Source organism: Gordionus sp. m RMFG-2023, chromosome 2, assembly GCF_954871325.1.
Source record: "Gordionus sp. m RMFG-2023 chromosome 2, tfGorSpeb1-WG-v2, whole genome shotgun sequence".
NCBI lineage: Eukaryota > Metazoa > Nematomorpha > Gordioida > Chordodea > Parachordodidae > Gordionus > Gordionus sp. m RMFG-2023.
This window is the reverse complement of record NC_088776.1, coordinates 16,010,038-16,154,216: the sequence shown is the minus strand read 5'-3', so window position 1 is coordinate 16,154,216 and position 144,179 is coordinate 16,010,038. Positions and strand designations below refer to the sequence as shown.

General features: G+C 27.2%; 7 protein-coding genes and 1 long non-coding RNA gene across 11 annotated transcripts; 3 read left to right on the top strand and 5 right to left on the bottom strand.

The window, feature by feature from the left end:
• The first annotated feature begins 26,271 nt into the window (after nt 1-26,271).
• Nucleotides 26,272-42,068, top strand: LOC135924116 (homeobox protein SMOX-1-like). Its single transcript, XM_065459162.1, has 3 exons — nt 26,272-27,157; nt 40,232-40,404; nt 41,997-42,068. Exons 1-3 carry the CDS (start codon nt 26,272-26,274, stop codon nt 42,066-42,068), a joined length of 1,131 nt encoding a protein of 376 aa, XP_065315234.1.
• A 5,776-nt stretch (nt 42,069-47,844) lies between these two features.
• On the bottom strand, nt 47,845-49,183 carry LOC135925016 (uncharacterized). Of its 2 annotated transcripts, XR_010571496.1 has the most exons (4): nt 49,045-49,183; nt 48,863-48,989; nt 48,129-48,311; nt 47,845-48,087 (listed from the first exon to the last, which is right to left on the bottom strand). It is a non-coding gene; the product is annotated as an uncharacterized LOC135925016 (long non-coding RNA). The 2 variants fall into 2 exon arrangements; XR_010571497.1 differs by lacking the exons at nt 47,845-48,087; nt 48,129-48,311 and adding an exon at nt 48,312-48,411.
• A 2,785-nt stretch (nt 49,184-51,968) lies between these two features.
• Nucleotides 51,969-53,312, top strand: LOC135924909 (uncharacterized). Its single transcript, XM_065460036.1, has 3 exons — nt 51,969-52,663; nt 52,766-53,119; nt 53,162-53,312. Exons 1-3 carry the CDS (start codon nt 52,070-52,072, stop codon nt 53,288-53,290), a joined length of 1,077 nt encoding a protein of 358 aa, XP_065316108.1. The 5' UTR covers nt 51,969-52,069; the 3' UTR covers nt 53,291-53,312.
• Nucleotides 53,313-55,251: 1,939 nt separating this feature from the next.
• Nucleotides 55,252-64,747, bottom strand: LOC135923474 (regulation of nuclear pre-mRNA domain-containing protein 1B-like). Its single transcript, XM_065458236.1, has 7 exons — nt 64,561-64,747; nt 64,387-64,516; nt 64,180-64,298; nt 63,969-64,138; nt 58,424-58,550; nt 56,718-56,893; nt 55,252-55,826 (listed from the first exon to the last, which is right to left on the bottom strand). The coding sequence occupies exons 1-7, from the start codon at nt 64,709-64,711 to the stop codon at nt 55,443-55,445; spliced, it is 1,257 nt and encodes a 418-aa protein (XP_065314308.1). The 5' UTR covers nt 64,712-64,747; the 3' UTR covers nt 55,252-55,442.
• A 6,146-nt stretch (nt 64,748-70,893) lies between these two features.
• On the bottom strand, nt 70,894-74,449 carry LOC135924115 (uncharacterized). Its single transcript, XM_065459161.1, has 2 exons — nt 74,330-74,449; nt 70,894-73,239 (listed from the first exon to the last, which is right to left on the bottom strand). Exons 1-2 carry the CDS (start codon nt 74,447-74,449, stop codon nt 70,894-70,896), a joined length of 2,466 nt encoding a protein of 821 aa, XP_065315233.1.
• Nucleotides 74,450-85,447: 10,998 nt separating this feature from the next.
• On the bottom strand, nt 85,448-112,741 carry LOC135925233 (DNA mismatch repair protein Msh2-like). Of its 2 annotated transcripts, XM_065460458.1 has the most exons (23): nt 112,624-112,740; nt 112,527-112,576; nt 112,448-112,483; nt 112,321-112,408; nt 112,141-112,277; nt 111,972-112,085; nt 111,727-111,816; nt 110,025-110,160; nt 109,704-109,852; nt 108,360-108,483; nt 107,932-108,057; nt 102,948-103,084; nt 101,909-102,176; nt 101,683-101,828; nt 100,936-101,107; nt 100,079-100,207; nt 99,433-99,528; nt 98,378-98,442; nt 97,886-98,068; nt 89,175-89,266; nt 86,059-86,479; nt 85,774-85,872; nt 85,450-85,682 (listed from the first exon to the last, which is right to left on the bottom strand). In XM_065460458.1, the coding sequence occupies exons 1-23, from the start codon at nt 112,655-112,657 to the stop codon at nt 85,494-85,496; spliced, it is 3,081 nt and encodes a 1,026-aa protein (XP_065316530.1). In that variant the 5' UTR covers nt 112,658-112,740; the 3' UTR covers nt 85,450-85,493. The 2 variants fall into 2 exon arrangements, with proteins under 2 accessions (XP_065316531.1, XP_065316530.1); XM_065460459.1 differs by lacking the exon at nt 102,948-103,084 and having other exon boundaries at nt 85,448-85,682; nt 107,945-108,057; nt 112,624-112,741.
• LOC135925234 (EEF1A lysine methyltransferase 2-like) lies at nt 112,635-114,359 on the top strand. Its single transcript, XM_065460460.1, has 8 exons — nt 112,635-112,677; nt 112,732-112,867; nt 112,910-112,975; nt 113,017-113,134; nt 113,183-113,287; nt 113,332-113,584; nt 113,659-113,746; nt 114,033-114,359. The coding sequence occupies exons 2-8, from the start codon at nt 112,836-112,838 to the stop codon at nt 114,124-114,126; spliced, it is 756 nt and encodes a 251-aa protein (XP_065316532.1). The 5' UTR covers nt 112,635-112,677; nt 112,732-112,835; the 3' UTR covers nt 114,127-114,359.
• Nucleotides 114,360-132,455: 18,096 nt separating this feature from the next.
• Nucleotides 132,456-134,059, bottom strand: LOC135924687 (translation initiation factor eIF2 assembly protein-like). Of its 2 annotated transcripts, none has more exons than XM_065459784.1 (7): nt 133,923-134,059; nt 133,808-133,886; nt 133,509-133,764; nt 133,382-133,468; nt 133,222-133,341; nt 133,009-133,178; nt 132,456-132,965 (listed from the first exon to the last, which is right to left on the bottom strand). In XM_065459784.1, the coding sequence occupies exons 1-7, from the start codon at nt 133,979-133,981 to the stop codon at nt 132,822-132,824; spliced, it is 915 nt and encodes a 304-aa protein (XP_065315856.1). In that variant the 5' UTR covers nt 133,982-134,059; the 3' UTR covers nt 132,456-132,821. The 2 variants fall into 2 exon arrangements, with proteins under 2 accessions (XP_065315856.1, XP_065315857.1); XM_065459785.1 differs by having other exon boundaries at nt 133,808-133,875; nt 133,923-134,007.
• Nucleotides 134,060-144,179: the final 10,120 nt, after the last annotated feature.

Here is a 144,179-nt window from a genome sequence, read left to right as displayed (position 1 = left end):
GTCTACCTTTTCTAAATTACATTTAAAAATATAGCATAAAATTATCCTAAAATAAGTATTTATATAAAATTTTTCAGTGCCTATGATTGTATATATAAACATAATCGATGTTTAGAAATCGATTATGTTAAATAAGTCTATAATAAAAGCATCAATAACACTTTTACAGTAATATATTTTACCTATTTTCATCTAAAATTCGCATACAATATCTAAAAGAGCCATTTTATTTCCTCTCCTTCTCAATGCATCTTAAGATTTATAAATATTTGGTTTAATTTTGTTTTAGGAAATTTTAAACAAAATTTTACTATAATAATAATGTGACAGATGCCAGAAACAAATAAAATATTTTTTGATTGGTGGTATTAATTTAAATACGAATGTTAGCTCTAATTTTATTAACGAATAATTTAAATATTTGATAAAATGATTATTTAAAAGATACACCATTTTAAAAAATATACGTATATACAGAGTTAGACAGTACCGCGAATACTTATATCTAAGATACAAGATCCATTTGTATCTTTATTCAGTATCTTTTTGACATTTTTAATAAGATACTAGTATCGATATCTAAGAAGATCCTCTATTCTGAAAAGAATCTTCTATCTTTACCTATTCTTGACAAAAGATACAGATATTTTTAATATTCATGTTTAAACAATTTAAATATCATAGAATTTAACCTCCTTTTCATCGTGGAATCTTGTATTAGTTTCCATATTTTTTTTCCTTCATATTTTAAATATATTGAGAAGCAAAATTAGCAAGAAAATTTATAACTCACATTAAGTATTATAGATAAAATATAACAACATCAAAACAAATAAGTTTAGCTAAGAGTATATTTTATATATAAATGTAACTTGATAGAATATCATTTTCAATTATATGTGATATTTTTTAATTTGTTGGATGATTAACACTCATGGTAGTAAAGGAGATGTTAATGAAAGTGAAATTATAATAATAAGTTTCCTTGAATTAAATCCCAATCTTAAAATTTTAGTTGGAAATTTTTTTATAATCAAAAACCCGATTTATGAGAGTTACCTATTACTGGGTAATATATTATTTTAAAATTATATTTTATATATTTTAAAAATAGAAGTCTATAGAGTTTGGGATCTCTGTTAAATTAATTGCTACTATTACAGATAATGCATTCAATTTTGTCAAGCCGTTTACTGAATATGGTGTAAAATTAAAAAATCCTGATAATTATTTTAAGGATGAGGATGACCCATTTGAATTTAATGAAATCAGTGATGGTTAGTAGATAATTTTTTTTTAATATTTTGGGAAAATATGCAAAAATGGAATGCATATGGAAGACCCCAATCTTCTGAGGATAAGATAAGAGATGCATAACAAGTTGGAATAGCCTATACGATTGTATGACTTCACTGAAAATATAAATCACATTTAAAATTATTATTTTGATTGTCTTTTTAAAGAAGAGGATATTATTTATACTGACCGTCGAAATACATTAGAAATGCTTAATTATTATCCTTACATTATATAAATTTTTTATTCTACAAAATTTTCAATTTTAATTTCTTCATTCAAGAAATTAGTTTTTGATTATTCTTATTTATAAATGTATATTGTTTTCAATGTTTCTGGATTTTCTCTTTCAACAAAATTTTCTCATATATTTTTATTATCGCAAAATGTTTTTAAAATTCTTATTTTTATTTATGAAATAATTCAAAAATAATCTTATAATTTCATTATCCAAAAATGTTTCGGGGTTCTAATATTTATTCATGGAATCAAATTTATTATTTCAATAAGATGAATCCTTAATTTATCATTATCTTTATGTCTTCATCACAAATCTGTCCCTCATGTCAAAAATTAGTACATATAAGAAAAGATGGATGCTTACAAGTTGGTTAATGATGCTTACTACCAAGTGAATGTATGGAAATATTCTAAATACCAACCTAATTTGCTATATACCGACCAAAATTTATTAAAATGTAATAAGATCCTTATTATTTAATATATTAATACGGAATCAAGTGGTCGAGTCCGGCCTCCTATATATTATCCCCCCAAGGATGGAACCACCAAGTTAGAATAAGAAAAAAAACATGATCATTGCCGGGATTCGAACCCGGGAGAATGGGATAAGTAAACCAAGCTCTTGCCTACTAGGCCATAGAGGCTTTCCAAAAATTACGATTTTTTAAATATATATTATAAATATATTTGGTAGTGCCTATCCAAATGAAAAATGAACAAAATTCAAATTTGATAGATGGTACCTTAAGGTACCAAGCATCATTAACCTTACAAGTTTATGGACCTCCTTCACTCAGATGTCCACATTCTGTCTCCGCTCCTCTGTTCCATATCAATCTTACGATTATCCCTCCAGAAAATTTTGTTCCACCTCTCCACAATTCAAATACAGTGTCTCAGATATTTTTCATGACTATCCCAAACCAAATATTATTTATAGTATCCCCAAAGGTGCTAGATTGTCCGTTGCTAAATCTTTTGCTGAATGTCTATCCTCTCTATTGCTGAACTTTAGCAATGAGCATGAATACTAAAATTACTATTCTTTGGATATAATATTTTTAGAGTGCCTGACAACAATTTACCTAAATCCCTTACTCAGCAAGTCAAGGATGCTGCCTCGATTAAAACTCCCCATCTTCATGAATACAAAATGTCACAGCCTGTCTTAAATAAAAGAAAACACTCACAAATAGAGATGAAGGCCAATCTGATTTGCAAGAAAATTGACAATCTCAATATTAAATATGCACTCCGATTGGTGTCCACACATGACTCTCTGGCTGAGCCTTCCATGTCCTCTTATATAAAGTTATGTCAAAAACACCTCACAGCTAACATTATCCCAATTTCCCCTCAACCTTACTCAACTTGTGCTTCTCTTTTTACTTCAGAAGAAGTGAGGAAAGCTATTTTTTCCTTTCATAGTGATTTAGCTCATGGTCTTGATATAATTCGCCCCATTTTTCTCCAGGACATCACTTCCCCCTCTACACGCTCACAAACATCCATTCTTTCTTATTTAACTAACTTCTGCAACAAAATTTTAAACGGTGATGTTCCATATTTTGTTTCTCCTATCCTCTTTGGTGCTAGGCTAATCGCACTTCAAAAGCCCAATAATTATATCAGACCAATAGCCATTGGTTCTACCTTTCGTTGTTTAGTCGTGAAGATGATATCATCTCGAATTAAGCATGATGCTTCACGTCTTTTAAGCGCCTTCCAACTTGGTGTTGGGATCCCAGGTGGCTGTGAAGCGGTGGTACATATGACTAGATTATATCTTGAAAATCTACCCTCTATTGAATCCTTAATTAAAATAGACCTTAGAGTTGCAATACACTCTCCCAGAACTCCTTCCTGAGTTCCTCTAGTACTCTTTTTCCCAGTTACACAAAGTTCTTTTATTCTTGTTATCAACAGCCTTCCAACCTTCAATTTGATACCTTTAAAATTCCTTCCATCGAGGGCAATCAACAGGGAGACCCTCTAGGTTCCCTATTCTTCTCTTTAGGTATTAATGACATCATTGAATTCATTAATACGATCTGCTCATTATCCTTACATTTATGGTATATTGAAGCCGTATATATTATCAAGGAGGCTGGATCCGCTATTGGACTCTCCATCAATTCTTAGAAATCATAATTCATCCCTATCAATTCCATCGAACCTGATTCAAATAAATTCAAACTAACTACCCTTGATGGACTTCATCATTTGGGTGCCCCTGTTGGTGGTAACTCGGCTATATCTTCCTTCCTTCAGTCCACATTGAAAACTCTTTTTGAGTTGGCCAATTTGTTCTCCCTACTTCCCTCCCATAAAGCCTTTTTCCTCGTAATTTTTTCAATATTCCCCGTATTCTTTATGCACTTTGTTCAACCGCCATATTTAAATTCCTCATTCCTCTTGGAGTTTATGAAAATGGGATCAAAGTCCTTATCAAAAATATTCTAAACCTTAAATTCGATGAAATTGCATGGACACAAGCCTCTTTACCTACCAAGATGGGAGGTCTTGGTTTCAGATTTCCATCTGATCTCGCCTTAACAGCCTTCATATCCAGTTGTCTTTTAACTAAAAATATAGTAAATTCTCTTTCATTAAAACCCGACTCTTCTTATAATGATGCAATCATCGAATGGAAGGCACGAATTATTGCTAACCACCCTCTTCCTGAATCGAATAAGCAAAAGGACTGGGAGAGGCCTATTATTGCATTCTTCGTTGAATTACTCCTTTCCAGAATGCAATTATCTGACCGTACCTTATTCTCCTCACTGCTTAATGGTTCAGGCCATGAGTTCCTTGAAGCTATTCCTTCTGTTAATTTGCAATTACAACTGAACCAAAACGAGCTCGCTCATGCAATCGGCATTCGGTTAAATTGTCTAATTACCCAAACCCACACATGTTCAGGTTGCAGTTCTGCCGTTTTGGGTAATGGTAGACATAGTCTTCACTGTCGTTCGTGTAAAGGTAGTATCGTTAGACATAATTAATGCAATTCAATCATCCTTAGAGCTTTGAGATCTGCTCAAATCCCCTTTATTTTAAACCTTCCGGTCTCTTCATATCTGATGGGAAACAGCCTGACGGGATTTCTCAAATTCTTTGGAAGCGCGGTCAATTCTTGGTCTGGGATTACTCGTGTATTGATCCACTTGCACCATCAAACCAAACACTTAATATTCTTGAGAAAAGAAGTCACTTAAAATAGCTAAATATTCTGAAATTTCTCAAGAATACATTTTCATTCCCATCATTTCCACAACCCTTACAACTTTTGGGAAATGTGCTTTATCTTTTTTCAAGGAACTTGGCTCGCACATTCGACAACTAACTGGTGAACCTCGCGAAGGCTTCTTCTTAAGACAAAGACTCGTCATAGCGATACACAAGGCAAATTATATTAGCTTCATAGGCAATCCCATCCCACAAGATGATTTGTTTTAACCTCAATACTTTTTACCGCCCCCCTCTCCCCCCTTATTACTAATATATATAATAATAATGAATATTATATTATTGTATTATAATTATATACTATTTTAAATTTGTAAATTTACTAATTTTTATATTTGATATGTTAATTTTCATAAAATATTCCTAATATAATATCATGTAAATTATTAGATTTATTTTTAGACAGAAAAAATTGATTATTAATAAAATATTTCCAAATACTGTAATTCATTAGCTCCAGTTGAACGGTTGTTTAGGTTTGGCACAATGTTAAATACGCGAAAACGACAAAGGCTTAATAATAAATATTTGAAAAATTGATTATCTTAAAATATAATAATTTTATTTAATCAATTTTAAATATTCTTTTGCATTAATATTTTAATTCCCATTGCCCATTAAAAATACCCCTTCCAAGTCTATGCTATGAATGGAATAAAACTATAATTAAGGTGTCTGATTATTATAATTACCTCTTCTTTAAAAATTATAATAATTATTGTAAATATTCAATCTTATTATATTCATATGTTATATTCTTCACTAAATAATAAAAATTATATTTTATAAACTATTCTAATTTAACTGGTAAAATTTTATGAAAGTAACTTATACTTATATTTAAGAAACTCTCTATTAGCAAAAGATATAAGTATCATTATCTATCTTTTTGATATTTTGAATAAGATACTAGTATCTGCTTCTAAGTTCCATTTCTATGTAAAGAATCTATATCTATATCTAGATTTTTTTTTCCGGAGTGCATGCCTAACTACTTATAAACTAATTCTTACCAATAATTTGAATTTTTACGTATGAATAATTTAAATTTATTATTCCTCACAGAATTTATTATTATTCGCATTTGATTCAATATTTTCAAATCAATTGATTTGTCATTTGTATTCGTAAATTTAAAATCGAATATAACAATTCATATCGAATTATTTATGAGACCCAGCAAACACAGGTTTAATTCCAAACTTTTCACCAATATTTTCCTTTGATGAAAACAAATTTTGTCAATCAGATAAATAATGGAAAGCGTAGAATTAAGATTAGACAGATAGGGTTCGAGTTTTATATTAAAAATCGTTGCATATCATTGCTCTTAATGGGTATACACTATCAGGCGCGTACGCAGCGGGGTGGGGGACAGGGGGACAAATCCCCCCCCCCCAAAGCCAAAAAATGCAGATGCCGGATTCAAAAATATTATTGTTAATATTAATTTATATTTGTTAATATTTATTCTTATCTCATATATACATATATATATATATATATATTTTATTTATCACATTCATCTACTAAGTTATTTTATCAATCAATTTCGATTTCAAGTTTTCCTTGGCGTAATTTACCTATTATTTTCAAATTTTAGTGGCGTAATATTTATCTAAATTTCTAATAAAATATTAATTATCTCTGAAACTCCTTGTCCAACAGGGAGAAAAAAATTGCAAGCTTGTCCAACGAGATCGAGTCTCCGCCACAGTAACAGCTATTTTGGAGTTAGAAGAGCTGATTATTAATGCTATTACTGAAATATCACAATGGCTTGAAAGAAATATTTCCTCAGAAGCAAGAAAATTATTGGATTCAATACTTATTCCAAATTTTTTTTCTCATTAGAATGTATTATTTAATTATACAACTATTTTATGTAATACTTTTAATAACATAACATTGACTTGATTAAGAAGATGAGAATAGAGGAGAGCATTTTATTAGAACTCAAGGAAATAGAGCTAGTGTTGTTGAAGAATTTCATATTTTATATGTTATTGTTGAGTCAAAAGCAGAGCTATACGTGTTAAATATTTGTCCCCCTCGACTTGCAGCAAGCAAGCTCATCATCAAAACATTAATATAGGATCAGTAGAAGAGTATTATAAAACAAATGTCCCCTCTCCCAACCTTTTTCATATGGTGATAGAAAAAAAATATAAATATTTGTTATATTTTTATCATGAAGATGTTAAAATATCTTATGATGCCTTATTAGCTGAATAACTATGATTAAAAGATTAACTATGGTTGATACAGTCCCAAAAAATGCTATGGATGCTTTTTATTTCAAACACATTTTAGATTATACTCCCAATTATTAAAATGGTTATATATATATTAGCAGCTCTTTAGTAAACTAATGAGAGAACATTCACTTTTTTAAGAAGAATAACAGAGCCTTGCAGAGGTACCATTTGCAGGACCAGGCCCAAATTTTATTTTAAAATTTTTTCCGGCCCGGGTTTTTTTTAAAAAAATTTTCAGGCCCGGCCCGGCTGACTTAGCCCGAATTTTTTAAAATAAATTATATTTATTTTTGATATTTATAGCTAATAATGGCGATTTCAAATATTTGGTTTTAAAATATACAACTCGGCTCGGATATTTTTTCTTAAAAAATTTTCAGGCCCAGCCCGGGTGTTTTTAAAAAAAAATTACGAGCCCGGCCCGGGTATATTTAAAAAAATTAAAATACGGTCCGGCTCAGGGGCCGGGCCTGCAAGTCTGTGAAAAACATACCTATGAAATACAACATCTGAAAGTAGATTGAATGATTTGGATCTTTTGAATATTCATAGACATTTAACGCCAAGCAAGGATTGATAATTGAAAAATTAGCTCAAAACATACAAAATACAATTATTCCTAAACTTTTTGTGTATTAATTTATATTTACAACATTTAAATTTTTTATACTTTATATATTTTAAAAGCTCAAAAAATTCAAATTTCAATTTTGGGTCATTTAGGTGATTCATATCGTGGGTTATATTCACTTTATATTTTATGATTCACATTTAAATGCCGGTTTATATATATAATTTTTTTAATTCACATTAGTTTAAAATTGTGTATTAGAAAAGTTATTAATCCTAATAAATTTATGCTTAGTATTTTTAATTAAAAATATTATTTCTTAAAAAAATTTATTATCCCCCCCCAGACCAAATTCCTGCGTACGCGCCTGTACACTATATACACCTACAACCCTAAAAAAAATTGGCCGCCTCCTTACGAGTTTTTAAATATGGTAATCCTTTCATATATTTTTAAAAGAATAACTTAAATATCAATACTCTACTACAAACTATTAAAAAATTATGAATATAGAAGTTATTTTTGAAAATATGATTTAAATTGAAAGCCTTCATTTCATTTACAATGAATGCATTATTATAGTATATTGTTTGTCATGAATATGAGTTTGCTGTTAGAATGTCTATTTTAAATTATACATTTAAAAATATTGCAGAAATATTATCCAGTAATAAGTTTTATTTAAAAAATAATGACTATTGACTATGGTTATGAAATAAATAGATTTTGGTCTGTTATACAATATACATATATTATAATAGTTTATAATGAAAGTAATAAATTTCTACAGTCATATATTTTTCTCTATTTCATCTAAAAATTTAATTGATAACCTTCCAATAAATTTAACTTACTTCAGTAGCCTAACCCTCTTAGATGCCTACCACCTAGTCTCCCTCCAAATTATATAAAATAAGTGATTTCCCTAGTAAAGGGAATGGAAAGGGCTCTGAACTCGGTATTCATGATTATATTTAAAATTATTGTATTTATTATAATCCTTTTATACTTAAGTGAATCATGATAATTACATTTAATTTTTGTATTCCATATTTAAAACTTGATAAAGAGAATGATGATAATAATGATGTGAAGGATGATGATATGAAATAGTATTTAGTACATTCAGATAAATGATTCAATTCAGATTTATTTCGATATAATATGGAATAAATTCTATAAATAATATTGGGTTCCAATGATTATAGTGGATGCTCTCATTGAGTTACCTAAATAAATTTTGTTAATAAAGCTAAATAAACAAAGAAGATATATTTAAATTAATTTTAACTTTTTGATAAAATTAAAACAGAATATAACCTATATAAAAAAAGAATACTTTGTAATTCACAGAAACCTTATATTTTTTCAAAAAATTTTGCTACGGGAGGGAAGGGGGGATATTTTTTCTCTCCTTCCTCAGCTGGCTACGCGCCCGTTTTCATGGGTCAGGTCGCTAGGCTCTGTTTTATGTTAAAAAAAATTTTTAGCGGGCTTGGGCCTAAATTTTTTTTATTTGAATTTATCTTATTTAAAACGTTGCTAACTTAAAAAAATATTGCAATTTTTTTTCTTCTAATAATAAATTTCCATATTGCAAACAAAATGATTCCCTAAATACACTGAAATATTATTTATTCTCATTGAATACAATAAATTAAAATTTTAGATATAGGCTGAGGCAAAATTTTGAAACTTATGGGTTTAGGCCTGGCTTGGAAATTTTTTTAATATAAAATATAGGCGGGGCTTAGACCAATAAATTTTTTTTTATATGGGCATGGACGAGCTTGATCGAAAAATCTAGACGTCCATAAAGATTCTGTCAATTACTGATAGGCAACATTTTTAAGTTAAGTGTATGAAATATTCAGATAGATATCCAAAGTGACAGAACTTGTGAAATAAAATTATTTCTGAAACTTTTTATTTTACAAGAAGCAAGAAACTGTAAAAAGCATGTCCGACAAGATGGGCTTCAACATCAAGCTGTTACAGAATTTCTAAATCTAGACGAGCTTGTTTTGATTGCTTTTGAAGAAATATTCGGATAGCCTGAACCAGATATTTCACCTGAGATAGATACATTATTAGGTTCAATATGACAGCCTATTTCTTTTTATATTAAAATGTATTAATTAATTAAATAATTTAATTACACCACAATTTTATGCAATATTTTTCAAAAAATAATAAGTTTGACTGAAGATATGAAAATCGGGAATATTATTGCATTGCAACAGAAAACTAAGAGATAATATTGATCATTTTATAAGATTTATTATAAGTTAAGGCAAAAGCAAAATATTATGATTTTGAGATTTGCAAGCCTCACCTGCACCTAGATAAGCAAATAATTCCAATATTAACGTTCACTCAATTGAGGATCACTATAAAATAATCGTTGTTATTCCATTTTTGGACATATTTATGACTCAAATTAATGAACGATTTATGATTCATCAAATGGTTCTATTCTATTTATAAATACTATTATCTATATAAAAATGTCTAAAAGTTTATTAATTTCAGAATTTAAATCTTGGTATGAAAGATTAATTTTAGTAGGATAATTCTCCAAGAAAAGCAATTGATTAACTTTTTTAATCATCACATAATGTTAATTCTATATTTTACTGTGATTTAAATACCGGTTACAGCTATAATATATTTCAGTATATTAGCTCTTATATATTTTGTGTTTCCCAATATTTCATTATTTGTGTTTGAAATTGTCATTTTTGATTAAATTTTATATATTGATTAGTTCTTATAAATTTTAAATATTCCAAAAAAAATTTTTTAATATAAAAAAATGATCCCACTCTTCCCTTGTAAAAAATTTCTGGCTATGCGCCTGAATTTATTTGATTAAAAGCAATCTCTAGACCTTTTATCAGTCACTAACAAAAACATGACCACCTAGCCCCAGGCTTCTAATCTTATTTAAAATATATTCTTTCCCCTCTCCTATTTTCTAGGCTTTTACAAAAATACTAAAAATAAAAGTATTTCCGGTATCCTTTTATCCGAGTATTCTTCTCCATTGTCCTATTGTCCGGGTGTTTTTTCTTCTAGGGTTATTTAAGATCAACTAATATATATAATATAACTAGTACTTAAATATATATTTTTTTTATTCATATAATTTTTTGATATATTATTTTATACACCATTAGCGAGATAAATCATAAATTTAATAAAATAGCCATATGGTTATCCAAAATAATCAAATTTTAACATTATAAGGCAATTTTCTAGCGATTATCAAAATATATTCAATAATTTGTCAACGAATTGTTTAATATATAATATTAAAAAAATATATAAAAGAAGAACTTAATTAATTCTTTAAAATTTTTCGATCCGTATAAATGGATTAATAAATTTATATACTATATTATATAAATAACTAATATAAAATGCTTAAAATAAAATATTTTTATTTGTATTATTATGTCATATAATCATATCATATTTTTAGCACATTTTTAGATATATAATTAATATTTTTTTTGGTTCATAATCATAATATCGAATTAATATTTTTTTTTTCGGAACAAAATTAGATTCGTAGGGGATTCTTTTTCCAAGATTTGATATCAAATCAAAATTGGATTTTATATAATATAATTTATTATTCATATCATATTTAATTATGTGATTAATCAATATGCAATTCAAATATTGATATTTGCCCCCAGAATCCCAAAACTAATGACGTTTGGTCCACCTGAAGACAAAAATATAAAATAAATACTGATTATATAAGGTGACTATGAAAATACTTTAAGATTTCAATGATATAATTGATTTATTAACCCCCCCCCCACCATTAGAGGACCCTGTTTATATTTTAAAAAATTAATATTTGTGCAAATAGATTTTGATTATTATGGATATAAAGAAAAAGAAAAGAAGCTTAGCAGGGGAGGACGGTGGTCGGATAGTAAAAAAATTTCTCTTCTGCGATAAAAATTTTATTACGCTTCAACCTAATAATAATTGTAAGGACCGGGGATGTTTGGGACACTTTTGATTCAAATCTGAATAAATTCAATAATATTAGACTAAATAAGTAGAACATCCTCTGTATCCTATAAGTATAGCTTATTTGAAATAATTAACATATTTTTTTTTGAATTTGAAAAAAAAACACTTTTTTGTTCCGACTATGACATACTCTGGGTACGTTGGGACACACATATGTGATAGTTGGTCCACTCATAAAATAGAGGTCTAAATAAATATATAAATTTAAAATCAATATTCCAGTAAGACTAGAGACTAACAAATAAGTATTGATTTTGGAGTGCTTATAAAAATATATATAATTATATAATTAATCTTACCCGTAAGTAATGATATATTTAAGACTGAGATTTTCGGATATAAATTTAAGGCTTTTCCATAATCTTCTGTATAGACGATGTCCCTATCCTTTTTATTGCAATTTCGCATAACTAGTAAATAGTAAAATGAATTAAAATGGCTGTCCCAACTATATTATGATCAACTATGATCGAACCCTCTAACTTTATAAATATCATTCAGAATCCTGCTTATTGATTTTACAAATTTGTCATATTAAAAAATAAGGAACTTACCTAAAATTTAGTTTATTAAGATTTAAAAAGTTTTATTTATAATTATAAACGATTACTTTTGGTAAGCTTAAACACATTTTCTTCTATAAAAATTAAAAACTAAATATTTTTCAAATCTCTTTTAGCCATGTATGACCTAATTATCTACGTAACGTTAAAATTTCCAGTCTTATAAAATAATAATGCAAAATATAATTGTAGTGTAATAAAATTCTCCTGTAGTTAACGTACCAAGGTCTCCCCTTCCATATGATAGCTTAAACATTAGGGCTATGTAACAAAAAATATCGGAGCTTCTTATCTCATATAATGTGAATGTGGGTGCTTAAATTGTGCCTAGGTCTTTATCTTGCCTTATGCCCTAGTTAGATGACAATGCATATGGAATAAAGAGAAACATAAAAAAAAAATATGCAAAACATATATATCTTGAATTTTATTTAATAAAAGTACCAATTTATAGGTAGGAAAATTAGGTCCAATAATTTTTTGAATTTATAAATTGGATTAAATAGTGATATCTAAGCCATAAAATTTCAAATCTAAAGTTAAAAAAAACATTGAGAAAAAACGAAATAAATATTTTACAACGATTTTATTTTGTAATACTTTTTTCCTGCATATAATTTAATTTTCTAAAACATTTTAATTAAAAAAACATCTAAAAATGTTATCTTAAAATTATAAATAATGAAAATTTGTAATATAACTCACATTTTTTTAAAAAAAATATTTGACCCTCTGAAATAAAATCTATGATACGGCATTAAAAATAGGGATCATATTGGCATAATTCGTGTGTAATTATTCCGAGCACCTGGTATATTGAATCTATTCCTCTCTCTCCCTTCTTATCTTTTAAAAATTTTGGTTACCCCCTCTTATGCAGAAATATTCATTTTCTATTTTTCCTTAGCTTAGCTTTTCTTATTTTATTTTGATTTTTTTGTAATAATATCCTTTTTTTGCCAATTTATCTCTTGACACTCGATCCCGAGTGTAGCAGTTTAGTGTGGTTAAATAAATGGTTTTACATGACCACGACCCTGGTTTTTGATCGAAAAAATGAACCAGAACCAACCCAAATAAATAGGTCGATCTGGTCGACTAAATAGATATACCCGAGAATCGATTAAAGCATCACCTAAAACCAACTTAATATAATGGATGAATATTTCAATATTAGCAAGGAAATAATTAAGTTTAATAATATTAGATTCCCTTTTTAAAAAAATTTTCTCTTATAATCCAAAAATATTGTATAATTTTTACTTTAAACTAGCAACTCGAGTCGCGAACTCGAGTTGTGATAGATAAACCAATTTAAAAACTAGAAGACGAGTAGTTCAATTTTATATTAATTAAATATTTAGCATCGAATTCCAAATAATCACCCTCAGGGACCCTAACTTTATTAGAATAATTCGGTTTTTAGATATTTATAATTCATATTTCATCAAAAAAATGCGGTTAATACATGTTTATTTAATTTATTTGGGGCCTGACCTACTCGTAAAAAATGGCTTAGCTGACTAGATGAGTTGGATTAGGCTGGAGTTTAATTTTGAGCCGATACCCTAATTCGTTAAAGGATATTACAACAAAAATTAATTGCTTAATATATGGCCAAAAATTGCCTTATCAAAATATTTTGCAATATTGGCTATCCAAAAAAATTTTGAGAACCTGTAATATAAACCCTATAGGGAGAGGTTCTAGTCGATCCTTGCTTTAAAATATCGATGGAAAGATCTTTCAGTGCAGTACGATTAAACCCCATTACGAACTAGATTGAAAAAATATACTTTATGACAATATTTTAATTATCAAACTTAATAAAAATTAGTTAAACAAATATTCATTTTTATTTATATAGGATTTTGATCTGAATCCGTATTTAATATTTGTGAATAATTATATATTGTTTTAGAATTAATAAAAAATTTTAATGAAATTATAACGATTTTTGATAGTTTTGATGGAATTTTTAATAAAAATAAATAAAAAATTGATCTTATCACTTGACAAACCGTGATATTTTTTTAAAAAAACAATTTTTTAATTTTTATAAAGATAATTAGAAATATTAAAAGAAATTGGGCAGATCTATGTACAAATTACTAGTTTGATTTTCTGAAATTTTAATTGTTTAGCAATTTAAATTATATATATTCAATTGTTCACCATGACTAGTATAGTATTGTCTTAAAAAATAGAGATATTCTAACATAACTCAGTATTTTTATATCAATATGCCGAGGTTCAAGAGAGACCAGCTGCATTTTTCTTTAACCATAAAGATATGTAAAGAAAAAAAAACTACTTTTAAATATTTTAAAAAATTTGCTTAGTCTATTTTTTATTGCATTTCAATTTTTTTATTATGAGACAATTTAGGTTTTTATATAATTTGATTAATCCCTGCTAACAGTTATTCCACTCCTAGCCCAATTTACAATTTCCCAAACTTTTTAAAACTTTTAAAATTAATTAAAAACAGTTATAAACTTAAACATATATTTATTTATTTAAATATAAAAATTATATATTTATATATTTAAATATTTAATAAGTATTATAATATTATATAAATATTTATTTATATAATTTATTTTCTAGATTAAATATTCTGGCCATCCCAAGACGATAGTGCTAGGCATTGTTTGTGCGTATTAGAGGGCATCTGATTCCTTTCTTTTATAATAGCGTCTCCAGCACGTGGGAATCTCGCTCGCTAGGAATAGATGTTGTTTGTTGTGCCAGATAATCCCTTGTAATTTGTGATGGGCATGGAAATTTTGCCTGAAGCACTCATAATTAGATTTTCACTTCTAGGTGTCATAAAAAATTTTTATTAGATATATTATATAATTTATATACTTTTTAAATTCCTACAAAATGATACAAATGCCAGATTATTCGGATTTCTGTCATAATCGATAAATTTATACATTGTCTCAAAAATTGAAGAATAAGTTATAAATAATTTATAAGATCTTCAAAATAAACATTTTGGATATCAATATTTTTTAAAATTAAGGATTTTTTGATCCTTGGGTCTAAAGATGAGCAGACATAATTAGCAAAATTTGTCATTTACCCCATATATTCATCGCATTTAAGCAGTATTTTAGATGCTGCCGTCTTTATTATTTCATACTCGTTTTTTGTAGCATGATGTATTAAATTTTCGTGCATAAAATTTCAAAATAAGATCGCCATCCCAATAATTGGAGATTGTGAACTTATTCCTCACGATATTTTATAGAGGGACACAAGAATACTTCTAGATCTGTTAATAGTCATCGTAAATCCTTATTAATTACAAAATTACCTAAAAGATAATTATCCTAACTAAATAATTGATTCGATATTCTGTATTAAATAAATATGTTAATGTATACAATGATATAAAATTATACTTTGTAAAAATAATACCTTATTTACAACAGCTATCATTAGATATGTTCTATTATGATGTGTAGCCACGTCCAGGGGAATTATGGTACTACCACTTATCTTGGGGTATACTTCAATTAATTTCGACGAAGTATGAAGCTTACTGACTAGCGTATGAATTACCTCCAATTTATTTGATAAAAAATATATTCCTTCTTGTACCATTAGATTTATTACATGGGCTAGACAACGGTGGTATATTGTTTTGTATAAAAGTTTGAAATCATCTTTTAACACCACTCAAAAGTTTTTGCATTTTCTTGGGTAATTGCTAATATCTTTTCAGTAATTTAAATTAATTAATTAGGATCTGAAATTTTTTGTCCAGTATGGGGATGCGGAAAACAAACAATGATAAGCAATATATTTGTTAATGTCCATTAAATGAGTAATGATTAGTTACAGCGCAGTAGGTTATAGGTCTGGAGGAGACTAGCAATCCGTAGTGATTGCTAACTTACTTACATAACTTAATTTTTTAATGATTATTTTTTTGTATAATTCATATATTATTTCTAATTTTTTTCATAGTTTGCCTAGTCCATATTTTAAACCCTTTATTACAATAATATATCAATTCCTTGGTTACAATAATATATCAATTCCTTGGAAATGTCATGTTCTATTGTTCTAAAAGAAATATTTGTTAAGATAAGATATCTTAATATCTGCTAATTTAATTTTAAATTTTCACGAATTAGGGATTTTCTTATATTCGGTATCACATCCGGGGTTGTGGCAGTAGATGTTTCTGATATTAAATTAGGATGAGATGAGGTGTCTTTTTAAATTAGTTGAAATTAAAATTAAATTTAGCAAAAATATAATTTATAGGAATAAAATATTACTTGTAGAATTTGTACTTCCATACTTTTTTTATAATGAATAATTTTTTATGTATCGTGAGAGTCGGGAGACTCAATAAAACTCCCCTTCATACGAAGCAGAGGAATGGTTAGAAGGTTCTGAAATACAAAAACACACGCTTGGATCTTCCATATCACTCATTATATATAATAATCTAATTTTCAAAAAATTTATAAAAATTGAAATGAGATGTGATGTGATGTGATGCCTAACTATAAAAAAAATATGAATGATTTTTTTATTTTTAAATACTTATTTTTTTATTTATAAAAAACAAGGAGAAGGGGCCAGTTAAAAATAATTATACAATAAGAAACGAGGAAAAAGAATTATGATTTAAATAAGGAGGGGGGTGTATTGAATTCTGGCTTGGGATTTTTTTTTGACATAGAATTTGGGCCTTTCTGCTGACTAAAGAAAAATCTATATAATTATTTTATTTTTTAATATATTTTTATTTTACTTATTGCCGTCTAGCTGGCACCCAGATGGAATTATAAACTTAAAATAATAAGAATTATTTTATTTATTTGTTATAAAAATTTGTTTTAACACTAACATTTTCATTTTTTAAGACAATACTCTAATTAGTGATCTGCATCGGGCCTAATTTTTCAAGCACGGCCCGGCCCGAAATTTTTTTCAAAAAGGTTTTGCTGGCCCGGCCCGAACTTGAAATTTTTTTAAAAAAGTTTTGCCGGCCCGGCCCGAACCCGAAACTTTATTTAAAAAATTTACCGACCCGGCCCAGCCCGAATTTATTTAAATATAGAAATTAATTTTTATAATTACTTAAAATAAAAGACATATGTTATATGTTGTTTAGTTTCAATAAATAAAATCAAATATTTTTATTTTACATAGAAAATTCAAAATAAAATTGATAAATTTAAATATATTTAAAAAAAATTCCAAGATCCGACCCGACCCGGCCGAATTTTTAAAAATATTAGGCCCGGCCCGAACCCGATTATTTTAAATAAAATTAGGCCCCGGGCCGGACTCGGGCTGGGTATGGGCCGGGCCTAACTTTGCAGATCTCTATCTACTAGTCATGGTAAACAATTAAATATATATTTAAATTATAAATTTAGAAGAATTAAATAAAATTTCAGAAAATCGAACTAGTATATTGTACATAGATGTGCCAAATTTTTTTTTAATATTTCTAATTATCTTTATAAGAATAAATAATTGTTTTGTTAAAAAAAATATCATGGTTTGTCAAGTGATAAGATCTATTTTTTATTTATGGCCCGTAAAAATTCCATCAAGACTATCAAAAATCATAAGAGTTTGGAAAGATATATTGTTCTTATATGGATGGGATAGCAATGTTATACCTAATAACAAATTAATGTTTTTATATAAACTTTTTAAGATTTCTGTAACGTTTTACGCAATGATAGAAGAAATTTTTTTATAAATTCAATCCAAAAAAATTTCTCTAAAGTGTTTAAAAGTACGATATTTTCTGAAATTTTATCATTATCGGTGGTTCTTTATATTACTAATTTTAAGCAAAAAATATAATCATTGCCGAAATCCAAGTCCATTTGAATTAAAAAATATTTTTTAAAATACAGTTCAAAAAATATTTGTCCTACCTTTTTTGATGATGTCATTTCAAGATTAGTATCCCTTAACTTTGTAACAATTTCATTAAAAAATTTTTATTTATTCTATGGCAATATATAATTATTCACAAATATTAATAACGGTTTCAATTCAAAATCTTTAAATAAAAATGATCATCAAAATTCAAAAGATTTTACGTTGTTTAACAAATTTTATTAAGTTTGATGATTCAAATATCGTCTAAAGTACCTTTTTCTCAATCTAGTTCGTAATAAGGTTTAATCGTACTGCACTGAAAGATCTTTGAAAGATTTTTCCACCGATACTTGAAAGCAAGGATCAGCAGAACTACTCTTTAGACTTTAAATTTTTTGGATAGCCAATATTGCAAAATATTTTGATGAAAAGGCAATTTTTGGCTATATATTAAACAAATAATTTTTATCGTAATATCTATTAGCGAATTAAGGTTAAATTACGGCTCAAAATAAACTCGAGCCAACTATTGGGTCAACTAACTAGAGCCAAATATTAGGACGAATTCAACTCCTAAGCCGACTCGAGCCAAATCCAACTCATAGTCGGCTTGAGCCTAAGCCAATTTTTAGGACTTTAGGTCAGATCCCGAAAATTATTAATTAAATAAACATATATTACCCGTATTTTTTTGATGATATATGAATTATAAATATTCAAAAACAATAAATTCCTATAATAAAGTTATCCCGGTCCTAGAAGATAATTATTTCGTATTCAATGCTAAATAATTAATTAATATTGAATTGAATTACTTCTCCACTTGTTTTTAAATTGGTTTATCGATCAAAACTCGAGTTGCAGACTCGAGTTTCTAGTGTAAAGTAAAAATTATCAAATATTTTTAGTTTAAGAAGAGAACAATTTTAAAAAAAGTAATTTTAAAGAAAATTATTTCTATGCTAATATTGAAATACTCGTCCTCTGTGCATAAAAATATGATTGAACAAAATATTCACAATAAAATATAATAAATATTATATTAATAAGTTGTTTTCGGGTTGGTACTCGGGTCGATGCTCAGGTTGTTGCTCAGGTCGGTGCTAGATCGACTCATTTGACTGGGTTGGTCTGGTTCAACCTAAAACCCTACCACTAATTCGACCAAACCAAGCAATTTAACCAAACTACAGTCTACTATAAATCTCTTTAGCGGCGTTTCTGTACAACCTAGAAACAATTAATCAGTAAATAATTTAAAGCAAAAAGTAATAATAATATTTTTTGGAAATGTGGTGAAATAATTTTTTGGTCTTCTATCCATTAAAAACAATGCAAGGTTATATAGGATACTCTGAATATCATGATAATAAACCACGAGTGACTAGAGACCACGAAACGCCCAAGGAGCAGGCGACTTGTAAAATAATAAGCGGCAAAATTGCTAACTCAGAGATCCTTATAAATTAAATTCCTTAATAAACATTATTGTGAATATAAGCAAACTAAAAATATATAATTATTATCTTTGGTGAATGAAGATTTCTTGTTGTCATAACAATAAGTAAAACTTGTCGCAAATGGTGTTCTGATTAAATTACAAACCTTCTTAATAGCAGATAAATTAACATATAAAACTCATATTAATCTTCCCGTAATTTGAAAAGTGAAACATTATATACAACAAGAAAATTTTATTGTAGTGTTAGTTCTGTTTAATTTTTATTTGTTAAACTTTAAGAATTTATGCATAAAACGAATCTAATACATTATATTATACTTAAAATGGTAGATCGAGACATGGGATTGGAGTGATCTAAGGCCTAAAAAGTTTCCTTTTGGATAGCATTTTTGGTCACCTAGCATCCTTTTGCAAAAGCATCAAATTAATTTTTCATGTATAGATGGTTGTTTCAAAATCGTAAATGTCCCATGCATCTATTTTTGTTACGTTTTTTCTGAAGATAATCACGTAAAGTTTGGGACATTTTTTTATTATATATGAGGTAAGTTAATCTTTAATTACCTTGTCTGGATACCCCCTTTAACTTTTTTCTATTGTACATTTCTTTCAAAATTGGTCAACATGTACTTTACCCAAGTTTATTTATTCATTTGAGCAATCCAATAAAAAAAAAATTTATTTTTAGTATACATTTTACTGAAAAATATCACGTCATGTCTATTCAAATTACTATACTAATATTTTATATAATATTATCCTTAGATTTTAAAAGTGTTCAGGCAAGATAATTATTAGTTACAAAAATCTTATTTATTGTACAGAGTAAATAATAACGTATAGATATAAGTATTATTTGATCAGGTTTTGAATGATCATAAAAACGGAGATGTTATAATATTAATTAAATTAGTGCAAGACTTTTGAATATTTAAATCAGAAATATTACGTTAGCTCCTTATAAACATATACCATATTGTAATATTTCATATAATAAAATTAAGATACTATAATCAGTTTGTATATAGGGCATATGGCTATTCATAGCATGATGAGTTTAGACTGGCTTGAGAAAAAAAACTTTCACGCAAACTCATCTAGCTCAAATATCATTATAGTAAAGCTTTGATTCAATATTAAATTTATAGATTAAAGAATGGGCTACACATTGATATTAAATTTGTTCGATTAAACCCAATTCTTAACTCACTTTTTTTTTGACAAAATAAGAAATCATGGCTGTCATGCCACTTCTTCTCTACACTGTAAATTTAAGAAAGTTTTGCCGTGAACTCTTAAACTAATATTAGTTTGTATCAAATTTTATATTATAAATTTTTTCTTTTTTTAAAAAAATACATAATAATATGTGGCAAAATTTTCTGAAACATGCTAAAATTTATTTTCTGGTAAAATTAGATTTTTAAAATTTAAAAATTACCATTAAAGGATTTAAAAATTGAGAGATTTGAATCCCCGCGGGACGATTCTATATTAGTATTTATCAGTATTGTAAAGGGTAGTCACGCCCCACCACATTAGCAGTATTTAATGTTAAAAGTTAAAAATTAGCGATTTTATAAACTAAAATAAATGTTGCCTTACTTTTTAACTTTGAAATAATTTTACAGCCTTGCGGAGTAATTTTTTGCTCGGCTCAAATCCAACCAGCTCATATAAAAAATTTTGTCCGAACCAGACCATAACCCAAGCACAAATTTTTTGCTCCAGCCCGACCTCAGCCTTACAAAAAAGTTTGGAATTTTTTACCCTGTTTATTATATATAATAACAGGAATTTCTTATATACTTCAGATTTTTCATTTCTTGCGTTCTAATCTATTCAAAAATAATTTCCAAATTTGAACCCATTCTATAAACAATTTTATAAATATAATCATCTGAGGCTATTTAATTAAACAGATCATTGAGAAAAAAACAAAAATTATCAAACGAAAATATTTCATGACTGTTATAACAGAATAATCTAGATTTTATATTGGCTAAATATAGAATATAATATATATGATAGAATATGATAAAAGTAAATAATACTGATGCCATACAAATCACAATCATCGGAAATTGTTAATTTTGGAAATGGAAATTACGCAAACAAATAAGTGAAATTTAGATAAAAATGGCATGTGATTCTGATTGACATTTTGATAAAACAAAATGATTATTGAGGATATTTCTAATATTTAATTTTCGGGCCTCAGGTCGTTCGGGTCGGGCTGCCTTGTGAAGGCCGACCTGAGCTCGGGAAAAGTATTTAATGTGCGAGCCCGATCTCACCCTCAGGCTTCGGGCAGCCTATACAGAGGAGATCTACTTGTCATTTAAGAAATAATTAAAATTTTAATATGGGCAAAAGGTCCAATTCAGAGCTATCACTTAGATGAATTATTTAATTAGACCTTTATATAGCTTTGCCTATCAAAATAAACGATCCCGTAGATAATATCTGACTTAATTTTTGAAACTAAAAACCGATTTTATATGTAATAAATTAGTTTATTTAAAATTAAGCGATCTACCTTATATGAGGACTTCAACTTATTTTGTTTATTTAGTGGGTGCTTAAAAGAGAAAATTTCAATTTATGGGGTGCACATAAAAATGAATAAAAAGAAATCAAATTGGCAACTTTATATACATCAAATTTTTTTTAAATGATATTAGAGATGCTCAAAAATTAAAAATAGCAACCCTTTGCCCTCCCCCCCTATCGATTCCAATATCCTTATAACTAATTATGAAATGTTATTTACTTAGTTAATGTAGTTAATAACATTTTGAAAAAATTTAATTTAATTTATCTTATATTCGGATAATAATTACTAAAAACTTTATAAAATTATAAAACTACTCATAATCATCCTTCGAAAAAACTACTGGTCATAAATTAATATTACCAGATTTATTTATTTTTTATAAATATTTTGTTTGAAATTTAAATAACTTTTGATATTATAATAATTTATCTTAATTGGATTGAATATTTAAAAGTATCAGAAAAAAAAATTGTCCAAAAAATTACCATAAATGTTAATAATTTTTTTTTTGAATTTTTAATCACTTAATAATTCACAATCTGTTTATTAAATAGAATTGGAATAATTTAATCTTTTTGGGAAAATAAACAATAAAGAATATTTTTTACAATATTACAAACTATATATTAAATTCTTTACTAAACTGGAAGAAACGCTCTAAAAGTTATGCTAATTTTATAAATAAGATATTTATGTTTGCAACAAAATAAAATTATATAAAATCCAAAAGCTATTGATCCGTTATTCTTATACAGAATTGAATACTAAAGTATGGATTAGTCCTATTCAATAAATACGAAACGAATGGAATACTACATTATTTGTATTCGATTCGGAATCAAATAATTTGTATTCGATTCGGAATCAAATAATTTGCATTCGATTCATCATATTTGTATATATATATATATATATATATATAATAAAATTTAGTATTTCTATTCGATTCAAATTATTCGTTTTTTCAAAATATATTATAGTTATAATTCATAAAAAAATATATTGAAAGATATTTTTTGCCTTGACATAAATAAAGGCAGGGGGCAAAGATGTTTCAATTCTAACAAATATTAAATGCTTAGAATAAAGATTTTAAATTATCGTGTAGAGTTTTTCTGATTTTGAATAAACAAATAAATTTGAAGATTTTTATAAGATTATATATTTTTTCAAAGGTATTGTTTGTGTCTTGGAGGAGAGATGAGGAGGGGAGGGAGGGGAATTGTCTGGCATTCTCGTATACTTAAAAATTATAATTAGTCTGACAAAGACACATTCGATTTTATTTATAAAAGATAAAAATAAATCAATATCAAAAGAAATCAAATATGCAATAAAATTTTATGAATGTAGTATTATAATAACGCTTAATTATAACCTTTCACTTATGAATTGAGCTTTTAAAATTATAAATTTCAAAATGCCTTCTCATTTCATCTTAAAAAACTAGGTCCCTTCCATATTATTTATAGGTAGGATGGTAAGAGTTGGATAATTAGACCTATCATTACTTAAATATCAAAAAGTCTTAGGGAGAAGCAATGGCGTAGCTATAATCTAAGAGAAGGGGTTATCAATTTTTGGGTTCTTTGTCTCTAAACCTTTATTTACCAACTTCAGCCGGGCTTCCCATGAAAATTCTGATTTTGTTTAAAATATTTTATATTTGCACGTATCTTTATTTTGTATTGTATAATATCTTTAACCATCTTCGTGAAGTTGGCTGAATATTTAAAGTTTAATTCTAAAATCTTTGCCAATATTCCGTGCTTTATTAGGGCTTTAAACAGTATCGTAATCAGTATATTTAAGAATAATTTTTTTTATCAGCAACCATACGATTAAAAATTGACTGAAAGATTTATTCTGAAAATTTTATCAATTCGTAATTAGTTTTATTATTTTAATAATATAACGGAAAAGGTTATTAGCATAATAAGAAAAATTTGTCAAAATTGGAATCAAGTCAGAATAGAAAATATGGAAGCACTAAATAACTAGCTTTGGTAATATTCTAATTAGTATAAATTGTCAAAATTGGAATCATGTCAGAATAAAAAATTATGGTGGCACTAAATATCTATCTTGCGGTAATATTTTGATTAGTATTATTAATTCTTTAATCAGCTTGTCAACCAAAAAATAAAACAAAATAACCATGATTACACATTTTAAACGTGAAGTGAGCTAAGCTTTTACTGATTCTGAATTTTACATTTAATTGAGTAGGGCATAATTAGTATATTTTAGTTATCTAAGCTGTTTCTTAGATGGTTTAAAGGGGAAAAAGTTATTGGAAAAAGTAAGAAAACAATAACCAAGTAGCCGAATTGTAGGCAAAATAAAAATATGATATTACACCTTAAGCAAGAAGTCAACCAAACTAGCATCAATTTTTAAATTTAACTTATATATTTAGTGCTTCAACCCGGTTAGTAGATAATCCAAAGAAAAAAGGCATTATCAGCAAAATAAGTAAGCTAGAACAAAAATAAGAATCAAATATCTGGGTTGCCCCAACATTTAATCCATAATTCCGCCTATTAACTGAGATTGAATTATTAAAGAAATAAAAACTAATATTCAGGGTTTAAGTCGCAGTTTAATATCGGATTTTAATCACCATTGAAAAATTAATTTTACATCTAAATATTGGAAATATTTTCAAATCTTATGATTCTAAGATCCTTATAGATACTATTTATTCTTTTCTGTTTATTTAATAGATATGGAAATGAAATTGTAAAATTTATCATTATATTATGAATCTAGTTGTATTTTCAAAAATTTAACATGATGCTCAAACTTTTGATGGCACTAATCAAAAGCTTAAATTAAGCCAATATGTAATGCTTGATTAGTATATATGTTAGCGTCAATATGCTTTTTCCAGCAATGTGCTATTTTTACAACTTTAAATCATTTTTTGAGCCCGTTTTTTTTAAATTAAAAATCGAATTTTGCCTAAAATATATTTTATTATGTTTGAATACCTATCTTATGAAATATATATTTCATTTTATTACTTCTAATTGTGTAGAAAATATACAAAAAAAACATTAGTAAAATAATAAAATCTCTAAAATTGGCTTTAAGATTTAAGATAAAATGAAAAATATAAAAAATTGAGGAAATTTATTATTTTTTAAAATGCTTAAGTGAGACCTTTTCGTCTAAATTAAAATTTTTTAAAAAAATTAGCCTTTAAATAATAAATATGAATTTTGAACCGGGTTTAGCCCAACAAAATTGAACTATAATAAAAGATCTCTGTAAGTAAATATTTAAAATTTCAGAATTTTACACATACTGACTAATAAATATAAATTAAGCGAGTCTAATAAATGGCCTTATAACCAAAATTAATCCACTAAATATTGTAAAACGAAATTTTTGTTATATCTCAATTTAACCATACATTATTTAAAAAAACTAAGTAAATCTATTTCAAAATTTAGCGATAATAAAAAATTTATTTTTTTAAAAAAAAATTCTATACAAATTCATCCAAAAACAAAAAAATTATTAATTCAAAAAAAAAATTGACCAGAAAAAAATTGCTAAAAATTGGTATTTAAAAAAAAATCAATAAAAGCATAAAACAAAAAAAAAATTGAAAAATTAAAAGACAATATAAAAAATATGAAGATGGGAGACTAGAAAAAATAGATTAAAAAATTATTATATTTTTTTTTGTTTATAAAATGTGATGCGAGTCACAAATATTTTGTCAATCAAGAGGGTGAATGGCAACTTTGTATATTGAAAATACGGATGACAGAATTCGTTTGATAACTGGAATTTTATAGTATTTATCGTTTTATAACACAAAGAATTAATTTATAAAAATTCAAAAATTCAAATTAAATTATGGTGACCTTTTATATCTATTTTAAGTAACAATTTTAATTTGTAATTTAATATAAAAGGAAGAGATATCTTCAAAATCTCCCAGTATATTTAAAAATTAAAAAGTTCCCCAAGTAAATAATCAAACATTTCATATGTAATTTATTCCCTCATTTAATCTATTAAATTTAAAGTTAAAGATTTAATATCAAAAAATGAGTAGAGTTGTATAATCTCTTATAAAATAATTTTTTTAAAATTAATTATATTTACAATCGCATTAAACAATAAATAATATGAGTACATCCTTAATAAATCAAAATTTGGGATCTTCCAATTCATCGATTAAAAAAGATATTCTTATTTCCAATGGGGATCCGTATAAACAGAAGCCGTTAATTGATAAAATCGATCGGAGTGAAAATGATGTAAAAGACAGTGAATACGTTTTTAAATACTTTCAGAATATTATCATGAATAATCAAAATGGTTCAATGAGTTTTGGGAAGTGCTTTAATAAAAATACTATCTATGGCAACAAAACTGAGAACAAATGCAAAGATCGTGTTAAGCTAACCAGTCAGTCTCCGCCATTAGATTATAATTATCTACACATATTCTACAACTCCTTATATAATATATCTAATATGCCCATTGATTCCGCTAGCTCCAATACCTGCTTTCAACGGCATAATAAATTGCAACATTTAAAGGGAATGAACGATTACAATATGTACAATGGTAATATTATGATAAACCCTCCTAATCCAAATAATTTACATAATATGCAGAATATCTTAATACAAGATTATTATAAATACTTGAGATTCTATAAACAATTTAATTATGAAGATCTCTTGACCGATAATATTTTAAAGTCAAGAAATATATCAAAATCAGCAATCGAGCCATATAAGATGATGACTAATGGAAATATTAATGTAAACATCTTATCTGAGTCAAAAAAAGATAGATGTAAACACACGAACTCGAACAAGTCAGAAACTATGATTAGAAATTATGTTAACGATTCTATCAAAAATAGTTGTATCCGTTTTATGGATGAACCCGAAATTAAACCTGGAAATTTTAAGTTGGTGACGAAATTGATTAAGAAAGAAAATTCTCTAAAGGACAAATGGTTGAAAACTTTGATGTGGGAAGATACTTCCTCTGTAAACGGTAAATTTGTCTTATAATATTTTTTAATGCTCTCTAAAATTCTAAATAAAACTTAACTATTTCTTTTTTTTAAAATAGGGTAAATATGATTATATATTTTAAAGACAATATTATATTGTTATTAAAATGAAACCTAATTGATTAAAAAGAAACTTAACTTATTATATGCTATTATATTAAATTATATTAATAATATCCTTTTACCTTGAATTCAATATTAAAAATAATTCATATTTATTTTGTAATCAATTTGTCCATAAAATTTATATACATCCAAAATCATCGCGATATTTCTTCAAATACAAAATCAATGGCGATCTTTTCAAATATAATATACTTGCAATCTTTTTCCATTAAAAAAAATGAATCCTTTTGCTGCCACTGTATTTATTTCTTTCACATAAAGTAAATAAAAACATGGTCAAAAATTAAATTATTTATTTATAATTACATATTATATATATTTTTGTCTTTCTTTTAATTAAGCAAATATAACTCGCCCACCCTAAACGGGTCCAGCGTTATATTTTTAAAAATGTCCCATAATATACATGTTTGGACAGAGTACATAATACTTTATATTTAACAACAATTAATACAATATGTTAATGTTGTATCCTTAGGTGTCATCTCCTTTATTGTTTCTTGGCGTACTGTTGAACATTTAGCCATCAATAACGTCCTCAATCATTCTTGTTTGAGTATGACCATAAGCTTGATTGACATCAACGTATATACCAATGCTTAATTGACCATCATCGTCATCAGATTTAGCCCTGGGAGTGGGTTTTTAAGTTTATGATTCGCACGGTTTTATTATTATTATTGCTGTTGCTTTGTTTTGCTTTTTTTTTAAAGGAACGATCCGATTCTTATTTCTATATATCCAAATATTTATTCCTATATAACCCAAATTATCTGACCCTGGTTATTTTATTTATATGATATATCTACACAAACTATCATTTATTGCCATTTATATTATTCTTTACTTACATATATAGCATTTCTGAAGGCTTTTAGTCCAGCCACTTGCAGGCGCGTACGCAGCGGGGGGGGGGGGGAAGGGCAGGGGGACAAATCCCCCCCCCTTCATATCCATAAAATGTAGATGCCGGATATATTTTTCAAAAATATTAATGTTTATATTAATTTATATTTGTTAATATTTATTCTTATCTCATATTATATATATATTTAATTACATCTATTTATCACATTCATCTATCAAATTATTTTACCAATTAATTTCGATTTCAAGTTTTCATTGGCGTAATATTTACCTATTATTTTCAAATTTCTAGTGGCGTAATATTTATCTACCATTTTTATATTTCTAGTCAAATAATAATTTTTCTGAAACTCCTTATCCAACAGGGAGAAAGAAAGTGCAAGCTTGTCCAACGAGATGGAGTCTCCGCCATCAAGCAGTAACAGCTTTTATGGAGTTAGAAGAGCCGATTATTAATGCTATTACTGAAATATCACACCTGATAGAAATATTTCCTCAGAAGCAAGAAAATTATTGGATTCAATTTTCAAATTATTTTTCTCATTAGAATGTATTATTTAATTATACAACTATTTTATGTAATACTTTTCAAAAACATGGCATTGACTTGATTAAGAAGATGAGAATAGCGGAGAGCATTTTATTAGAACTCAAGAAATTAGCTAATTTGATGAAAATTTCAATTTTATATGTTATTGCTGAGTCAAAAGGAGAGCTATACGTGTTTAATATTTGTCTCCCTCGACTTGCTTCAAGGCAAGCTCATCGTCAAAACATTAGTATAAGATCAATAGAAAAGTATTATAAAACTATAGTTTAAATAAATGAATGGTTTTTAATTCATCATGCAGCACTTACCAATCTACAGATATTACTTCCACAAAAGCCTTCCCAATCTTATTCAGATGGTGATAGAAAAAAATAATATTTGTTTGATGCCTTATTAGCTGAATAACTATGTTTAAAAGATTAACTAAGATATAGTCCCAAAAAATTCTATGGATGCTTTGTATAATTTCAAACACATTTTAGATTATATTCCCATTGTATTAAAATGATTATATATATATTAGCAAATCTTCCCATTAGTAAACTAATGAGAGAACATTCTCTTTTTTAAGAAGAATAACAGAGCCCTGCAGAGATACCATTTGCAGGGTAGGGCCAAGATTTTTTTGTCAAAAATTTTTCGGTCCGGCCCGGGTTTTTTTTAAAAAAAATTTTCAGGCTTGGCCCGGCTTTTTTTTTAAAAAAATTTTCAGGCCCGGTCCGGATATTTTTAAATAAATTATATTTATTTTTAATTTTTATAGCTAATTTTAAATATTTGGTTTTAAAATATATAGCCGGGCCCGGATATATTTTTTAAAAATTCGGGCCCGGCCCGGGTATATTTAAAAATTTAAAATACGGTTCGGCCTGGGAACCGGGCCTGCAGTTTTCTGGAAAACATATCTAAGAAGTACAACTTCTGAAAGTGGATTGAATGATTTGGATCTTTTAAATATTTATAGGCATTTGACGCCATGCAAGGATGAGTAATTGAAAAATTAGCTCATTCCTAACGAAGATTGGATTTTACATTGTAAATATAATACAAAATACAATTATTCCTAAGAAACTTTTTGTGTATAAATATTTTCCAACATTTAAATTTTTTATACTTTATATATAAATTTTAAAGGGTAAATTCAAATATCTATTTTGGGTCAAAGTGATTCATATGGTGGTTATATTCAATTTATATTTTTTAATTCACATTTATTTTATAGTTTTTTATGTGCCGGTTTATATATATAATTTTTTTATAATTCATATGTTCATCCCATACTGTGAATGCTAATATGGCGTAAAAATTAAAAAAGATATTGATACAAAATTACTTTATTTAAAATTTTTTTATTATAAAATATAACTAACTGACTATTAACCTAATAAATTCTATATTACTACTTTTCAAAAGTAACTAACAATCAATGTAACTATTAGATTAATATTATGTTAAGTGAAAGAAATAATATAACAAGTCCGTAGGTTAATATAATTTAAAATAAATTTCAAATGTAAAAACATTCTCCCTTCTGTTCTTTCTTCGTTCTTTCTGTGTTCCTCGCAGTCATCGTGGAACTCGCTTCCAATCGTTTGTTGTTTTTGTACGTTCTCCTATCCCTTCTATCCTCGATCCCGTTCTGTTCAAATCGTTATCATCAATTCGTCGTATAGTATAGAATAATTTGTCGAAAGTCAAATAAGAATAATGGAATTGGAATATAGAATGTATTAGTAGAATATTTAATTAAATAGGAATTAAGAATGATAAAATTGGAATAATAAAATAAAATTCAATAATTGATATGTGATTCACATTTTAGTTTAGCGTTTACGTTTATATATTTTTAAAAATTTTGCGTTTTAGTTTGGTTTATTTTTATATTTTGCATTAAATTTATTTTTATATTTATCTTTATATTTTGGGTTTTAGTTTGACGTTTGAATTTATTTCTAGTAGAATGTACTATTTATTAGGTATTTTCCAAGTGTTTTATGTCTTATACATGTCATGGACATTATAAAATCTTTATATTTCTGTTTTTTTGATGCTCGAACCGGTCTTGGCGATATTCAAATAAGAATCGGTATTGAAGTACTGAAACATCCTTTCCCTTGAAGAAATCCTCCTGAACGTGATCATTAATTTTGGTCGTGTCATATGATCTTTTTTTTATTTGATCCAGATGCCGTCTTATGATGCGGTTACCTGTGACGACTTCGTATAAAAGGTCGCTATGCTTTAGTTTGATAGTAACTTTATCCCATTTGTTTTCGCCAAATACTTTGAACCATACCTTATCCCCTGAGTTAATGATCCTATTCGGAGAAATAATGGTCTTAGTTTTAATATCGTCATTAATAATAAACGTAGGCTTCAATAGATCCCACTTGGTTCTAGTCTCATAATTGAACATTAATTTGGTGGGTGGAATGCCCGTAGTAGTAGTAGGTGTGTTTCTATAATTGAACAAAAACTTTTCTAGCGCTATATCAGCATCTGTGTTCTTGTCCTCCATATTACGTTTCATACTCAATTTGAATGTCCTAACCATCCTTTCCACCTGTCCATTTGATTGTTGGTGGTAAACTGATGTTAGTACATGCTTTATACCGTGATCATAACAAAAAATTTTAAATATTTTGCTGGTAAAATTATCCTGGTATCTCAAACAAGCTTATTGTTTTCATGAGCTCTTTTAATGTTCTCTCCATGGTTATAGATTTCACCAAGGTGATGATGGAATATTTACTGTATGCATCCACTATTACTAGCCAATATCTTTGAAAAAATGGACCTGCGTAATCTATATGTAATCTTTCGAGTGGTTTAAGTGTTGGAGCCCATAAATGTTGTATGGTTTTCGGGTTATCTGACCACGTATTACATAATTCACAGTTTTTTACCTTTAAACCTATTTCTGCATTTATGCCAGGCCACCATAAATAATTCTTTGCTAGTGCTTTAGTTTTTCCTGCTCCCAAGTGTCCGGCATGTAGATCCTGCCTTATAATTTTTCTCATATTATTAGGAATCACTATTTTTTCCGCCTTGTAGAAACAATTTTTTATTATACTTAGTTCATTTTCTATTTTTTTATAAGTCGTGTTCTTTATTGAATCGCCTTTCCTCACATTGTTTATAACCTGCGATAGTTCTTTGTCATGCATGGTTCTCGCTGCTATTTTGTCGGAGTTCAACGATACATCCCATAAATTGTTTTTGTTTAATTCTTCGCTCGTGTATTGTTTCCTCAATGTCTTTTAAGGGTAGTCGTGAGAGGCAATCAGGTACTATATTGTGTTTACCCGCCCTATGTTTTATATCATAATTGTACGCTCCTATCGCTATATTCCATTTCTGCAGCCTTATAGACATGGAAGTATCTTCCTTAAGGCCTCTTGAAAAGATGCATATTAGCGGTTTATGATCTATTATAATTGTAAATCTCGTTCCGATCAAGTATTCTTAAAAAATTTTTATGGCAAAGATAATAGCTAATGCCTCACGTTCGATATTAGTGTAATTAAACTCTGCTTTTAATAATGCTCTGGATGCAAATGCAATGGGTTTCGCTTTTGCATCGGTATTAAAGTGAAATAGAACTGCTCCTAATCCCTTCTTAGAGACATCGGCAGCTATGCCAATAGGCAATTTAGGATTACAAAAAACTAATGTCGGAGGTTGAGATATCAATAGTTTTAATTCATCGACGCTTTTCTTATGTTCGTCATTCCATGACCACTCCTTTATATTTATCATCTTGTATAGTGAATAGGCTAAATGCGCGAAATTGTTTGAGAATTTTCTGTAGTAACTGGCCATGCCTAGAAATTTTATGAGTTCGTCATGTGGTTTCGGCTCTGGCATAGATTATAGCTTTAATTTTGTCACGATTAGGGTGAATACCCTCTGCATCGATATCGTGTCCAAGAAACCTAGCGTTGGTTTGCATAAATATGCTTTTTGCAAAATTTGGCGTGAGACAATATTTTGATATTCTTTCAAAAACTTCTTCTATATTTTTAATGTGTGTTTTATCATTCTCACCTGTTATTAAAAAATCATCATTGTAAAATATCATATCCTTCATGTCTCCGAATATATTATCCATGGTCTGCTGAAATATTGTAGATGCGGTTTTGAGACCGAAGGGCAGTCTTGGTTAATCTGAAATACCCTTTATATGTAGATATGGTTAGTATGTCTCTTGTTGACTTCTTGTCTATCAGCAATTGCAGAAATGTTTGCTTGTAATCAATTTTGCTAAACTTCTTCCCTTTTGACAATTTCGCAGTCAAATCATCTATCATCGGTATGGGATACTTGAAATCTTCGAGCGCCGGATTGACAGTGTCTTTGAAGTTGGCACACAGCCTGAAACTTCCGTCATCCTTAAAGACTGGGGTCAACGAACTAGCCCAGCGTACATCTTTTGCAGGCTCAATATTATATCATGTATCCACCTATTTTTTTTTACCCACTATTTCTATTCTGGAGTATGGTATTCTCCTTGGCGGTATTATCTTTGGTATGGCATCTTCCTTTAAGCGAAGTCTAATAGTGGTTTTGCAGATAGGTTTATTAGCCGTTTTAATTTTGCAATCACGTAGGAGTTTGGTAAGTTTATCATTGTAAAAATCGTCGTCTATGTTTCCTACAAATTTTTTTAAAATGCCTTTAAACGCGTTGATCCAAACCCTGCCAAGCAATGGGCCTTTCGAACTCTCCACAACGAAGGCTTCCAAACTTTTTAAAGCGCCTTCATAATTATCATCAATGGGTGCGATGCCCAGGACTTTTATGGTATTCTCGTCATAACCCGATAATTTGATGTGAGATTTTTTTATGTTTTTAATGCCTATTTTATTAGCTATATAATGCGGTATAATGGAGTGTCTTGTACCCGTATCCACCTGCATCGTCGTTACTATGCCGTTGAGTTTCAGTACCACTTCATAAGCGTTATTCTCATCGAAACCTTCGCACAAATTATTTACACTTACGTTTAGTAAGTCATAATCTTTGTTTACGTCGTCGTCAGTTTTATCATTTTCCAATTCTTCTAAATTAATGGTGTTTATCTTGCTGCCGTCTGGTGTATAATTTTTTTTATTATTATATCTGTGGATATTGTAGTTTTTATGTACGCAGTTGTCTCTGTTATCGAATCTTGGGTTCGACCTGTTATGATGGTTGTTTCGATTGATGTATGCTAGTCTGGTGTTGTTGTTAAAATTATCATTTCTGTAATAATTTTTTTGATTGTCGCAAGTTTGTCTGCTGTTGTTTAAATTATCACTTTTATAATGATTGTTTTGGTTGTCATAATAATTGTTTCGATCATCGTGAGTTGTTTATCTATTATTGTTACTAAATTTTTCATGGCTATGTTGATTGAAATAACCATAATTAATTTTGTGCCTTTGATGATCATGATAATAAGGTCTGTAATAAGTGTCAAATTTGCTTTGATTTTTGCATCTGTTGTAGTTTTGGTAAGGTGGTGTGAAGTTGTAGTTTTGGCTATGAAATCTTTTTATGTCAAAATATGGTCGTACTGACTATTAACCTAATAAATTCTATATATATACCTTTCAAAAGTAAATAACATAACTATTAGATTAATATTATATTAAGTGAAAGAAATAATATAACAAGTCCCTAGGTTAATATAATTTAAAATAAATTTCAAATATATTAACAGTGAAACATTCACATTACTCTGAGATTTATCTTTTATAAAGATATTATTTTTACTGAATACTTTGCGTTTTATATTCAAATTGGCATTATTTGAAATTATTTCTAAATTTATTTCCTTGGAATTATTCCCCTTAAAATTTTTAGGAGCTTTATTATTATCATATTCGTGATAATTGTTCCTTGTTAAACAATTTTTTTATCATTTATCATATTCCTAAAAAGTGTTCCTTGTAAAACAATTTCCTAATCATAAAACCTGAAAATTTTTAGAAATTGTCTTTATCTAAGCAAGGTTTATTCATGTCTAAATCTTAGCTGAATCTATATTAATATGAACAATTTCCTTTTTACTAGTATTTTTTGTAATTGTCATAATACCGACATATTTTATTATTGTTTACATCCCTAACTAAATTTATAGTTAACGGATATTTGGGAAAATTTATAAATTTGTGACACCTTTTATTTATGTCTACATTATTTCTGGAATTTATATTCCTATAACGATGATCATTTACTTTATTAAACTTTGCACCCAAACTAATTTAGATTTCCGGTATCAGAACTTTAGTATATGATTTATTTATAATACTAGTTATTGTATTGGCTTTATTACCAATTACTTGCAAATTGTAAAATTTATTATTAAAAATAGTTATAATATAATTATTTATTGGTCTCTCAACCACTGTATGTTTATTACTATCATATAGTCATTGGCTAAGACAATTGATGGCTACAAATTTATCTTTATTATGAAAACAATTTTGTTCTTTATGACCTTACGATCACATATTTTACATATGCTAATATTTAAATTATTTATTTTATTCAATTCCTTATATATATTTCCTTAAATCACTTTTATATCATTTACTTCCTTTAAAATAATAGTATGATTTTTAACACATTCTTGATGATTAAAATACTCTACCTTATCAGCAGAAACATTCTGCAGATTATCTTTTATATTTATCTGAATTTTATTCAAAGAATTTGGATTTATTTTAAAATTAATTGAACAATATTTGAGGAAATAATTTTACCTGAGGTTTTTACCTCCTGATACCCTAAATTATTTACAACCACCAAATTATTGATATTATCCGATTCTTTAATTATAGTATTTTTAGATATATCCTGTATTTCCTGTAATATTAAATTTAAAATATTATCTGTACTATTTTGTACAAAAAATTATTTATTTTACCTAACGTATCTGATTTTCCCATGTATTATTGTAAAATATATTATTAGTAAAATTACTAAAAAAAATAAATATAACATTATTATTCAGATCATACTTATTAATACCTTTATTAAGTATTTCAATAAGTATGTTCTTAATATCTGATAAGAATTACTACTATGGTGATTATAAAAAACAACATATTTCATAATATATTTAAATTACTAATTTTTTATTCCTTTTAAAATAATATATCGTAATTTTAACCTATCCTTAAATCTTAAATGTTTTTCGCGTTAATTTTTAACTTATTTTATTACCCTTTAAATTTATTTCTTTAACAAATTTATAGGAGAGAGAGAGAACCATATGCCTAATAGATACCCCCGCAACCTCCGCGACTCGGCTGATCCCAATTCAATTTTTTGAAGACACTGTGAGGCCTAAAGGGGCCTCGAGATTTATTAATATAAGAGCCCTATAACATATATTATGGGGAAAAGGGGAGGGGGGGGCACTATATTTGCGTTTCTGAACCGGAAATATAGTAAGTCTTAGGCCATATGAGATATCTTTCTATATACTAATTTCTAAGGGCTTTTTTGTTTTAAACAAAAATAAATTATATAATGCTTAGGACTATAATTTTTTATTCATGTTGGACAACATGTAGAGGATTTTTTGTGATTCATTATAATTTTATACCTGCAAAAGTTACTTTTTAGAAACTTTTTTTCAAAATTATTTTATTTGTTTCTAATATATAGAAAAATATATAATGTTATATAAAACTACAGAGCATTACATGAAGCTATATTTTAAAAAAATATATGAGCCAAAATAATTTTAAGAAAAACGAATTTATAACATTTAAAAAATAAAAATTAATAAAAGTTTTTGCAACCCAAAAATATCATAAGAGAAAAACTTTTTTTTAATATAGAATATTGATCAATATCTAGCCCTAAATTATGATACAATTATTAATATCATGGTGGTAGTGTAATGGGTGGACAAATATTCCAAGGTCACGAAAATTCCTTAGCCGGGTAAGAGTAGATGCTCAAGGGAAGGGAGGGGGGTACTGTTAAAATAATATTTAGAAAATATATACTAATCAAAAAACACTGGATGTTCTAATTACTCTACTTTTTTTGAAAATGTTTGGGATGTTAGGTAGGGGAAAATGGCATGCACCAATATATTCTTTAGAGCTAATTGTTTTAAATTTGGCTAAAAGAACAACTTTTTTTAGCACTTTTATGCCAAGAGTTAAAGAAAAAGTATACGATTTATGACCTAGCCATAAGTTAGCTAAAGTATCAAAAACATAATATCCTCCGGTGTCCTGTTGTCCGATAGCATTAAAAAAAGGCAATATGTTTTTGAGAAAAAGACATCATGTGAGAGTAAAAAATAATTAAAATTTGATGGCAAGAGGAAATAAAAGAGCCCAAAATAAATTTGGAAACTTTCCCCCAAAAAGGCTCGTGAACATCAAGTGAAATTTGACATTCAATTATTTTGATATAGAATTTATTATTTTAAGCAGCCTTATTGCTTATTGAGGACTCTCGATTGCAAAAATTTATGAATCCCTTTTTATCCGGGCTCATGTTATAAACAGAGAAAATATATCCCTAAAATTAATCAAATTGCCCAATCCATTCGAACCAATATATCAAGAAAGATGAAGAGATAGGAGGAAAACTTATAAACGTAAAAGGTGATGCTCTTCAAATACTTAGCAGGTTAATTAGGGGATAAATGTTCAGTTTCTATCGAAGACTACTATAATTTTAAAAACTCTTCTAATCTACACTATATCCATATATGTTTTATATTAATTTTTTAAATAAGTTTATATAATAAAAATTTTATGCTTATGATCATTTTTCTAAGGTTTTATTATATCCCGCTTAGTTTCTCATATATTTCTTAGAAACCAGATTATGGTTAATTTACTTACATAGTATATATTTTTAAGAGAAAAATATAAACTAATGGATTAAATTTAAATTATATTTGAACTGTAATATAAATATCATAATAAAAAATTGTCCCTTTTTTTATTTATAAATGAGTATAGAAGATTGTATTAAAAATATATTATAAAAATATTTATTTGGGAATTGTTAGTCTTTAAAATTTGATTAATATTTTTGGAAAGATTTTTTTTTAATAATATTTAATAAATAGACGAGAAAAAATTTTGGAGCTATTTGTTCAAAAGCATCTGCTCTGAAATGGACCTATTTCCTATTCCCTGCATACCAGGAGTTTACCTCACCCTTGAAATATGTAAGGAAGTAAATGTCTCTTACTCTCCACCCCCTCCTGCGGTCATGTAGACACTGCATCTGAAATTGAACTAAGAAATATGTTATGAATTATTGAGAAAATACATGTTTCTATGATGTTAAGAGACATGTTTCTCGACAATGCAATAAGGAAATATAGGTAATATCCCAATGATTTCTGCAAACCAATTAATATCATTTTATATTTTTTATGATTTTAACTTTATTAAGGCTATAAATTGAATGTGTTTTATATTGCATTCGACTTAGGGGAACGTTTTAGTGGTGTGATTCAAACAGATTTTTTATTTTACTCCCATGATAGGATAGGCATAAAAAATGAATAATATTAAAGAGCTTTATTCCTTTTAGAAATTAAGCAAAATTCTCGAAGAAATTAATTTTCAAACAATTTACAAGATGGCCAAATGCAATGACCTATTAAATTGGTGATCATCAACTATATGGCAACTCACAAAATTGTAAATAAATTAATAAAATGTTAATGTCACGGACACTCATTTAAAATAAATATCATTATTTTAATGATATAGAATAAATATTTTATTTAAAAAGTGTTCTAAAATTATTATTTTAAAAATAAATTTTGAAAGATTAATAATTCAACTTTAGCTAAAATAATTTACAATAATTTGATCATCTTTTAGTTTATTATAATATGAAAAATGGTTTTCATATTTTATTTGTCAATAAAAAATCAGAAACCTGCAGGCCGGGCCATATTTTAATTTTTTTATAATATATCCAGGCCGGGTCTAAAAAATTTTTTCTTTAGAAATGCACAGGCTGGGCTCATATATTTCAAAACGAAATATTTTAAATCTCCATTATTAGCTATAAAAAATATAAATAAATATAATATATTTTAAAAAAATCAGGGCTGGGTCCTCCTGAAAATATCAAACCTGGGTCAGAAAATTTCTTACGGTACTTCTGCAGGTCTCTGATAAAAATGTTAACACAAGGCAGATAGCTCTAATGGCTTTTTAAAAATCTAATTTAAAAATTTGATTAAGGACCGGATAGCAGTGGACTAACATAATAAAATTTTTGGAGTATTTACAATTTATAGTAAAAATTTCTCCGTGAGAAAAATGAAAAAAATTTTTAAACAACATTTTGAATTGAACCAGAAAAAAAGTTTTGGGTAGTAGGCATTATTACAAAACCATAGTAGTTTAAAACTGATAGTGACAATTTTCTATGTTCTACGAGGAAAAATGAAAAATGTCAAACAACCTGATTTTAAATCGAATAGAAAGAATATTTAGGTAGGAGACAATCGTTCTTTAAAAGTTGTTCAAATTAATAGAGTCAATATTCCTTACTTCACGTGAGATAAAGGTCAAAATTTGTAACAAAAATTAATACTCTTCTACTATCTATCACTTTTTAATACTCATTTGCTACTCCTATTTTAATTTTTCCCCTTGAAACAATTTACAAAATATAGAGCTAAAATTATTCAAAACAACTAAATTTTAAAAATTAAGGCAATAGATTGATCAGAAATAAAAAATTAAGGCAGAAATTTAAGATCTAGTTGTGGAGAGGGTGGGGGGGGGGGGGGGTGTTAGGTGGTATTTAAAATAATCTGTTTGAATTGAATATTATATTTATTTTACTAACTTTTTTTCATTATAAAGGAATCCTATATAATTAGAAAATTCGTATATTTAAAAAAATGTTATAAAATCCCTACACAGTTGGCCCAATTTTTTTTTTATCTAATTTCCCAACCAGACGCGAAAATTTTTTGTGTTTGCCCGACCCGACTCGCTATAATATCTTGACTGGCTTTGCAGATCTCTTATGGATATTTTTACAATTAAAGTCCTAGTTACATTTTTTGGTCACAAAAAGTAAATACCAAGTAAAAATTTAGATAACATTTTAAATCCAAATCCGTTGCCCTGATCGGACTTCAAAATATTGTAAATAGTCAAATTGCATCTTTAGTTACTAGTTGTAATATAAAATGACATAAAAATTTACTCATAAGCTTATCATTTTTTAATGTATATATTTTATATTTTACAATAATTGATTTGTAATATAAATAATTATTAAAATTAATTTAGTTGCTTTAATTATGGTATGAAAATCAATGTTAAGGACATTAAATATTGACTGCTTTCTGAAAAGTTACTAAATAATTTTCACTTTTTAATTTAATATTTTTTACCCTTGAATTCTGGACTTATAAATGGAAGTCTATTCCAAAGTCAAATAAATAATGAAAATAACAAGTGTCAAATACTAACTAATAAAATAATTATAAATAATTTTATTCTAGACAACTCAACTGATTTAAATGGGTCTCAAATAGATAATAAATCTCGTCGCCCGAGAACCGCTTTTACCAGTCAACAATTGATAGAACTTGAACATCAATTTAGGATGAATAAATATTTGTCCAGACCTAAACGTTTTGAAGTGGCTACCATGTTACATTTAACAGAAACTCAGGTATATGTACACTCGTAAATTAAATAAATAAATTTTTTAACTCAAATCTAGAGAAAAATTTTAAAAAAATCTTTGCTTAATTTGTATGAAAAAAACAATTATATACTAACTTATATCAAAATATATTTTCATTTATGGCATTCCAGCTTATTAAAAGATTATAAAACAATTAAATTTTTAGAATTACAGCCTAAATTAATTTTTTTATAGATAGGTTTATACGAAACTTTAAGAATATATACTGATATAAATTTCGTAACTATAGACCGATTTCGACCTAGTTAAGTCTAATCAGTAGAACACATCTCTTAATACTATGTATGTACAATGACTACGTGTATATAACCACTAAAATTAAATTAATGTATAGATATGAGTTAACTGAACAAAATTTATTATATTAATGCTAGATCTTAATTATTTTTATATTGAATTAGATGGAATAGATTCGCTTAAATTAATAAAAAGTGATTTTATAATCTCTTAATCATTGAATTGCCATGAATAAAAATATATTCTGATATAAATTACCACATATATTATACAACATTTAAATAATATACTAACTTAGTTTGAATATTAGAGACCTCCAGAAGTTAAAATTTTAGACCCGGTCCCGATTTGAAAAAAAAAGAAGCATTTTCAAGTCTGATATAATCTTACAAAAGTACTCTATTTAAAAAGTAATCTATTTGATATTTATTTTCTGAAACCAACTTCAGGGTATTGCTAAAAGGATTGCAGATATGGAGTAAGGTTAATATATGTTAAAAAATGGTTTACTAAAATTTGGTCGTTGTTTAATAATATACTATATGCTGAACATCAAAGTGCATTTTTATTAGCTAAAGTTTTACTTTAAATCTGTCACTCACATGTATAAAACTGCTAATTTGATGCAACATATGACTGGTCATATCTGACAGATTAAGTAATGTATGAAAGATAACATCTGTCGACTAATGTATTTTCTTAATATTCTCCGACATTCATATACCCAGATACTAGTATATGGATATACCTAAGAACTTAACATAATATTAATTCTAATTGTATTTTCCGATTGTTATGCTTTTTTTGTACCATTACTATAAGCTTTTTAAACTTTATTTAAATGATCGCCTTAAATAATTGGATACCAATATTTTTTAACTAGAGTACTTTTTTAGATTATACTAGCCTGAGATTTTTTTAGAAATTTTTTGGCTCGGCCAGGATTTTTATTTTTGATTTTCTATGGCCCTGTCCGGAATTTGTAAAATTTTATTACTTTAAATTTTGGCTATATTTTGAAAATTGTTTCAAAGGAAAATTAAAAATATGGGCTATAAATGAATATTAAAAGCTTCATTCTACGATTTTCCTACAATTTTCTAATCAAATCAAATATTTATTTTTTTTAAGCCCGGCTTGGATTAACATTCATATTATTTTGGGCCGGTTCCAGGCTGGGTCTGCAGAAAATATTAATATTTTGTTTATTTATCATTTAAACACCATACAGATTATAATATATCTATATTATTGTATTGTATGAATCATTAAGTCAATTGCAAAGTTTTTAAATTTTATTTAAATGAATGTTTTAAAAGGTTAAGATATGGTTTCAAAATAGAAGAATGAAATGGAAGAGGAATAAAAGGGCAACGATTCATGAAAATTAAAAAAAAATACATAATAATAATCTTATTTACAAATTTTTCGAAAATAAATATGTAATAAGTATAGTTTGTAAATAATATCTTTAATTTTTTTTCATTGCCTAACAGAGTATGAAACCCTCAGAACCAGGTCAAATCTAAAGGGTATAGCCTCCCTTAAAAATTTAGGAACTGGAACAAGAACCCTCTTATCAAAATGTTCCGAACCCGAAAAACCCTTTTTATTAAGGTTTCAAACTGATTAAATTTTCTCAACTTGAGGGATACGAGATATCCACCTAGATATTAAAATAAAACTGATTTATAATTATATTTTACTAGACGAGTCATATATCTTATATTTATTTTTGAAGCAGGAATAATAAAATCTCTAGATTAAATTTGCCAATATTCTAGATTTACACAGAGTGTGATAATATGTTTTTAGTTTATAAAATTATTAAGATTCCAGATACGTCAAATGGAGAGTAAATCTAAATGCCTCGATTCTAGGCTTAGAAATAGTAGTTACAAATGCACTTTTTTGAAATTAAATATTATAAGTATTCTAAGGATTTGATTTATATTCTATCATATACCAATATAATGTCAATGTCTATGTGTTACACTTATATTCGGTTGTATTATTCTATTAAACGTAATTGAACGCGTTTTTTAAATTTAAAAATTTTCCGCAAATGTTTCCCAAAATGGAAAGAAAATTTTTATTATAAATTTTGGCATAGAATTTTGAACTATCTTTAATTTATATTTATTCAATAAAAAAATGGTAAATAATATTTGAGAAATCTCAGTTAGCAAGGTCAAATTCTTTAGATCGTAAATAACAAATGTTTAAATTGAATATGGTTGAAAAGATTTTTTATTGTGCATGTAGAGAAATTTTTTTGAGACATTATGAAAAAATTTTAATTGATTCACAAACATCTTTCCAGTAATTTGTGCATAGTTGAAAGGACTATTAGTTCGCTAACATATTTAATAAAGGAAAATTTATGAATCACCTCTCATCAATATATGGGTTCATTTTTTTATTCACCTCATAAAAATAACGCAAATTTCGGATTTACCCGTCATTAATGAACATAAATATCAAAATATATATTTAAAATGTTTATAGATTTAATCAGATTATTTATTTAAAAATATTCGTATCATAGATGCTATCAAATTTAATTATTTTTTAATTAAAATAAACAAGATAATTTCGATCTCAATAAGGAATACACAAATAAATATAATGATCTAGTAAAAGTATGGTTTGAGAAAATATACGAAATAAAACTACAGTGAAGAGGGGGATATTTTTCACCAGATGTTAAAACAAAATAAAAGGATGTTATTATATTTTTATTTTAATGATACTTAAACATTAATCTATGTTAAAAAAATATTAAACAACTTTTTCAAAAAATGCCACACTTGAAGTTTATAATTAAAAAAACTTTTTTAACATAAAAAAAACATATTTTTTCACATATCATTTACATAATTTAATATTTTTGTATATTTAATTTAATATTAATTAATTTTTCAATCTTTACATATATAATGTTTAATATAGACTACTTACTTTATAATTTTAATAACTCTCCTTTACTCCCAAGTACTTCTGTAAATTATTCTTTGCCAATCTCAGATGGGAATGATATGGAAAATTATCAATCACATTCTAGCATTTCTGCAAATAATAATTCTTTAGCAACTATTAATGAAAATATAAATCATTTTCAATTATCCTCCATTCCTAAACCCAAAAGAACATACAATTGTTGGAACAAAGATAAAATTGAAATGGTAATGAAAATTTTAGCAATGCCATAGGAAGAACAGATGAAGATTAATGACATTGCTAAATATGTTAATATGTCGAAGGCCTCAATACATAAAATAAAAAGGGATACATTCCCAGAAATTATTGGTGAGCCTTTAAAGGAATTCTCTCTTAAACAAAGAGGGAGAAAAATAAAAGATACAGCAAACATTGAAAGGCAAGTTATGGATTTGCTAATGGACAATAATACCTTCACGGTGAAGGATATAATTGAGAATTTGCCTTCTGGTTCGCCAAAAAATATTGGAACCATAAGGAAATATATCAAAAACATCCGATGGTCCAAAAAAAGAGCTGGGAAAGAATCGGATCGCAGGAATACACCAGGAGCTATCAATATTTGGCAGGTGTATTGCCGCAAATTGCTGAACATCTCCAGAGAAAGACTCTATTTTCTCGACGAAACAGGCATCAATTTTCATGTTGTACCTGTCTATGCTTGGGCACCACTCAATGTTAAACCAACAATAAAGGTTCCATCCTCAAAAGGGAAAAATGTAAGTGTACTTTGCTCTATAGGAATTTGTGGAGTTATACATTATAAAATCATCGAAGGATCATATAATGGTATATTATTCCGAAATTCGTTAATGGAAATTATTAGTATGTTACCACCAGATGCCATCTTAGTTATGGATAATGCTTCTATACATAAAAGTCATCTAATTGATGCCTTTAAAGAGAGAATAGAGTATCTCCCCCCATATTCACCACAATTGAACCCAATTGAAAATTTTTTCGGGGTCTTCAAAAACAAATATAGGTCATTAATTCCCAGACCAAGCACAAGGGAGCACATAATAACAAATATTAATCAAATTATGCATCAATTTATTCCTTATGATTTTACAAATTTTTATAATCATATGCAACAATATTTGGAGCTGGGCTATCGTGGACTACCTATTGACTAAAGTAATCTAATTATATAATTAATTACGATTAACATTTTTTAATATTTTAATTAAATAGGTACTACTAAAAGCAAGCAATTTATGACTATGAACTACCATTAAATATTTCATATTTTATATAATCAATATTCATGTATTAATGTAATTAAGAATTTATTATATAATGTATATATGTAATATACGAATTGAATAAAATATTAAAATAAAATTATGTCTCAAATATGATAAAATAAAGTGAGAAAAAAAAACTATTTTCAGAAATAAAAGATTTTGACTAAGATCTAATAACTAAGATGAATAATTTATCATTATTTTTAAAATTATTCTACACAAAATATCGTTAACTAAGTAAAGGAAAATATGTGATGACAAAACTTTATATTTTTTTATAAAAAAATTTTTTAAGTGTGACATTTAAAAAAGTTGTTTAATATTTTTTTAACATAGATTAATGTTTAAGTATGATTAAGATAAAAATATAATAATATCCTTTTATTTTGTTTTAACATCTAGTGAAAAATATCCCCCTCTTCACTGTATATATCATAATTTGTGGATAACGCCTATTCGCGCAAGTTTTAAATAATCAAGAAAGTTGCCATTAGTAGCTTAGATTGCCCAATCTGGCAAAATTTTATTCTTTTGTTTAGTCACTGATAATTCGGCTAAGAAATATACAATTTTACAATCATTTTTTCGGGATTTTGAATACGCATTCAATTCTTTCATATCAATAAAGAATAAACATTAAAAAATAAATATATACCAAATGCAGTTATTTTAGCTGAAATCATGTTGAGTACATACCCAAATGTATGGAACAAATACAAATATGCAAAAAAGTTCTAATCTTGTCACAAAGAAATTACTAAATATTTTAAATGAAGAAATAAACGCACAAAAGTTTTTTCAAAAAATTTTGTACATTCATTATGGACATATATTGTAAATTTAAATTTATTATTATAAATATCAAATAAAATCACATAAAAAACATTTATTTAAATTATTGGTCAAATAACGGCCAATAAAAATGCAATTTTTCATTAATATTTGAAAATAAAATTTATTAGTTCATATAACATAATTTAATTAAATATGATTGCGATGATATAATGTAAAAAAAATAAATCAAATTATAAGTATTAAAAATTATTATCTTTCGGGATGAGGCGGCCCACAAAGCTTATGTAAATAGCCTTGAATAGACTAGCCTCTGCCTCAAAAAGAAGCCTGCATCAATAAGTAGCTCCTTAAAAATAATAAGGCGAGCTTCCAAAAGGTGGTTAATATTACGATTTTTATTCAGTGCTTGTAAAATGATTGAGTTACATAAATTACGTCTAATGAATCGACCATTACATGAACAGCATTAAAGCAAGTGTCGTCTATTTCCTTCGACTGGATTGCTGAGGCCTGAGCAGGTGAAGTTGAATTATCAAGCAGTTTAAACGGATACCTATGGCATAGGTGAGCTTATTTTGGTTGAGTTATAATATATTGACCGAGGGAATTGCCTCAAGAAACACATGTCCCCTGCCGTTTAGCAGTGAAATGTATTATGTGCGGCCTGTTAAATGCATTCTGGATAAGAGTGTTTCGTCGCAGCTTGCAATTATAGATCTATCTCAACCCTTCTACCTGTTGGTTTCGGAAAGAGGGAGATCGGCTTTAATCTGGAGCCCAAGTTCATCAAAGGAAGGATCAGATTTCAATGAATTGGCATTGGTTAATAAGATACTGGAAATTAATGCGGGAGTGGGGGATATGATGTCGGATCGTACATATTTGCTAGGTATTGAGTGTGTCCATAAAATTTAATTAAACTTAAGGTCTATTGTATTTTTGGCAAAATCTTACATTCCAAATATATGGAAAAATGCATTTAAAACTAAATTAATTTTGTGAATTAAAAAGTCCAAATTATTAAGTTACTTTTATCAGGTTAAAATAGAGTAACATTATCCATAGAATAAATGCTTAAATTCTGAGATTGGTGTCAGCATTCATTTGGGAAATTTAATGGGATCTATCTTTTGGAAAATATATCCACTATTATTATTTAACTTTATCTGCCACTTTGCTCGCAGGGCTACCTTCCTCATATTATTTGATATAATTCAGGGATCCAAACCGAACCTGAACCGTTAAACCGCTAAAAACCGGTATTTTTTATCGAACCCAAACCTCTAAAAAAATTCTGGCCGAACCTGAATCGAACCGCTAAAATGCCTCTGAACCGGTGCAACGTTCTAAATGAATTCCTGTTTTAAATAAATTCCAATTTAGTGATATTGACATTTATGACTGACATGTTAAGATTTAATATTATTTTTTAGTGGTATTGACATTTATGACTGACGCGCATATATTAAATATAATATTTTTAATAATACTGACATTTATGATTGACGTGTAAAGATCAAATTTTATATTTTCTATCGTTATAGATATTTAAGTAAATCCCTGTTTTAAATAGATTCTAATTTAGTGATATTGGCATTTATGACTGACATGTTAAGATCAAATATAATAATTTAGTGATATTGACATTTATGACTGATATGTAAAGATTAAATATAATATTTTTAATAATACTGACATTTATGACTGATATGTAAAGATTAAATATAATATTTTTATTAATACAGACATTTATGACTGACGTGTAAAGATTATATATAATTTTTAATAATACTGACACTTATGACTGACGTGTAAAGATTAAGTATTATATTTTCTATTACATTGATATTTATGGCAATTTTGGTTAATTTGTATTTAAAATTAACTCTTAAAGTTTTATATATTAATTTATGGTTAAGTTCGAAAATGTCAAATCTTAATATAGAGATGTGAGATAAAACAGGATTAGAAATAATATATAAGTTAATAACATTTATTAAATAATTTAAATGCTTTATTTAAATTGTATATAAAATTTACGCATATATAAAGATTAAAAAAGATATAAAAAATACATGCGTTATAACGATGCGACATAAATAAGATATACGATATAAATAACAAATAAGAAATGCGTTTGCAATATAAATAAAGGCAAATATTATGCCAGGCAGGGATCTGTCCAAATTAATTGATCATCCTTAATACACTTTAGTAGTGCATTTTGGATTGTCCTATTCACTCTTTCAAACATGCCATTTGCTTGAGGGTGATAAGCACTTGTCACCCTCTGCATGGTCCCTATGAGTTTGTGAAAATTATTGCTTATTTCATTCACAAACTCACGTCGTTGATCATTAATTTGATTCTATATATAATATTAATATTTTATTACCAAATTTATTATACTTTTGCCCTACCATGTGTGCATAATAACGAGTAAAGGAAGCGTGATACCGATTTTGCCGTTTTATCTTTTGAAGGCATGGCAACAATATATTTGCTGAAATAATCAACTGCTACAGCAATGTATTAATAGCCATCCTCACTTTCAGGCAAAGCACTTAAATCAACACCTATTTGTGTCCATACCTTTTGTATAATAAAAGATTGTTGTTATATTATATACTCTATTAGGAGGTTAGGTGTCATGTAATAGAGTAAAGCTCCTTACCATTATTTATGATTGCAGCTAAAAAAAACATAATAATAAAGAATGAGGTAAAATCTAAATTAGCTAAAAAATGAAATTACGATATATATATATATCAATTTTTACCTGAGATTGAAGGGGACTATATTAATTTTATTTATTATATTTTCAGATTATAAGTTTTAATTATTAGATTATATGCAAATTATATTTCTATTTTGGACTGTTATATTAACCTTAAAGAAACTAAAAATGAATATATGATATATTTCTTGTAAAAAAATTCAATAAAATTTAAATGGTTCAATATATGAAACCAACATAACTAATAAAAACAAGTGCCACATACATATAAGCTATAATAGACAGATCATTAATAAGGCTACAAATGAAAAATATAAAATACATAAACAAAAATTAGAAACAATTATAATGACCAAGCTATAAAAATTTTCAAATTAAGGATTTGTTATGTAATCAACTTTAATACCTTTGTTGGAATAGGAATTGAATGCAACTCATTGTTAGTTTTGTCAAATCTTGTGTAGCTACGCTGGCAAATATCACAACATTTTACAAAATTAACCACATCCAATTTCATATTTGGCCACCAGAAGCTAAAAATATAAGACATGATATAATAAATAGATTTATTATGCAGAAATATTTTACCTACTAGTCAAGTTGCTGTGAGTCTTGGTGATACCAAAATGGTCAGCTAAAGATTTTGCCTCATTAGTATCACATCCACTCCACTATAACTTTTTAAAGAAGTTAAACTCTTCTGTTACAATCTAAAATTGTTTCACTATTATAAAAATGGTGAAACAATTTATTATTGTGTATTATATTTAAAAATATATTATATAAAATATTATAATTTTTATATATTTTACCTATCAGCCAATTTTCTGTAAGTCTTGGTGATACCTGGGCAGCAAGAGATATTGCTGACACATTAGTATCACATAAAGATTTAAATAAACTTAATTGGAATGAAAAATTATCAGGCCCAAGATCATATCCAAAAATTTAATTGCAATATTTTTTTAAGTCAGCAAAGATTTAAATAGCTTAATTGAAATAAAAAATTAGTAGGTATCAAAATAAATAAATATTCTATTAAAATTGCTAAAATTTATTATTAGAAAAATTTACAATCATTTACTTTAAAAAGTTGAGTATTGGTATAATAGGTTTTTATGCCAGCATAGATTTAAATAAACTTAATTGGAATGAAAAATAATCATGCTAAGACCATATCCAAAAATTTAATTTATTGTAAATTTACAATATTTTTTTAAGATAGCAAAGATTTAAATAAACGTAATTACAATAAAATAAAGAATATTTCAGTGTATTTAGGCAATCATTTTATTTGCAATACTGAAATTTATCATATAGAAAAAATTTGCAATATTTTTTAAGTTAGCAAAGATTTAAATAAACTTAATTGGAATGAAAAATTATCAGGCCCAAGATCATATCCAAAAATTTAATTTATTGTAAATTTGCAATATTTTTTTAAGTTAGCAAAGATTTAAATAGCTTTGAAATAAAAAATTAGTAGGTATCAAAATAAATAAATATTCTATTAAAATTGCTAAAATTTATTATTAGAAAAATTTACAATCATTTACTTTGCAAAGTTGAGTATTGGTAGAATAATAGGTTTTTATGCCAGTTTATAGTTAATCGTTGTTATAATGCTATCAAATATATATAAATAATTTACTTTAAAATTAATTAAATTAAGATATTAGAAGGATATATTATTTACTACTTTGCAAAATTTGTAGGCCAGCAATATTTACAATTGATGTTGATAGATTCTTCATAATTCTGATTTAAACGAACTCCCACTTCAATCAAATATGTCAATATCACTAAAAAAAATAAGATTAAATCTTAACATGTCAGTCATAAATGCCCATATCACTAAATTAGAATCTATTTAAATCGGGAGTTCATTTAAAACGTTACACCGGTTCAAGTCTCATAATTTTATGCTTATAAAATAATGTGTAAGTTATTACTACTAGTATATTGCAAAAATTTTAATTATATTCAAATTGTTTTAAAAATTATTATCAATCACATTTGATTGATAAACGTCAGTCATATTTTTATAAACTTTAGTATATTGCCATTTTACAACATTTTTTAAATATTCTAAGGTTATAAATTATAATGCCTAGAAAAAAATTAAATCTAATATATAATTATTTACATATAGTATTATAAATGACACATCAAATCTGATATCATACTGGCAATGCCAGCTACCCAGGGATTCGAACCGAGCCCGAACCCGGAGAAGTGAACCCGGGTTTTTAGAAAAAAACTCTGAACCCGAACCGAACCTGAACCCCATTTATAAAATTTTCAAAACCCCGAACCGAACCCAAGAATTTTATTTGAACCCGGGTTCAATCGGGTTCAGTGTATTATTTAAAATCATATATTAATATATGTAAATACAAATATTATATTTTCAAATTTCCAATTAAATGAAGTCTTAATAAATTTTAAACAACTTAATTCATTTATGCCATTTTTAAATTTATTCTCGATTCCTATTGGAGTGTTAAAAAATTTTAAACAATTGAATTAATTTACGCCATTTATTTTTAAATTTTTATCTTATTATTCTTAAAGATTATTAATTAGAAGAAAATGGTTAACAAATCAAAGTAAAAATTATTATATTGTTAATTTAAAAAATTCTAAACATCTAACTTAAAAATTGTTAAATGTAGGGCAGTTTTTGTGAACTTATTAAAATGATTTTAAAATTTATATATGCTAATCATTTATTTTTGGTTCAGTTTAATTTTTACAAGATATTAATGAAGTGCATATTATAAATGAAATTAAATTTATAAATATCTCTTTTTTAATTCTGAAATCATTGCTATTTAAAAAAATTGTTCTCTTTTTATAGATTTAAGATTAAAGATAAAGTCATATTTGATAAGCATTTTACCCTTAATACAATAGAAAAAAAATCAATATGTTCATATTGCAAAGTAAAAATTTCTGGTAATCACTTGTCAAATTTAGAAAGACACCTGGAAAGAAATCACAACAATGAATATTTAAATTATTTAAATGAAAAAACCAAATATCAGGAATTGTTATTGGCAAAAAAACCTAAAATTAATATAGAAACCTTTTTTCCAAAAAAGCATATAAGTATAAATATATCATCTAATGATTTGATGAGTTCTATACTAGAACTTGTTACTGTAAATGGCCGGCCTTTATCAATTATTGAAGATTCGGGATTTCAAAGAATTATAAATCCACTCCTATCTGGGCTCAATTTAGTTATAAACAAAGAAAATTTATCCAGAACTATTAATAAAACAGCCCAATCAATTAGAGACAAAATATCGAGAGAGGTAGAAGGAAAATTAATAAGTTTAAAAGTTGATGCAGTTCAACGACTAGATAGGTCAATTCTTGGTGTAAATATTCAATTTATATCAAAGTCCATTATAAATTTGAGGACTCTTGGAATTGTAAAGCTGAAAGAGAGATGTACAGGAGAATATATAAAAGAGAATATATTAAAAACTTTACTAAAATTTAAAATTAATATTCAACAAATATACACAATTACTTCTGATAATGGTTGTAATTTTTTAAGAGCTATAAAGCTCCTGCAACCTGAAACTGATTATGTGAGGAAAATATGGATGTAAATGTATATAAATATGATATTGATATACAAAATACTTTTTTATCAACTATTATATCCTATCCGATTTATAGTGTACGGTGTGCAGCTCACACACTTCAGCTGGCACTTCAAGATGCTATAAAATTTTCACCTATTGTGGAAACCATTGCAAAAGCTAGAAGCCTAAATTTAAAATTAAGACATCCCACTTACCAAAAGTTATTAAAAATAATGAAACTCCCTAAGCCTGTGTTAGATTGCCGATGGCATTCAACCCATGATATGTTAGAAAGGCTGATTTTACTAAAACCCAATATCGAAGATTTTTTTACAGAGCAATCTGATTATTTATTGACTGAAGATTGGAAAGAGATAATAACGATTGTTGAAATTTTAAAACCGCTAAAAATCGCAACCAAACAATTCCAATCTAAACAGTTAACACTGACAGATTTTTATGCAGCATGGTTAAGATGCTGCATCGAACTGGAAAAAAATCCAAACCATTTTGCTCAATTACTATATTCTTGTCTTAAGAACAGAGAAGAAAGGTTTATAAAGAACGAAATTCTCTTAGCTGCCATATACCTGGACCCAAGATACAAGGTTAATTAAAAGCTTAGTAAATTAATTATTTTAGATTTATATTAAAATTGTTATTTTATAAAATATTTAAATATAAACAATATAAATCCTTAAATATTACAGGTATTACTTAGTGATGATGATAAGATTTGTGCGAAAAAACATCTTGTCAATTTATGGAGACGAATTAAAAGCTTAACAACGCCGATTTTATCTGATGATATTAGTTCCGATGAAGTTATTGAACAAGAAGATGATTTAGAGAAATTGATACAACTTAAAGAAAGGCAGGAGAAAATACTTAAAAGAGGGCCAACGATTGCTGAGAAAAGTATTGGAACAATAATTACTGGATTTAGCGATTATAAAAGATTAGATAAGAAGGAAAATATTTTGCATTTTTGGGAGTCTGCTAAGCTGGAACACCCTGAATTATATATTTTATCTAAAATCTTATTTGCTGTTCCTGCAACCCAAGTTAATTTTTCATATTTTCACATATAAATACATTTAACATAGGTTAGCGTTGAAAGATCTTTTTCACATTTGAAATTCATTCTTTCACCACATAGATCGAGGATGAGTGAACAACTCTTGGAAGATATTATGCTAATACGTCTAAATAAAATTTTAAAAATTGATACATGACTATATGCTTTGTATTTTTAACTATATTTGCCTATAAATAAAATAAAAAATTTATTTTTTATATCAAATTTATGTCTAGTTTTTTATTATGATTTAAATATATAATTTTTTTTATCAACTCAAAAATTCTTGAACCCGAACCGAACCAAACCCGGGTTCAAAAATATTTCCCTGAACCGAACCCGAACCGAACTCACCTTTTTTTTATACCCCGAACCGAACCCGGGCAAAAATTTTGTCGGGTTCGCATCCCTGCAGCTACCCAAGTTAGTGTGGAAAGATGTTTTTCAATAATTAAATTTATATTATCTCCTTATAGATGTAATTTGAGCGAGACGAATTTTGAAAATATTTTAATTGTGCAGCTTAATAAAAAATTTTAAGTAATTGTTCATATTAAAATTAAACATTGATATATTTATTTGTTATATTTATAAATTAAATATTATTTTATAATGTGCAATTAATAAAAATGAAGGTTTTTATTTTTATAAAATTTAAAAAAAAATTTCCTTATACATAATCCTAATGTAGGTCAGAATACAAAAGTAACCGATATTTTTATTTTTTTTGAACCGAACATGAACCTTGGAACCGTTATTTTTATCCGAACCTGAACCGATATTCGTTTCGGTTTAGATCCCTTTAATTCCTCAAATATTTATTATCTAATAAGAATTTTTGAATATGAGTATGATTCGTAGGATGCGGAAATGACTTATCAAGTTGCAGAAGCATTTAATTATTTCTGCAAATATAATGTTAGAATGAGGTGATTTAAATTCTTTAAGTACATATGAAAATAAACCATGTTTCAATATTTAACAAATGGAAAATAAAATTCAAATTCAAATAACAAAGATATAGCTGTAAATATCAGGTGGGTAATATTTCTCCCCCACCCCCATCGCAAATTTGTAAAGTTAATTATTTTTAAAAATAACGACTATAATCCAAACTTTTTTTAAAAAAAGTATTTTAATTTTAAAAAAGTCAAAACCCAAATTATTTTTATAAAAATCTAATATAGCCAAAGGCCTACAATAAGTGGACTTAAAGATCTCCTATAAAATTAATGGGGAAAAAATGTATCTAATAGTGCTTCCCCCCGCCCTTACCAAAATCCTGGATACGCCTATATGGTATGTATAATATATTTCATATTTAGGAAAATGTAAATAGCTATTTATCTTATTCGGATTTTATAATTTTAAATTAAATATATTAAAATCAATAAAATGACAGAGTAGAAAATAAAAATGTAGTTGTAATAATTTATTTTTTAGCAAACGAGATTATAAAATCTCTTTCTTATATTTTAAGTAAATCTAATAATTTAAATTACTACTTAAATTAATATTTAGAAAGATATTTAAATTTAAAGTACATATATGATAACAATTTCGCAACTGACCGATTTCGACCGTGATATGTCTAATCAATAAACATTATATCGATTATGTAAAATGATTATGCCTAACTCTGTGTACCTAAAAAAAATTAAAAGTAGCATATTTAAAAATTTTGTATTTAATGAGTATATCTATTAATTAATACAAAATATGTCTATCAATATTAGTAACGTTAATCTAAAATCTACATTATCAATCAAGTTAAACCCTAAATATAAAAATGTATGTGGTTAATTATGAATTTCTTCTATTCACTATTGAACCATTGGAAATGGATCCATAAAATGATTTGACATTAAAAATTTTAAATTAAGATTTCGCAAAGCTACTGTAAATTTATCTATTATAAATTAGGCATTCAATGTGATTTCTAAGTAAAACAAATTTAATAAATTATATTTGTAAATAAATTTATTATGTATAATATATACACTGCATTCTTTGTAATTATTACAACATAAGAGTTAAATATCTTTTTTTATATGAATATAATTTTATACTATTACAAATTATATCTTGTATTATAGAAACATTTGCATATAATATTTTTCTAATTCTTAACAAAAAATATATAATTTGGGAAATTTTACGTGCATTTAAATAATAAATTCGTATATTACACTATTAACATGCTATAAACTAAGTATTCATTTCAAAAATAAAATCTAATCTCTAAAAAATTAGCTTATTTACCATTCCCTTCTCGTTTATAAATTTTTATGAGCATTTAATTTAACTCCTCACGTTTTACCACTCAAGTTTAGGTGACTATTGAAAGAATTTTGTTGATTCGTAAAAATATTATTGCTATTGTGAGAATTTTCCAGGGAGGCGGTATCACTGTCTTCACTAATCGTAGGTGAAACAAAATATTTGTGCTGCTGAATTTCGTCTATTGATTTTAAATTTGATGATTTTGTTGAATGCTTGGAAATTTCGTCTGATGTAGAGAGAGAGGTAGAAGTCAATTTTAAGGATGAGTTGTTGAATAAGGACGAAAAAATGTCCTCATTAGTAAAGTTTATTAGTCCAGGCGGCAAAATATCGAAATCTGGTAGTCGATCCAAATGTAATTGGAGTTCAAGTCTGGTAGCGTTAACCTTTTTGAGTTTATCTCGGTAAAACTATGGAGGGGGGAGAGGTAATTTAATCAGGAATAATAATTTTATCAATTGATAAGAAATATAAGAATAAAAATACTATTTCGTAACATAGAAACCAATCCGCATCCAAATTCGGTAAGCGAGTAAAATAATAAAGGGGCACTTGACTATCATTATTTTCATTATGAAAATGGCGGCTCTTATATTAATATACCCAAGCCTAGTCATAGTATATATGGTACAAGCAGTGTTAAATATCAGAATAATTAACAATTAGTGGTTTGATATATAAGAATCTATTGTTGAAAGCTAATTGTATTTAAATTAACGATAGCTATTATTTAAATTAATATTAAATAATAATATAAGTGAAACGAAATTGTGGTTAATTAAAAAGAGAAAACAATTTTATAAAAAGGTATTATAAAATTGATAAGCCGATTAATCTCTAAATTGTTTGGGCTAAAAAAATAAGGAAAATACTCTTTTATGATAATCTTAGCTATTTTTCTAAAAATTATTTTTAAAAGCTTCAATTTAGATCATAATACTTTTATACATTTACAAAACAGTTTTGAACGAGTTTGCTCCTTTTACACTTTTAATATAATTCTGGTTCTTTATTGTTCCTATTCGGTTCGGTTCGCTCCTGATCGGTAATGTATTCTATTTTAATAAAATAAATAGATGTTTAATTTTTTTCAAATATATATTTACATATTTTTAAATCGGTCTTTTCAGTCCGATCCAGTATTTTGAAGTTGGTCCGGTCAAGGTTTTTGCCTTGCATTAATCATACCTATGAAAATTGTGAGTCACCCCATTCAATTTTAAGCCATCACCCAAAATGTTATATATGTTAAAATAAAGTTTGTTCATTATATACATATATATAAAATATTCTAATAATACTTTTATTTTGTCTTCCGTTTCACCGACTAATTTTGTTTGTTGATCCAAATAAGTCTTTAGAATTAGAGAAACCCATTTTCTCTCGTCTAATTCTTGTGACAATCTGTCGTTGTACACGTTTAACATGTCTAAAGCACCATCTATTTCGGCTTCTAACGTTTCGATTTCAAAGATATCTTAATTTTTTTTTGAATAACTTAAATATAATATAGTTAAAAAAAGACCTTTTATCAAGGTCAAAAATAGGTAATTTTAAAAGTGTTTAATTTATTTTTGAAAATTGGGGTATTTATGTCTGGATCTTTTTGTCCAGGACATTTCCCTCATAATTTATATTTAACGCTTCAATACTCCAGTAAAATAAATAATGTAAATGATCCAATGGGATGTAATAAACCTCAATTTCAAATGAATATATCTTTATTTCTATTAAATTAATTATTGATATAAGATACAACTAACCTCAATTATGAAAAATTTATTTATTTTAATTTATTATGCTTAGATAGTTGAGAGAAATGATAACTTGCGCAAAATTTTATAAAATAAAGCTCAATTTTTAAAAATTTTAAATATTGAAAAAAAATTGTCCATCAAAATTCATAATTTTGATCTTAATTCATCAATATAAAAACAGGATTTCATGAAAATGCTCAAACATTCATCACGTAAAGCATTAACATACTTCAAACTAGGGGTGTATACCTATACCACTTTTTGGAGGCCGATCCAATCCGATATTCCCGATGTTAAATTGATATCGGCCGGTTACCGATATCATATCTATTATCAGAGGTCAGTCTGCGGTGATGAGGACTGTAAATATCACTAGCTTCACTAAAAACAGATTCTGAAGAGATTATTGCACACTTTTATAAACAGAATGCGAAAAAAATAACAATATGGCAGAATGTTTATTAACTAATTATTACTATTAAAAATATTAAACATAAAATGGATTTCGATTTTATTTATAAAAATAAATGGTTTTTTAGATATAACTATTTTTAAAAAATTTTATATTTGTTTAAAACGCCATTTTTTTATAGGATCGAAAAATTTTATAATATTTGCCGATAATCGATATTTTAAAATGGGTGAAATATCGACCCGATTCGATATAAAATATCGGTACATCCCTAAATTATATATTATTTAATTCATCTTAGATCTAATTTGAATATTTTTTTGTATCATGCCCATCTATATAAGTATAAGAAAGGAGATAAAGAAATATAAAATCTAAATTTCTAATCCTTATTTTATCCAAATATCAATTTTGATAATAATATATTGATGACGCGATATCGTTTTCAACTAAAACAATCGATTAATTAATTATTGGATTTTCATGTCCTGGTCAATCAAAGGTTTTAATTAAATATGTTAATATTAAAATTAAGTCAGCGATTGGCATAAACCCTGAGTATGATTCGAATAAAAATTATAAAATCTATTCTGAAAAATATAGAGCATAAAATTTAAATAAATATGTTATTGTAACAGACCTAATATAAAATGATTTTATATACTTGCAATTATATAACTAAAATTAAATTTAAGACTAAAAATTTCTCAACTGAAAACACAAAAGTACATATCCATTTTCTAAACCTTTGGTCAGCATTTTTAGAAAACGAAACTTCTTTTTTACATATAATTATATTATTCAAATTTTAAAAAATTATCCAAAAAATAATCAAAACCTTGAATTTTGTCCAAAGCGGAAGTATCAGAAACCCGGGAAGGCAATTTTGAAATTTTTTCTCTAACTACTGCGTCACTCGATGCTGCATTTTCTAGATCATTTAGCATTTTAATGATATCTTCCACCTATGAAATAAATAGAATAAAAATATATTTGAATATAGTAGTTAAATTGTATTATACTACATTTTGCAAATATAAGTGTAACTAGTTTGTCATCTATCTAATACATGTTTATAACTGATTTATAATATTTAAATTATATATATATAGTAAATTTTTTTGCATTTATTTGGTCGTTGTTTGGCAAATTGCTATCCTGTAATAAAGTAATGAGGTTTCTGTTGAGTAAAGAGGCATATTTACTTGCTGGTTACATTACATTTTATTATTTAATGCTTTAATATAATTTTAAAAAATATATATGGATAAAAAAATATAAAACTGAGTTTTTAAAACAAATTAATCTCATTTCATACTGTACTTGTTATATCCTTTTATTGGTCTATCTGGATGCCATTAATTATATGTCACATATCCTCAGTTACTATTTTTGGAAATGTACGTCTACTGTGAAATGTATATAGCTTTACTCTTAATGCATTAAAATACAACTATCTCGTTTTTCAAACTTAAGAATAATCAATTATTTAGATAACGAAAATAGCAGAACACTGCATTCAGCCTATTTTTTATTCAACCGTATCCGAATTTTTTTTTATCTGAATGCAATAATTATTTTCTCAGAGATTCAATACCAATCCAAAATTTTTACGTTTTGGCAATTCGTTGATACAGTTTATAGTAAATTAGATATTTTTACTCCAATAAAAAGTACTAGTCTGACATTTCAATAATAATAAAGGTAAATTACGTCAGACATATCTTCATCACAAAGAGAAAACGTTTTTTCATATCTTGGGAATGAATCGTCACTAATTTTATTCTCCATATATATCTTATTTTTATCATTATCTTTCTTCAAAAGGAGAAAACAAAATACCGTTTCTTTTATTCATTTGGTCTTTAAGGTAATCATGAAAATAATTCGCATAATGATCTATAATTCTATAATATATTAAAAGGGTAACTCACTGAAACTCGGGGAACTTTTTAATATTATTTTTTTTTAATATTTTTTTATTTAAAAACAATAAACATGCAATCGTGTGGATATGGGTGGAAATTTTTTGATGTTATAATAATTCAAAGTTTCATTACTCAAAAGTTTTAAGAATTCCATATTTTTTTCTTGTGAAAATTTTCACAATTCTTTAATTTTACATTAAAAATGGAAAAGGTGTGTGCTATATTAAATGCTATTAAGTTAGGACTATAATTTGTTTTTTTGGTGAAAATTTTCAATTCTTTAATTTTACATTAAAAATAGAGTATATTATTTAAAATTTTTGAAAAGGCGTGTGCTATGTTGGATGCTACTAAGTTAGGACTATTAAATCAAATACTAGATAATTAAGCAATTTATTTGAATAAACATGATATATCTGATAATATATAGATATATATAATTTTAAGGAAAAAGATAAAGAGTTCTATATAAATTTATATTTAAATTTACTTAAATTTGAGGATATATTTTTAATATTACAAAAATAAGAATATTCACGTATATATAAATGAGAGGAAGAATTTCTTCTAGTTCTAGGGAATTTAAAAAAAATATTAAAAAAATTCTTATTGCATCGAAATTTAAAATTAGGCCAATTGAACGTAAAGTATGCAATTCTTAAAACTTTTGAGTAATGAAACTTTGAATTATTATTACATCAAAAAATTTCCACCAATATCCAGAAGATCGCATATTTATTATTTTTTAATAAAAAAATATTTAAAAAATATAAATAAAAAATAATAATATTAAAAATTTCCCCGAGTTTCAGCAAGTTATCATTAAAAGATATCCAATATATCGATAAGACTTAAAGAAAAGAAGAATGAAATGAGAGATTCTAACTCGATTGTATATTTCATTTTTTTTACATAATTTATTTTATATAAATATTACATCTCGATATTTGATTCGAAATTTACGAATAAGAATAATAAATTTAAATTATCGTACGAATTAATAGTTATTTATTTTAGAATTTGCAAATCGTAATAAAAAAAATTTTTTTTAATTAAAACCTATGTAAAGAAATTTTTTTAAATTTTCTGGCAATGGCGGTATTGAATTTGTGATGGTGACTTGTTTAAAATTTCCTAAAATTAAATTAAAACAAATATAAATAATAAGATTACGCAATCAAAAAGAAAAATAATTAGAGTTTTTCTATATTTTGTGACAGTTTAGTAGGGGCACAAATATGATTACAAAAAAGTATGCTTCTATGGCACATCTATAATAAACGCGATTAACCAAGCGATGAGAATTTTTTAGCTAATAATCAATCCAATAATAAATATAATCCTTAAATACCGAGCGAAATTATAAAATCGCGACAGCTATTTAAGTATATTTCTAATCTAATCTTAGCACGGTGGGCTAGGAACTGTCTAAGATGAGCGCACGTGAATTAAACCGAGGCCCATACTCTGCATAATTATGCCAGTATTTTTTTTATCAAGTAAACATAAAAACTTTGTGCTCAAAAATATAATAAAAGGGTAGAACTAACCCAACCATGTTATATCTTGTGATTTATATAAAACTTAAAAGTATAGATAAAGAAGGGAAGAAAGGGCCGGAGTAGATCCTCGCCATGGGTAAATTTTAAGTTATTATTCCAGGAAAAGTTATTGTAAATAAATAATATGGAAAGCCTATTAAGTAGTAGTGTTGTTAAACGGCTCGATTTGAGCCGATTTTTAAAAACGGCTCACTCAATATATTATTCAGAAAAATATTACGCAGCCTAATATTTTGCTCATATATGGCACAAAGATTTGGACATCTATTAGAGAAATCTCTAGGCATATGCAATATTTTTCTGGCTGAAATATGGAGTTAGCCGTTTTAAAAAATCGGCTCAAAACGAGCCGTTTAACAATGCTATTTAGTAGTGCATATTATTCTCAAAAATTTATGACGATCAATAAAATAAGACTAAAGAAGTGTAATAATGAAATAAAGCGGGTTAGTTCAGAAAAATATAAAAAGCCAGTGCAGACCTAAACATTAATAAATAATAAAATATAAAGTAACGTAAAAAGAAACGTGATACATTAATAAGTTTTTTAGAAAAAGGTAACGATTTTAATATTAGCGTTACTTTTGTACACATATAATATAGCAGTAATATGGAGTAAAAAAATAAAAAATAACAGATTATTTTTTACTTTTGTTTGAAAAATCAATCATAATGACTAAAATTCCTAAACCGGTCTCGAGTTCAGGGAAAAAATAGATTAGGGTCCGGGTTCAGTATTTTTGGGTCCAGGTTCGGAAAAACGAGCAAAAAATTTAAAAAAGATGGGCGGACCCGGGCCTAATTTATATTTTTAATTTTCGGACCAGGTGCATTTCAATATCTTTAAAATATTTGGACTAGACTTTGCGGACAAAAAATATAATATTTTTTGGACCTAACTCAGATTTCTTAAAGAAATGGACTGGGAGGATAAATTTTTTAGATTTTTGTTAGGGCTGGGGACCGTGAGAAACCGCTCAGATGAAGGGCTCTAATTGAGAGTTTTTTTAGATAATTTATTTATTATACCCTTTTTGGTAATAATTATTTTTTAAAGGTTTTCATGCATGCTCCATTACTGATACATATTCCTTTATAAATTAAATAAAACGGTTTAACCCTATAAATCAATGAAGGTGGGTTCAGATAGGCCGAATCCGGGTCCAAGTTTGGTTTAGTTAGATCTAGATCCGGTATATATAGAAAATAAAAATAAGAGTTAAAAAAACTTACAATAGCTATAATAAGGAATCAAAATACAGAATCAAGTTTAGACATAACCTAGTATTTTTCTTATCTTTTTTAGAAATCAAACCTAAATGACTAAAATTTCTGAATCCAGGTTCAAGAGAAAAATCGAGTTTGGTAATCTTTAATATCTTAGGGCCCAGATTTGGAAAAAAAGAGTACCAAACTTGGATTCAGAGATCCAGAACCCTGAATATTTAATATAAATCTAGAAGTATTAATAAGCATGGGATGGGGGGGGGGGGGAATGCAGGATTATCCATAAATAATTTGCAGATTTTCATAAATATCATTTTCAAGTAAATAAAAATTACCTCCCTACAATCCCTCCCCCCTCCTCTTCAAAAAAAAGAATACATTGTCACTGCAAACAATAATTTAAAAGGCCTTGCATTTTGTGTTGTATTCTTCATTTATAAGATATTATTGTTTGAATTGAAGTAGTGTAAAAAAAGACAAAAACGTTTCTTTAAATGCAAAAAAAAATATAAAAAAAAGTATAAAATAAGGATGTTCAGATATTTTTGTTTGTATTAAAATGTGGTTATAAATATTATCTTAGAATTGGCACATGATAAACAGTAAATATGCATAACCATCTAGAAATTTTAATACAACTTATAAAAAAAATTATCCTAGTGACATTATTATATAACAATTCGTAAGAGCCCTACAAAGCTACCTAAAACCACCAGACTTGGTGCTTATTTTTTTATAATTTTGGCTGGGCTAGGCATATATAATTTTTAAAATCCCTGCATGGTTTAGCCAATACTAAATTTCATGTCACTAATTAATTGATAACATTTGCCATGTTTTAAATTTTAATTTCATTATTCAAATTCAAAAAAAAAATATATAAGGAAAGGAAGTCAGGAATGAAAAATAAAATCAGCCTATTTTTGCCACCAATCCAATCATGAATAAATTGCTGACTGGATGCTGAATAGAACTTTTACAACTAATTCTAATGTCTTCTTTAAATAATTTTGTCTTATAACCAGTCTTAATGTTATATCAATATTTTAGGATATTTATGCATAAAAATTGCTACTAATTTTGAAATATATATACATTTATATCCAAGCCATTTTAATATTGGCACAGACCTATTTAAAAATAATTAAAACAAAATTGTGAAATACTCAAAAACTAAAAATGTAAAAAATTAATTTTTTTTTTAAAAAGATGTCATTTTTTTTAAAACAAATTTAACAAAATGAGCTAGGTATGGTATAATGATTGTGATATTAAAATTTTTTTTATATAATATTGATAGATTAAAAATTTGTTATAAGATATTAGTAGATTATAGTAGTAAAAGAAAAATTGAAATTTATTTTGACACCACCAAGTGATAACATGTGAAAAATAACATTAAAAACAATATTTGCATCTTTTAATTTTATAAAAAGCAATTTAAAAAAAAGTTTACCAATATTAAAAGTATATTATTTAAAACAGAAAAGCTGAAGAACTATAATCAAATATTTTTCAGAAAAGATGCATTTTAAAGAACAAAAAATGTAAAACCAAAATTATTTTTAAAAAATCTAAGATGGGAGAAGAGAATTCACTCAAATGTTACCCTCCCCTTATAAAATCCTAGCTATATCTATGAGATGTTAATAAAAGATAAGCTTACAGGTGGAATGGTAATATTATCATTTTTGGAAGTTTCATGCATTTCCTCTAATTCTGTCATAACAAAATCAAGATCGTCTTCAATATCATAAGCCTCATTTAATATCTTGTCATCTTTAATAATAGTAGGGGATGTAGTAAATTTTACCTTTTTAGGCTCATTATTTGTGCCTATATTTTTAGTTAATATTAAAAAATAAATAAAATACAACTTTTGGAATTTTCAGTTATCTCCTTGAGTTGATCAATAAATTCATTATCATATATACTTCTTTCACGCCATATTTGTAAAACTCTTCTAACTTTGCTCAAATTGTTTTCATCTAAATCCCTAATTTAATTATAAAAAAATAAATTAGATATAAAATATTTTTTTACTATTTATTTTGTATTGGAAAATAATGTAATAAATATTTAACTTAATCAAAGTGGTTATAGCAATTGGAAGAACAATTTTAAATTCTTTTGCATAATCTGGGGCTTTTTTCCTACCATTCTGAATTATGTCATTTGCAAGGTAGAGTAATATGATTCTTTTTTTATCTTTGGCTAAAAATATTTATCATAAATTATCAATAAACGGTATCCCATACCATTGTATATTTCTCTATGCCATATTTGTACAACTAATTTTGCATATTTTTTGTGATGTATAATCCAAAGTGAGAGAGTTTGAATGCTTTGTTGAGTAGTATTTAAGTCTTTTAATTTTTTCTCAAGACTCGATTCACTAAAATGAGACATTTAATGATAGAATGCAGATTCTATTCATTCATTCATTCATTAATATAACTACATCGGCTAATGATAATGCACGGTAAGCGTGCACTATTTTTTTCATGTTTTTCATAAATTAACAAGCACACCCGAATTTTTAAATTATATGCCCGAGTCTGGCCCAAGCCCGAGCACAAATTATTTGTTCTAGCCTAATCCATTCCCATAATTTTGGAGGTTTTACCTACTTTATTAAATAAAAGTATAAATTTCTTCTATAATTAAGATTTTCTGTATTTTCGTTTCTTTCGTTTTCTGGAGTTCTAATCTTTTTAGAAATTATTTTTATATTTGTAAACATTTTTATGAATATAAAAATCTAAGGCTATTTAATTGAATTGATTATACAAATGAATATATTCCATAACTTCATAACTGCTATAAGCAGTGACCCCTACACTTTTTGAGGGATAGAAGCAGAATACCCCCCTAAAGTACCCCCCCCCCCCCCCCATTGTAAATTATTTTTTGACACCAATAAATTTCAAAAATAATTTTTATTGCATCAATATTTATTATAATATAAATATAATGTAAAAAATATATGCTTTAAAAATATTATTTTTAAATTAATAATTTAGATAAATTAGGGGAAGAGAAAGCAAAAGAATTTATAATTTCATCAATATTTAATTGTTTAAATAAATTATTTTCTATTGATAAAATGGTTAAATTATTAAGAAATGGATCTTTCATGACACTACGAAGTCTTGTTTTAATTAGTTTAATTTTACTCATGACCCTTTCGGCAGTACATGGTGTAGTAAGAATAGTTAATAAATATTTATATAAAATTGTTAAATTTGGGAAAGCAGAAAAATTTATAAGCAGACGATAAGGTAAAATAAATGAATAGTTTCTCCAGTCTTAATCATTCATCTCAAAATTATTATCATCATCAGAAGAAGCTAAATAATGTATTAGTAAAAATATTTTAATTAAATAAATTTACAATTCTCAGAATCTGACAAATCTTCTTTAACCTCTAGGTCACGAGTAATAATTACGTCCCCCGTTTTAGCCATTTTATAAATATTTCTAAACATCAACATTTCCTCAAAAACTTGACTTGTATTTAATTGATAAAATTCACAGATATCCTTGATATCATCTTTAACAATTGCCTTTTCCGCCATTCCCTTTGGGGTAAAAAATGATGTTTGACTCAAAAATTTTATCGATTCATCGTTAAATCTTTAACTAAACTGCATAATAATTAAATCAAGTGCAGCATAAAATACACTGATTTTAAAGCTAAAATAAAATATTATATTTAATGATGAAAGTATATATATACCTCTCCTTTTTGGATTGTAATGTTTGAAGTCTTGAACTTATCAAAAGGTAAATTTCTCTTCTTCATAAAATCTTGGGCCTTTGAAAAGACATCCAAAAATTCAGTGTTATTATCTATTTTAGGATTATAAAATAATAAAAGATAATAATTTAAATTATACTTCTCATATTAATCAGGCAATCTTTTGCCAATTGAATTTGATTTATTGCAAACCCTATATCCTTCGAAATGGTTTGCAATTTTGTACAAGCCAAGCTAGTTATCAACAATATTTTATCCAAAACACATAGTGATAAAATAAAATCAAATTTTTCTATTCTATAGACTATAGCACTAGCCATAGTGGAAGTGGCAGGATCTTCAGAATCCTTTAAATTTGCCAAAGCTGCCCTCAAAGCATCATAAAGTAGGAAAAAATTTACAATCGCCTTATATGATGTTAGCCAGCTTCTATAAATATAAAATAAACATTATATATCGAAACAATTAAGATAATATTACCGAGTGGTATTCTTGATGCGTAAAAATCTATGTGATTTTGTCAGTAAATCACTCTGACATGTTTTGAGCACTTCATATCTTTTAACACCATTAAAATATACGTAAATTTCGTCTAATATTCCCAAGACATTTGGCAGCTCTTTTACTGATTGGCATAATTGAACAACTATTAAATTTAATCGATGACAATAGCACCAAATAAAAGCTGCCTTTGGCGCCTCCGCTCTAATCAAAGCCTGCACTCCATTAATTCTTCCACTCATGTTTGAGGCGCTATCATAGCTTTGCCCCACTAGGAATTCGAGGGGTAGATTCACGGAGCCAGGCTTGGATATTATATTCTCTTTAATATCGAGGCCCGTTGTATTTACCGTACAATAAATGTCTATCAGCCTTTCAACGGGCTTAGGTGTCTCGCTATTTTCAACATATCTCACTATCAAAGCTATTGCTTCTGATTTCGATACATCATATGTGCCATCAACTATAATTGATTAGCACCTGTTGAATTCAATCTCCTTTTGAATTTTTTTATAACCATATTTTTCATGGTTTCAATAAGAATATTTATGTTATTATATGATAACAGATTTGAATATAATTTAGATTTTAATCCCTTAATTTTTTTCTCACTTCTTATTTAATAAAAAAGATTATTTTGCTATTTGTCCAATTTTGAGAAATATTCTTAAAAGCCACTATTTCAAAGCTTTTCTTTATATCGTGAAAATTAAGCCCACCATGTCTTTTTCTAATATGATCTGTCCATTTATCATCTCTTATATTATGATATGTACAATTTTTAATCAAGCATTTATATTTTTTTTGGTTAATATTTTTGGGCATATTTTGACAATGATCTAAAAATTATAAATGATTATATATAAGATTTAATATTTAAATTTTTACTATTCCCCTTTGATAAAATTTTAATTTTGCGCCAAATCTTGAAAGTGGAAAAATAATTTTATGATAAGAAATATCGGATAACAAACTAATTTGCTAAACATCGACCATAAAAATTTTTAAAATAAAAAATTAAAAAATTTTTTTTTAAATTTTTAAATAAAAAATAAAAAATTTTTTTAAAAAAAAGTACCCCCATAGAAATTTATAGAAGCAGTTGCTTCGGACCCCCCCCCCCCGTTGTAGGGGTCACTGGCTATAAGAGATTAATATTCTACATTCTACATTTGGACAACAGAGATATATTGAGCACCTTTTTCGTTAAATTATTTTCATATATTTAAACTATTACTATCCAAAATAATTTCGCCAGATATTTATTATATAAATTTAAACAAATATAATATTATCCATTTATAATGAAATCAAAAGACTGGTGACACAAAATGAATTAATTTATTTTTGTTTTCATAAACTTATATTTTTATTTTATAGAAGAAAGTTTAATAGAGGAATACAATATTATTGCTCAAAATAAAGAGATAATTCTAAGAACATCCAGACTGTACAAAGAGTAAAAATAGTATACTACACGTTATCAGTGGCGTCACTATGAGGAGGCACAAGGGCTCGAGACAGGGTTGCCATGTCTCCCCCATCAGGGGAGACTCCCGCAATTTTTTAGTTTATACGCAGATATCTCTCTCCCGCAAAACTACCGCAATTGAAAATCTCTCGCAAAAATCTACCGCAATTTTTTAATTTCTCCCACATTTTTTTTTATTGTAACGTTTTTAATGTATAAATAATTTTTAAATTTTTAAAATAATGTCCAGTTTGTAAATTTCTTTCTATCCTGTTTTATATTTATCCAATAATAAATCAACATCATTTCATTCATATAAGTTAGTACAGGGGAGTATATCAACATCGATTGCAATACAAAGATATTCTCCAAAAATAATAAATATTACAGATGCAACTACAGTGAAAATCGTATACAACTATTATGTAGTTCAACATTCACAGAGGTATATCATTACAATGTGGGTCGAATCTTTCCCATGATATTTAACGACTCTAATATAATGGCAAATTTTACTTGTGGTAGAACAAAAATAAGCAAGGCTATCACAAGTGTTTTAATACCTGAATCCTAGAGGTTAATTCTAGACTATTTGAAAGATTGGCATCCATAAACAATTCTAACAGATGCATCTAATAAGGGAAATATTAAAACATTTCCCTTGATCCTTCACTATTTCAACAAGAATAAGAACATTTCAATAAAACTTAAAATTTTTTTCCTCGATAATGACAAATCCAACTATGTAGCTAACCACATAAATGTAAATACAGCTGATTCAGGGTTATCAATGATTTGCATGTTACTGCACTGATAATGCCTCTGTAAATTTTGGCAAAAACCAAAGTGTATTTACCGAATTGGGGCAGCACAATAATGAATTAATACCAATAACTGTATATGCCATATACTACATAATTCTTGCAAGAAGGCAATGAATGTAATATCTGTAGATGTCGAAATAATTGTGATGAAATGTTTTAATAAATTTAGTTCATCAACTAAAAGAGTTAATAAATTAAAAGAGTTGGTGGAGTGGTCTGACTTGGAATGGTGTGAGTTGTTGCGATATGTACCTATCAGGTGGTTATCATTAATACCTACCATCGATAGAATTTTAAAATTTTACAAACCCTTAAAAAAATACTTCTTAAATAAAGATTTTAAAAGCTGTCCAAAAATTTTGAAAAATATTTTCGAGTATGAAATGGCAGAAGCATATTTGGGATTAGTTTCACATGTAGGAAATCTACTTCATGCAGTTAATATTCAGTTGCAATCAGAATATTCTTTATTAATAAAGATTCACAAAATCAGGCTACAGCTCTGTTCATCTCTACAGTTAAAAATTGATAATAAATTTTATGGCGCTATTGCTAAAAATATTTTATTAAAATGTTCAAATACCTTGGAACAGAAACCATCAATTGATGGTTTTTGTAATTTAATAAATATATTAAAAATACCGTAAGCATTGATGTCTTGTTTGAGGAGATTGTAATTCTCTCTATTTTTTATGATTCGTTAGAATACTTAAAGTTAGATGGTCTAAAAGAAAAGGAGAAATGGGTAGAATTTTTTCGTAATAACAATAAATCCCGATGCTTGGAAAAAATATGCGAGTATGTCTTCTCCTTACCTCATTCTAAAGCCTCATCCGAGCACATTTTTAGCCTGATGAAGACTGCCGGGAAAAAGGAAAGAAATCGGATTGCTTTAACAACATTAGAGGCCGAGCTAATGGTTATACAAATATATAAAATGTCATGCCAGGAATTTTATAAATATCTCAATGTTGAGTTATTCTAATTATTATTTTTTTGTAATCTAATTTTTATTATTTTTAATTTGATTTTATAACTAATTTGCGTAACCTTGTTTTTATAACTTTCGGCGTAACCTTACTTTTTATATTTTATAATATATTTACTTTTTGTTTTTCGTTTGTATTCTAATTTATATTTATAGAAAATGTATATATACCTTAAGAAAAGAAAAAGAAATTTCAAACCTTAGCACGTTCTTTCATGCAAAAAGCTTCTTTCTTCATGGTGTCCCGGCTCTGGATGTTGGACTGTAGTATGATAACCAGCACCTAACCTAATGTGACAACCTAGGAAGAACTGATATGGAAGTTGAACGATAGGTTATGAATTCTATTTTGTGAGACCAATGATGATTACTTATTATTCTAATCCACGTAAGAAGAAAAGGTATTAAGAATTAAAATTTTATGCCAGGATATAGGAATGTTATAAATTTTTAAAATCACTAAAATGTAAAATCATAATGGATATATTTGAACACACAAAAAGCCTTTAAAAAATTATTTACTTAAATTCTTAGTGAAATAAACCATTAAAATCCTAAACAAGAAGATATAACTTTAATTTTAAATATATTAATATGTACTAAAAACATATGAATTAAAAGGGATTGATTTAAATAACCCTTATAAGTAATACTTAATATGATAAAAATGTTTTTGAAATAAACCTTTTGAAAGTATGAAGAATTTTTATTAAAAATAACACTTTTTGAATTAAAACTAGGGTGTGAAATTTAAATTTTTTATTTAAAGAGAGGGAAATGTGAATAATATATTTGCATATTTTAACCTCGGAGATAATTAAATTAAATACTAAAACGCAATAATTAAACACTAAAACGCGAAAAAATAAAAGTCATAAAAACGCGAAAAATTAAAACGCTAAAAATATAACACTCTTATTTTTTATCGTTATAATAAATTTAATATATTTAAAAATGTTTGAAAAATATATAATAATACTATTAAAAAAAAGAACGGAGATGGTGTGACGCAGGGAAACAAAAATGAAAAAGGGACGTAAGCGTTGTCTATGATAGCTCTTTGGCTAGAAGGCTACCATAGAAACTGATATAATTAGCTTTGTGAATCGCTATGGATAATCGTTGACGAAGAAAAAAACCTTCTCGGGGTTCTTCTGAGAGTTTGCTGATTTGTGATCCTAATTTTTTGAAAAATGCTAAGGCGAGTTTGCCGAAAGTGCCAAGAGTGGTTGATATGATTGGGATGAAGCAATGATCGTTTATTATTTCTGTGTATTTAGAAATTTTAAGTTGTTCCTTCTGGTCAAGGATGTTGATGGCGTGGTTGGATGGGGCCAAGGGGTCAATACAGGAATAGTCCCATACCAAAAGTTGGCCTCTCCTCCATGGGATTTGAGAGATCCCATCAGGACGTTTACCGTCAGATCTAAAAAGACCCTGTGGTTCTAACGTGGAAGGAATTTGGGCGGATTTCAGAGCATGTTGGATGATTGTATTACATTGCTTGTGTCTGATGAATCGTCCATTGCAGGAGCGACAATGTAAACTATGTCTACCCTTCGAGTCAACTGGCGAGTTGCACCCTGAGCAGATGTGGGGGTGAGTGATGGAACAATTTAGACGAATGCCGATGGCATGGGTAAATTCATTGTTGGATAGTTGAAGCTGAAGATTGGTAGATGGGATGGCCTCAAGAAACTCATGTCCCGTACCATTGAGCAAGGAAGAGAATAGGGTGCGGTCGGTAGATTGCATGCTAGATAAGAGAGTTTCAACGCAGCGAGCAACCACTGGTGCATCCCAGTCTTTCTGTTTATGGGTTGTGGGGGGATGAGAATCAGCATTGATCCTTGTTTTCCAAATATCCATAGCCACGATTAAGGAAAGGTCTTCTTTAGAATTATGGGCGGAGGTTATTGGCTTTGTCAAGAGACTACTCGATATGAAAGTAGTTGTTGCTAAGTCAAGTGGAGATCTGATGCCGAGACCACCAAATTTGGTTGGAAGAGTTGCTTGGGCCCAAGCAGTTTCGTTGAATCTGATATTTACTATTTTTTCGGTTAAGTCCTTTATTCCTTTTTCGTAAGTTTGGAGAGGAATAGGATATTTAAAAATTGGAGTTGACCGAAGTGCGTAAAGAATCCTTGGTATAAAAAAGAAATTTTTTAGCAAAAAAAAGGACTTGTGTGATGGAAGAAGTGTAAAGATGTCCTCCAGTTTAAGGAGTATGTCATGTGAGGAATGAAGAAAGGTGCTTATTGCCTCGTGTCCTCCAACAGGCGATCCTAGATGTGTTAATTCAACGCTTGATGTGAATTTGAAATCGTGAGTGTTGGGAGCATTAGAATTTAAAAGTGAGAATTCAGATTTGCTCTGGTTAAGCGAAAGTCCAATGGCTGTGCCCATTTCTTTAATTATGGTGACTGCTTTGGCAATTTCACTACTGGGACCACTCAAGATTCCATCATCAATATACCAAGCGTGGAGCGATAGAGTACATGAAGAGTTTATTGATTTTATCATGTCATTGATTCCAAGACTAAAGAGAAGGGATCCGAGAGGGTCACCTTGTTGGATACCCTCAACAGAAAGTATCTTTTCTTTGTTGAATTGTAAGATTGTTGGTGATTGGTAGCAAGAGAAAAGAAATTTGGTATAAGCTGGGAAATGGAAGCAAGTTGAATGTAGGAACGTGTTGCGCGAAAGAGTGTTGTAGGCGTTAGAGAAGTCAATTTTTACTAGGGATTCGTTTTTTGGGTTATTTTCAAGGTGAATTCTTGTTAAGTGCACAGCAGCTTCACACCCACCAGGTATCCCTACACCAAGTTGATAGGGGCTTAGAATGTGTGCGGCATCGTGTTTGATTCTAGATGCGATTAATTTAGCGACCAATCTACGGTAAGTTGAACCAATGGCGATGGGCCGAATGTCCTTGTTTGGTTTTTGGAGTGCGATGAGTCTGGCACCGAATAGTAAGGGGGTAATAAAGCTGGGTACGTCTCCATTTAGGATTTTGTTGACTAAGTTTGTGATTTTAGTGAGAATTGAAACCTGTGTACAGATCACAGGAGAGGTAATGTCCTGTAAAAAAATTAGTCTAATCCCATCTAGACCATGAGCCGAATCCCGATGAAAAGATAGGATTGCTTTCCTTACTTCTTCCTGTGTGAAATCTGCTGCACAATGGGAGAAGGGTTGGGGCAATATTGGCATAAATGTTGTTGTGGGATGCTTTGATCGAAGCTTAATTAAGGTTTCTAAATTGGATTCCGCCAGAGTGTCATTGGTTGAAATGAGTTTGAGGGCCCCATTGATATTAAGACTGTCAATTTTCTTCGAAATCAATGAGGCTTTTTGTTGAAGTGGGGTTATTTTTTTTTGTTTATGGGATGTCTGAAGATTTGGGACTCATGAAGATGAGTGTTGATGTTTAAACAGGCATCTTTTATTTGTTGTATTGATTTATCATTCTTCACTTATTTTTATATTTTGATGAACTATTATTTCTTATTATTCGCAACTTTCTGATGATAATAATGATTTTGAAAAATGGTAATAATATCAACGACACGATTTGTAAAACATTCGATGTGGATATCAAGCTCACGATTTAAACAAACCAACGTGCAAAATCTATTTATACAAACCAACGATTGGGACAAGCCAACGTTATGATAATTTGTGATACAACTTGATTACCAAAACGATAAACCACTTGGACAACAAACTCTCTATTACTTCTCCGATGAAATTATCAGAAGAGGGAGAATGTTGAGTTATTCTAATTATTATTATTTTGTAATCTAATTTTTATTATTTTTAATTTGATTTTATAACTAATTTGCGTAACCTTGTTTTTATAACTTTCGGCGTACCTTACTTTTTATATTTTATAATATATTTACTTTTTGTTTTTCGTTTGTATTCTAATTTATATTTATAGAAAATGTATATATACCTTAAGAAAAGAAAAAGAAATTAGTTAATAAAATATATTTTTACTGACTCGCACCTCGCGCTATATCGTTAGTTGCCTTATACTTTTCACTCAATAACGACGGTAAAGATTAGTTCTATTATTTAAATCTCAAATAAAATATAATTAAGTTTTAGCAATGGCGCCATAAAATTTATTGTCTTAACTGTAAAGATGAACACATGTGCAGCATAATTTTGTGAATCTTTGTTAAGATTATTCTGATAGCAACTACACATTAACAGCATGTAGTAGATTTCCTACGATCATTCCTAAACATACCTCTGCCATTCATTATTGAAAAAAATTTTCAAAATGTTAGGACAGCTTTTCTAATCTATATTTAAGAAATATATTTTTAAAGGTTTATAAAATTTCATAATTTTATCGATGGCGGGTATTATGAACAAATCGCAACCAACATTGTGCTGATTTAATTACTGAGGCATTATCAGATCAGAAAACTGATATGTAATTTATTGATAATCCCCAGCCTGCGCTATTTACCATTATATGGTTAACTATGTCTTTGGATTTTTCACTATTTGAGGGGAAAAAATTTAATAGTTTAATTGAAACGTCCTTATTTTTGTTGAAAAGCGGAGGATCTTCCCTTATTAGATGCATCTGTTAGAATTGCATATGTTTCCCATCTTTCAAATCGTCAAGAATTGACCTCCTGGATTCAGGTTCTAAAACATTGATGATATCCTTGCTCATTTTTGTTCTACAAAAAGTTTTCATTTATCTTGGAGTCGTTAAATATTATGGGGATAGATTCTACCTAAATTGTAATGATAAGTAGCTCTGTGAATGTTGTAATACAAGATAAGTGATTACAATTGCCACAACTGTAGTTGCATCTGGATCATTCCATATCAAATCAATCACTTTACAACCCGACCATCTCAGATTTTGTTGAAATTTGGTATTTAAATTAATAAAGTATTGTAAGTGACGAATCCAATGGAGAATATTTTTGTTTTGCAATGAATGTAGATACACTCCCCTGCACTGATTATAATAATGTGATTGAACTATAATAAATAAAATAATTATCATTGAAATGAGTATAATATTATCTTATTATGTATTTAAACTTGATACGTGATAATTAAGCGCCTATTCCTATAATGTTATACACATACACGGTAGATTTCCGATTGCGGTCTTGCGGGATATTCGCATAAAATATTGTAAAATTAAAATCGTTAGTTTTTTTATAAAATTTTATCTTTACATTCTTTTATATTTAAAAAAGATCGTTGGTTTTTATTTATAAATTAATATATTTTAATAAATCAAGATGTTATTTTATTTTGAAAAATATTTACCGACTTAGCATTTATATAAACTAATTATAAAAAATAATAGGCGGATAGTCTATAGGCCCGCAAAAAATATTTTTTAGCAATTTTTATATTTCTATTACAATTTACATATTTCTACCGCAATTTTCATATTTCTCCCGCAAAATACTAAATTTTTCGCGCAATTTAAAAATTTTGACTTGGAAACCCTGGCTCGAGCCCCCTGAAAAATTTGAATAGCCCCCTGAAGCAAAATAATTTTTTTAAATTGCTCCTAAATATCCCCTTGAACTAAAAATAATTTTTTTTAATTGCCCCCTGAACGATTTATTTTATAATTCTATTGAGTAATATATAGATTTAATTTTATTATTTAAAAATTAATAAAACTATCTAATTTTTTTATTAAATGAATACTATTTTAATTATTAGATTAGATTATGCATATAAATTATATGTTATATTAATTTAGCATTAACAGTTGAAGCTTAATTGACTTTTATTATTTTAATTATTATATAACCTTAAGTAAAAAAATATAATCATTTATTAATTGAAAATTAACAAATTTAATTTTGTAATTAGCCGAGTTCAAAATCACTAATCAACTACATTTTGATTTTTAAATTTAACTATCATGTTATCTTCCTAAAATTATTTTCAAGGTCCAAATCCAAATGAGTGTAAGATATTTATTTATTAAAAGTAAGTAATATAAATAGTTTATAATCCTTTATAATATATAATTATTTATAAAATATTATGTAAAATGCCACTTTCACAGACATATTTAACAATTATATTATATATTACAGTTAATAATTTTAATATTTTAATAATAAATGCTTTTGATGAAAAATATAAGTAACAATTTGCATTCAAATATTTAACGCCATCTATATATTATATATAATTTTAAAATTAAACTTTTTATTATTCATCCCACAATGGATGTAATAAATTAGATATATTTTCTTCTCTTTTTTTACGTGTTTTTAGGAAAGCTATTTTTTTTCTTCTTTGAAAAACAGTTTTGAGTTAAATTTTTAATACGAATATATTTTTGATATTATTACAATCCATTATTATTTTAAGATATAATATACCAGGTGGTGCGACAATAATACATAAAATCTTAATTACTTTCATCATATCACTCTGATTCTTATTTTAAAAATATTTCATTTCTAATATGACATCCTTGCCGTGTAAATAACTCAAAACTTCAATATATTTGCATAATTTCTTCTAAATTTACTGTTTTTATTTACCTAACATAATAAATTCTAATATGGGTTACCATTGTGAGTGTCATGGCTATTACTGAAAATTAAACAGCATCTATTATTTCTGTGACTATGTAATTTAAGATTATTACTATAGCTGCTGAGTGCATATGATTGCATATTTTAGATAAGCAATAATGGTCAACTGTGTAGTCGTTTATATATCATTAAAAATGGAAGATAATCTTTTAGAAATTTAATATCTCACAAAAATTTTATCGATTACTTATCTAGCTTCCATCATGTCATCTAAGAGGAAGCTCTAGCCACCATATAGTTTTATGATTTGGATTTATCGTTTTTATTTTCTTCTCCAAGAATTGTTGATTTGGTTGGCCTCGCAAATTAAGGGGTATGGGGGGCGAAGCTCCCCACAAATGAGCCGCCTGAGATTGTAATGGCTAGCGACGCCCTTGCACGTTATTATATCAAAAGAATTCAAAGAAATTTTTATATGCATTCCCAATTACAACACAATGCAGATATAGAGTTTCCCGTTTAGCTTTAAGCGAATGTTGCCCTATTCCCTCATTTTATCTGCTCTTTAAAAATATTGATATTGATTTTAAGCTTCCTGATTTATTTGAAAACAATCATTACAATAAAAATTTAAATATCTTTCATAAAATTAAAAAATTTTCCAATAATAATGATAATATTACTGAAGTAAAATTAATGAGGATGCTGAAGATTTATCCAAGGATATATACAGTCAAGCCATTGTAATCAAGTGGACAAAACTATTTTATTAAATTCCAACTCAATTTGAGCATTATTTTATAAATAAATAAATTTAATATCGAAAGGGATCAAAGATCCATCTACAACTTACAGCTTTGGTAGAAGAGAATAAATGTGAAACACAAATATAATATTAGCTAATCTTTTATATATATTATTTGCATGACTATTTTTTTATAATATTTTTGGTAACTCTTTTTATAGATTTTTATCTTTATTTGTATATAGATTATATATTTTTTATACATGTTGAATATATCGATTTTATAAATCTGAATAGATTTATTTATTCATTTATTGCAAATTAAGTTAATTATTTTAATTTTAATGCAAGATATATTTGAGTTTAGTTGATAAAGAACTATATGTAAGTAAATTGCAGCGTCTACATAACAGGATATTCACTATATGCAAACCTACTGCAAGAACCTATACCTACCCCCCCCCCTTGCGGCGATATTTTCACATTATAAATTACAAGTTTTAATAATAATGATACTCCCTTCATAAATTTTAAAAAAGATAACCTAAATTATTAATGCTCTACTACCAACTAACAAAATATTGTGAACGTAAAAGAGTTATTTTTTTTTGAACATGGATTCAATTAAAAACTCTCACATTTACAATGAATGCATTATTATAGTATATTGTTTGGCATGAATAATAGTTTTCTGTTAGAATCTTAAACCCTATTAATTTATAATTAAAGGGATAGAAGAAAGGGATCCAAATTGTTTTATTTGAAAAATAATATCTATGATTGTCTGCAATATATAGATTTTATCAATGTTCAACGATGTTAATGTATAATAAATATAATAAAAGTATTAATTTTTAAAGCAATACATTTAGCTCTATTTTAGCTAAAAATTTAATAGATAATACGCCAGTAAATTCATCCTACCGCTTATCTACCCACCTTAAATGCCTACTAAATAAAATTAGGATGCAAACTTTTTTTACCCACACCGCTCATGTAGATCATGGTAAATCAGTGGCCTCTACACTTTCTGAGGTGGAAGCAGAATACCCCCTGAGTACTCCCCGCCTTCTCGAAAAGATGGTTATTTATTTTTTGACACCCATAAATTTAAAAATATTTTTTTTGCATCAATCTTTAATATATAATATAAATAAAATGTAAAAAAATATTATTTTTAAATTAATAATTTAGATAAATTAGGGGAAGAGAAAGCGAAAGAATTTACAATTTTATCAATATTTAATTGTTTAAATAAATTATTTTCCATAGATAAAATGGTTAAATGATTGAGAAATGGATCTTTCATGGTACTACGAAGTCTTGTTTTAATTAATTTAATTTTACTCATGACCCTTTCGGCAGTACATGAGGTAGTAGGAATGATTAATTAATATTTATATAAAATTCTGAAATTAGGGAAAGCAGAAAAATTTTTAAGTAGACGATAAGGTAAAATAAATGAATAGTTTCTCCAGTCTTAATCATTCATCTCAAAATTATTATCATCATCAGAAGAAGCTAAATAATGTATTAGTAAAAATATTTTAATTAAATAAATGTACAATTCTCAGAATCTGACAAATCTGACAAATCTTTAGATTTTTTAACCTCTAGGTCAAGAGTAATAATTACATCTCTCGTTTTAGCTATCTGTAAATATTTTGAAACCTCAACATTTCTTCAAAAATATGACTTAAATTTAATGGTAAAATTCACAGATACCCTCGATATCAACTTTAACTATTGACTTTTCCGCCATTCCCTTTGGTGTAAAAAATGCTGTTTGATTTAAAAATTTTATCGATTCCTAAATCTTTTATTAAATTGCATAATAATCAAATCAAATGCAGCATAAAGCATACTGGTTTAAAACTAAAATAAAATATTATATTTAATGTTGAAAAAATATATATATACCTCTCCTTTTTGGATTTTAATGTTTGAAGTCTTGAACTTTCAAAATCAAAAGTTAGATTTTTCTCCGTAATAAAATATTGTGCCTTTGAAAAAACATCCAAAAATTCAGTGTTATTATTTAATAGGATTAAAAAATAATTAAAAACAATAATTTAAATTATACTTCTCAAATTAGTCAGGCAATCTTTTGTCAATTGAATTTGATTTATTGCAAACCCTATTTCCTTCGAAATGGTTTGCAATTTTGTACAAGCCAAACTTGTTATCAATAATATTTTATACAAAACACAAAGGGATAAAATATCAAATTTGTCTATTCTGAAGAGTGAAGACTATTGCACTAGCCATAGTGAAAGTGGCAGGATATTCATAATCCTTTAAATTTGTTAAAGCTGCCCTCAAGGCATCATAAAGTAGAAAAAATTTTTACAATAGCTTTATATCACGATAGCCAGCTTCTATAAATATAATAAACATTTTAAATCTAAACAAATAAGATAATATTACCGAATGGTATTCTTTATGCATAGAAATCGTTGCGATTTTGACAATGCATTACTCTGGCATTCTTTGAGCACCTCATATCTTCAAACACCATTCAAATATATATAAATCTCGTCTATTGATTCCTAAAACATTTCGCATTGATTGACATAATTGAACAATGATTAAATTTAATCGATGACAATGGCATCAAATAAAAGCTGCCTTTGGCGCCTCCGCTCTAATCAAAGCCTGCACTTCATTGATTCTTCCACTCATGTTTGAGGGGCCATCATAGCTTTGCCCAACTAGGAATTCAAGGGGTAATTTCATGGAATCAAGTTTGGATATTATATTCTTTTAAATATCGAGACCAGTTGTATTTCCCGTACAATATATATCTATCAATCTTTCAACGGGCTTAGGCGTCTCACTATTTCAACATATCTTACTATCAAAGCGATTGCTTCTGATTTCGAAACATCATATGTGCAATCAACTATGATTGAAAAGCACCTGTTAAATTCAATCTCATTTTGAATTTTTATAATCATATGGTTTCAATGAGAATATTTGTTATTATATGATAATAGATTTTCATATCAATTATCTTAAAAAAGGGATAATTGGTATCCGACGATAAGACAAATCGCTTATCAGGGTACTCATATAAAAATGATAAGGCTTTAATAAAAGTAAAGTTTTTTAAGAATATTCAAAGTTACAGGTTCAATTTTATTTAATTTAGAATAAATCAAAGTTACGAGTTTAATTTTATTTAATTTATTTAAAAATTTTTACATCTGTTTTAAAACTAAAATATCATGCTTATATAACAATTTACATATTAATATAATAATTTATATAAAAAAAATCAATCTTTATCGATGGATTGAGGAAGTGGGTAGGTGAACATATCGATTTGAGCTTGATATATACCTCATCTGGTAGTCTCCTTGTAAAGGAACCTGCTTTTTCGATGTCCGAGATCTGAGTGTCCTTGAAGATGTCTTCTAATCTACTCAAAAAAAGATCGCCATTGCCTGAGTATATTGGAAATTCAATATTTATATTAACATTATTATTGGGAATCTGTTTCATATTTATTTATTTATTTACGATTTTCTCGAATATGTAGCGGAACTGCCACGATAAAGTTTACTAAGAATATTTGAATGTTACTATAATTTATTTTTTAAAATTTTTCATCTATTTTAAAACTAAAAATATAATGCTTATATAGCATGTTACAGACAAAAAATCAATTTACATATTAATATAATAATTTATATAAAAAAATCAATTTTCAAAATTTATATAAAAAAAATCAATTTATATAAACATAAAAAAACAATTTAAAGGTTAGTATTAATCGGTCATATACAAAAAGAAAGAAGAGGCGTTATAGATTACAAAAGCTGGTATTATTATCTGTATTATTACTACAGGCAGGACAACAAATCCGTTACTAATGTATCTAAATTTATAGGTGTTTACCTACATCCAAAGTTAAACGATAGTCAGCTTTGGATAAATTCTTTATTAATATAGAAATTCCAGCCATAATTGAAAACTATAATGAGGGAATGGGTGGAGTAGATCATTACAATATGCTAGTGGAGTTATATCGGAAAGATATTAAATGGAAACGATATTATATGAGAATGAATTTCCATTTATTAGATTCTTGTGTAACCTTTATAGGACCATATGAAAGCATTAAATAATATAAAATTTATAACATTGCTGGTATAGAAACCGCAGATAGCAAAAGGGTTGATGCTAGCGGAAAAGGATAATATTAAGAAGACCAGAAGTCCTTCTAGCGTAGTTATTAAAAGAAGAAAAGCTATCAATATTGCACTCATATCGGATATGAGATATGACCAAGTAAGTCATTTCCCAATGCCCGTAGAAGATTCAAGAATTATTTTCCATATACTTATTTATGCTTAAATAATGAATGAAATTGTTATTTATCATTTCATATGAAATAAATTTTTTTAAATGACCTTGCTCACATTGATGACAATTGGAATCATTGATTATTTGATAAAAATACTCGTAATAAGTTATTTTTTGATGAAAATGTGTTATTTGTGTCTATAATAACTACCTGTCAAAAAAAAATTTCTCATCGAGGGAAAAAAAGTCGGGTGCTAATTTCTCATTCTTATTGTTTTCTTCTTAACTTTTTATCGACTCGAAAAATGTGTATAAATAGGAAAAATATAGTTTTTATTTCTTGCTAATACTCCATTTTTCGTTTAACATCTCTTTAATTTAAAAGGATTAGGCATGTATAAGCAAACTGTTATTTATGCCAAATATATTATATATTAATAATTGTAATTGAGGGGATTTTTAATCTGACTCGTGTTCTAAAAATAAACTTTTAACATTCATTTTTTGATAGTTAGTAGTAGAGTATTATAGCCCTGTAGCGCCATAATGGGAATGATGCTTTTTTGATTAGATGAAGGAGGGAAAAGAAGCAAAGTTTTTTAGCAAGTGAAAACCTCGCATACCACTTATTAGTTTTATTATAGAGGTACCATACTCCTACTCTGGTTGCCTCACAGTGATATAAGCTAGCAACAAGTTACTTGACTTTTCAATAGGTTACAAAGTTTGGAGATAAGTCCCCCCCCCCTCCAAAAAAAAAGAACTATATTTTAAGTCATAAAATTAATTCCATTTATGAAAATATTATGTAGAAATTTAGTGTAAATATATTTTTTAAACTTATATTCGATTACTAATTTTACAGGTGTCAAACGCTTGGCGTTTTAATAAATTATCATTACCTCGGTAATATTACCATTTGGATAAAATTATAAAAATAATTAGAATCAATGCAAATCTGAATACAATTATTTTGAACTATTAGAACCCTCTTGACTAGATTATTCTTTCATTTACCAGCCTACTGTCACAGGGTAGGAACCTCATCCGTGTATTCTGGTCAAGATGTCATAAGTTAGTGTTTTTATATAAATGTCTTTTATTTAATTTTAAATTAAAAAAATTATTAATTAGAAGATATAATAAATGAACATATAATTCCTAGACCTTAGAGACGTGATGCGAGATATATATAGTTTGGTACAGAATTATGTTCTAATACATCCATCACCGTATCGATTAGGCAACAACCAGGATTGGTGGCGCAAGGATATTAGATATAATATCCTTATCCCTGGTGGGTCACATGTGGACAACATCGAATATTTAAACACCAATTAACTTCATGTCAGCAACTAGGGCATTTAGGATTCCGTCGTTTTCAATTCGTTTAACTTCCAAATCACATGAACAACTTTAGATTACATAGTCAATGCAGAGATGTCCATAAGGGTTTTATATTTAAATAACATTGGGTAGAAATTCAATAAATATAATTAACCTTAGACATCTATGTGTACTTTTTATTTTTGTAAATATATTATGCGAATTTATTACTTGAAATTTATATTTAAATAAAAAAGTTCCCTTATGCACTTTCATTTTAGATATGCTAATAAAATTAATTGTTGTAGTTTACATTTTTTAATATATATTTTATTTGATAAAGTGATTTATTTTAACAGATGTATTAATTTATAAAAATAACAGATTGATTATATTTATAAAATTAAAAAGAAATTGTATCATTTTATATTTGTTTTTATTTTAAAAAGAATAAAAAAAGTATCATATTAAATTATTTAAAGGATATCGTCATCAACGGCGATACAGAATAAAATATCCCTCGTTTCTCTGATGGTTTTTTTATCAATTCGTTTTTTTACTTTTACGAAAATAATAATTTTTAATAAAATTATCGAATACAATTTTCGAAAAGTAATTATATACCAATACTTTTAAAAATAAAAGTAACATATTAAGAACAATTCCTTTTATATAAACATATATTTTTGATTTATAAATCTCAAGGTATAATTAGTTTAAAAATTAATTGATAAGAAAATATTTAGCCCGGGATAACATTATCCTCGGTTTCCCCCATTTCAAAACATAATTTCAACAGTATCTAAGAATTATAAAGCGATATCCTTGCCCACTTCTTTAACCCTGTGTTTAAAACGCTTCAATGTTAAAAGATAGGAACTAAAATTTTCATTGTTAACATTTATAGTGATTTAAAAAAGTGGATCTGACCTAAAACTACTTTTCTTTATTTTAAAAAGTTTATGAAGGATTTATTTTTTAAAATCCAAACAGGGCGCCAAAGTCATCAAATTAATTTTGAGTAAAAAATGATAATATTTCTTAATCTATATCTTGTTTTGTTTGTCCATTTGACCTTTAATTATTATCCAATTTAGTTGCATTGAGACTCGAAATTATTTAGTTTAATGTTTATTTGATAATAACTAATTTAAGGTAAATCATAATCTGCGTCTTAACCCTTTCCTGTGCGAGGATTATTTTTTTTGTTATAGTTTGATCTTTATCTAAATAAATAAAATATACTTAAAATTTTTCAATAAAATAAGTGGTATCAGATATATATTATATTTACATTTCTCTACTATCATATTATATATATATGCCAATGAAATGGAATCATTTGCTTGTTGGAAAAAGGATTTTTTTATGATGGTAAATTCTGATGGAGATTTGAAAATTCGAAAAATAAAAATGAAGGATTTTGCAATATTAAATTTTTTAAGTTAATTATTCTCTATTACAATATGCCGATATATACCGCTACAATATCCCTCAATTTTCTCATACTACGCGTATTTAATCTCCATAATTATTCTTGTCATTATATATTTATTTATATTAGCAATGTAGTTTATTTTTTCTAACTTAGTTCCCATATGTATATTGGGAAAAGGAAGGACACGATTCATTTGGAAGAGGATATATAACTAAACCAAACATAATTATCTGAAGAAAGGTAATGGTTACTTTGCAATTGTGGTATAAAGTCTAAAGCCAATCATTTTATGTTCTTAACAACTGAAGGTATTTGGTGCAAATATGTAAAAAATATATACTAGTTACCATGTTTCTTAAGAAGTTGAGTTCCATGTTCAAAAGATATTGACCAAAAACTATTTTTGGCCTCCTTTTCACCATAAAACTTTTTTGATATAAGGCATAAGTATTCCTACAAAATCTATAAAAATCATCTTCCTGATTAAACATAGTTTGGAGTGTTAGCACATCAAAAAGAATATCTGGAGAAATTTATGTTTACTTATCAACCCCAAGTTATACACTAATTGGCAAATATAAGAAAATTAAATTTATAAATATCCAAGATTTTTCTATACAATCACAAACACGAATTCCGCTCACTTATAAATTATATTATTTTTTATGTCTTACGCTTCTAGATTAATATGTCTGTTCAGCAATTAAATGACATTTGCACAAGATGCCGATATAAATTCTGAAATCTCATTTTCTTAATTATTATTTATATCTCCTAGTATATGAAAATATGATTTTTAATATAAAATACACTGATCGTTTATCCAGGTTTAAAAAAATTGAGTTCGGTTAGGGTTTGTAAAATTTTTTTAACATTGTTCAGTTTCAGAAAATACCCAAATTAGAACATTGGATAAGGAGCGAAAATGCAGACAAATAATTAAATAAAAAAAATATAATATATTAATATTAACTTTCAAAATTTTGGTTCAGATTATAAGTTACATTAATTTAATATATGCTATTTTTTACAAAAAAAGCGTTACCCTGTATATAATGATTATATTAGATGGGATCATGGATAAGGATAAATGAAGTAAAAATGCATGAATCATTTTATAATATATTTATAATTTTGAATAACTAAATTATATCATAAACAAAAAATGAATAAACATTTATGTTTTACAACATATACTTTTTATTACAATATAAATATACTATCACAATTATTTAAAATAACATAATATTTGATGATATCGATATAATGTTATGAGATTTTAATGGAGTTTGTTAATCAGCATCTTTATATAAGAATTATTTATATTCTGATTTAAAAATTGCGTTTTAAGATCATCCAATATTTTATCTCGAATATGAACTTTGGAATCGTAAGATGGAAAGTCTTCACATTTATTTAATGTCATCTGAACTTTTTTCAAAAATTCCTTGATTATTATTAATCCTTCCTATGAACATAATATTAATATATAAAAAATTTATGTTGATAATAATAATTTATTTGGTTTCATAAAAATGAAATTAAAAATAATTTTTTACTTTTTTATTCTTATAAAAGTTGTTCTCATTTTCATTTATATCCGTATAATAATCATCATATGAACAATCTCCTAACTCGTCCGCCTTTTCTTTAGCCATCTAATAATTATTGTTTTAAATCAAGATATATGAAAAGTACATTGTCGCAAATCAAGAAAAAACATCAAGTGACGTTGCTAGGAAAGCTAGTGACACTTAATACATTTTTTTATAGTTAATTATAATCTCACTTTTTATAAAAAATTATACAACATATATAAATCATCATTATATTATTATAAAAACCTTTATAACGGATTCGGGGAACTTGGCCATCTTCGCGATGTGTATGCCAAAACTTCTGTCACAAACTCCGCGTTTAACCTTATATAAAAGAACCAAATTTTTATCTTCCCTTCCCAAACAATCCAGTCCTTTGTCATTAATTTCGATATCCATACCATTTTTAATATCGGAGCCAACAATCAAAGCCGTAACGTGTAAATTTTTGACTATATCGAAATTATTATTTGAATAACTTTTAACTTCGATTTCTTTATTCATGCAATTAGTGACGTCCAAAATATTGTCATGAGGAGAATTTGACGATATGTTCGAAAGCTTCATTTTATTTTCTAAACGGGTTGCTATTTCCTGAGCCAATTGAGTCAATTCGTGAAAATGGGTGGCAAAAAACGTGAAGCAACCAATATTCAATGCGATGTGTCTTGATAATTTATTATATATGTTTAGAATATCTAAGAAAAGGGATTAAGTTTCGTCAGGTGTCACAGTATCTTCTAATGACAGATTGATTGGTTCAATAAACTAGATATGTAAGGATAAGGATCTAAAACCTTATATTAAATTTATTAAGGCATAAAATTGGTAGGTCTAGATATAAGAATAGTTTAGTCCAAGTGTTCCTTTTAGTTCACCAATACGTTGATATAAATGAAATCATCATACTTTAATCTTAAACCTACAAAAATTCTTATTTTTTAAGAGATTTCGAGATTAATATTGAGTAAGTGCTTCAAAAACTTCAAGTATTAATAGTCTATTATCAACTGTAAGTATATTGAAGAGGTAAATTTTTTGTTGTATAAATTTTTAAAATTAGTCAGAAAATAATTCCCTTTCCATGTATTTTTTACACATTTTAATGTTGGTATATAATAGAATTTCAATCTGGAGGTGTTATAGATACAAGATGAGTAAATAAATTTAGAAGACCAGATTTAGCTGGATATTGGGAATGAGTTATAAAATTTACTAACTAAACATTCAAAATATATTTCAATAACAAAATTTAAAACTGTATTTGTGAATATTAGTGTGTAAAAAGAAATGCGAATGCCAAAAATATGTTTAAAATAAACTTTGGTGAGAGTTAAATGGTTAAAAATCGACTTTTAATTTTTTTTTAAACTAAAGATATCTTCAGATCTTAAATTATTATTTAATTGAAATCTAAGAGTTTTATCACGTTGGATAATTATGGGTAAATGATGAGTGTATTATTTTAAAAACCTTCTCTAATTTAGCCTTATTGTGAAAAACCTAAGAGAGGAATTCTCAAAACATTTAGGGAATATAAATAGAATATAGCCTACATGAGGTAACTTCAATACCATAATATCTTTTTATACAACAAATATTGATAAAAAGATAATATGTAAAACTGAAAATATTAAAAACCAATATGAATAATTTTCGTATTTCAATTCACCGGGGATACAAACCGAACCTAAACCAATATTATATTTAATGAACCACAATTTTGTCACATAACCAGAAAGATCTGTAAACCGTATGATATTTCAATTATTATAAGATTATTATTAAAGGTAAAAGTCACCATTTTAGATATTTTTGTATTTCGCTATTTGACAGGGTGAATTACCAAAGTTAGCATATAGAAATGCTTTCAACCATATATTTTTTAATGTGGACTTTCATCAGCCGTTTTAAACGTACATTAACAACTTATCACTTTTGGGGTACTACTTTAATCGAGGTGAAAAAAGGGGTATATTTTTTAAATATCAAATCTTCTAACTTGGTTTAGCTGATTACAAAACTGTGCCACTTAAAAAAATAATCCTGTTAGCTCGCTTATAGTTTTTTATTCACGTACCATCACCAAAGTTTATCCTTAATCCGTGAATTTGTACACATTTTTATGTTGTCACATTCTTTTCATATTTTAATTAAATTACAGAACTATATATTTTTTTAGAAAATGATTTAAATGATAAAATTAACAAATTTCAACTGGGGTTAATTTTATCAATCGTTTTTTAAATCTGGTTGTCTAGATCAATTGAATTCGTCTTTTCTTTCATAGTTTTTTTTTATATCCATTTCCCTAATATCTTGATATCGACACCGATCAATTATTCAATCATGCAAAATAAATACATCAGAAGCAAGTATCCTTTTCATAAAAACTTTTCCTACCTTTACTATTAAGCTTTTATAGAAATATATTATCGTAACCCCTTTTAGATTTGATGTAACTCATCTCGTCCAATCGCAGAGAGTAATGATATGAATGGTTAAAAATATTTCACATCATAACCCTACTAGCAATCTTTTATTTGAGCAAGTAAGATTTGCTATAGATCTAAAATATGACATTGTCCATTCGTATAAATAGTAAATATCGATCTAATGTAGATTGGGGGAGGGGGGATGAACTAAACTGTTCATGTAGTCAAGGTTGACATATCAATGCATGCCTCAGTAAATCTAATAATTTATTAATTAATCGGCAAGATCTAGAGAAGGTATCATTAAAAATAATATCGAACCAACAGACCTTAAAAAATCTCTTGCAATTTCATTTGTATGTTCTCGTTCTAAACAGATCCAAACCTATTAATATCCACGAAATCAAAATAATTAAAAAAAAATTTTTTTACACCAATAATTAGCAAATAGACATCTTTGGCATTAACTTTTCAATTAAAATCCCTAACTTCAAGCGAACCCAAATTCTATTTTGGGACCATAGTAATATATATCTATATATTATAAAAATGAATAAACAAAAGACCTTTTTAAAAAATTTATATGTATATGTTAGAATCAATGTGTTCTTTTCTAATCTTTTATTTAATTTCAAAAATCAGATTATACCGGAAATATAAGCTAGCATGTGTAGAATAGTTAACCGTATAAATTTCACACAATTTGGTCATGAAATTTTAAACACCCATTAATTTGTAGCACTACAGAATATTTATATGAAAAAAAATTAAAATGGCACTCATGACATTTGAAATTCACAGGTCATATGCTGAAATACATTTCTGGTAAAAAAAAAAATTTGTTAAAAGTGAGAATTTCTCTATATCTGTCTAATACTTACTCCATTAAATTTTATTAAACAATATAATTTTTAACAAAAAAAGTACTCTGATATGGCCCAAGCTAAGCCAAACCCATCGTAGGTGGAAGTTCCTCGACCCAATTCGTCTATAATTATCAATGAGTGCTCTGTAGCTTGCTGCGATAGAATCATTATTTTTAATATAAATGTCATTCCTCGTATGTAAAAATTATAATATGTTATAATCAGTACTAAATCCGAATTATTTTTTTAAATAACCCACCCAGTAATAAATATTAACTTGAAAATGTGAAATGCAAAAAACTGGAAATATTTCTTATATAGTCTCGAAAAATAACATTGAAAGGATGCTAGGAAAGATAATACCTATATTTCATATTGAGTTTTATAAAAAATCGTTTAAAATAGAGATTTCGTAGATATTCTCGATAAACATTTCCAAATTGGGAATATTTAAGAAATCTCCCCCATTTATAGGGATTATTTTTAACAACTCATTTAAAATATAATTATCATTAAATTCCTATTCATTTATGAATATCATCTTCGAGATGTTCTCGAACACAGAAAAGGTATAATTCCGTTTTTTTAATTTGACATTTTCGACTTCATACGAACAATATAATAAATATAATTAATAGATAGTATTCAAATTCATCAAGGGATGATTTCTTATGTCTAGGAAAAATTTCATATTAAATTAAAAACTAGAATATTTAAAAAAACAAATTTTGATTGATAAATCTTTATTTTTTAAAATAAATACATTAATAAATATATTTATATTTTTTTTAAAAAGTCGGCCAGATCTAAACAGTGATGGTCGGGGCATGGGCAGGTACATATTTAATAATATTGTTCAGTAATAAATTTGTTGAAAGGAAACAACTTCTCAAAAAAATACGAGCGCTTAAATCAAAAAAAAAATTGACCAAAAAATAAAAAAAATCAATATTATTATAGGAAATTCGATATTATCTTTTTAAATTAAAATATTTAAATAAAACTTATCCTATATTTTCATATTAAAGATTTTAATTTTTTTGGCAATTAATTTTATTTAGGTTAATAATATTATGTTTGTTTTCTTTTCATATATTTTGACAAAGTGATATACCAATTTTTTAATATCACATGTCCCTATTTATTTTTTGATATCTAAATGGTAGGTATTTTACAGTGACGAGGCGTCAAGTTTACTACTAGGGAAGCAATCAAAAAATTTTTTTATTTTATTAATTAGTCAAACCATAAAAAATTAAGATTTATAAATAAGCGGAATTCGTCTTTGTTTTTGAGTAAAATAATCAAGTACTGAATTATAAAAGTTATTACTAGATTTTAAATTTTTCAATAGAAATCAAAGCTAGATTCGATAATCGATTTTGACTCATTCTGTTTCTACAATAAGATTTGATTATTTTTAAAGATGAAAACCCCCGTTCTGCACTTGCTGTTGTTGCAGCCAAAGTTAAAATGAATTTGCATAATTTAAAAAACTCTTTAAAACTTTTCATCAAATTGGTATTAATTAAAAATTCAAGTATTTCATAAACATTTTTTCTCTTTCTAAATTCATCGTCACGAAACACTACCTTTAATTCGGTTTCCAGCTTGTGTAAGTCGAAAAATTGAGAATAAGTATCATTTAAATTGTCTAATAAATATTTTGGGAAATTTTGATTAAATATTTGAAATTTACTAATATCTAACAATTCGACGAATTTGATATTTTTTAATGTATCAAACCGAAAATCAATTTCATTGATTATAGTATCTATTATTTTAATTATCAAATTTTTATAAAATTCTCTTGTATTAGGCAATCCGGATCTATTACGTTTTTTATCTAAATTGTCTTCAATATTTTCCTTTACATTTAAATTTCTCCAAAAAACATCAAAGTTTTCTATGTTAGATTTAACTAAATTTCTGAAATCGTTAATACTTTTAAGACAATATAATACATCGTTAATTATTGTTTGAAGTATATCAAATAATAAATCAGATTCTGGAAAAACTTCTTGAAAAAAATATACCAAAATTAGAAAATTTGCATCATTTAATATATTTAAATAGCCACGAGATGTTATTAGAACATCATTATCCCAAACAATATCAGATTTTTCATCAATCATACTTTCAAAAAAAACGACTAGATCCTTCAAATAATTGAAAACTGTTTGAACCAGCCGACCATTGTATTCCCATCTTGTTGGGGCTACTCGTGGTAATCTTTTTTTAACATATTTATCAAATTCTGCTGTAAGCTTAGATGATGTACTAAAAAAACTGGCTAAACCAGATAAAGTTGCAAAAAAACCTTACATTCTTTAATTTTGCTGCAAGATTTTGATAATATAAGATTTAACTTGTGGGCAAAAAAATGAATATAAAGTGCAGAAGGATTGACGTCTCTAATTTTTGCTTGCAGTCCATGTGAATCACCTGACATAACAGCTGCGCCATCGTAACTTTGACCTATCAATTTTTTCATAATTTTCTTATCATTCAAAAATTTAATGACAAATTTTGATAAAGAATTAGCATCACGATGCATTGTAACATCAAAGAATTCAATAAATCTTTCATATAATGTCCCGTTATTTAAAACATATCGAAGAACTACAGCCAGTTGGGATTTATTATTTATATCAATTGTTTCATTTAATATTATTGTTATAAATTCCGTTTCTTCCAATTCATCTAATATTTTTTGGTGTAAGACATATGAAATGGAATTAATTAAATCATTTTGGATATCATTTGATAGTCCAATAAAAGTTGTACTATTTTCTAAATGATGTTTTAATAACAAATTTTCTTCTGCGAGCAAATAAATTAATTCAATATAATTTCCTCTATTTACTGAATTAGGTGATTCATCATTGTTGTAAATTATAACATTTTTTTTATGTATATTAAAAAAATGTCAATCATTAAAACTTTGATTTTTGATATACATTTTTTTTTTACATTTATTATTTTTTTTTACGATGATAAATTCTTTTTTCAAATAAAAAATGATTTTTTATGATTTTAAATAATTTGAATATTTTAAATAAAAACCGTTTGTAATCATCTGTTGTGGAAATTTTACCAAGTCTAAGAATTAGTAAGAAGGTCTTTCTGTAAGTTAGGGAGTTTTTTTTTATATATATTTGATTGGGGTAAGTTTTCTTTATTTCGTTTTCGTAGTTCCTTTTTGAGTTTTGTCAGTTGGTGCCGTGACCAGGATTTACGACGAGAAATCGAACAGAATTGGGGTGCTATTTTTTGCCCTAATTTCGTCTTTCGTGATTCGATACATAGCTAAACGGCTTTGCGAAGCCTTGGCTGGTAAGGTGGCCAATAGGATGGTTGTTAAAAATATTAAAAGAGGTTACAAGAAAAGAAAGGATTTGATAATCGAAAATACAATCAAACTTCCGATTTTGAAGATGAAGAGGAGTTGACAGGGGATGGCTTCATTAAAGTCCCATCCAAACATTCAGGCATCGATACTCGGCGTTGTTACGTCACAACTTTAACTTGTAAGCTGTGGGGTAGAATGGGCGCATTTTTTGTCTGTTATCCTTTATATTGCGTTACTAATCTCGTCCTTCTGCGCATGCTCGGGAGAACTCTGCCTCGTATGACAAAACTCAAAAAGGAACTACGAAAACGAAACAAAGAAAACTTACCCCAATCAAATATATATAAAAAAAAACTCCCTAACTTACAGAAAGACCTTCTTACTAATTCTTAGACTTGGTAAAATTTCCACAACAGATGATTACAAACGGTTTTTATTTAAAATATTCAAATTATTTAAAATCATAAAAAATCATTTTTTATTTGAAAAAAGAATTTTTGTAAAAAAAAATAATAGTAAAAAAAATGTTATAATTTACAACATGCCACCCCTTTATGGGCGCATGGCATGAATATAAAAAAAATAATAAGATATTACTATAAAATTTTCGATGTACTAACACTAATACTATAGAATTCAATAATGTACTATGATACTAATAGGGGTGTTATGATGAAGACATTTTTGGGCGACATCAAGGTAGTAATAATTGGTTTTCCCACAATTCCATCGCGTCGTTATTTTGTAACAATATCTGGGATCCCGAAGTGCACGGGGCGGTTTCAACGATAGTAGTCATAGCTCTTCTGAGAAGATCCTCCTCCGGGGGCGTTGACGAGAGACTGGAACTATTATTGGATGTTCGCATTAAATTTCCTCTGTTCGCCGATGGAGCTGAATGTGTGCTAGGGAGCGACAGTTGGATCTGCATCTGTTCGCGCATCCTTCTGTTGGTATTCCCCGCGGACTGGCCCAGAGAATTGGTATTTATAGTAGTGAGGGGGGGGGGCGAGAATCTCCACTGATGACACTTCATTGACTCCTGATGTGACCATCACTATTACAGTTGTAACAGCGTCGCTTCCTCGGTCCAACGGAGGCCCTTGAATTTTCTTGGAATCTTGGCGACTGGATGTTCATCCCTGTATTTTTGGGGATCAAAGTCACTTGTAAATAGCAGGATCCAAAATCAATTAAACGGCTGTTTGTCTCCATGTCTAATATTATTTAGGCGGCTAGCGAGTATTATCAATCGGATGAAGGAGTGTCGACCCAGAAACGGATTATAATATATATTTTTTTTTATATTCAACACGGATGGGAAACAACTTTGGAAGATAAAAAAACTATTTTAATTAACAAATTTTTTTTAAAAAACTTTAATGAGGATACACCAAAAAGAAAGGCATATATATAGTGTGTACATTGATGCAATTAAAAAAAATAATTAATAACAAAAAAAAACGACAATTTCAAAATAATTTATTCTCACTCCGACTTATGGGATGTAAACTAGATGAGGCACACACATGTTTATTCATAAACTTTTCTTATTCTTTTCCTTTCTAACAGACTAATAATTTTAAAAAATTTTATTTTTTAAACAAAACTGTCACCTACCCTGGCAACTGGCCAGACAAAACAATTTTTTCTTTTAAACAAAAATATCCACCAACCTTACCAATATCATAAAAATCTTCTTATTCATTAAAACAGTCATCTGACTGTAAAAACAGATAACACACGACAAACCATTTTTTTAATAACATTTAAAAACAAAAACTTTCCATCTTATAAGCATATTTACAAAAAAAATTATACTGATTCACGAACATTCCTTAACGCCACCCATGCACGAAAAAAAAACTTTCCAATATCATTAAAATGGTAAAAAAAAAACTTTTAATGAACCTGTCAAAATTGAGCTATAATTTTAATCAAACTGACCCCCAAACCAGGGCATATTGAATTATTACGAATATGACCACTTATTCGGAACCCTGACTGACATGAACCAAACCAAAAATTAAGACGCTTCCTATTTATCCCAATCTTACATGATCGTGATGACGAATCACAGTCACCCCTGTTATTAACAAAATTTCACTCAATTTCGAACCCCGGTTCAATATGACCCGACCCCTTTCCCATTTGGTTGCCCGATTGTCAAACAATCGGGCCCACACTTTTTGTCCCACGGCAAACCGTACCCCTAATTTTACTTCCATTGAGGTAATAATCTTCTTCTTTGGTTTTAAGAAATCCAAAGGACCCCAAGTCCGCCTACCTAAAAATAACTCGACAGGTGTAACCCCCTCTCGATTGCGAGAATTGAGGTAATATAATTGAGACATGTAAGCCTCCTCTTTATGGGTTCCAGCCTTTTTAATCCAATTTTTAACAATGGCTACCATCCTCTCAGCTTGTCCATTCGAGCTGGGATGATATGGTGGAGCTAGAATGTGTTTTGTCTGTGACTCAACACAAAACTGTTTAAAATCTTTACTGACAAAGGCGGGACCCCCGTCAGACACTATCGTGTCGGGAAAACCGAACCGAGCATATAATTCTCTTAATTTTTTAACAACAATTTTCGTGGTATATCCATGTACTTCTGCATATTCTATCCATTTAGAATACGAGTCTACCACTAAAAAATATGTTTTTTTATCAAGATCAAAGAAATCGATGTGGATACGTTCCCAAGGTTTCTTTGATTTAGGCCAAAACTGTGTTACCTCTTTACGGGGCATAGGGGCACAGGCATTATCATTTAAAAAGAATAAACCTTCATAAATTGAATAAAAGAATCTACATGATTTTATAATTAATGGGGATTCAGATATAATTATTGAAATTTTATTTAATTTAACGTATATATTTTATTGGAATAAGAGTGAGAATAAATTATTTTGAAATTGTCGTTTTTTTTGTTATTAATTATTTTTTTTAATTGCATCAATGTACACACTATATATATGCCTTTCTTTTTTGGTGTATCCTCGTTAAGTTTTTTAAAATAAAATTTGTTAATTTAAATATTTTTTTTTTAAATTAAAATAGTTTTTTTTTCTTCCAAAGTTGTTTCCCATCCGTGTTGAATATAAAAAAAAATATATATTATAATCCGTTTCTGGGTCGACACTCCTTCATCCGATTGATAATACTCGCTAGCCGCCCAAATAATATTAGACATGGAGACAAACAGCCGTTTAATTGATTTTGGATCCTGCTATTTACAAGTGACTTTGATCCCCAAAAATACAGGGATGAACATCCAGTCGCCAAGATCCCAAGAAAATTCAAGGGCCTCCGTTGGACCGAGGAAGCGACGCTGTTACAACTGTAACAGTGATGGTCACATCAGGAGTCAATGCAGTGTCATCAGTGGAGATTCTCGCCCCCCCCCTCACTACTATAAATACCAATTCTCTGGGCCAGTCCGCGGGGAATACCAACAGAAGGATGCGCGAACAGATGCAGATCCAACTGTCGCTCCCTAGCACACATTCAGCTCCATCGGCGAACAGAGGAAATTTAATGCGAACATCCAATAATAGTTCCAGTCTCTCGTCAACGCCCCCGGAGGAGAATCTTCTCAGAAGAGCTATGACTACTATCGTTGAAACCGCCCCGTGCACTTAGGGATCCCAGATATTGTAACAAAATAACGACGCGATGGAATTGTGGGAAAACCAATTATTACTACCTTGATGTCGCCCATAAAATGTCTTCATCATAACACCCCTATTAGTATCATAGTACATTATTGAATTCTATAGTATTAGTGTTAGTACATCGAAAATTTTGTAGTAATATCTTATTATTTTTTTTATATTCATGCCATGCGCCCATAAAGGGGTGGCATGTTTTAAATTATAACATTTTTTTATGTATATTAAAAAAATGTCAATCATTAAAACTTTGATTTTTGATATACATTTTTTTTTACATTTATTATTTTTTTTTACGATGATAAATTCTTTTTTTCAAATAAAAAATGATTTTTTATGATTTTAAATAATTTGAATATTTTAAATAAAAACCGTTTGTAATCATCTGTTGTGGAAATTTTACCAAGTCTAAGAATTAGTAAGAAGGTCTTTCTGTAAGTTAGGGAGTTTTTTTTATATATATTTGATTGGGGTAAGTTTTCTTTGTTTCGTTTTCGTAGTTCCTTTTTGAGTTTTGTCAATCATCACCACGGAATGCGAGCTGCTGAACTCCAAGAAAACATATAGAATTGATTAAAATTTTCAATATTTCTCTATTTGATTTAACTTTCGAATTATGCTGTTCGATTGATATTTTGTGCATCGAATCTATCATATTTCCAATAGGAATTTCGCCAAATGTTTTTAATTGAATCATCGACTGCAAATGAGCTGTTGATTCTTCATGTCGTTTAACTGCCTTTAAAAAATTATTCATATCCGAAAATCCTCTATCATTAAAACATATTTTTCCTTTGGGAATAATAAGCATGACCAACAATATAGAGAATTAGAAAATTCACATCCAGTGAGCCATTCATATTTATCGATAGAAAAATTAGGAATGCAAGATTTTATTTCTTTTTTTAAATTTCTTAAAATTGGCTTTGGTCTTCCTTTTTCAATAATTAATTTTTTGGTACCAATATTTCTTGAGATAAATGATAATATTAATAAATTTTCAATAATACAATTACAATTATTAAACATTAATTTAAAGAAAAAAAATTTTTTTTAAAAAAAGTAAGAAAAAAAATTTATTATAAAAAAAGTAAGAAAAAAATTTAATATAAAAAATTTATTTTCTTTTATAAAAGAATAAGCAATTTTTTATTTGCTTCCCCAATGCTTATTTTTTAATCGTAAAATTAAACAATATCATAACATGATTTTCTATTTATTTATTAAATAATAAGCAATATTAGATTTGCTTCCCTCTTGTATATTTTTTTTAACGTAATAAAAAAATTACACCAAAAAAATATCGTATGAATCATGATTTATTAGTATATTTATTATAGGAAAATAAGCAATATTAAATTTGCTTCCATCATTTTTTAACATAGTAAATATAATAGTAAATTTTTTTACGTAGTAAAAATAATAGTAAATTTTTGAACGTAGTAAAAATAATAGTAAATTTTTTATCATAGTAAAATATTATAAATCTTTTTAACGTTATAAAAAATATATTAATTATTTTAAGGAAGTAATTTTATTTTTTTTTAGCATAGTATAAAGATTATATTAAGTTTATCTAAGAATTTTGTAAAAAAATTTCAAGGGAAGCAATGCTTCCCTTGCTTCTATGAACGCTTCGTCCCTGGTATTTTATGATACAATGTTAAATGGATTAATATTATATAAATATAATATTAGTTATCAAGTCTATTTAGTTTTAAAAAACAACTATTATGGATATCAAACTTTTAATATTGCGGTAGTCTCAATCATTTCCGCCATAAAAGTTGAGACCCCCCTGGTTTGCGAATCAGAAGAGCCCACTCTACATAAAATACCGTCCAAAATAGATAGCTTAGGAATATCTCCGTGAGAGCCATTACAGGGTATAAAACAGCCTATTTGAGCCATTAGAATTAAAGTGCCAGCCTTTTGTTAATCACGTGTTTCAAATATAGTAAAATAAAGAAATATATTTTATACATAAATAATGGACGATCGATATATGATGATTATATATGATCTTTTTTTGAAAGTGGCTAATAATTATTCATAAACATAGTTTTCATCAAATATAAAATAATATTTTGCAATTAAAAATTAGATAAATAATAATGTACGATATTAAGATAAAAAATTTCAGGGTTAATCAAATATTTAAGTAAGATTATGATAAGATGTCATTGTTTGAAAAAATTAGAAGGAAATATTTTCTTTATGTCAAATTAAATCACAAACCGTTCTTATATAAGTAGACTTTCCTCCCATGTTCGGGCCGGTTATGATGTAAAAGGTTGTTTCACCTATAATTCGAATAAGGAAAATATATCTTGTATTAATTTGTAAATATGTGTCATTGGTTTAAAAATTCAATATGACGCTTGTGCGAAATTAATATAAAAATCTCGAACTAAATATATTTTATTAATATTTTGTTTAAAAATATTATCTGTCATCTTTTTGAGATTATAGCATAAACTCTATTTGGTTTAATTTAATAGTTTTGTTTAAACATTTTGTACAATCATTAGAACTATTAATCAACCCTAAATAAAAATTATTTGTACTAAATAGCGAAAATCGATTCAACAAGTTCTATCATAATGTCGTAGCTGAGAACAACTAAAATATTACCAGAATTGTCAGATAAATATAAACCTTTTCACAATTTCCAGCCAAATATAAAAAACTTTTAATAATATTCGCAAGATGTTCTGTCAGTTATACAAATCTAGATATATAGAAAACGTTTTCTATCTTTAAAAAAAATCTAGAAAGTATTTGGCCAAAATCACAAAAATATAGAAAATTTAAAAAAATAATTTTGTTCATAAAAATATTTGGCCAAAATCACGAAAATAAAAAAAATAGTATTGTTAATAAAAACTTCCAGTTTCTGTGTAAAGATTGCAATTAAATAATTGGGTTACTTTAAATTTAATGACGATTCTAAAAATATATGTATATTTATTTTTTAATTAAAAATGTCTAATTATCTAATTGCAATCTTTGCTCAGAAACTGGAAGTTTTTATCAACAATATTTTTTTACATTTTCGTGATTTTGGTCCAAAACGTTCAATATCCATTCTAGATTTTGAGGCAACCCTGTCGTATTATCATTTGTCTTTGATTTTAAAAAATAACAATGCCATATAACGATATTTTTAAATTGTGCAATGATACCCAACAAAAAATTTATTTTTATCTTTCTTTTATTTACATCTATTAGATTTCTTTCATAATGGGATATTTAATCATTTAAGATTTTTTGTATCATATTTAATAAAAAACCTTTTTTGAAATAAATATCGTTGGGTATAAATGACATATCGTCTTGAATTTCCATACATGGATTTCGGGCTTGTTTTATGTCAATTATCCGCTCTTCTACATAATTTTTTTATATAATAATAATCTGTATGTTAATTTTAAAATTAGTGATTGCATCGGGCCTAATTTTTCAAGCCCGGCCCGGCTCGAAATTTTTTTTAAAAAAGTTTTGCCGGCCCGGCCAGAATTTATTTAAATATAGAAATTAATTTTTATAATTACTTAAAATAAAAGACATATGTTATATAGCGTTCAATAAATTAAATCAAAAATTTTTATTTTACATAAAAATTCTATATAAAATTGATAAATTTAGACATATTTAATAAAATTTCCAAGGTCCGACCCAACCTGGCCTAAAATTTTTTTAAAAATATTAGGCCCGGCCAGGCCCGAACCCACTTTGCATATCTCTAATTAAAATATCAAGGCAAATTAAAATAAAACATATAAAAGGTAACTAACTCTTCATAGACCATCTAATTTATAAATAATTGATTTTTCACTTCATTCTAATATTAAGTATATATATATATATTCTATGAATTTCATTTACCTCCTTCATCTTATTAATTTTTTTATTTTAACAATATTTTTGAAAGAAAACCTTTAGGCAAAACGATAGGTCTAACATAAGGTTGTGAAGCCGTATTTTGAGAAACATCAGCAAAACTTATTAGTACATCCAATTCGGCAGTTATTTCCGTCAGTTTCATTAAGGGGTCAGTGTAACCCGCTTTTTGAGTTTTATTATGTTTAATGTATCAAGAAAATGTTAATTATTATCATGTCATATTTAAGTTTATGAAACCAATTTATTTATTTTAAAGCATGATTTTTATATTAATGAATAGTCTCCAAAAAATATTAATAAATAAAAGTTGTTTTAAACCTAAAATTTCAGCTACAAACAAATTACTTTCTTACTTACTGTGGATAGGTAAAGAAAATCAGCATGGAGGGAATCACTTAGAGTAAATATATATAATAATGTATTAAACAAAACTTATCTAAAAGTAGACCATTAAGTCCTGCTTGAATTTAAGTGCTCATAAATTTAAAAAAAAAATCTATTCATACTTAGGTTAACGAGTTAATGGCCTAAATTACCAAATGACATGTTATATTTATATTAGAGACCTGTAGGCCAGAAAATGATATGATTTTTTTTAATCCAGGTCAGGTTTAAAATTTAAAAAAATTAAAAATATGGCCTGGGAGATGATTCAATTTTGTTTTTAAAAAAATATATCAACTAATAAGTCAATACAGCGTTTATTATACATTTAATGCTCATATTTTCATTTCCTTTGAAACAATTTGTAAAATTATTTAAAATAATAACATTTGATCAATTCCAGATGAGCCAAAAAAGGCTCAAAAATAAAAATCCGGGTCATACGAAAAAAACCCCAAACTGATCCGGATGCAGGTCTCTGATTAATATTATATTTTAAAAAAAACATGCAATATTCATGATTTCATCCACGACAATCTTTTGATGTTCTTCGTAATCTGCTTTGGTTTGCATATAAGATAGGTTAAGAGTGTCTAATTTGCTATCTTTAAAACGCACGCCGTTGTTGTTGGTGTCTATCGTTGTGTATTTTTTGTTGTTTCTGAGACATTTTTCGTCCTTCATTTTTTTTATATTTAACTCATTTTGGATTTTTTGTGCTAAGTTTTTCTGATTATTTTATAATATTAGCTATTGAGATTTTATATTTTCCCTAGTGTTGTTAAAAGGTTGGAAAAACGACTAACCCAATATTTTAGCAAAAGATATTATTGAGTCAGGAGAATTTGCTCATAATGGAAAAGTTGAATATCTATTAAAGAAATCGAGACTTGCGTAATATTATTTTAGCTAAAATCTTAATTTAAAATTGGATGGATGGAGCAGTTTAAAAATACTGATTTTCCCACTAGTTAAACACCATTTAATATTACCATAAATGAAATTACTTTCCAATTTTTTACTCATAATTTCCTCAACTTAATTTTTTTTTAATGGTTTTTTAAGCATTATTTGTTTAAAATTGAATTATAAACCTCAAAATTTATTTTAAATATGTTCAACAAGATGACTAGACCATATGGAATTAAATTAAAAATATAGTCAAAACAAATTTGTGATGATTTCAAATCAAAATGAATCCTTAAATAAAAAAAATTAACATTCGATTAATGATATGGTAAAGAAAGAAAAACTTTTTTAGTGATTCTATAATAATGTCCAATGGGTGAACTGTATTCGAGTTTAATACCCTTGCCCTGTTCCAAGGAAAGGTCTTTGGCCACTGACTTGAATTGAGCTTGCATCGAGTTTTCTAATTGATTTAGCGATTCTCTTAAACCTTAAATAATTATGGTTAATTGTGTAGCAATTTCTAGAAAGTGATAGGAGAGAGGAGCAGAACTAGTTCAATTAAATTACATTTTAAATCCTCATCAAACTCTGGCTTAATAAGGTATTCCTGGTTATTCTCGATCCTCTCTAAGTCAATCATGAGTTCGCACATTTCGATATATTTGGTGAAATCGTTAAAAATTTCCCCGATTCGAACGGAAAAATGGCTGGTAAGGATCGATGTGGTACTACAATTGTTAGAATGATTGTCTTTATGGTCACTTTCAATGTCAGAATCGAGGGAAGTTACTATGTTGGGTAACCATTTTACGGCTTTGTATATCCTGTAAACGTCCTTTCATAAGCAAAAATAAAAAATAAAAATTTTATTTCAAAATAATTTTAATTATATACCAATAAAATTAATAAAGTTTAAAAAACTCGAATATAAAATTGCAATACAATTTTGGATTTTTTAGGTTTTTATATAGTAATATAAGAATTCTTAACGTTACTTTTAAAATGTATCAAAACCGATGCCGATATAAATTTTAAACAAGTCCATCGTTACCGATATAAATATATTTGATAAGATTCATTTTTAAAATAACTACTAAATAATTAACAAATACATCTCTACTAAAAATAGCAATACATATTGTATAAAATATCTATGTGAAAATTAAATATTTCTAAATTTTTTTAATAAAGAATAGAGAAATAAACTATAATGAAAAATATAAGATAAAATAATTAGGATCAATTATATATTTTTTTTAACTGTGTAGTGAAAATTAAATCATTTTTTATTTCTAGTTTTTTTATTGATAAATAGATAGAGAATTACCTATCTTTTAATATAAAAGAATATCAAAATTTTTGCCGGTACCGATATATAAATATCGAGCCAAGACGATACATAGAAATTTCAAAAGTATTGCCGATAAGATACCGTTCGATACACAATGTTTATCGGATACTAAGTTTCGATACTTTATGTAAAAGTACTTTTTTGATTGTAGAGTAATTGAGACGATTAGTCTATATTTTATTTACTCGTATGCAACTATGATACCTTTACTTTAAAATGGGGACCATTTAAAATTTAATTTTATATTTAAAAAACCTGCAGGGTAGCTTTTTTCCTCATAAATTTTCTCGCTATCTTCTGAAAATCGGGCATCCTCCTAAGGTGAGAATCGGCAAAAAGTTGCCTTAAACCATAATTCTTTACAAACGTTTCAACTACATTTAATCTTTCATCTATAGTTTTTTGTAATCGTGATCATTTGTTTTTATTAATTTTACTAGATTTAATATTTTTTATTTTTTTATAAAATTTATTTATAAAAGTACAATACAATCTAAATTTAATATTAGAAAAATATATATTTATATTTCTAATGCCATAATCATTCATAAGATAACTGACAAAATTCATATAGAATTTAACTTTTCAAGCAGGATAATATGAATTAAAAACCATTTACAAAATATATGTTTAGATCATCTTTATTGAAACCTTCAAAATATTAAAATTAAATATACTTTAATCATTCCACATATTTGAAACAGAAGTTAATCTATTATGACATTTATCATGTTTAAATTTATCAATGTTAAAATCAGGGACGAGAACCCGAACCCTCAATATTTCGCTGAACCCAAACCCTTTTTAAAAAATTAAGGTCCAGGGCCTTTTTTTAAATTATAAAAAATTTATTTTTTTTATTTTAAACTTTCATTTTATTTATTTTGCATTATATATTAAAAAAAATCAATATAAAAAACATGTAATTAACGATTTTTATTTATAAAAAATTTCCTATTTAAAAAGAGTTCTTATTTAAAACAATTGTTTTTTTATTCAAAAAAAATATTAATTTAAAAATTTCGTGGAATTATTTTTGTTATATTTAAGAGTCTGATATTTTTCGTAAAAATTTTTAAATTTTCCCCAGCAAAGCAGATTAAAAGGGGTTTTTTTTTAAATGATGATAATATATAATAATATCTATTTTAGAATATTGTTGTTCGTGTATTATAAAAAGAAGTACGAAATCACTGGTAAAATATTTTTAAAAAATGTAAGTTGCTAATTATCAAATATAATTTATATTAAATAAGTGCTATTAAAAATATATATAAAAATGGTGGCTATTTATTTATAAAGTAAATTTAATAATCAAATATATATTTTCTAGAATATGTCATATAAATTATAATTAAATTAAGGCAAATTCTACTATCAATTTTGTAATTAAGTTTAGGTAGTTTAATTTAAATTTAAATAATTTGTTATAAATTTAATTTGTAGATGAAAATCAAGGATTTATTAGCCAAATATTTTAAATTTAATGATAAGAGATTCTGAATGTAGAATATGTGATGAAATATTAACAGGGAATCATAATAGTAATTTAGAGAGACATATTAAGAGGATTCACTCGAAACAATTCTATGAATATTTAGGTTAAAAAAACGAAAATCATAGAAACTTCGACTAAAACCTTGATTACTACAAATCTGATATAAAAGAATATACTATAATATTAATAAAATTGAAAGATATTTTACAAAAAAAACTATTCATATTTCGATGTCATAAGAAGATCTAACAAATGCTTTAATAGAAATGGTTATTAATGACAGCCCTTTTTCAATAATTGAAGATACTGGGTTTAAAAAAATTATTGACTATATTACTAAAGCCCTGGGTGCGTCGTTATAAAATTAGAGACTTAATTATAGAAGAGTCTAAAAAAAATAGTGAGAAAAATTAAGAGAAACAAAAAATAAATTAGTTTGTTTAAAAATTGATTCTGCTAAACGATTATAGAAGCATTCTGGGAATAAATATTCAATATATTCGAGGTAATATCATCGTATTAAGAAATTTGGCGATGAGAAATGAAAGAAATAGCTACAGGAGATATATTAAAAAAATGATTTTAGAGACTCTGAATAAATTTGGCATTCCATTAGACAACCTATACTATACACTATAATAACCGATAGATTATTAAATGAATCTGTGGAAGGGGGAATTGGGATGAGGATGATATAAATGACGATATAATAAATGAAGAAATAGCAGATCTGTCCCAGATATTGAAAGATTTAACTCCAAAAGAGCATTAGATGTGCAGCACACACATTACAGTTGGCCATTAATGATTTTTTAAAGACAAGTTATGCGAAATCAATTATTGACTGAGTAAGGGAAGTGGTAAGATTTTTAAGAACTCCAACGATCGTTAAAATCTTGAAATCACTGAAAAAACCTATAGCATAATTGATTATACAACACAACAAGATGGTCATCGGTTTACGATATGATGGATCAATTGTTAAAATTGAAAGATTTTTGTAAGAATTTTGTTACAAAATCGGATCTTATTCTAGAGAAAACAGAATGGGATTCAATAGCTAACATAAGTGTAGTTTTGAAACTAATTAAGGCGACAACCTTGAGGCTACAATCATGCCTCTCCGATTTTTATGGCATTTGGATAAAATACCGTTTAGAATTGGAAAAAATAGTCAATAATATTTCTAATGAGATATTAATGCATATGAGATTTAGGAGGATATTTATTTAAATTATAATATTCTTTATGCATCACTATATTTAGACCCCAGATATCAAATCCTATTAAGCATTGATCAGTAAAAGGTTGCGAAAACTCATTTAACGGAATTATGGGAAAAACATAAATCATTAAATTATTGAATGGATCAACATTAATTTCAGCTACAAATGATCTTGGATGATGATAATGATGATTTTGAAAGATTGTTATTAGAAAAAGAGAAAAAAATTAACACAGCATCAAAGTGAACAGGAATCAAAAGCTCATTATTAGAAATTTTTTCACACATTAAAAGAATTAACAAGGATGTAAATATTTTAGACTTCTGGAAAGAGAATAGTTTAATTTATCCAGAATTATACACGTTAGCGAAAATTGTTCTATGGTCCCATCAACACAAATACATTATATATATTATATTAAACTTAATTAATACTAGCTTAGCATTGAACGATCATTCTCATCATTAAAATTTATATTGTCGGGCCTACGTGGAAATCTTAATGATGATATTTTAGAAGATATTATGATAATTCGCCTAAATAAAAATTCCAAAATAGAAATGTAATGATATTTTTAAATTGTATTTAAATATTATATTATATATAAATTGTATTTAAATATTATATTACATATAATCTATAATATATATATAAAAGCCGTGTCAAGTCAGAGTGTCATAATTTATAATATATATTTAAAAAATCTTCAACTTTGAAAAGCGTCTGTGGCCTAATCGGCAAGAACGTCGCTTACGAATCTAATGTCTTTGGGTTCAAATCCAGCAATGCATTTTTTTTCCTAAACCATACTTTTTTTAAATTTTATTAATTTCCTTATTTTTTTAATTTTTATTATTTATGTACTCAATAAAAAATTTAATCTTGCTAGATGAGGGTTTTGTATATTTGGATCATGGAAACAGATTTTGGCTTTGGACATATTAAGAATGAGTCAAATTGGCTTGAAGAAATTAAAACCTTTTATTTTATAAGAGCATCACAGATTGTTCCTTCATCAAGATATAAAAAATTTATATCCAAATAAATTTAATTTAAGATAATGGATGAGATAATGAATATCAAGGTAAAATAAACGGGGATGTGTGTTCTCTGATGGATCCTTTCGTCAGAATCTGTCAAGTGGGCTGAATAAAGAAGTTTTAATGCTCCAATATATCTCTAGGAATTTTAAATAAAAAGGAAATTTGGGATAAAAACAATTTATAAAATGTTCACGAAATTTGCTATTGAAATAATTTTTAAGGTCTACTTTGATAATAGCCATGTTAGGAGGAGGATTTTGAATATAATACAAATGGCATATGAAGCTATTTTGCCTTCTCCTTATCACTAAATCCTAATTAATACGTATACTTAATAAGTTAAGACCTTGGGTTTTGACTCATGGCAATTATTTTTGCTAATAATCTTCTAAATAGCCCATTGCAATGGGGTGGATACCACCACAGTGTTTGTGAGTAATCATGTCCCCCAAAATTGATTCAAATTTAAGATGGCAGGTATTTTTTAAAAGAATATTTAGGAAGGTTTTAAAAGCATTTAAATGATTCTTTGAGATGAATCTAGATTTTATATGAAGTGAGAGGGCAAAAACCATTGCGTCTGAATGTGGAAATTTGTTAAAAAAATTGATTAATATCATAATTCACAAATCATTTTTCTTTATTCCATATTTTCCATAATATATTTGGCCTTTTCTCTAAAAATTTATAGAAATCTTGGAAGAATGAATATAGATAATCTATTCCTATTATTTGAATATTCTGATTCATCCATCGTCAAATGAAGGTAAAATTTATTATTTATCCATAAGGAGAAAATTCTGATTCCCTATCATTTTTGACAGGTTATCAGCTATTATATTTCTATTATGATGATATTATTTTTATGGCGATACTAATTAAAATAAATTTTTTAAAAAAATGATGTTTCTGTTATTTTGACTAATTTTAATAAGTCATTATTTTTCAAGTCTCCAAACTCTGAACCCACCCGAACCTGAACCGGGTTCAGAGATTCTTCATTGAACCCAAACCCATTTTTTTAGAAGGAGGGTTCTCGTCTCTGTTTTAAATTAAAAACTATAAGATTTATTTTTTTAAAGCGATAAATTATTAATGACGAATAAAACAGATTTAATAAAATCTAAATTCTTTTATGAATCTTGATATTGACGGGAAAGATGGAAGCAATATCATGCCACTTATTTTTTTTTTAAATATTTTTGAAAAATTTAATGTACATTTTATTTAAATAAATAAAACTTATTACTATAACAAAAAGAAGGAATTGTCAACACGTATTTTTTGCTAAAAAGGGTTAAAACAATTTTAAAAATTTCTAAATCTAAGACAAATAATATATATATTTTAAAAGAAATAGCTGTTCAATGTTCAGCATGGAGATAAAAATACAGGTACTTAAACACAATAAAAAAAATTTTAAATCACTTTTAGCAGTATGAACCAAAAAATTAGAGAAAAAGAAAACAAACCTATTTTATTTACATCCAATAGTGGCTGTTTGATCCATCTGTGCAATAACCTTTGACCTTGACTCGTTCGACATTTATTTAAAAGTGCATACAAATTTTGTGGCCGGTGTTTGTTTGTTTCGGAGTCTGAATTTTGATTTAACATTATTAGAAAGATTATAAGCAGTATCAAAGGAGGGGGATGCCAGCGTTGCCCGTCCCGCCCCCATGAAAAAGTAGTCTGGTTCCGGTTCTAGCTTTTATAGTGAAGACTCCGATGATTCCATCCATGTCTAGTTACTGGAACTTTTATAATGGATTCTGGTTCCTATAAATTTTAAAAGGGCTCTAGGTACTAGATCCTAGATTAGTTTTAGTTCCAACCTCTGATTATAAGTCAACAATATCGAAGAAAGGCACTATGGTAAAAAAATATGTATTGAGCTTACTCATATCGGAATGTTCCGGAAATAGATTGAGAGCTTTGATGGCTGCCATATCCAACTTCATAAAATTTTCGACGTTTAAAGTATCCAAACTGTAAACACCGTAATGACAATCTTGCGACAGTAGCTTGATAGATGAATATCATCATTGTAATAAAAGAATAGTTAAAAAGTAGTGTAACAATGATAAAATGACCTAATCAGTGCAGTTTATTTATGGTTAATGTTGGGTGACCTGAATGATCATTTAAGTCAATTTATTTGAAGGATGTGTGGGAATAAAATAGAGCATACATAAAGTGTTATCATTTTTCATTTCAATCTAGGCTGGGACTGATAATATTTCCTATTTTTATGTTAAAAAAATAACTAAAACAGTAAAAAGGGTTTTAAATCAACAATACGCTAAAATGAAACCTAATTGATTACTAAGAAACTTAACTGATTATATGCTAATATATTAAATTATAGTAATAATATCCTTTTACCTTGAATCCAATATTAAAAATAATTCATAATTTATTTTGTAATCAATATGTCCAGAATAATTTATACATATTTTTGTCTTTCTTTTAATTAAGAAATTATAACAATCGCATAGTATATATCACAATAATTACTAATAGTGACTATTTTATTTTGAAACATTTATTTTATGACCATATAATATTTTAAAAAAATAGTTAGAAAAATCGATTTAATTATAGTTTTTAATTTTCTTCTTAATATTTATATAATGATATGTAAAAACTTCAAGTCTGCAAGGCCCAACCCAGCAAGAATTTTTGCATAAAATTTTCACCCCAGCCAGTTAAATTTTATATCCAGTCAGCCCATTAAGATTTTTTTAAAATTTAGAAAAAATCAGGCCTGGCCCATTAAAATTCTACTAATAGTCCGCCACAACCCAAATTCTTTTGTACAAATTTTCCTGCACATCTTTAATATCTATATCTAATTTTCTCTTATTGTCAATTAAGGCTCTTATATCTCTCCTATATTACAACTATTTTATAAACTATTGTGTTATATTTTCAATTTCTCTTTGATACAATGAAAAAATTTAAAACGATAATTTAAAAAATATTGGCAGTTTCAGGTAGAAAAATTCATAATTTTAAAAATTTTGTTAAAAAATAAATTAAAAACGTGCCAAGCTAAAAAAAAAGAAGGAGCTTTAATCCAGGTTTAGTTCAAAAATAGGTTGAAAAAATTCAAATCCGGACAGAGGCCAGAAAATTTGGCCCCTGCAAATCTCTGATTCGATTCATAGCACATTATAAAAAATATTTTACAATCAGTTGAAAAAAAAGTAAAGTATGAAAAATTAATTTATAAGTAATTTACGTCTAGGTATTTGATGATCGCTGATGTACAAGATAAAGCCAATTGGCTGTTTTGATATTCAGGGTAGCTTGAAAAATTGGAACTTTGATTATTTTTAAATTTAAGCAATTTGTTCATATCTTGCACTACATCTTGTGTCGTGAAATCATCTTTATTTTAATTTAAAACAAATGAATTATAAATTAACTCTTAAATCTAATGATGTTACACAATTTTAATATGTTTTTATCTTTCAGAAAGTAATCCTAACTTTGTAAATAGAAAGCACTCATAATTTTAAGACCTTATAGAGTATTAAGAGTAATTTATATTTATCAAAACTTTTTTTGCGTTCAGTGATTAAAACTTTGTTTCTCTCCAGAATTTCTGTTAATTTGTCACTTAGGTCAAGCAAAGAATTGTCCTTGCTCTTAGTTGGCAACAAACATTCTTTTGGTCCCAGGTGCACTATCAGGGCCTATAATAATATTTCAATATTAAATAAAAAATAATTAAGTCAGTTTGAACTTTGGATTAAAAAGAATTCTACAATATTTTAAGTGATTCCGACTCCTAGAAATTTCGCTAATGAGGTTTTTCGTTTACCAGAAATTTAAAATTGAATTCAGGATCAAAAAAGAGGGGTGCTAGATTTAATTTAGTTCCAAACTATACTTTCTTTAAATTGAATAAGAATCAGTGCTGTAAAGTAGAGTTACTAATAAACGGCATTCAATTTAATAAAAAAATGGTAACTTTTCATTATTAAAATAACACTAATTCGTAATATCTATGTTACAATTTTTAAAAATTTTATTCGCACTCTTTCAGATTAAAAATTAAAAACTTTTATTTATTTTTTTAAAAAAATGTTATTTTAAATAAAAATTTATATTAAATTATATTAAAATAAAATTTAAAAACCATATTAAAAAATGAGTATTATAATTAAATCTATGAAGACTGCATAGAACAATTAGATCTGCAAATTTATAAGCTAGTATTCTGGTACAGATATAAGTATTCTTTAGTATAGCTGAATAGCACAGAAAATTTCCCCTGTAGATTTTAAAAAGATAAGGACCTCAGGTCTAAAACTGATGAGTGATGTGGTGACCACAGGAACAAAGTGGACATTGTTTAGGAATGAGTATTTATTTCTTCTGCTATTTACCACTTAATTGATGGAATATTCATGGGCATTTGCTTTAACAAATATATCCATATAGTTATAATCCCAAGCAAGGAAAAATCCTCTCTCCCAGGGAATCAGTCAACCCATCTGACCTTTTGCCGTAAAATAAATTTATCCGTATAAGTTCTAAGGAATATAGGATATTGGCTTTTTAAGCAGGGATGTGAACCTGAACCCGTGTTCAAGAATTTTAAATTTCATTTAATGGAAATTTTGATAACAAGAATATTATCATAATCAATTTCCTAGGAGGGGTCCGAACCTGCCCCATGTCCATTTTACCCCGGATTTACTGAGTTGTCGTAAAATAGGTCTCTGTTTGTTCTGTAGTTTTAAAATGCCCAACCAAACAATTTTAAATTTCTTGAACCTGGATTTGGGTTCGCATCCCTGTTTTAAGGGCTTTAGCAATTAATTGTTCATGACATTGTGCCTAGGATGGTGGACTCTAGAAAATTTGCATTGAAATGATGGCTCATTTTTTTTTGAATAAAGTTTTATAAAGGAACAAGTAAAGGAAAAAATTATATTGCAGACAGTGCAAAGCCCAATGGAAATCTTCAAATGTTCAGAGGAAAGATGGAGTGGAATGGCTTCATATCAAGACTTACAAATCTAAAATTGGTTATGTCCTTTAGTTATTCGTTCAAAAGGAGAATTCATCAAAATATTTAACAAAACTCTTTCCTTTATTATTAAACACATACTACCTTATAGCATTTATTTTATTTGGATTTATTAAAAATTTTAATGATCACTTCAAGTATTTTACTGCACATATTGAAAAAATTAAATGAAATATAAATCTATAGAATTATAAAATAATATTATATTTAAAAAAAAAAATACTTCAAAAGTGGATAATTGTTCATCGTCATAAAATTCAGTGATATTAAACTTTAGGCTCTCAAAATCTTCATAGTATGCCACACCAATATACTGTAATTTTTCAATTAAATTTTTGAGAGGTAATTTTAAATTAGGCATACTCTTATATATTAATTGTGTAAAGAATATTTATTATTTATATTTTATTAAAACCAAAAAAATGTGGATTAAATAAATGCATATTCATATCAAGATTAAAAATTTACATTTTGCTGCTGAACATCTGATCTTAATTTAACTGACATTATGCCAGAAGTTGTATTCAAATCAAAGTTCCCAAACAATATATCTTCAATTTGCCATAAATTACCAGGAGATGCCTAATAATTTTAATAATGGAGAAATATTGTTTTTAAATAATTAAAACTATAAAACTTTAATAGATAAAGTCCAATCATTTTTGTTAACATTGCCTTTGAATATCTCTATTCGATATTTTTTAACTAATAAAAGATCTCTGGCAAAACTTTCAAAATTCAATTTGCTTAACACTACATATGGTAACTTTTGATCTATTCAAATACAATTAATTAGAACAATAGAAAAATATTCAACTTTTCCCATTATATTTTAAAACTCCAGTAGTCTTAAACACTTCTTTAGATGTGTATATGGCATCATTGCCATGAACTGTGTAATATTCCTAATTATCAAAAATAAGTAATTTCAATAAAGAGTTTACTCCTCTATCAAAAATCCTTATCGTGGTATTAGGTTTCTATATAATATAATTAAGAATTGTTTAGTATTTATCAATGAACCTCAGTCAACATGTTAAAAAAAGTAATAAATCCTCGTTCCTGTGTTGCGTCTAAAATTAGCCATCATATTTACATGTAATGTAACTAGTTTAAAAACCTATGTTAAAAGATTGATTTGGTTGCAATGTCATTTTATGCTAATAATTCGAGGGTATGTGACAATTTTTTAATTTCCAATCCATAATATAGAATACCATATATATAGAAAATAAAATTAAGGCGGGACCTGTCTTATGATTTAGACAACTGAGAGCTGTTTTAATTTGATATTTCTATTAATTTGACAGCCTACCATTAAGTTAAAATATTATGCTCAGGAATGATCTTTCAAAAGTTGAATAGTAAATCTATCGTATATTTTTTAATAAATATGTATAATTGAGTTGGAATGAATTTTATCAAGAAGAAATTCAAAATTATAATGACCATAAAGATCAAGGAGAAATTTGGTAACTCATTTTTATATTAAATTTTATATCTAGAAATAAAGGTTTGGCAAAATTAATCTTAAAAAGATCATTGGATGGATCGAGAAAACAAATATGATTAACTATGAAAGCTTTATATTGGACATAGGAACTGGCAATGGTGTTTTGCTTATTGAATTGGTAAAATTAATAAACATGATGTTATAACATATTTCTCATAAATAATAGTTTAAAAAAGGCTTTATCAATTTATATGGTTTGGATTACAGTGTGAAATCTATTATCCTTGCTGAATCCTTAGCTAAAGATGAAGATACAAATATATCTTATAATGTATGTTATATTTTTATACCTTTTAAAATTTATTTTAATTATAGCATTGTGATTTCTTAGATTTTGACAATTTGCAAAATAAATATAAAAATATTTTATTTGATCTCTGTATTGATAAGGGTACTTTTGATGCTATAACTGTCAATAAATCTAAAGAAGAAGCATGCATTATATTTCAAGATGACAAAATAGACAGTTATATTTACTCATTACAAAATATTCTTAAACAAGAAGGGTTATTTTTTATTATATCATGTAATTGGACAAGAAAAGAATTACTTGCCATTTTTGATAAAAGTAATTTATTTTATAAATTTCCTTTTATTAACTAAGAATGCTATTTTTAAACCATTTAATAACATTTATTTAAGCCTTCAGAATGATTGAAGATATTAGTGCCTCATTGTTTAAATTTGGATCTCAACTTGGAAATACAATTACTATTTTAATATTCAAAAAGTTATAATATAATATTGGTTTATAATTTGAAATATAAAATTAAATTATATTCAGTCCTTTTTAAAGGCTAATCATTCTACTCTTAAATTGTCCAAATAAAAGAATTCATACATATAAATTTAAGCATGATTTATTTATTTTTTTATCGATTGTAATATCTATCATTGTAATAAGGAGTATTTATTTTGTTTGATGACAAAAAACTATACTAGGGATAAATGATATTTTTTAAAAATATCTTAATGGCCCATTAAATATGTATTTTATAATAAATAAAAATAAACAGTGTAAAAGAAGGACTGCCTCTAGTTCTACTGAAACCTGAGAGCTTTATCCCCTATTACTCCACTTTTTTTATTTATATTCATAGATTAATATAATAAATTGTATTAAATATTATTTATTATATATTTTATAAAAAAAGAATGGATTCGAATTATAAATATGATGTGATAATTTTGAAATTAAATAAACGATATATAGCTAATAATTCATAGTCGTTTTATTAAATGGCGACGAATGGAGAAAATAATTCCTTAAATGGAGATTCAAAAAATATGGCGGAAAAACGAAAATTGATGGATTTATCTACAATTAAACTTGATAAATTCGATGGCGAATCTTCTATTTTTCGTTATTTTTCTCAATGGGAGCCAGTTTTCTGTTAAAAAAACGTAAGCCCATCTGAATGTCAATATAAAGATATATTTTTAACATTTTTTGGCAATAAGAATATTGAGTTGGTGGACCGTTTTAGTTATCCTGATTCGATTGAAACTTTATCGTTTAGTGAAAATAAGTCAATATTTTTTAAATTGTTTAAACCGACACTAACAACTTTTGCTTCAGGATTTGAATTAGATTATGGAGAAAAACTGAAACCATAACTGAATTTGCAGATAAAATTAGAACAATTGGCAAGCATTGTCAATATCTTAATGATATTGATGAGTGTTTACGTAATCAGTTTATGGTTGGCATGAGCCAGGATTGGAAAGAGATCTTAGAGCTCTATATCCCGAGGGTCTTGATAGAGATAATAATGTATTAACTTTCCAATTTATTCTTTATCTGGCATTAACTACTGAGCGAGCAGATAAAGAAATGGCAAATAAAAATATACCTGTTAATAAGATAAATGATAACAACAAAAGAAATGATAATAATTATAAACATACAATTAAAACGACTATATTTGATAAAAGCTATAATAAAGTCAAGTATAATAATACTTTTGATAAAGAGAATATTAAATATAATAATTATAAAGATTATAATAAACTTAAATGTTGTAAATGTGGGTTTATTCATAACCGAGAAGTGAGATGTCCAGCTACAAATGCGGCATGTAATAAATGTAAAAAATTGGTCATTTTGCAGTTTGTTGTAAATCAAAGAATTTAAATTATATAAGAGTGTCATCAAATGATTCTATTCATAAAATATGGAGGATTCAACAAAATCGAGAGAATCGAGCAAAACTAACTGCAGAGATAATATGTTAGATCTTGAATTTGATTTTGACACTAGTGCACAAGCGTCATTGATAGGAATTGATATATGGACAAGTATTAGACGGCCAAAAATTAGACCAACCAGTCCATTGACTGCATTTGGTGATCATCCGTTAGACGTTAAGGGCGAGACCCAAGTCAATGTTAGGATTAAATCATAGACAAGGACCCTATCAGTGGTAATAATGAATACAACTGGGGTGCCTCTTTTCGTATTACCATGGATAATTGCATTCAATTTAGGAATGTCTCGTCAGGTTATGATTAAACAAGTACGCAATTTGGTCAAAACTATTGAAAAAGAAAAATATTGGATAACATTAGATTCGAGATTTGATTAATAAACTTCAAAAAATTTTTGATGATAAGTGGGACATATACGTTATTTTGCGGTGCGAATACATTTAAAGGATACAGCTGTACCAAGATCGTTTCCAGCCCGTAGGGTACCATTTCCACTTCGCAAAGCAATTGAAATAAAATTAGAATACGATTAGAGGCTGCAGAAATTATCGAAAAGATTGTGTTATGTTCTATCTCCCCACTTGTCCCGTATAACTTATTTCTTCTCTTTACGTTTTTGTTTTCTACTTGCTTCTTTTGTTTTCCCATCTTCCTTTTTTTTGGTTATGAAATTGATATTATACCTTATTTTTATATTGCATTTGAAACTGGTTCTAACCAGTTTCAAGAATGATTGTATCGCGATTATATAACAACCTTTTTTTTCTCTTTGTTTTCAAAAATTATAAAGGTTGGAAAAATACCTTTTTCTGGGCATTAAATATTTTTTTTTTGATGGTAAAATTTATATACATTTTTTTTTGATTATTGGATGAGTTTGGATTTTTTTTTACTTTTGCTTTGTAACATCGACTTTAATTTGTTGAATAAACTTTGAAAATATTATGGCCACTACGTTGTCCGAGTGATACCATGACTAAATCTATAAAACCCGGCCCCCTGGATCCCGTCATCGACCATCCCGGACCCCCGATCACGGACTGTATTTTTTCCACTCAGACTGGGGGACCCATCGGTTCAAATTCAACAGATTGATTCGACTATAACTAGGGTGCAGTGGTCAACGCCAGCCGTAAATGTACGCAAGAGTAATGGCGATATTCGAATTTGAGCTAATTTCAAAGTTACGCTCAATCTATGTTTATTGTATGGCCATCATGTTATTCCTAGCTTAGACGAATTGTTAGAGAAAATTCATAGTGATGATAACTTTACCGTGATAAATCTGAAAGATGCGTATTTACCGATGGAAGTAGAATCGGAATCTCAGGAATTACTAACGATAGTGACTTATAAGGGCTATTTCCGTTACCGACGATTGCCTTTTGTAATGGCAAGTGCACCTACTATATTCTAGAGATATATGGATGAGTTGCTAAAAGATTGCCAAATGACTGGTGTCCACTTAGATGACGTAATTATTTCTGGTCGAAACAATGAGAAGCACATAAATAATTTACGAATCATGTTAGACAGATTACAGACAGCAGGTCTTAAGGCGAAATTGACAAGGGATATTTTTACAAAAATCGGTTTCATTTTTAGGGATGATTATTGATAATTCGGTAAACATCCGAATCCAGAAAAGGTGAAGGCTATCCAAAATGCACCAAAACCTAAAAATATACAACTTAGATCTTTTCTAGGACTCGTGAATTATCATGAACGTTTTATTCGTAATCTTCTTATGATTTTACAATAGAATATAGACCTGGTAATAAAAATGTAATTGCCGACGCATTATCAGGGCTTCCGATATAAGACATGGAAGAGAATCAAGATTCTAAACATGTTTTGGATATTCGAAGTATTCATTTGAATGATATGCAATTGTCAGAAAATATTTTAGGAAAAGAGTCGAAGCAAGATGTAATATTTAAAAAAACAACATTGCACATTCAGCAAAGTTGGCGAAACTTTGATCGTCATAAAGATAATATCTATAATCGACGGGAAGAGCTTTTTGTCGATCGTGATAAGAATGGAATAGGAGATTGGTTATTATAATAAATTAAGAAATGCATTGTTAGGAATGATTCACCGGAGATATCCTGGGGAAAATGTAATGAAATCTATTATCGCATTACGTTCATCAAGAAACCGTAAACCTACAAAGAGGTTTATTGAGGAATCTAACTTTAAAATGTTTGAAGGAATTGTATTAAATATTATTTATTATATATTTTTACAAAAAAGAATGAAACATTTGAATTAAAAATAAATAAATATGATGTGATAATTTGGAAATTAAATAAACGATATATATATTAAAATAGTTAATAAGTAGTCGTAGTCTTTCTATTATATCATGAAACTACTTTTTTTTGAAATTCAAAAATTTCCCAAAATTTAACAAAAAAATTGTGTAAACTAAATAGAATTTTTCAAAATTTTAAACATTTTATTATTATTATTATTAAAGTATTCGAATTTTAAATAACCTTTTTTCAAAAAATTTTGCCAAGCCCCGTCAAGTTTATTTTTCAGTTAACTCTTATTTTTTATAGCCAATATTCATTTACTAAAGGCAAGATGAACTCAACAAATATATAACATTTCATATATATATTTTGATTTATAAATATGACTTGATTAGTGATTTCTTAATTACTGCAAAGATATATAAACATAATTTTATTTCATGGCATCACAGGAGTTATAAAAATTTTACTTTTCGTGATTGTGCCAGTCTGGCTAAAGATCAATACTAGATACAAATTTTTTTAGTGTAGGCATGAGTGAATTACGCATGCACCTACCTCTACTTTCTATTGTAATACATGATATTAACAATTAGCCCTTGCGTTATATATACAACAGAGCAACACTTGGTTCGATAAAAAACGACGAGAAATAATTAAGAAAGGACCGTCCACATTTTTGGGCATGACAACCTTTGCGTGCAAGAGGTAAAGCCACTTACACGCCCATGCAAAATAAGAGGTAGAAATCTCATGTTTAATAAAATAAGAGCTTTGATTATGAAAGGTTGTTTGATATAGCATTGTAAGAACCTAAAAATAAACATAAGATTAAATAAATTACAAATACACTCACTTATCAATAAAACTAGTTCTTATATGAACACTTTGAGATAAAAAGAAATATTATCTTTGATGAAGCTTGAGCAATAAATTAAGATATTATTTTTTAAAAGATTATTGTTAGTAAAAATAAAAGACCGAAATATTTTGAAATTAATGAAAAATATTTATTGCAATAGCTAACTTTTGACAAGAATGCAGATTAGTTGGAATTAAAAAAATTGCTATCTTTAACATTTAAAATTAGAGCTATCTCTCATAATAACAATTTATTTCACCTTGTATTTTGTCAATGGCCAAAGGGACATACTTTGAAAAATCTAATTTTAATAAAACGACTACGATTACTTATTAGCTATTCTAATATATATCTTTTTTATTAATTTCAAAATTATCACATCATATTTATAAATTTATTTAATTCGAATGTTCCATTCATTTTTTTATAAAATATATAATATAACATTTAATTCAATTTATTACATTTCCTTCAAACATCTTAAAGTTAGATTTCCTCAATAAAACTCATTGTAGGTTTACGGTTTCTTGATGAACAACATAATGTAGTTTGTATGCTTCATTTACTGGCACAACCAATTCTATAACTTCATAAGAACTTTCATGAGTCGGAATTATCAAGCGATTTCTTAGCTGATCTGCATGTTTCCGCAATATTCTTTCGGGAGTTTCAACAATATAGGAATATAACCCTGTTTTTTCTTTGATCACTCCCTTTCTCCAACCTGTGGTGTTCTCATTGTTTAACCACGCAGGTTGTGCAATTTCTAATTCTCCCTCTTTCGAATGTAAATTATGATTATAACTTTGTCTTTCATAAGCCTTTTCTATTTCATGTTCAACATTTGGTCTGATCCAGTCCAAGCTAATTTCCAATTGTCTATTATACACAGTGGCGTAGCTAGAATTTTTTTTAGAGGGGGTCCATACATATAAAAGCCTGGGAGGCTTCGCCCCCCAGACCCTCTTTAACGGGCCTTCGGCCCTTTTGCCCGGCCTACGGCCAGGTTATCTAACATAACCTCGATAATATATAATAAATATATTTTTTAAATGCATCAATAATATGTTATTATAATTGAGTAGATTATTCTCAATGACTTTATAATAATACTACCAAGAATAATTTCAATAGTAATATAATATCCTTTCAAACATCAAAACCAATTAATATAAATATTAATGGTATTTATTTGATATACACTTTAAAGTCTTTTGAACTTATAATCAGCTCTGGGAGGGGTCCAAACCCGAAAACCACCCCCGTAGCTACGCCACTGATTATACATAATCTTGCCAGGAAATATCCATGTAGAGCTATGCTCCCCCAATCGATAGGTTGCTAAAACCTGTATCATAGCTTTTGGATCAGAAATTGACTCTCGTTGCACAATATCGACCTTTCAAAATTCATATTATACGCTCAGCTAATCCATTAGTTTTCGGATGACAAGGTGTCGAACGTATATGCTGTATGTTATTTAAATCACAATATCTACGGAATTCCTCAGATATGAATTGCGGTCCATTGTTTGACACAATGTGTGTGGGTATCCCAAACCTAGTAAACAATTTTTTTAATCGTTATCAGAGCATCAGCAGAGGTATTCTGCATTAGATCAACTTCTAACCATTTGGAATAGGAATCGACACGAATTAGCCAATATAGCGAATATACTGGTACAGCAAAATCAATATGGATTCGCTCCCAAGATTCCTTACCAACAGTCCAAGAATTGTGAATACTAGGTATATTTTTCTGACATCCAGAGCATATTTTGATAAAATTTTCTATATCAACATCACATCTGGGCCACCAACATTACAATCTAAAAATTATTTCTTTATATTTTCCTCAGGATGTCCCCGATAAATGATTCCTAATACTGCATTTCTTAATACTAATTGATGTAACAACACAACCCCTAATCCTGAATCAGATGCGTCACATTCCAAAATTATAGGCAACTGCGTACCTCATTAAAGAAATTTTATTCATCTTTCGTCCACCGCCAAGGTACTTTTACGCTCGTTAATCTATGTAATAGCGCCGCTTTACAATGTAGATTACGAATAACGTTCATGATAATTCACGAGTTCTAGAAAAGATCTAAGTTGTTGTATATTCTTAGGTTTTGGTGCATTTCGGATAGCCTTTACCTTTTCTGGATTAGGATGTATATAGAATTTATCAATAATCACCCCTAAAAATGAAACCGATTTTTGTAAAAATCTCACTTTTGTCAATTTCACCTTAAGAGTTGTCTGTAATCTGTTTAACACGATTCGGAAATTTTGTTTTGTGATCCTCATCGTTTCGACCAGAAATAATTACGTCATCTAAGTAAACACCAGTCATTTGGTAATCTTTTAGCAACTCATCCATATATCTCTGGAATATAGTAGGTGCACTTGCCAATCCAAAAGGCAATCGTCGGTAACGGAAATAGCCCTTATGAGTTACTATCGTTAGTAATTCCTAAGATTCCGATTCTGCTTCCATCGGTAATTACGCATCTTTCAGATTTATCACGGTAAAGTTATCATCACTATGAATTTTCTCTAACAATTCGTCTAAGCTAGGAATAACATGATGGCCATACAATAAACATAGATTGAGCGTAACTTTGAAATTAGCTCAAATTCGAATATCGCCATTACTCTTGCCTACATTTACGGTTGGCGTTGACAACTGTACCCTAGTTATAGTCGAATCAATCTTTTCGATAATTCCTGCAGCCTCTAATCGTTCTAATTCCATTTCAATTGCTTTGCGAAGTGGAAATGGTACCCATCTTCAAATATTTTAAGAAGCCTCTTGGTTTCATTCATTGCCTCCACAATGTTGATATTTTCCCTTTGAAGATACTTAAATTTACAGTTTTAAAAAAAATATAATTCATACATAAAATTGATATAATAAAGGGGGTTTGGTCACAATTCTTGTGCAATATTAGATGTATAATTATCATTCCATCTGCTTATCATTTTCAAAGTTTCAACTATGCCTTCAAATGCATTAAGAAAGTCAGTAATTGAATCTTGTCTTTGAAGTAATTTTGTAGGCGAATATTTTTTTAATTTTTGAACTTTGGATCCATCTATATCTTTTAAAACATCGTACAACACCTTTGATCGCTTCCCAAAACTTAAAAATTATTATTTTGGATACGATTTCTATGAAATAAAGATTATATAAATTATGTGACTAATTATTTACATAAACTATTATCAATCTCGCGAATTCCACAAGCTTTGGAGATAACAAAATTTAGACAATGTTCTCCATAATGTACATAGAGAGCTTTTGGGCACTTATTTTTTATATAGGCCTGAACCCTATTAATTTTACTAGACATTGCTGGAGCACCATCATATCCTTGGCCCCGGATTTTAGTTATATCAATATTATTGTTTTTTAAAAAAGATAGGATTTGTTAGGTTGTATTTTCTCCTGTACCATTATCAAGTGGAATAAATTGCAAAAAAAATTCACTGATTTTTATGGTGTCCGAGTTTAATATTCGGATAACCAACGACATCTATTGTTGATTTGAAATATCGGTTGTTTCATCTGCAAGTACAGAGAAAAAGGCAAATTTATTAACAATTTTAACTAGTTTTTTTGCAGTTAGTTTTGCTCGATTTTGTTGAATCTTTTATATATTATGAATAGAATCACTTGAATAATATTAATTCTTTGATTTAATACAAACTGCAAAATGACCAATTTTTTTACATTTATTACATGCCCATTTGTAGCTGGACATCTCACTTCTCGGTCATGAATATACCCACATTTATAACATTTAAGTTTAATATAATCTTTATCATTATTATATTTGTATTTATTTATTATTATCTTAATCAAATGTATTATTATACTTGACTTTATTATAGCCTTTATCAAACGTAGTCGTTTTAATTGAATGTTTATAATTATTATTATTATCTTTCTTCTGTTATTATCTTTCTTCTGTTATTATCATTTATCCTATTGAAAACAGGCCAGTGGCGTAGCCAGGATTGATCAAAGGGAGGTGGGGGGTTAAACAGCATTTTAAAAATTTGCCAATTTTGTGCTTTATTGGTGTTTAACCACTATAGTAACCTGCATAAATGAAAAAAATATTAGTAACAAAATTTTGGTCAAATTTATGATGAATACGCGACTGATAGCCTTATTCTGAAAATTTTATCAATCTTTAGTCAATTGTAAATTAATTCAATCCATTCGGTGTAGAAAGAAGAATAAAATCGCCCCACAAACCTTCCATTTTTTTATGATCACTCAATATATCTTATTCTATGTTAAAAAATAATTATTTTAATTAAATTTTTGCATATAACAAAATTTTGTATAGAATTTCATTATAGATTTTATTTATTATTAATACAATAAAATAAATTTCAAAATGTATAAATTTTATACAGATTATATTAAAAATTTATTCTAAATAACTATATTTAAAAAAAATAGAATTACAATAAAATATGAGTAATTCTTGTGCGTTATTTAAAAAAATCTAATTTAACAATTATAATATAATTAATTCAAATGAGTATATTAATAAAACATAAATAATTCTTATTAGAGATCCGCAAAAGTAGGAAAATAGGGATCGGGCTGGGTAGGGTTTAATATTTTTTTAAAAAATTCGGGCCGGGTTGAATCGGGCCTTGGAAATTTTTTTAAATAATATATCAATTTTATGTTAAATTTTTTATGTAAAATAAAAATATTTGATTTTATTTATAAAAACGATACGCCATATAACATATATCTTTTATTTTGAGTAATTATAAAAATTAATTTCTATATTTAAAATTTGGGCCGGGCCGGAAAATCTTTTTTTAAATAATTTCGGCAGGGCTGGGCTTGAAAAATTAGACCCGATGCAGATCACTAATTCTTAGTGCAAATGCAATATTTTTATTAAAAATAGTATAATATATAAATATAATGACTAAAAATTCATTATAATTACGTTTTGAATATAAAAATTTTATGACTAAGATCATATTATAATAATATAGCAATTTTTTAATTTGAATTTATAAATAGAGGTCTACTTTTCTCTGAGATTTGACTAATTCATCTAGAATCAAATTTTATCTAGAATAATCTCCTTATAAATATTTAATATTGCGAATCCATTTAAACGGCTTTCACCGGTGCTATTTCTTAAATAGGATTTTAACCTTTTCAATTAATCGGTAAGGTGGCTAAAATAATAAGCAATATTTTGATATTAGGCATGGAATCTAAAGTGCAATTACATATGGAAAGGGCCTGCAGAACATATTTTGCTCTCGAAGAGTATCTATACTTTCAAAATTTTTATATCAAAATTTGACATCACAAAGTAACTTATCATACGATCCTGATAATTACATCAGAATAAAACTGAAATTTTTTTAATATCCTCTCGCGTATCAAATGTATTCAGACTCAACCGGCAAAAGAAAATAAAATCTTTTCTAATTGAAATAAAAATGTATCAATAAGGGTAGTAAAAATATTTATTTTATAAAAATCCTCAATCGTAAATGCATCAATATTTAAGCGATTGGACTATCTAGAAACTACTCTAGGTTTATAATTTTTAATCCCAAACATATTAGCGATCACCTTTACTTTCTCATTATATTTACAAATTAAATGATTTTTCTTTTATTTAAAAATGATAAAAAATTAATTAAAATTTTTAAAACTATCTAATTAGTTTAACATTATAAATTTTATTATTAAATTTATAAATATCTACTATGCGAGAAAAAATTTAGAATATATTTTTATTGTTATTTAATATTTTACATATAATTTTTAATATATATTTTTAAACCATTTTATCATTTAAAATTAAAAATTCCTATTTGTTTTTTTAAATATATTTCATTTTCATATAGTATATAATTTTATTTATAAATTGAAACCATTTTTAAATAAAATTATTTGCAATAAGAAAAAAAAATGTTTTTTTCGGAGGTTATGGGAGGGGTTTCAACCCCCCCCCCTTCTCTACGCCATGCTGCAACATGCATATTTTTATTTGCCATTTCTTTATGTGCTCGCGAAGCTAATGCCAGATCAAGAATAAATTGGAAAGTCAATACATTATTATCTATCAACGGGATATAGAGCCCTAAGATCTCTTTCCAATCCTGGCATTTCCATGCCAACCACAAACTGTATCATTAAGATAATGACAACGTTTGCCAATTGTTCTAATTTTATCTGCAATGGTTTCAGTTGTTCACCGTAGTCTAACGCAATCAAATCTAGAAGCAAAAATTGTTAACTTCGATTTAAATAAATTAAAACATATTGATTTAATTTCCTTAAAAGATAAAGTTTCAATCGAATCAGGATAACAAGAACGGTCCATCAACTCAATATATTTAATGCCAAAATATGTTAAAATTATATCATTATATTGACATTCAGATGGGCTTACGTTTTTTAACCGAAAACTGGCTTCCCATTGAGAAAAATGTGGAAAATAGAAGATTCGCCATTTATCAAATTTAATCTTAGATAATTCCGCCAATTTTCTTTCATCCGCCAAATTTTCTGAATCTCCATTTTAGGAATTACTTTCTCCATTTAACGGATTATTTTTACCATTCGTCGCCATTTTAATAAAACGACTACGACTGATTATTAGTTATTTTGATATATATCTTTTTTATTAATTTCTAAATTATCACATCATATTTATAAATTTATTTAATTCGAAGCAAGACTTATTTTAACCTATTTACCTCGAAAAAACTTTAAAAATAACGATTATGACAATTATCTCCATTCTTTTTTTTTTATAAAATATATAATAAATAACATTTAATTCAATTTTTTACATTAATTTTTCATATAATTTCGTAATCTCTTTTGTATATTTTATCAAGCTACTTAGGCTATTATACTCTTGCATCTTGTACAGCAACTGAGAGTTTTCCTATAACTGCCTTGGTCATCTCTAAAGTTTATGATCATGAAATTGAGAAATTATAGATATCCTTGATTTCATTCTGGATATCTGTAGTAGCAATAAGAATAACGACTATGCTGAAACAATAACATTGATGTCTTATTCGATCCTTAAATATAAATAAATAATCTTATATAAATGAAAATTTTTAATGGGATAAATTACAAATTTTATAAAAGAATCCTTTAGATATTATTTTCCATAATTTAAAATTTTTCCCTCATCTTCATTGATGTCAAATTGATTCTTTTAGCCTTTTTATTACATATTCAAACTGCTTAAACGTTTTAATTGGCAAAATTAGCCAATGAGTCTGGAGAACAATTTATAAATTTGTGGTGTTCTTCTTTGCAGTTATTTTATTATTGGTATGTTATGTTACTGCACAAAATGTTTTATTTAATATAACTTATATTCTCTTTGGGCTTTCTAATAACTAATTCACTTTCATATTCTATAATTATATCTTCAACAATATTATTATGCATACTTTTCTCAGTAAATAAAATCAAATGGAATAATGATATATATTAAAAACTCAGATTAAATTATTCATAAATTTTAAAGCCATTAGATTGAATTAAATAATATAAAAAAGTTAAAAGTATCTCTTTTTCAATGTAAAGTTGATTAAGATACATATATTATTTATCTTCGTATAAAATCTGTTTGAAGCTTTTAAAAAACTTGATACAAATATCCGCGATACTCCCTACCCTGACGGATTGTATAAAATTTATCTAAATTTAGAATCTGAAAAATAAAGCTAACAAAATTCTATTAGCTTTCAAGAATGAAAGAAAAAAAATTATAATTTTACTTGAGCCTATCATTGGTAGAGGCTAAAAAATCTGCACTTTAAGCTAAAGGCCTGCTAAATAACACCCGCTTAGCATTAGGGAATAGGGCAATTAATTTCTGCTTTCTTTGAAGTTAAGATACAATTTTAAGAAAATCCACAAGATAATTTTTTCTGCTAGAAAATAGATCCGTACTGTTTTAACCAGCTTAAAGTCGAATATGACTAAAAATAGAGCAATAAACCACCTATAGTCCCTCACAATATAAAATTTCATATCATTAGTTAACAGCAAGGTTGGACAGTAATTAATTACACCATTAATTCCATAATAGCATTGTAATTAGTAACTAATCAATTCCGCTTTAAAACAGAAGTTGGTAATTATAATTATTTACATTTGAAGGCATAATTAGCAGTTATAATTTATAATTCTTTTTCTCATTTAATTAATTTAATGAAAAAAGCTTAATAATTGCAATATTTCATTCATAATTTTGGCGAAAACATAAGCGATTTTGAATCTTTAGCTTTTGCCTTGGACTCTGACGATATTTGCTCTTTAAATATCAGGCACCCGGAGTGAACCTCTAAGCCATTATAAATATCTGAATCGTAACCGAACCGATATAATTATTTTTTGAAGGGGGAACAAGAACCTTTATAAAAAAAGTTAAACCTTTTCAGGCAAAATAAAATAAATAATTTTTCATTCTTTAACATTCTTTTCCTTGTAGTGTGTTACATTTTTTACCATATCTGCGTCGTTATTTTTAATTATTAAATGATCAAAATATTTGTTTAATATCCATAAGAAGTATGTATTAATTTTTCACTATGACTTAAATTGATCCACAATTTTTTAACTGCTTCATATAATATTAGAGCATTCCTATTTCCTATATTTTAGTATGCAAAATATCTAAATAACCAAATTTTTATTTAGTTGCATTTAATTAAAAAATTTGAATATCCAGAATTTTATAAACTTGCTCTTATGGTACTTGCGTTTCCTGCAATAAAATTTCTGTTAAAAGGGCTATTTTGGGGCTAAAATTGGTGATATCATCACAACAAACAAATTAGAATATATATTACCTATATATTCAAATAATATATTTAGAAATAAGTTATGATTTTTATATTATTCATAAATACTTAAACGATGGTGTTGCTTCAATAAAAATAATTTAGAAAAAATTTCTAAGTAATGAACCTTTACAATTAGCTGAACCGAACAGAAACTATAAATTTTTCTTAAAAGCCATAACCGTTTTAATTTTTTACATGCTCAATCGTAGCCAAACTTAACCATTATAAATAAAGGTTCAGGTCTCTGTCAAATACAATCTTACTTTCAATAGATTAATAAATCTAAATTGTTATTCAATCCAAATTTTTTTTAAAATAACTAATAAAACTACAAACACTGCTTGTGAACTCTGCGATTATAGCCATTTTCTTATGGCAGTGAATAAATTCACAAATTTAGATATTTATGTGAAGATATGTAGTTGAAAGATTTTATAGGCAATCAGCTTTCTCCATTGGGAAAATTTAACTTATTCAAAAAGTAGCAGAAAATTAATATTCTTTTGAGCTCCATATACTCTCTAGTTAATAGAATTTTCCAGAAGATATTATCTGGAATATTTTTTATGATAAAGATGTTAGATAATAATAATAATAACTATAAGTTATGATATAAAATTTAACATGCTATTGGATAATCTTATGTCAAATCTAACGTTTTGGCATACTTCTTCAAATTTAAAATTTTAAACTTAAATATATGGAGATATTAGGAGTCAAGGTGATAATATTGCCTATTCTTATCATTATCATTTTACAATATCTAAAATCAAAATTTTTTAAAATAATGGATGTTAAAAATTCCATTTTATAATAATATCATTGTACATCTTAATTACATTTAATTTTAAAAATTAGCATGGAAAAGACCCAACTTCAGTATCAACTTTAAATAAATGAAAATGTTTTTCCCCGTCTTTAGGCGTTCTTCATAATATGATGATTTCATGTTTAAACGTATTAAACATAATTTATCATTGTATAAGTTCAAATATAGTATAAAATTAAATAGATATACTATTCGTGTTTACATTATCGGATCAGATCGATATCTTCAAAAGATCTAATTCTACCTAATATTTTATTGTTTTTAGTAATATGGTATCAGAGTTGGGCAGTACCGCGAATACTTGTATCTAAGATACAAGATCCTTTTGCATCTTGTACTCAGTATCTTATAGACATTTTTTATAAGATACTAGTATCTGTATCTAAGTTCCTTTATTTTGAAACAGATTCTTTTTAATATTCATGTTTAAAACATTTACATATCACACATAACTTTATTTTCTTCGTGAAATCTTATTATTTTCTTTATTTTTCCTGCTATATTTTAAATATATTGATAACCAAAATTAGTTGGAAATTTTACAGGTCACAAAGATTGATAGATTAAAAATAACAACACCAAAACTAAATAAGAAAAGGATATATTTTATATGTAATATTTTTTAATTTGTAGAATGTTTAACATTAAAGTGAAGATGAAATTATGGGTAGGTTCTCCTGAATCAAATCTGAATCTTAGATGGAAAATTTTATAAAGTAATTCATGTGAAAAAGAACAAGGTACAAGTTGATTGTCAAAATTGCACAAGTAAGAAAGTTATTAAAGGTTGAACAAACTCCTCTACAAACTTTGTTAAACATATTATAGTGATATGCATCGGGCCTAATTTTTCAAGCCTGGCCCGGGCCCGAAATTTTTTTAAAAAGATTTCACGGCCCAAACTCGAAATTTTTTTAAGAAAATTTACCGGCCGGACCCGAATTTATTTAAATATAGAAATTAATTTTTATAATTACTCAAAATAAATTTCAATAAATAAAATCAAAAATTTTTATTTTACATAAAAAATTCAATATAAAAATTGATAAATTTAGATATATTTAAAAAAAATTCCAAGGTCTGACCCGACCAGGCTCGAATTTTTTTAAAAATATTAGGCCCTGCCCAAACCCGATGTATATTATACATTTTTATTTTATAATTATTAATATTACCCATACTTAAGTCCCTCTTAGATAATTGTTATTAAAAAATTTTATAGAAGATGAATTAAAATCATTTTGGATATATATTTTTTAGGGGTGTATCGATACCACTTTTTAGAGGCCGATCAGATATTCTCGATATTAAATTGATATCAGCCGATTACCGATCCGATATCATATCTAATTTTGTATTCTGTAAGATGCCAATGGTTTTAATTTTTAATATACTTTTTATAACATCTATAATTTAACTATACCATAACTTATGTCATTTAAATATATTATAATGATCAGTTATAGTTTATATTCAATTGCAATTCTAAAAGTATATAAAATATTTTTACTGTTAAATCAATTTTATATAATAAGTAATAACATTAATTTATATAATAATAAGTAATAAACAATTATATTTTGAAATTTGAAATAATATTTAACATTAATATATTGAAGATTTTTTTTTAGAAATACCAATATTTCCAATTTATCAACCAGCTTCACTAAAAACAGATTATGAAGAGAATATCGCACACTTTTATAAACAGAATGCGCAAAAAAAATAACAATATGGCAGAATGTTTATTAATTATTATTATTAAAAAAATATACTTAAAAATGGATTTCGATTTTATTTATTGATTTTAGATATAACTTTTTTTTAAATTTTATAACTTATTTTTATTAAAGAAGCCATTTTATATTGGATCAAATTTTATAATATTGCCCTATAACCGATATTTTAAAATGGGTGAAATCGGCCAGATCCGATCTGATAAAAAATATTGGCCCATCCTTAATATATTTTATATATAATTATTTTAGCAAGTTCTTATCAAAGGAAATATTTAAGCTACAATTGATATATAACATTAGATAATTTTAAAGGCTCGTAATAAAATATTTATAATAAGGTAGAATTTAACTTTATTAGTTACTTTTACTTATTTATGATATAAGTAAAAAAAAATATTTTTCCGGTCATGGGTTACTTTATTTGAATACTTACTGATACAGTATTTATTTACAAAATTTAATCAATTTAAAATGCATTAAAGAAAATTGTTATGTATTTAATAATTATAATATAATGTTGTACATTATTTTCATATTTTTCATATATAATTAATGATTTTGCAAGAAATATATAAAAAAAAATTTGAAAGGAGATTTAAATGATATTTATCAAACAAGTAATAATAAATACTTATTAAAGATAATGAATAAAATAAAACTAGTATATTTTTTTAGAGATGCCATTTAGCCATTTACTCCGAATATAAGCTATATTTAAAACAACACAGAAAAAAACCTGCAAATTCTAATAAATCATTTGATTTAATTTTATTTTCTTATTTGCAAATTTTCAACTCCAATTAAATATACTACTCTCCCTTCCCTGTTTAAGCTATTTATAGGCAAAATTAAAATCCCTGGTTATTATAATTAATTCATTAATAAATATTTTAATTATTGTAAATATTCATTCTTATATGTGTATGCTATGTTCTTAACAAATAAATAATAAAAACTGTATTTTATAAACTATTCTAATTTAATTGGTAATGATAATTTAAAAGTATCTTGTATTTATGATACTCTAATTTAGTAAAAGATACAAGTATCTTTTTGATATTTTGAAAAAGATACTAGTATCTGTATCTAAGATTCATTTTTTTATAAAGAATCTGTATCTAGATTCTTTTTCTGGAGGACCTGTCCAACTCTGTATGGTATGTATATTTTTAATTAATATATTTTATTTTATGCATGATTTCATAATTAAACTTAAAAGGAACCAAAATTCAATTTATTTGCAATGTTTAAAAAATAAAATTAATTTAAAATAAAGTAGCTAAAAAATTTAATTTTTTTTGTTATATCTGCAACAAGTAAATGTTTAGTTTTTTAAATGGCTAACTCACAGTGGCGTAGCTAGTAATTTTCCTTAGGGGGGGGTCCATACATATAAAAGCTGGGGGGCTTCGTGCCCCAGACCCCGTTTAACGGGCCTTCGGCCCTTATGTCCGGCCTTCGGCCGGGTTTATCTTACAAATCATAACCATATCTTCGATAATATAATAAATATATTTTTTAAATGCATCAATAATATGTTACTAAAATTTAGTAGATTACTCTCAATGACTTTATAATAATACTATCCAGAATAATTTCAATAGTAATATAATATCCTTCCACAAACATCAAAACCAGAAAAATATAATTAATATAAAATCACTTTTAAGTCTTTTGAACGTATAATCTCAAAAAAAAATTTGCTCTGGGAGGGGTCCAAACCCGAAAACCACCCCCGTAGCTACGCCACTGCTAACTCATAATTTAACCAACATTTAGCAGAAAGTTGATTATTGTCAAAATTTCGAAGCTTACATATAAATATTTAGCTAAATCTTGATAGCGTTTTTTAATCAATTGTATCTAGTTTTAACAAAACTACGTTCAGCCATAAACATTTCCCATAATTATAATGAGATGATTAACTTTTTGAGAATAAAAAAAAATAAAATTCACTTAATAATTCTTAAAAGTTTTTTTTGAATAAAAAATATTAATTTATAGCATTTATTCAAATATAATGGTAAATAAAATCAATTATAATATTGGTAATCGGATCAATTTTATTTTAAACTAATATGAAACCGTTGATAAAATCCCAATGCTATATATATTATATAAAACATAGTTCTTAAGGGAGACCAGGGTAAAGCGATTGATGGGGTAACAATGTGCTTAACTATGATAAAATGTATTTTTATATCGAATTTCTTACCTCATATTTTGAAAAACTTTCCAGGATTGACATATTTTGCCAAAAAACCATTTTTTACCCAAAAATTATAACCGATTCTTATGCCTCCATTTTATCTTATCTTTTATTTTTTAATAATAGTTCAATCATCCTCGAGTTTATTTTGCTTTTCACAAATATTTAAAGTCTAATTTAAAATTTGGTGTGTGTATATATTCCTTAAAGTTATAGCTATTAAATTAAATTTATCGAAGTTTAAAGCTTAACCAAAAGTCATGCAATAAGGATTTGTATGATATAACACCTTGTGGTAATGGTTAAGAGTAAAAAAGATAAAATGTTCCTTATGATTAAAGCTGTAAAAGGTAATATTTAAATATTAATGCCTACCCCATATTAAAAAAATATTTTTGGACAAAAGGGAACATTAAAAAATAGTTTGTGTGCTATTTGGGAAAAAGGCGTAGGTTAATCCATTCCTGGATACTGATCCTTTAACAACTCTAGTCTTTTTATTTTGACTTATATTAATTTAAGGGTAAATTCTCTCTTTATTTCAATAGTTGCTGATATAATATGTTATCAAAAGTTTATAGCAAATAATAAATTTTTTTATATGGTAAAATTAATAAAGGTAAAAAAATATAATTTGCGAAAGGGTGGCTTAAATATTTTCTTAATATTGACAATCTCCTTATAATCTTAAACCTAAGAAAGTGTCCTAAAATTGTGACCAAAATATGTGATCCCCATTAATATTAGTACATAAGCATTGCAATAAAAATTTATTTACAATAAATAAATTATTACTTTAATTACTAATGATAAGCTTAGAAATTTAATTTTGTTATAGTTTCTTTTATATTTTGTATATTTATTAGCTGATCAAATTGTAAAAGTTCATCAGGTAACATGTTAAAGGTGTTAGAATTTAATTGAATATTGTCCATGTCTTGTATAAATCTAAATGCAATCTAAATAAATATAATTATTTATAAATGGAAAATGAGTGTTTACTTCATTTTTTTCATCTGACTTATAAAAATATGAAGCCTTGATTGAGCTAATATTGGAGCAATTAAAATCATCTAGGTTGAATAGTAGGTATGATTGTTGATCAGGTATATGTGGATTGATATCTATCAATATAATTTTATCTGAGCAAGGCCTATATATATCAAAGCTATCTATTAAAATTTATTTAAAAAATAATGTTAAATTTATTTTCACAATGTTTTTCAGGAAAGCTATTTAAATAATTATTAAAAAATAGCAAAGTTTCTTCACATATTTTAAGGCATTCATCCTGAATATAATCATATTTATGGGTAACATCCCTCTGTGATATGGCTAAAATTTATTTATACATCTTAAAGTGAGAATATTATACCAAATAATTTTTTTTCAATAACATAGCATCTAAATTCATATGCAGGGTTGATATTTATCCACTTTTTAATAACCAATTCATTTTTATCTAAATTTTTATTTAAAAATACATATATAAAATAATATACCATTATCAGAATTCAGCAATATTTTATTAGATGCTTTTAGCAATATATATATTTCTTGACAAGATGTGCAAAGTAAGCTATAATTTATATTTATCCATTTAGCATCTATAGGGGCCTTTTGATTAAACTTAGGAAACACATTACCTCCAAATTTAACAATTAAATTAAGCAATTTTTTCTCAAATTTTAGAGGTATTATATTTTGCTTTATTTCCTCATCACTATCAGATAATATTTCAAAATCAGACATCTTTTTCTAAATATTATAAAATTTTTGAAATAATAATTTTATCATATACCTCTTCTTCTTCTGAAGGTAAAATAAATTTAGCATTTAATATAAAATTGGATAATTCCTCAGGAACTACTATGCATGAACTAAAATAAATTATATTTAGCAAACAAATATTTTACCCTGGGATTGTTATATCTTTAAACTTCTCATACCAGCTAGAGAAATTAAAATTATTCATGAATTCTTGTTTTAAATTCACATTTCAAGAAAAATTAAAAATGACAGTTGATTGAATTTTTTTTTTTTAATATAAAATATACTATAATTTGAATATCTTTAAATATTAGATTACTATAACATAATTTAAAAAATATATAATTAGTAAACAATTACGAAAAAAAAAATTCATAATAACAAAAGGACAATATTGAGGCATAGATCATAAAATAATGTAAAATACAAAATAAACAAATAAAAGCTAAAGCAGCAAAAATTATTCAAAACCTCCTTCATCTAATCATCAGGAAAGATCGAATTAATAAAACAAACATAATTAGCCTTAAGAATGGCTATTGCGATCCTCTGCCTTAAGTAAAAACCTTCGCGAGGTTCCCCAGAATTTTTTTTGATTAGGCGACCAACGTCTTTAAAAAAGTTTTTAGCCAAATCACCACATGTAGTTAAGGTGGAGAAAATGATGGGTATAAATATGTAATTTGAGGAATCAGCGCTCTATTTGCTGATCTTAAAATTTTGAGCTCTGTTCAGAGCGTCCTTGTTAAAATTAGAGGGGGAGTTAATGTCCAGACAAGAGAATATAATATAAAAATTCTGATAATCTAAATAGCGAACGAAGATTAGAATTAATAAAATCAAATCTGGTAACATATTTGATTTTATTAAAACGCAATATTTTATCTATTTCAACATTTATATATTACATCAAAGTTGGGCAGTCCCGCGAGATCCTTTTGTATCTTATCCTCAGATTCTTTTGTATTTTGTACTGTAACTGAGTTTCTTTTTGGCCTTTTAAATATGATACTTGTCTATATCTAAGAATGCTTAAAATAATCTTGTATGGTTTTAATTTTCTTGACAAAAGAAATAGGTAACTTATTTTTTTGCGGCTTCTTTATTAATTTTATTATTCTTAATATCCAGTAGTCATACTTTAAATATATCTGTAAAATTTACAATATATCAAAATCAGCCAGAGAATCAACATCAAATTGAAAAATATATATAAAAACAAAATAAAGCATACTTGTTGAGCTCCGTGAAGTTGGCGAAACGACTTGAAGATCAAATTATTGTCTCAGAGGAAAAATTAATCCTTATAACTCGTAGTTGCCTATAATTTTGGAATGCGACTTTCAAATTGTAGAAGGGAAAACAAAGCCTATTTCGTTCGTGTCGCATACTTTATTATAATGAAACACTACTCCCAAATGATAAAGAAGTTCGAGCACTTTTATTTGGTATTGAAAATTTTTAATCATTTATCTATGTTAGAAAATTTTTACTTTAAACTGATCCCAAACCATTAGAGCGCTTATTTAGTGAGAAACCCGTTCTACCTAAAATTTATTTATTTCTATAAAATTGACAGGAAGAGATTTCTGTCGATCGTGATATTATAGAATGGAATGAGAGATTGGTTACTAAAGAAATGCAGTGTTAGGAATGATTTATCGGGGACTTCCTGGGGAAAATGTAATACAATCTATTTTTAGATCGTATTTTTTTGTGGCCCAAATGTGATATTGATATAAAAAAATTTTTTTAATAAATATAGACTGAAATTCAAGAAGTACCTTTGTATTCTTGGACTGTTGGCAAAAAATATTGGGCGCGAATCTATATTTATTTTGCTGGACAAGTAGATTCGCGATATTGGCTAATTGGTGTTGATTCCTACTCCAAATGGTTTGAAGTTGATATAATGCAGAATACCTCTGCTGATGCTCTGATAACGATTTTAAAAAAATTGTTTACTAGGTTTGGAATACCCACATTCATTGTGTCAAACAATGGACCGCAATTCATATCTGGGGAATTCCGTCGATATTGTGATTTAAATAACATACGGCAGATACGTTCTACACCTTATCATCCGAAAACTAATGGATTAGCTGAGTGTACTACGAACTTTGAAAGGTCGATATTACGCAACAAGAGAATCAAATTCTGATCCAGAAGAAGCTATGATACAGATTTTAGCAACCTATCAATTGGGGGAGCATAGCTCTACAGGGAGACATCCTGCCAAGATTATCTTTGGAAGGCAATTGAAAACTAGTTTGGACTGGATGAGACCAAATGTATAACATGCAAAATCATGATTAACATTCGAAAGGGAGTGAATTCGAGATTTCACAACCTGTGTGGTTAAACAATGAGAGCACCAAAGGTCGGAGAAAGGGAGTGATTAAAGAAAGGACAGGATTATATTCTTATATTGTTGAAACTCCCTAAAGAATATTGCAGAAACACGCAGATCATCTAAGAAATCGTTCAATTATTCCGACTCATGAAAGTTCATCGGAAATTACAGAAATAGTTGTGCCAGTAAATGAAGCATATACAAATACAGCATTATGTTGTTCATCAAGAAACCGTAAACCTACAAAGAGGTTTATTGAGGAAATCTATCTTAAAAATGTTTGAAGGAAATGTAATAAATTTATATATAAAAGTAATATAAATTTTAATTAATTTAATTAAAAAATATGATGTGATAATTTATTATTATAACACGATATATTTTAATTCATGGTCATTTTCCAAATAGCTAATAATTAGTCGTTTTATTAAAATAATATTTTGTAAAGAAAAGTTAAATATAACACTTAGGTAAAGATATTTTTAAAAATATTATTAAATATATATTCATTTCAATATTTAGGAACTGAAGTAGTTATTTTTTAAGTTGCCTAAGTTCTGAATCTGCTCATTAGATTCAGATATATCACTTCTACTATAAATTATCTAATCCTCATTTGGTACCGCAATTTATGGCCTCTACACTGGATCATGAATTACAAGGTTTAAGATCATTTTCAAATGGTTATATCCCTTAAGCCACTTCCACTTTTATTTGAACAATTAATTTTATTGTATGACAAAACTATCTCTTATAGTTTTCCAACATTTTTTTTTATTTGTTCTACTGAATAAATAAAAAATGAATAAAATATATCCGTAACCTTCAAATCTCTAACAATTCTCAACCATATATTCTTGTATACTATATTTTTATATTTATCTAAACTTTATTTACTTTCACATATTCTATTAAGGTAAATTTGTCAATATCATAAATATTTAGGTAAGATAAATTATAAGTATAATTTTTAAAATTTAGGAATAAAATAATATATATTGCTTTATTTTTTAGATATCTTTTTTCTATACTTTTAGAATCTATAGGAATAATATTTCTATCAAATTTTGTAGTGTTGTTAGTTACTTTGGAATAACTAGTTACAGTTACTAGTTACATTTTTATAAATGTAACTAGTTATTAGTTACAGTTACATTATAAGACTCTTTGGTTCTTTTAAATTTTAAAATGGTCTATTAATTCAAAAAATGGGTTTCAGGTTATGTATTAGGAATTAATGATTTTTTCACTCAAATATTTGCAAATATGATATTTATATGTACAATTGTTGCAAATTATTTTAAACTTATTGCAAATATATGTATTTTAATGTTAATTCAAATAGAACTGTATAATATTGGAGTTTTTTTTTAAATTATATTATTTTTTTTAAAAAATAATTTTAATAAACATTTTTTTAATGTACTATTAAGTATAAAATTGAGATTAAATATCAAATAATTTATAATTCTATTTTTACGTAATATTATTGGAAAAAAAATATATTTACTAGCTTATTACAATAAATTTAATTTTTCAATTGCAAAATTTAACAAATATATATCCATAAGAGGGCGTTAAATGCATAAATATAAAAATATATTCTTAGGAAAGCAGAATGCGCTTTTTTTATATTTTGGTGTAAATACATGTAAAAAACCTATAAATTATTTTAAAAAATATAGGTTTCTTTGACTTTTAATTAATAAGTAGGTTTAGAATCAAAAAATAGTAGAAAATTTGTAAGGAACATATAGCTGGCGTTATTGATCGAAATCTTTTCATTTTTGGTTTATATGTGTATATTTAGGTGTTAAACCATATCCTAAAATATATTTTGAAAATATTATGATTTGACCGAATGCCGAGCTTAAAACCGACCACTTACTAAATATTCGATCGACCAAATTTGGTATTAATATTATTTGAAAAATGATCAGTTTTGGTTTATTTATCTATAAATACGTGTATATAATTATCCCAAAAAATATTTAAAAAATATCGTGATTTGACAGATAACCGATTTGAAACTGGGCCAATGACTAAATACTGCTGCTGGCGTTATTCATGGAAAATTCTTCATTTTTGGTTTATACGTGATCAATAACGTGTTAATCATTATCCTAAAATATTTTTTAAAAATATTATGATTTGACCGAATGGCGAGCTCAAACCCGACCATTTACTAAATATTCGATCGACCAAATTTGGTAGTAATATTATTTGGAAAATGTTTATTTTTGGTTTATTTATCTATAAATACGTGTAAAACATTGCCCCAAAATATATTTTTAAAATATCGTGATTTGACCGATACCGATTTGAAACCGAAATACTGCATTGCTGGCGTTATCCATGGAAAATTTTTCATTTTTGGTTTATACGTGAACAACAAGTGTTAAGCATTATCCTAAAATATTTTTAACAAAAAAAAATATTATGATTTGATCGAATGGCGAGTTCAAAACCGACCACTTACTAAATATTCGATCTACCAAATTTGGTAGTATATTATTTGAAAATGTTCATTTTTCTTTTATTTATCTATAAATACGTATAAAACATTACACCAAAAAATATTTTTAAAATATGGTGATTTGACCGATAACCGATTTGAAACCGAAATACTGCATTACTGGCGTTATCCATGGAAAATTCTTTATTTTTGGTTTATACGTGAACAATATCGTGATAATCATTATCCTGAAATATATTTTAAAACTATTATGATTTGACCGAATAACGAGCTCAAAACCGACCATTTACTAAATATTCGATCGACCAAATTTGGTAGTAATATTATTTGGAAAATGTTCATTTTTGGTTTATTTATCTATAAATATGTGTAAATCATTATCTGAGAAAATATTTTAAAAATATCGTGATTTGACTGATAACCGATTTGAAACCGGGCCAATGACTAAATACTGCATTGGTGGTGTTATCCATCGAAAATTCTATTTTTTTGTGGGCTAATGGGTAAGATGTATGCTTGGAAACACGAGTATGAACAAGGACGCAGGTTCAATCCTGGTAAGAACCATAAAACTTTCAAGTTTTTCTTTAATGACTGATGTGTAAAGACATATGGTATGATGAATTTCGGAGCTTAGAGATGACACCCCGGTCACCAACAGGCCTGGACAACCGGGTGCTAAGGATACCTGTCCCATAAACAAAATGAAGAAAACAAATGGAAATATGAATATGAAAGCTAGGGCGTTCCCTCCATGCGACGCGCAGGGTGTAGACCTCCATCCTGTGAAAAGTAAAGTAAAGGTCAAAACAAAGAAAACAAGATTAGCAAGTTTGAATATTGGGAGGCTTAAAGGTAAGACGAGAGAATTGGCATCAATGTTGAACAAGAGAAAAGTTGATATAGCGTGCATACATGAGACGAAATGGAAAGGACAGAAGACTTTGATGATTGGAGATGGGTATAAATTGTACTATAATGGACTTGTTAGCAATAGGAACGGTGTCGGCATCATCCTCAGTCAAGATCTAACCTCCTCAGTTGTAGAAGTCAACAGGATCTCTGATAAACTAATGAAGATAAAACTCTGCATTGGTCAATCAATACTACACATCCTTTCATTATATGTTCCTCAAACGGGCTGCAAGGAAGAAGAGAAAGATGATTTTAGAGCTATCCTCGATGAAGCTGTAATGGAACTCCCTAAGGATGACCTAGTCATAATTGGTGGTGACTTAAATGATGTGGGGAAAGCAAGAGATAGCTTCAAAAGGCATCATGGTGGTTTTGGATATGGAGAAAGAAATGATGAAGGAGAGCATATACTGAAATTTGCGCAAGACTTCGACCTTGCCTTAACCAACACCTACTATAGGAAAAAGGATAGTCATTTAATAACATACGAAAGTGGTACAAGGAAAACACAGATAGAATACATACTAATCTCTCGCAGAAGATTAAAAGATGTAATAGACTGCAAAGTCATCCCAGGAAAAGATATCGCCGCACAACACAAGCTACTAGTCATGGATTTACACATCTCAAATAAATCCACTCAAAACAAGATAAAACTGGAACCATGCATCAAATGGGGCAAATTAAAAACAATGACAGATGCCTTTGCAATCAATGCAAACATTGAAACAATAGGTTCCTCACAAGTCAGTTTAAAAATGTGGACAGACCTTTCATCCAGATTAATAGACACTGCCAAATCGACACTAGGCTTGACAAGAGGAGGCAACAAATCATACAAAGAACTATGGTGGTGGGTACAAACCACTATACAGGAGAAAAAAGCCCTTTATAAAATATGGTACAAATCCAAAAACGCAGATGACAAGACAAGATACAAAAAATCCAAGAGATTAGCTACAAAGGCGGTGGCTAGGGCCAAATCTATGGCATACGATGACATATATGAAGAACTACATATTAAAGAAGGGCAAAATAAAATATACAGATTAGCCAAACAGCGAGAAAAGAACTCTAGGGATATAAACGGAGCTCCGAAAGTAATCAAAAATAAAGATGGGAAATTGATAATAAAGGAAAAAGAAATAATGAGTAGATGGAGAGAATATTTTCAGGAGCTTCTCAACTTTAATCCGCACATACTGCATCTAGACGAACACTCCCCTTGTCAAAACCTTGTACAACCTATAACACAACAAGAAATAATCACATGCCTCAAGCATATGAAAAACAACAAAGCTAGGGGTCCAGATGATATTCTAATAGAAAGCCTTAAAGCACTAGGAGATGATGGAATACATCTCCTCACAAATCTATACAATAAGATACTTGGAAATGAAGAGGTTCCCCAAAAATGGAGGCAGAGCTATCTAGTTCCTATCTTCAAAAATAAAGGGGATCCACATAATTGTCAAAATTACAGAGGCATAAAACTAATGTCACACTGTCTAAAACTATACGAAAAAATAATAGGAAAAAGATTAAGAGATATAATCGAAATAGGAGAGACTCAGTTTGGCTTTATGCCTGGAAGATCAGCAACCGATGCTATCCACGCAATTAGGCAAATGAGTGAAAAATACAGGAAAAAGAAAAAAAAGCTACACATGGTCTTTCTCGATCTAGAAAAGGCCTTTGATAGAATCCCAAGAAAACTTATCTGGTGGGCGCTACGCCACAAAAATGTTCCCGAAAAATATATAAGAATAATACAGGATATGTATATGGGCCATACCGTAGCACAACAGGTACTTCAGCAAGCTTCACAATAGCCGAAGGAGTTCATCAAGGGTCGGCTCTCAGCCCACTTCTCTTCATTACAGTAATAGATGTATTAGCACAGTCTATACCTCAAACAGTCCCGTGGAATATGATATTTGCAGATGATATTGTGATACTTGCCGAATCTAAGGATGAAATGAAAGAAAGACTAGTGAGTTGGATAAATATCCTAGAAACGCAAGGATTAAAAGTAAATAGAGAAAAGACGGAGTATATGGTGATAGGAGATGAAACAGGGAGTATTGATATAAATGAATGGCAGATATCGGCAATTGAAAGCTGCAAATATTTGGGCTCCACTATACAAACAAACGGCACAATAGAAAAAGAGATAAAGAGTAAGATTAATCAAGGGTGGCTAAAGTGGAGATCTTTATCTGGAGTGCTATTTGATAAAAGAATCCCACACAAATTAAAGGGAAAAATTTACAGTTCCATAATACAACCAACTATTTTATATAGTTCGGAAACATGGCCAACCAAAGAATCAGACGAGAGAAGTCTACAAACCATGGAGATGAGAATGCTGAGGATGATTGCTGGGGTAACAAGAAAGGATAAAGCGCGCAGTACAAGAATACTAAGTAGTTTAAAGGTAGTGCCCATTAAGACTAAGTTAATGACAATGAGAAGGCCTATGAACTACATAGGAAATAAAGTTAAGAGTTTGGAAGTGATGGGCAAACGTAAAAGAGGAAGGCCAAAACTTCAATGGGGCCATAAAGTTAGAGCCAATATAAAGAAGTATAAATTAAATAAAAGAGATTGTATTAATAACATAAAGTGGAGAGAGATGTTGAAGGAGCTTACCACCAGAAAAGGTGAAAGCTAAAGAGAAAAAAAATACGTGAACAACAACGTGTTAAGCATTATCCTAAAGAATTTTTTGAAAATATTATAATTTGACCGAATGGCGAGCTCAAAACCGACCACTTACGATCGACCAAATTTGGTAGTAATATATTTGGAAAATGTTCATTTTTGGTTTATTTATCTATAAATACGTGTAAAACATTGCCCAAAAAATATTTTTAAAATATCGTGATTGGACCGATAACCGATTTTAAACCGAAATACTGCATTGCTGGCGTTATTCATGGAAAATTCTTCATTTTTGGTTTATACGTGATCAACAACATGTTAAGCATTATCCTAAAATATTTTTTAAAAATATATTGATTTGACCGAATGGCGAGCTCAAAACCGACCACTTACTAAATATTATTCGACCAAATTTGGTAGTAATATTATTTGGAAAATGTTCATTTTTGGTTTATTTATCTATAAATACGTGTAAAACATTGCCCCAAAATATATTTTTAAAATATCGTGATTTGACTGATAACCGATTTGAAACCGAAATACTGCATTGCTGGCGTTATTCATGGAAAATTCTTTATTTTTGGTTTATACGTGAACAACAACGTGTTAAGCATTATCCTAAAATATTTTTTAAAAATATTATGATTTGACAGAATGGCGAGCTCAAAACCGACCACTTACTAAATATTCGATCGACCAAATTTGGTAGTAATATTATTTGGAAAATGTTCATTTTTGGTTTATTTATCTATAAATACGTGTAAAACATTACCCCAAAAAATATTTTTAAAATATCGTGATTTGACCGATAAACTATTTGAAACCTAAATACTGCATTGCTGGCGTTATCGGTTCCATGTCAATTCAGCGAAACTTTTATCGCGAAACACTTTTTCGCGAAACTTTTATCGCGAATGTCGTTTATCGCGAATGGATTTTATAGCGAAACTTTTATCGCGAATCCATAATAGCGAATACTATTCCGCGAATGCAATATCGCGAAACAAATATCGCGAATTTTTTATAGCGAAACCTTTATCGCGAAACCTTTATAGCGAATACATTACCGCGAATACAATATAGCGAAACAAATATCGCGAATTTTTTATAGCGAAACTTTTATCGCGAAACCTTTAATGAGAATACATTACCGCGAAACTTTTATCGCGAATCAATAATCGCGAAAATTTTATAGCGAAACTTTTATCGCGAAACATTTTAAGCGAATACATTACCGCGAAACTTTTATCGCGAATCAATAATCGCGAAAATTTTATAGCGAAACCATTATCGCGAAACCTTTAAAGCGAATACATTACCGCGAAACTTTAATCGCGAAAATTTTATAGCGAAATTATTATCGCGAAACCCAAATCGCGAAGACAATGTAGCGACAATTATTTCGCGAAACATATATCGCGAAGATATTATAGAGAATTTAATATCGCGGTAATTGCTAATAATGACTAATTTATTTTGAATCATTTTTTTATAATTTTGAATAATATTTTTTTAATTCACATAGTTTGTAATTTTCTTATAACCTTAAAAATTTTTTACAATGATTAATTAACTTTGACTGGTTTATGAAATTTGTTATTGAAATACACTTTTTTCGCTATCCTATCCTTTCCTTCGAAGTTCTTATTTTATAATAATCGCGGACAAGGAACTCAGCTTTATCAATATATTAATCATTGAGTTTATTAGTTAAATCTTGATATTTATTGGCGAAATTGATATCTGGGTAGCATTCCTATTTATTGTCTGATGACTTAATATTTATAAATTTATCAATCAATTTTGGCCAGGGTTAGCAAGTCAGTCAAATGACCAGTCAAATGACTAGATTTTGACGGGTCAATTGAACGGGAGAATATTTGACCTGGTCAAATGGTCATATATTCTATAAGATCTGAATATAAAAATATGTTTGAAAAAGAAAAAATGATATAAATACATGTGAAATGTGATCACAATGCTTATTGAGTTCCT

Excerpts from the sequence above, each read along its gene's own strand:
- LOC135923474 (XM_065458236.1), bottom strand. The coding sequence starts at position 64,711 with ATGTCTCATTTTAGTGAATCGAGTCTTGAGAAAAAATTAAAAGACTTA. Across the intron at positions 64,139-64,179 it reads GATAACTGAAAATTCCAAAA|GCACAAATAATGAGCCTAAA; the intron begins GTTGTATTTTAT and ends CTAAAAATATAG. Across the intron at positions 58,551-63,968 it reads ATAATATTACCATTCCACCT|GTGGAAGATATCATTAAAAT; the intron begins GTAAGCTTATCT and ends TTTATTTCATAG.
- LOC135924116 (XM_065459162.1), top strand. The coding sequence starts at position 26,272 with ATGAGTACATCCTTAATAAATCAAAATTTGGGATCTTCCAATTCATCG. Across the intron at positions 27,158-40,231 it reads AGATACTTCCTCTGTAAACG|ACAACTCAACTGATTTAAAT; the intron begins GTAAATTTGTCT and ends ATTTTATTCTAG. Across the intron at positions 40,405-41,996 it reads TACATTTAACAGAAACTCAG|GTTAAGATATGGTTTCAAAA; the intron begins GTATATGTACAC and ends ATGTTTTAAAAG.
- LOC135925234 (XM_065460460.1), top strand. The coding sequence starts at position 112,836 with ATGCTCAGGAATGATCTTTCAAAAGTTGAATA. Across the intron at positions 113,135-113,182 it reads GTGTTTTGCTTATTGAATTG|TTTAAAAAAGGCTTTATCAA; the intron begins GTAAAATTAATA and ends CATAAATAATAG. Across the intron at positions 113,585-113,658 it reads ACTTGCCATTTTTGATAAAA|CCTTCAGAATGATTGAAGAT; the intron begins GTAATTTATTTT and ends CATTTATTTAAG.
- LOC135924115 (XM_065459161.1), bottom strand. The coding sequence starts at position 74,449 with ATGCATCTAATAAGGGAAGATCCTCCGCTTTTCAACAAAAATAAGGAC. Across the intron at positions 73,240-74,329 it reads ACATAGTTAACCATATAATG|ACATCCCATAAACAAAAAAA; the intron begins GTAAATAGCGCA and ends CCAAATCTTCAG.
- LOC135924909 (XM_065460036.1), top strand. The coding sequence starts at position 52,070 with ATGGATGTAAATGTATATAAATATGATATTGATATACAAAATACTTTT. Across the intron at positions 52,664-52,765 it reads ACCTGGACCCAAGATACAAG|GTATTACTTAGTGATGATGA; the intron begins GTTAATTAAAAG and ends TAAATATTACAG. Across the intron at positions 53,120-53,161 it reads TTGCTGTTCCTGCAACCCAA|GTTAGCGTTGAAAGATCTTT; the intron begins GTTAATTTTTCA and ends CATTTAACATAG.
- LOC135925233 (XM_065460458.1), bottom strand. The coding sequence starts at position 112,657 with ATGACATTGCAACCAAATCAATCTTTTAACATAG. Across the intron at positions 110,161-111,726 it reads AACAATTATCCACTTTTGAA|GCCCTGATAGTGCACCTGGG; the intron begins GTATTTTTTTTT and ends ATATTATTATAG. Across the intron at positions 100,208-100,935 it reads TGAAATCATGAATATTGCAT|CGGGTTACACTGACCCCTTA; the intron begins GTTTTTTTTAAA and ends AAACTCAAAAAG.
- LOC135924687 (XM_065459784.1), bottom strand. The coding sequence starts at position 133,981 with ATGAATAATTTTAATTTCTCTAGCTGGTATGAGAAGTTTAAAGATATA. Across the intron at positions 133,887-133,922 it reads AAAGATATAACAATCCCAGG|TTCATGCATAGTAGTTCCTG; the intron begins GTAAAATATTTG and ends AATTTATTTTAG. Across the intron at positions 132,966-133,008 it reads AGTCAGATGAAAAAAATGAA|ATTGCATTTAGATTTATACA; the intron begins GTAAACACTCAT and ends ATATTTATTTAG.